The sequence below is a fragment of the Anopheles arabiensis genome, chromosome 2, assembly GCF_016920715.1.
Source record: "Anopheles arabiensis isolate DONGOLA chromosome 2, AaraD3, whole genome shotgun sequence".
NCBI lineage: Eukaryota > Metazoa > Arthropoda > Insecta > Diptera > Culicidae > Anopheles > Anopheles arabiensis.
In genome coordinates, this window is record NC_053517.1 from 10983976 (window position 1) to 11128154 (window position 144179).

Sequence of the window (144179 nt, forward strand, 5' to 3'; positions counted from 1 at the left end):
GAAGGTGCGTGTTTGGAGAAAATTAATGGACCCATTGCAACCGCATGTTCGCTTCCAGCCCGTGGCCTCGCCGGTTGTGGCCAGTACGCCGGCTGTCTCTAACGGGCAATCTTGGCAAACATGAACATGCATATGCCTTCCGCAGCATGTTCTGCCGATGTAGTGATGTGACCTGCCGCCCAGTTGCCGCCACTTTTCTGCGCAAACGGGTGGTCGGTCTGCTTCCCGAGCGCCACCGCTCGGGGGGGGGTGCCCATATCGGGCGCCAGCATCGACAACACTTTCCGGCTGAATCGTACGTATCACGCGCTGCCTCGTGCCGACCATTCCAAGCGGAAGAAAAGATTTCATCCAAAGACGATTTGGAAGACGCAAAGAGTAAGTAACCTGCTACCTTCAGGTATGTCACGACAAAGTATTGGAGACGAGTACTGTACAGAAATAAGAACAGCCTTAGACAGACTGAGGAGACCTTATATGGTTCAGAATTCATACTAAAATAACTCAAGCGTTCATTTGTAGGAATGTACCTTTAAGGTTACTTAGAGAGCTGTTACCTTTCTAAACTCCCTTCAATTTTATAAAATAGTTTGTGTATCAATGAAACAATCCAACCAATTTCCATACCATCACACCAAAACTCAATCAAAACAGTTAGTGGGATAAATCCTTCAAGTAATATTAAATGAAATTTAACTTGCATTATTTATTTTACATTTACCAAAATATATTATCTGGTTCTATCACAAACTAAAGCTTTTCGCCAGCAAACGGACAGGTATAGCGGTGAAAATGTATACTAATACTGCTTTTAAACTATCCACCAATCGATCCCGAGTCAAGTCAATGAACGACAACATAATGCTCTTCACAGCATACAACCCTGTCGATACACGTGTGTGAGTGTGCATGCGTTTACAAATTCTTTATTGATTGATGGAAATACAAGTTTTGCCTTTGATTTTTTAAATTAATTTCCTCTTCAACAAACTCTTTCCTCCGGCGTTCCCCGAACCAACCAACCAATGCGGACGCGCTGTGATGGTGTAGCTCTCCCGGTACAAAAAGCCGGCACATGGAGCTGGCTACGCAACTTGTGCAAGCGAGAGAGCCTACTTTGCATTTGTGTAGCCTACACATACTGTGCCTGTGTACAGTACACACGTTGCTGTGATATCTTTGCATAGTGACTGGTTGTGGTCGTTTGCCAATGCCAATATCCCGCCTTCTTCCCATGTAGAAACCCTTCCGAAGAGTTGGAAAATTAATTCCTCGAAATGGAATCTATCTTACAAGAAATTTTGTCTCTTACGGAAAGCAGTGAGCAGATGAGCGAGGGAAGCTCCGGTGTATTGAGTGATGTGGTCGGATTGATTAACAAACCAAACGTGGAGAGTGAATCAAAACAGGGCAACACAAATAGAAATGTTTCCCTTTTTCTTGTTACAACTGCTTATACATTCAGTTTCTGTAGAATCTCGAGGCAACGAATCAAAATCACTGGTTGTAGAATCGGGAATAAAACGTTCGCCGGCTTATCCTAATCTAAATCTAATATTCTACATTTTTAACCTCTTTCGAAGCAGAAAGCTCCGAAAGTTTTCCTCTGCTTCTTACAAGATACCTTCCATAATTAATCACCCAACCCGTGACCTCTCAAATTGATACTTTGACTGTATCCGTCCACCTTAAACCCTTGCCGTGCCTTTTCCAAACAGCGCTCGACCCGCAACCTCCGACCCTCTGTGCCCTTTCAAAGGAGCGGAAAAACATTTTTCACGATAAAAATCCGCACCAATCCCGTTGACGGATTGATCGGTGTCTTACTCGTCCCGGTACGCGCTTCGCAAACCATCCTGCGCCTGCTATGCCGGCTTTAATTAAAGCGACGCCGGGACAAATGATAACTTGATTACGGTGAGCGAGGTTGCGACCGTTGTTTGAAGCGTCGTGGCAGTAAATACGTCATAAATCAACCCGTTCCGGCACTGGGACGGAAACATCAGCTTCTTTGGCGTCGTTTTTCTTGTCCCCCCCCCACATCGGGCAAGCGGAGCCGTACGAAAGCCGTGCACAAAGAATTGTACCATGGTCATCCGAAATTCTTTTACAACCGCTGCACAGCACGGTTTCATTATTCATTCGAACGTCTGCCGCTTGTGTTGGTACACTCTGAAAAGGTATGTTCCTTCGGCGGTGCCTCGAAGCAACCAGGTGGACCAGTTTCGCAAACGATCCAAGATGTCCTTGAACCAAGCTTTGCAAGCCATTGTAGCAACCAGCAGAAGCAGCGGGTATGCTCGGTTATTCACACGTTGTCGTCACATGAAGCCACAGTTCCGTTTCATGTTCCGGGGTGGTGAAAGATTCGTTCAAGGCAGGAATATCGAACGACGAACATAAATCAAATTATTTCATATCGGGCAAGTGTTTGCCGTACGAATGAGGAAATGCTTTTTCAACATTGTCCTCGTTCATACGCAACGGTTGTTTGTTGTGTTGTGTGTAGAGATGTTCAAAAGAGTGCCAGATGATATGCAATAGCGCGATAGTTGTTCGTGGTGCATTGAATGTATGGAGCTCATTTCCATCCTTTGTCGACTTTTATTTCAGCACAATAAAGGGCATTCTATTCTTACAAAATATGACAATCCAGCAATAAGTTACTGCAATTTTACTCTTTCTATCAGAAAGACCCTTTATACTTATTATATATCCATGCCAATCGGTCTGCCCAAAAGGTCACTTCTTTATGAAGGTCAAATGAAACGATACTAAACCGCTGCCGTCGTTTAGTGCCGCTTGCTAAACAAGTTGAGTGCAGTATCTTCACCTTTCCCTCGCCAGTCATTAAAATGCCGTGCCACTTTAACTTGCCTTTGTGGTACAATTTACTTTGCCGGCAGCCCGTCCTATGCTATGCACGACCGCGACAAGAAACAAGACAAAACAAACCTACCAACAATGGAGAGAGAGAGAGAAGAAACAAAACAAAAAACAACGACAACGACAACGCTCCACTGCTTCCGCTGCTCTTGCGGACGAAATTCCTTGTTCCTTTAGCCAAGATTTGCTGTCCGCCCTGCCAACGTGACGCCAACATGCTGCTCCCACCTCCCATACCCAGCGCACATACACGGCAGCATATTTTCAGCATCAAAAGGTTTTTCGCCTGCCAGTAGCGGAGGGCGCGCTGATGCACGCGTTGGCCGGGAGAACCATTACCATCCTCACTTCTGACGCGCACAGTATGGGAATGCGAAAAATGCCATAAATCATAAGTCGCCCGTAGGGTGGTGCCGTTCATCGTCGTTGTCATCACACACACACATACATACACGTCCACCGAGCACCACCTTCCTGGGGCAGCCCAAAGCGCTAAACCCGCAAGGGCAATCAACGGCAACACGACGATGTTGCCTCGGGCAAGTCGGGCGCTACATCGCGCGGTTTGGGGCGTAGCAGCACTCGTGGAAAATTATCCCCTTCTCGGCCACCAACCAGCTTTGCCTCCCCTTCCCCACCTCTACCCAACGGTAAGCGTTCAAGAAGTGTCCTGTCATCTAAAAACGAACGCCATCCTGCCGTCACATGCGCGACAACCGACCTCCTAGGTGAAGTTCGCCTGCAATCATTTCTTCGCCATTTTGCGCCCGGTGTTTCAACACTTTATCATTTGGCGCGTTCCGTCATGCCGTCGTCCCTGGGAAATAATTCATCATGCTAGAAGGTGATGGAGCCTAGAGAGCGATAGAGAAAGAGAGAGAGAGAAAAAGGAAGAGAGAGATTAAAGAGAGGCAACCAACTCTTACTAGCTGCTCAATTACTTATTCCGGTATTTTTGGTGCGTACATTTCCAACGAAAACGAGACTCCCCTCTGGCACAAGCAGATAAATAAAAGCTCGCAGTAGTTTAATACCGTTAGTGCATTCAGCTGAACTAAATTAATTAAGTAATGCGAAGCAAGCTACCAGTACGCTACAAAAAGTGCGGTATCTTTCCATCACTTTGTAGCTCATACCACGAATATCAGTCACAGCGATGGCCAGTGTAAATAATAAACTAAAAATAAATTAAGATACCTTCGAGCACAAAACAGTAGGATCAAATAGTATTTTATTAAGAAACCGTTCGAATGGCACGTCCCTCGGGTCCGGACCACACCGAAAATGCACCACAATGAAGCAAAACAAGACTCATCCATTGCTGTAACGCCATTTCCAACATTGAACCATTTTACAAATCGATAGCTTCACAAACACTGGAAAGCTTTTCGGGCAAAATATTAGTTCGGTTGATGGTTTTGTTTTGTTTTCTGCTGGCATGCCAAAATTAACTGGGTTTCTTGCGGCACGACGCTTACAGAACCTTCCCAATCAATGCCACTGAGCGGGCGGTGTCGGGGTGCAAAAAAAAAAATGCCAGCGTTAAAAGCATTCCACCATTAATAATCATTCCAACATTATTTACGTGATTTGCGAAGCATGTGCTGTGGCTGCGATGGTGCAGCAATTGTGAAATGACAGGAGTAGGAGTATCATATGTTCTTTCAATACTGCGATGTGTTTATTAGCGAAAAAAACACTAACTTCACTAACTTTGCTTTAGCAACCCTGGATCCTCATCGTAGCCACGTACGAAAGTAGCATCCCAAGCAGGCTGCATCACACACAACTAGCCAGCTAGTTTCCAATTTCTGCCCATTGCCCCCGTACGGATGACAATTCTGCTAATTCTATTTCATCAAACATTCGCCAACGAGGCAGTCTTCAAACCTTTATAGATCCGTACAACGGTATCCAAACACGCACCTTCCACACACACTGACACTGTCATCTCCGATTACTTCACCGAACGGTGGACGGTGAACTACAAATTTCATTACCACCATTGATTGACACATTCCATTTTCGGCACCCGTTAGAGTCCCGGAGACCAGCAGAAGACAAAGCCCACCCAGCCTCGAAACTCACTCTGCGGGCACGGTGAAGCCTTTCAGTAACTGTTCGGACATTTTCGGGACGGCTCAAAGTAAATCCAGGTGTGAAAGGGGGGGGGCGGGAGGGGTTGACATTGACGTGAGCCTGATTACGTCCGACAATTGTGCTGCGCGCCTGGCTCTCACCCAGCTCACCCGCTGATTACTCATTAATTCAATCACCAATCCGAAACTTTCGTTGACATCGACACCGCGCCCGGCCTGTGTACCTGTGCTCGCTGCGGTTTCTTACACCGCCACCAGCAGCATCAGAAACGCCCGGACGGAATAGGGACGGACCCGCACCCGGGAGCAGCCGCGAATGGATGCAGCAGGATGCCTGCACCGGAGTGCCTGTCAGGACAATAAATCATGTCCAATATAGACATAAACGGAAAATATTATCCTCCCTAGCTCGGTGCCGGTTCGATACGCTTGCTGTAAAAAAAAACTCCCCCCATTCATCCCCATTCATCCTTTCCGTGCATCCAACCGGCACTGGCGAAAAAGGGCAGCATATAAATAAAAATTGCCCCCGACACGCCTCGCCGATACCGCCCCGGGGATCATCAGCGCTGCTTCGGTCGTGGCTGGGCGGAGATTTTCTTTTTCTATTTTTTTTTTATTACTTTGATTTGTCTCTCGCCCGTACTCTCATGATCACGAAAGCAGAGAACATACACACATACATATATACACACACACTTAGTTGACTTTTCTTCGCTCACTGCGCGCTCGTATCCGGTTCTCGGACAATATGTCCGCCTGGATGTCGTACTAGCACGCCAGTTGCTTTTTCGCTTGCTTCCATTGCACGATGGCTTCTGGCCTCGGCCGACAGGAAATGAATCATCGTACCATCCTGAGTCCGAATTTCGACTCCAGTCACTTCCGGACCGATCGTTGAGATGGAAAAGTGAATTATTGGGTGCACAGACAAACGGGCACAAACACACACACTTTCATTTTACGTTTTCTTTGCGATGTATGTGTTTCTGGGAGCAAAGCTTATTTTAGTTTTTAGTTTAGTTACAAAATTCCATTTAAATTTTCGTTCTTATTTTGATATATTTTTGGAATAATTATATTAAAACATGAAAAAAAGGATACAACCTTAAACGATCAAGTACTATACAAATTAGTGCAATAATAAACGTTACCCGTTGCTTTGCTATGCTATGCTGTACTGTACTAAGGAGTTTCATAGCAACGTTATTTAATTACATTACCAACGAAACACGCCACATGTTTACTCATTTTGTCCAACAAAAGTCTGCCCCATTTCCTTGCCCGGACGAATGAACAATGCTTTCCAATGTAAAATAAAACATTACGCAAAAGCTTTTCCATTGACTTTCATGCATGATCGGATGCGGCGATGTGTTAGCATACGGAGCACGCAGCTAACGCATGATGCCGACGCTCGTTTTATCGAATTCTTCTGCAGTTTCCCACGCCACACCAGTTCATGAAATCGATTTTATTCTTCGAAACATGCACAACACCAACACGTATTCACTCAGCTCAAAATATATTCATCCAATACTGAGAATTTTTTAGTTCACTGATCAAGATCGCCCGCATCTACCGGTAGATGCGGGAGCGAGATGTAATACACCATTTTCCATCCTAAACTGCACCAGCGCCACCCACTTCCAGGGCGCACGCATATGTTGCGCTTGCTATCAACTCAAGCGAAGGCGCAACACTCTTACGCGGATAAAAATAATATCCCCTTTGCAGTACAGGGCTGCCGCCGGGTTTGGTCCGAGGGCATTGCCGGGGCCGGGGCCTGTACCTTTGCCTACGAGCAAATGTCAAGATTTTCTTGCTATGAATTTTCTACCAAGAAGCTTTCGGCAATATGAACGGTGTGGGTAAGAGGAAGCAAGAAAAAAAACACATCCAACCCGAACGAATACGTTCTTGCCCGTAAGCTTATGAAATATGTATTTTCCACTGCCACTGCCTTGCCGATACGCATGATGGGTGGACCGAGTGATCGGTGGCGTTTAATACATTTATCTGAATTTTTATGTTTATAGATTGGGTTATTTTATTCATGGGTGAGCATTGATTTATGAAGAAATAACCCTATCGTACAGCTTACCGTGCCAGGCGGCACGAAGCAACGAAATGTATTCTATCTTACGTTTCCTTACGTTGTCTGTGTAAAGACAGTCGTTTTTATTTTTGCAATTTCGTTAGCAGGAAAAACAAGCAAGCTACGTGTCGGGGGCCTTGTAAAAGAGGAGCAAATACAGCTGTGTAACGTTTGTGTATGTTTATACCTACTGTCCTGTATAAATCATAATAGACAGTGTAAAATTCTCCAAACTTTAGCTATTTGTGTTCTTTCTTCCGCTAGATCGGCTATCTTTTTCAACGTGTTAGAATACGTATTTCAAAAATATAATGATAATGCAGGTAGTAGGAGCAACGCACAACATCAATTGTTACGTTGATTAAAGATTGATAAAACTCGAAACATAATTTACCATAATACTTTAACAAGATAAGCATTTATCCGTTTCACATATGATGTGTATACCTGTTCGATGCCGCCGGCCACATTTGTAACACAATTTTCTTGATGGTCCACTAGACCAGTGCTTGCCAACCTTTTTGGGACCACGGACACCTTGGCTTTGGAAATACATTGCACGCCACGCACATAAATTTTGTTAACTTAGGTCAACGCTTTTTGATCAAAAACATGTTGAACACTTAGGCTAGTCATTCCTGTTGACAATTTTATCTTGATTGTGGGAAAAAATGCACAATATATATTGCAATAAGCTTTTCTTTAGAAAATATCAATTCTTTCACAGACCACTTCTGTACACGCTACGGAAAATAAGTCCGTACACTAGACATTTATTCTCAACACGAAATAATAAAGAACTTTAAACATATGATATGATTAGTAAGCGCAGATGCTGAAGGCATTGAGGTAGAAGACATCAATGCTACATCGTCTATGTTCTGCCTGTACTATTATTTATTCTAGTAATGCTTAACCACTGTTTCATACATGCACATTTACTAACAAGCTTGATAACACGCCCAACTTCAGTTCAAATCTGTTTTGTCTTTAGCTTAGCTGTTCGCTGTAGCTTAGTAGTAAACTCCACATGGACTCAATTATCTATATGGACCATTGAGCCAGTTCTGTGATACAGTCGACTTCTCTTAAGACCTAACAACATGTGCGTCGTGGGCTCAACTAAAAGTCACTGAGAGTCAGCGAGTACCAAGGTCTCCAGTAAATTTGCTTATCAACCCTTCTCCAGTTTAGAATTATCCATAAAACTTCTCTGTCGTCACTTCAGAAAGGCCTACATTCGTGTGACCGCTTAGCGCCTCCACTCGTGTCAATCTGCCACTTGATGGTCAAGCGCAATAATGTTCAGGGCAGGCTTGTATTTACCACTGCTTCCTTAAACCTTAAGCTTACCTGCTTCTTAAGAAAAAATATATCTCGATAAACACTATGTGTAATAAAATTTCCATGATCGTGCATCTAGCTATACATCTGTTTTGGATGTTTAACTCCGACGATGAAGAAAACCTCAAAACTTTCCCGCAGGTCGTCATAGACATCAACACACAATCAACCCCTCTTATAAAAAAAAACAAGATGTATCACTAACCACGACGAACCTATCAGAACACAACATTGTTTATTTCAGGCGTATTTGCTCCTTCGACTCGATAACTCACTTATCTCGGTAAACGGCTAAGTTGGCACAAAGCAGCATCATTAATTTCAAAGCAGCCACTCGACAAACAAGCACGCTCTCTTACATCGTGCCGCTCGCTGCAACGTGGGTAATCTTTCCCACTGCGAATGCTACAGTTGTTTATCTGCCCGTCATGTAGGAAAATCATTACACACCCAGGCGCTAGAGGATGTAGTTATGTGTCCGTGTTCGTCTGAGTACATTTTGTTTCATTGCAGTTGCATCATTCGGGCACTCGAATGCACAACCATCATCGAGCACGGCAACTGTAGCGCAAACAATTTATCACAGCTCGAAACCAATATCGAACATTTCTTTCTTCCCTTCCCTTTTGCTAACCGATATTGGCAACGGTCCTATACACACACACACACTTGCCTTCGGCACTGCTCAGGAATGTGCCATACCCGCACAAAAGCTGTCACCGATGTACTTTGACGTTTAACCATTGTCAAATGCCATCCTGCCATACAGTATAGTACGGTGTAGGTATCTCTTGGTGTGCCCTCCCTCACACACGAGCTCCTGGGGAAATGCAAAACAACTTCCACCAGTACAGATAAGAGCGGAACTGTTGTTATCGTTCACTATTGCATTCGGCCCTCCCATCCTCATGCCGACGCACTCATGCATCGGGAGACCACGGGGAAACTTATTTTTCAATTCCACTTTTTAGTCTCGAATGCTGGGACATGCTGGGACCCTCACCCAAGGAATGTTTCAGCTTTCCGAGCGCACTCGAACTTGTATTTATCTTCTTCCGAGCATCAAAGTCGGCCGGACTGGATAGGGTGTACCGCGGGGTTGGGAGGGGCAGCTCCGTTGCGCAATAGTGCATCGCGATGGAGGACGTCCGTCCCAATGGAGACGCCCAGTGATCCGTACAGCGTTGCAGCAACGGGCTCTGTCGCCAACCTCGTCACCTGGCTGTGTGTGTGTGTGTGTGTATGTGAATGTGCGGCACGAAAAACAACTTCACATCATCATCAGCATTGACATCATCATTGCGAATGTCTTCGGCAACGTTCGGTGCCGTTAACCAGTGTGGAAATAGTACACCAGCACACGATCGATCGTCAGCATCAAAAGAACAATATGTTGCACGCCGGTGTGTAATGCGGCGAAGCGCATTCTGCCGATTTTGTAACGTTAGTTATGTAGTTTGCTTCCTTCCCTGGTACCTTTGCCCGACCATTCCACGCCACACATTGCTTCGACGGGTTACGGAATCGCACCAAACACATGTGTTTCGCATGTTTTACTCGCTTGACATCAGCGAGCTGCATGCCCGCGGCGAGGTGAGTTGGGTGTAGTTTTTGCCATTTGGAGTGCTTACATTTACGAATGGTTGCATTTCCAGCTGTGCAGAGCACAGCCGTTTCCTAACAAACATACCGTGCCGGTGTGGCATGCGCTCGATGTAAAGCATTTTATAAATAAAAAAACAATGCACCGTACATCGATTGACGTCGATGCATTGCAATCCAGCAGATGAACTTTGCCGTTTACTTGTGTTTCTTAATAAGACCTACCATTATTGGTTGGTAGAACCACACTGTATGCAAAAGTGTCGTAGTGCTATTTGGAACTGGCTGTTGGAGACTCCTATACTGTACCGTTACCTGTACTTCACTGACATACTGTACATGCTTCTCTAGCCTCATCGACCGGCACGCTAACGAGAATTAATGTTTCCCCCCATTAGCCCGCATTCTTTCCAGGGGGGTTCAGGCCAATTCTAGTTTGGTGGCACTACGCGACGGTCTTACGAATAACGATTTCCGTGCCACGCTTCCTTCCTCGCAGCCGTATACCACCGTCATTCCAAACTGTGGGCACTTATTTTATCAGAAAAAAACGCAACACTTTCCACTGACCTTATCAATAGACCACGACCACTGCTGCGTGACGCAAAACATGAGCCTCCGCCATATCGACCCATCTTCACTGGCGCGTTCGATCAAATTTCATCATTATTGGAATTAATTTGCACATCGCTTACACGCGCATTACCATAATTGATTGTCATTTTAATTACCCAGCACGGTCGCGAAAAGCTCCACTACAAAGCTGCCAACTGGTGCCAGGACAGGCGTTCTTCTTTGTCAAAGGAAATGCCCCGGCCGGCGTACAATACCGAACGGAAATGGCACCAACTAGTCGAATCAGTACACGCGCATCGATACAGCCATCGGTCGTGCCCGATCGTTTCGGATGGATGATACACCAGCGTCACGTTTTTTCTTTGCACACAGACATACGCATAGCAAAGAAAAAAACATCAAAGTGACACTAGGTTAATAGAGTTGAGCGGTCGGGCACCGGCACACACCGTTCGTTGTTCGTGTACACGTGTTAAGGTAATAATGGAGCGCCGCAAATGGGGGTGGGCTTGCATAACGAGCTTTCGTTGGAGTGGCAAGCCGTGGCAACTGACCGGTCACGCAACATAGCTGAGCACATGTTCCATGTGTACAATCGATCATGGACGAGTGAAGATTTTTGTCGGTGGCGGTCGCTTCGGCCCTGGGACCCGCTATGGACAGCTATTATGCACCGAGGCGTTTTGCATTCTAAATCGTTGCAGTCCTGTTCATTCTCAACCGTGAGATTAATGCTAACAGGTTCCGTTTAGGCCAAAGCCATTGGTAGTCGGTACTTTTGGTTGTTTTGAATCATTTCAATATTAGTTATATTTGCAACAATTTTAATCAAATTTGGCAGGCATCTGTTCAATCAGCTGTTCTTTTTTGAAAATTCCGTTTATTCCCCCTAACGGGATTATAGCTATTAAAATAGTTATATTTTCTCAACAAATTTCACACTCTCAACTACTACTGTTTGCGTCAATCATCCTTCCTAACAACGCTTCAAACTAACACCTTCGTTAGCTCCTTTACCTGCTTCACCTGCGAACCATCGACCATCCGGTTTCAATTCTAATCCCTTTCCTTCGCAAACGAGCTGCTGCATAATTCAGCAGCTCAGCAGCGAAACGATTCCGACCACACCCCCTTTTTTCGCACAACTCACCGTTAATCCCTTCCTTCCGCCATACATTCAGCCCTTGATGCAGCGGGCCACCAACCAACCAACCGCCCAGCTCGCGCTCCCGTAATGAGATTGAGCGTCAACGGAGAACCGTACGGACCAAACGGGCGATGCCGTGCTGGCTCGCTGCCTGATCCCTTTCTCAAAGCCCACTCATTTGAATGTCACTTGACCGTGACCGCGGACCGTTAGCGAATGATCGGGATCGGTGGCCGTTCGCTATCCGGTGGCCAATTGTCGTACCGTCGTACCGTGCCGTTTAGTTTTCCCTGTACCGTAGCGGGCGCGCCTGCCAGGGAAGCGAATGTTTGAACCGAAGCGCAAACGGAACCGGAGTTTTCCGAGGGATCAAAAAGGTCACCGTAAAACCGTGTGGATAAAAATAAATTAAAGCTCCGGTAAGGGAAGGGAATGTTCGCAGCAAGATTATGTTTGCTGAACCATTCTTAATGGATCCTCCCTTGACCAACCGTTCAGTGGTTGGGGGATTTTCTTTTTTATACCGGGAAAAGGTAAATCATATCCTACTTAAAATCTTAACTCAATGGTCGATGTATAGCTATCGCAGTCGTTTTTTTTTTTTTTGTCGTGCCATTCTTTTTGCTTCGTGTTTGGGTGGATCTAGTAGGATTTTGTTGAATTCTTATTGCTTCACTCACGTATTGAGATCGGATTTTGAACAAAACAATCGCTGCACACATTTATAGTTCTGTCTTTTGATGCTTTTTTGCTACTCTTCAAATGTCCTTTACGGCTGCAAAAAATATGATTTTATAGTATACTATATGAACACAATATAAATATTGCGTTAAATATAAATACATGAAACCATGTTTCGCCTCACAACATCTCCCACTATCATTTGGTCCCAATCTCCCTGGCAACTTATTGCTTTCTTCGCCACTCTTCCGTTTTCGGTTCGTACACGCCCAAGCTCTTTGACAAACACAATTTAAAAATAATTCCCACAACAAACAGGATTATTCCACCGTCCGGCCACGAACCCCACGAAGGGCGAACGCCTCAACCCACCCAGCTGTGGTGTTGCAGATGGTCAGCACCGAGGCAGCGAACACAGGCAATGGGACAAAACAAAACACTACCGCACAACTCGCACGTCATACATAATGCTAAACGCAAAGAAGAAATGTAAATACTGTTTTCGAAATCGAATGTGAAACAGCACACTCAAAGTGCTGCTCAAAGTTCCAGGTGCGACACACAACAACAACAACAACAACAACAGCTGCCGCCCAGAGAGCTGATCGTGGACACTGTTTTGTTTCTCCCCTTTTCGGCTCACAGAACACATCTTCTACAAAACCCTCCCCTCCGTTTGGTATGTTTCACCTCCACTTTGACACAGTAGTTTTGTGTTTCGGCTGCAGGCAAGCGATGGAAAAAGGGACACAATTGAAACACAATCACATACACACACACACACAAAGAAACACCCCTCACAGCATTGCACGCACCAGAGGATGGGATAGTATAGTGTGGATCTATTCCTTCCACAGACATCGCCTCGGTGTTACGACATCCGTAACAACCGCGCGACATGCGATTTGCCAATACTCATAAAGCAAACTGATTTAGGTCTAGAAGAAGAAGAGAAAACAATAAGAAATCCGACTAAGATTTTCCACCCGTTTCTTTTCTTTTTTCGCATCACTTGTGTGCGTTTCTTTTGGTGCGCCAGGCTCGTGGCAAAGATTTTGCCTTGCTACCGTGCCCGCATTTGCCCTACTCGCTGGCTTGCTTGGAGTGCAAAAGTTTTACACCAAACCGCACCGCCACCCAGGGTTTTAGCTACGGCTTTTCTACACACGCATCCCATTTTTAAGAATCATCCCATCCTGCACGAACCGATGACTCCATTAGGATCCGAGGAAACCAACGGTTTGTGGGGGTGGGGGGGGGTTGAAGGAAAAGTTTCACCAAAAGAAACTAGCGTCTCTCCGTTCGCCTCGAAAAGCATCCAGCGCGTTGTTTGCCAACGGCTCTGGCACTGGTTAATATTTAACGATTAAACTTTGGTGTATGATTTTGTGTTTATGCATTTTTGTTTCGCTCTGCTTTTCATTCCCGCCCCTAACGAAATGGTGATTTGCGAGCCGCCAGGAGTTTAGCGGGATTTTGTTTAATTACTTTTTCCCCGCTTTGTTCTATCGCAACCTTGAACTTTACGCAGCCAGCCAGTGGCAATGCCATTTCATTTATTTTTCAAACTTTTACAACTTACCGATTTGCGGAACGACAGCTCAAACCAGCTCAACCAGCAGCCAAAGTTTGCCGAATGAACGATGAAGTTCAAATGAGTATCCGTTTTCCTTTGGCCGTTTACGTTTTACGAGCGTCTCCAGTGGGTTTGTGTGGGTGTGTGTGTGTGTGTGTGTGTGTGTGTGTGTGTGTGTCTCCCTGGTTGGGCAACAATTTTTATTTATTTATTTTTCTCTACGGAGCTGTAAGTTATGCATTCTTGCAAGCAGAAGTGAAACTCCGGACAACAACTCCATGCGCTTAAAAGTCGAATGTCGAACATGAACACATTTTTATCGCCTATCATTCTTCATTTGTGTGGAAAAATCGTTTCGCTTACCAAACATTAGCCCGATGCAAAAGCATTCCAAATATTATGGATGCCACAAAGTTGATACTGTTTGCAGAAGACTGATTTGTAGTGCCGGGATTTGTTTTTTCCCCCTCGTTTAGTAGGCAATTCTTACTACCATTTTTACTAACAAAGATAGTCTTGTGCATGGGTATCCACAAATGTAATGGACGCTTTTAGGGCACTAGTCAGCTATTTTATATGGAGCTGGACACTTGACAGCTGAAATCATGTCAACACACCATACAATACCACGCACCATACTAGCATCAGTAGGGGAAGGTAGGTAAAGACGGACACGTTAAGGGAAATGGTAAAAATCTAGGGATATATAAGTGCAACGACCATGAAAATGTGCATACATTATCTTACACTCATGTTTTATCAGAAAATGTGTTGAAATTTTTAAGTTTCCATCGATTTTTGCGTTTTTTCATGAATGAAAAACATGTTTTTTTTCGTGCAGTTTTGAAATGTTCGGGTAAGACGGACACCAGATATGGGAAAGATGGACACCATGAAGGGTAAGATGGACACCTGTAGAAAATGTTAGAAAGTGAAGAGTTTTACAGTATTTTAACAAATTCTATCGCTTTCCACGTCCTGGTACGTTTATAAACCAATTCTTGGCCTATTGCAACGTCGTTTCATTCAGCCATGGTTTTAGGAATTGTAAGCACTGGTTCTAATATATCGTAGAATGCAGCATCTAAAGCATTATTGAAATATCGCGCTCTAACAGCTGACGTTTCTCCAGCTTACAGAACAACAGCCTAGAACTTCCTTTTAGGAAATTACTACGAAAAGTCTACGAACACAGTATTTTTTTACTTGTTTATAGATAAAGCCATTTTCCACCATGTCAAAATTCAACATTTGATTTTTGTAATCCCATAGAATTATTCATCTTTTCCTGCACAATGTCGTATCAATGCCTCATCTTTGTGTTGCTTAAAGCTGTCCAAGTCGTGAGAAGATATTGGATATCGTGAAGCACCTCATCAGCATCGAGCGAGTAATAGCATAACGAATGGCTACTATTTGACCGGTTTTTCATTTCTCGCTTATTTCAATACTTTCTCTAGTTGCTGATAGGTTCATAACTTCGGAATACCCTTATTTCAGGTATTTGAAGAGATCTATTCATCACCAATTGATATAAGAAGTAGAATAAAGCAACAAATTCAGTGTCCATCTTTCCCTACAACAAAGTGTCCGTCTTTCCCGCTTTGGTATCAGGATGTTCAAACCACCAGAAAACTATATTTTGTATTGCTTTCATCCTCGTTCTTTCGCCAGTTTTTTCATTAATGATCACGACAACCCATTCATGAAATAAAACTTCCGGAAATATAAACAATACAAGTTGTAGAGCTTAAGATCGGCAGTAGTCAAATTAGATCCACAAGGGTGCACATGATTGAAAATTTGTTTTGTTCGTGGATTTAATCAATTTTATATATATTATGCCAAAAATGTTCTCAAATGTGTTGTTTTACCTTCAGTTTGAATTTTACATTGTTGAATTACTCGAAAATTACCTTTTTCATGCATTTATGAGAAGTGTCCATCTTACCCGCAGTGTCCGTCTTTACCTACCTTCCCCTATTTCAGGCAAGATTATTTCAGCCTGGAAAATATGTATATAATATAATGAAGGATTGATTATTTTTTTAAGGATAAATATTGTGCCAAAAAAGGCTAAAGTGTTTTAATCGATTTTTTTTTAAGTTTAATTATAGTACTATAATTCATTTAGAAGAGAAAAACAGCAACGATAACAATTTGTAACTGCATCTTTTTTGTACACACTGGATACAACCCGGATTATGAATACAGTTCCACTGACAGGCTGAAATGTAAGCTTTTTGGCTAGAAAAAGAAAAGGCCTGAACACTAGAAAAAACAAAGAGTGTGGCCAAGGAAATGCATAAGGAAAAAGTAAGAGGCAGTTGCAAACTGAGAAAATAGTTGATCTTACTATTTATTTAATTTGGTGATTGAAATTCATAAAAAAGAAACCACTTAAGCATAAGGTCAAAACCGAAAGCCCAGAAAATACAAAACAAAAAATCCGAAGATCGACTGATGCCCTTCCACTTGTACTAAAATCACGAAAAATAGCAAATGTGATCGGAATCTAATTAGTAAAATGGATAAAGCTGTTTTGTTATTTTTAAATCTTGTAAAATTGATAGTACAAAAGATGTTTTCCAGAAATATGCTATAATTTATCAGGCGGGGTCGTTATATACAAGGGTTCGTTTTACACGCTAAAATACGGTATGTATAAACATTGAACTGAGTGAATTTAAATAAAAGAAATTAAACTTGCGTTAAAAACGTGGACCTGAACACATAATATTTCAAAAATCTTTCGTAACTTCCCATTAAGTCAAAATAAAAACAATCTCATCCTCGCTGAAATATAGTTAAATCTACGCTAAACAAATACAACCGTCATTTGCAACCAGTGTGCATACTGGATTCCAGGTGCATAGTGATTCCACCCTAATGGTACGGAAAAATAACAAAACATTCATTTAATTAAACAATCAATGCTTTCCATATCCAGCTACCCCTTCCTACATCCACAAACAAAGCACAAACGATCCAATTATTGCAATCCACTTTCCACCAACGATCGCAGCTTGGTGGCCCGAGCTCCCGATTCCGTACAGTAAAAAAAAAAAAAAAAAGTTCAACCCACTGCCATTACTTTTCTCCGCTTGACTAATCCTATTTTTCTTCAATTACCATCCCTGGCAATCCCCTGCCCGTGTTGTGCCGGATCGAACGAACCATTTCGAAGGGTGACATATTTGTAAACACTTTTCCTCGGCGCCGCTTATCAGATGGCACAAAGCATCGACTGCCCCCGCCAGCGAAGATGCCAAGTGGAGTATAATCGCAAAATAACCACAAACATTGAATAATTCGATTCGGTTTCATCTTTGCAATTGTCCCACAAATTGCCGAACCGTCTTGCACCCTTCCCACCCGGCTCATAATCAGCTTTTGAGCTGGAGTAGGGCAGCGAAGCAGCACAATAAAAGGGGGGAACACAGAGAACAAATACCACCATTTCCGAATCGAATTTCGTCCCCCGTCTTCGACCGAGCGGAAGGAAAAGAAAGCCGATGCCACCACGGCCAAGGCATATAAACCAAAGGATTAAGCACTGCAGGATTGAAATTAAGCTGACACTTTATGCCAACCGCGCATGCAGGCGATGCCGATTCCAATCGCAACCCTAAAACTGGGACGTATTTTTTCAAGCCCTCCATCCCACCCCGAAAACGGTTTCCGTCCGGATTGAACAGAACGGCTAAGCAATACTAATCCACCCAATAATCCGATGGTAAGCGAAGAAAAGTACCAGCACGGAACAGCACCGCGTCCCGAAAGCGCAGCTTACGTACAGACGGGAGACACTACCTGTACCATTGTGCACATTGTCCACATTGTTCCAGCGGCACCGCACGGTACGGTTCGTTTATTTCGTCGCGCTTTCAGCCCGACCAATGGCAAAGCTTTGTTGTTGCTCGTTGTGCACGTAAGCGAAGCAAGCGTCTCGCAAAGCACATAAATTGCAAAGCACCTTAGCACCCATTTACAATGCAATAGGCGTCAGGTCGCGCTCAACCTCTTGCGTTTCTGAACGCCGAGTGAAGTGAGTGTGAAGCCAGAATGTGCGCTCAGGCGAAGGATGCAATGGCCCTCACACCCCTCCACACGGTACAAAGATGAATGACGGATGAACGTGGGCAGTGCTTTCTTTTTTGCTCTTCTATCTGTTTGCTTCGTTTGCTGTCACTTCAAACCTTCATTTTAGGATGCTGTACACCTTCTTTTTTGTACGTGTGCTGAACACCCATTCAACCCGTTTTTGTCGGGTTGGATTCGTTCTTTTTTCTGTGTACTGTTCTGTTCGCTTTGCTTTCGTGCGATCGTCACAGGACTCTCCCCGGCCGTGCTGGACCGTGCGACGGTCCACCCCCCCCAAAGGACAACTTAATGAGCACGACGCTCTAAGATTGAATAATTCATACCTTCATTCCCGCAGATTTCCATTTGAGATTAAATTGCGATGAAGATAAAATATTTAAATTCATCTAAATTTATTCCAACCGAAACCGCTACCCACCACACCCCCTCGTTCCGTGCCTGCAGTCACGGTTTTCTCCTGCCGCAAGTTCGTCGGGCACGTGTTGGTGAAATTGAAGAAAAGCAACACTCCGAAGCGCTCGCGTTGTCGGTGAACGAATAAAGCGAAGGAAGGATAATAGCGATGAGCCTCGGCGACTCTTCCGTACCTTTCCAACACACACACACACACACACGCATGCACACACCCGCTCAGTAGATCATCATCAACGCCATTCATCCATTCAAAAGATGGATTCACCGTGGTTCCCAGCACTGCGCCAACGGTCAGAAAGCTCTCGGCTTAAATCTTTTTTGGCATGCAAACACACAGCCACACAATCCCGCCTGCCGCAGCCATCGTCCCTGGCAGATCAGGTAGCTCGCCCGGTGTGTCCCGGAACATGCAATCGCCTCGAGTCAACTTTCTTCCTGGCCCAGTTGCTCCGCCGTCTTCCGTAGTCTTCCCACTGTGTAACGAAGCGCTGCTTACACTAAAATGAAGGTGTGTTGCCGGGACGGCTGATGGCTTGTGGGAGCGCAGGGTTCATTTGCAATTCCTTCCAACCCTGTCCACCTGGGAGAAGAAACCTTCGTTTTTTTTTCTTCGGTGTGTGTGAACGTTTAATATGGTCGCTTTGCGACGACTGGAATATTTTACACACTTTTAAAACTGTGCGACTCCCTGTGGAGAAGTAGAACGCGGAAAGAAAATGCTGCCGAAAGCCTGAGTGATGAAAAATAAATAAAACAAACGATCTTCAGGTGTGCCATTAGTTCTTATTAAACTCTTTTCTCATTGTACGTTAAACAACAGATGGATTTGGTTTATAGTCTTATACCTCATCTACCATACATGACCAAATCAGGTAATAAGAAGTTCTATTACTATTAACCATAATGAAGATGACCTTCTCCCACTGTTTCACTGTCTATTTTCAATTTGCTATCATTTTGTCGATTGCTTGCTTGTAGTGTCGAAACAACATCACACCATCATCCGGTAAGACTCCCCGTGCACTTTTAAATGGTTGCAACCACACACCAGCAACCTTTATTTAAAAATGCAATTTCACTTATAAAACCAGTTTGCTGTGCAGTCTCGATTACCTTCGAAACTTTTCCATTACACGGCAGACACACGGCGTTCAAACAGTGCCGACCCCGTGCTCGGTTGGAGCAATATAATTTCCTTGGTCAGTTGCCGTTTCGATCATATTCCTGCACTGGAACCGGCGCACCGGCGTGCCGTGGTTTGAGAAATGGAAACCAAACCAAATGGACAAAAAAACCGAACAAAGTTAAAACACTTTTTAATTAGTTGCTAAGTTGTTCAACCACTTCACTTCCTATCGTCTATTATCTATTCGCAGCAGCGGCAGCTCGACACGCTCGAGATGTAGCGCTAGCGAATGGTGGGGAGGGGGGGGGGCAAAAAATGCAATACATTTGAAAAAAAAACCAATGAGGATGAGGAGCAGACCAAAAAAAACACGCAATCCTCATCTGGTGAGCTGGTGAGAAAACTCCGGTACGTAAGGATATTTTACATAATCAGTTTGTGTGAAAGTGCTCGCTCATTGTGGTAATTAAATATTCCTAATGGTTGTTTTCGTTCCGTCCCGAGCTTACGGTCCCGATCTAAATTCATCATTTCCGTCTGTCCACGGTGACTAGTGACTAGTATTCTGGGGGCACTTTTTTATTTTTTCCTCTACAAATCTAAACAAACTTTTGCCGATTATGTGTTAACGGTGATGAGAATGATGGAATTCGCATAATTTATTCCAATTAAGCAATCGCTACTGCAGCAAAGTAAGTGCCAGTAAATAAGTCACGGGAGCAGCAGTTTTGAAGAAGAACTTTGCATTCCCATTGTTGAGACTCTCGGGCGAAGAATCGGGGGAATAATACCATTCGGAATGATGATAACTTTATAGCCGCTGCTGCAATTGGCTAGTTAATGTAATCGAAAACCTTCACTAAAGTGCTTCGCAACTTTCACAACAGCCGTCACTGTAATCATCTCCATTTTCCAATTCACCCAAGCGCAGTTGATGCTTCATATCTTACGCTTCTAACCTAACCAGTTTCAAATGAAGCAAAATTGCCTGATGAAAGTGTTGACAAGAGAGAGAGAAAAAAACCACACACACACACACACATACACACACAAATCCAAAAGCGCAAACTCAGAAGGGAATGAAACGAATTTGCATTGTCACTGTGACGGTTCCTACCCAACCATTTGGAAATTTGAAAAGTCCCCCTTGCCCCGCTCCCTTTGAGCCGATCTCGCGGTTCGACGCGAACGCCTTTACACCATTGCCATAAATGAGTAAAGTTTTATGAACGCAAACTCATCGCCGAATTGGGGGTTGCAGTTTTTCATTCGCTTTCGCTCATGCCGGTTTGTTTCCCCCATCACTCACCCGTACGCACACGATCGGTACCGCACACGATCGGCCGATAGGATTTGAGAAAAGGGCGAAAATAACGCCTGCCTTTTTTGGTCTTGTATGGGCAGTCCGGGCAAGCCTCACCGCAAAAAGTCCATTACGCATCATCTAGCAGCTAACGAGTTTTTGCGGTATGTCCAGGGCAAACTATTTTTTCCTACATAGAGAGAGAGAGAGAGAGAGAGAGAGAGAGAGAGAGAGAGAGCAATAGAGTGAGAGAGATAGAGCAAACAAAAAAGCGAGAATTCCGATCATTTCCATTCGTGTTTCCGTGTCGCTTCCGGGCGCAAAGAAAAAGACGCGCCCGGCACACACACACAAACCGAAAAGGCAAATCCACCATCAAATTGTCACCTTGTAAAGGATTTGATTCGCCGCCCGCGGTACCGATGGGCAGAAAGTGTGTAGCAACAGAACGGAGCAGGTTTCCCGAGCAAAACCACACTTTAATCTGACGGCTAACAACCAACTCAACACAACTCGTTGTCGTAGGGCCCGTGAGACACGGACTGCGTAGGGTCTTAGGGCGCACGGTGTCGCCTAACGCCTAAATCGCGGCAAACCCCAGGCGTCACAGCTCAGCTGCGCGTGGCAGCAACAGCTCCTACACGCTCCTTCTCCTTCACCCGAAACCATGTCGCCGGACGGCACCCGGACGGACGGGAAGTCAGTCGAGGCAAAATGGCAACCATAAATCCCTGTCCCGCCCGCCCGGCACTGGCAAAACAGACAGACAGAGGCGAATAGCGTTGGCCGTGGGAAAGCTTTTTCGGCACCAGCACTAACGCCCCCCCCCCCCCCCCCATGGTCGGTCAACAGGGTGGGCGGCGCTGCTGCTGTCACCCCTTTCGAGGGCCTGCCTCTTCACCGTGGGAATTAGCTTCAGTCCATCGTCCAGGGGAAAGGCCGACGCAAACGGACGCAAAAATCCATTTCCCATCGTGGGCTAATGTAACGAACATGTACTTTCCCCGCCGGGACCGCTAGACCGCGGACCATCGCTACCGCCATCCAAACCCTCTAGGCTAGCCTTTCTCTCTCCCTCTCACACACACCCACACACTTTAATGAACACGCACATAGAAGAAATAGTGCTTTACTTTATCTAACCCGACATCCCTTTTTGCTGGACAACCGGAGCACGTTAAATTGCAAAAACATATCCACGCTGGGTCTGGCGTGGGAGCTTTAACCTGGTTTAAGGATTCTTCACTTTTCACCACCCACCCAAGGACGGGATGAAAAACGGTGTTGGCAATGGTACACGCTGTGGTCATTTGCCCTTCACGGTGGTGTCCGTTCACTCGTTCACCTTGTGTTGTTCTGTATCTCCACCAGTCTGTCTCTCTCTCTCTTTCTCTCTCTCTCTTTCTCTTTCTCTCTTTCTCTCTCTCCCTCTCTCTTTCATTTACTTTCAATCTCTAGAGCACTAGAGCCAGTCAAGCGTAAGCCGTAATGAAAGCAGCTTCCTGCCGTTTCTTATGAGAGCAGAAATCTTTTACCACCTTGCGTCCCATTTGTTACCACACATACACAAGCGCGCACACATACACATCTAAACCACGAGCAGGGAGATAAGTTTTACGGGCACGGTCGTAAATAAAATTAACACTTCATACACATTTATTATTAACGAATGCTGGTCTCGTAAAACTTTACGAGAAGTGCGACCAAGATTCACGGAGCCACCACCACCACACTACGGGTTATGCTGCTGCTGCTGCTGCTGCTATGCGCCTTTCACACCTTCTCGCTGTTGCCTTTTTTACTTTACGCGTGACATTTTGACGTTGACCATTTTGGGTGGATTAAGCGCGAAAAGAATTGCTCTCACGACAAAAGCGAAAAGCGTTGTTTGGAGGGTTTTTGTTTTCATTATTCTTGCTTTATGCTTGGTGTAAGCTTTTCGCCCGGAGCTTGCCGAGCTGGTGGTGCGCCTTCGCCTTACCAGCAGAGGTGCCACTGGTGGTTGATATATTGTGCATTCTGGTGCTTATCATGATGCGTTATCCCTAATCGTGCACTGCTTTAGTTGTGGTTAAGTTTGCGTACAAACGATTGAATTTTCGTTTAAAACCTTCTCAAAAATTAAACAGCATCATCAACTAAATACGTCCTACAAAGCATACTAGTTCAACAAACCCTTTATTGATTGTGGTGTGGCATTGTGTTGCTTCTGTTCATTGTCATTCTCGTGTCCTGCATGATGTGAACTGTAAGCCTTTTAATTTTACCTGCTAGTATTCACCACTACACGAACCAGCATCAATCAACAATAGAGCATATGTGTGCCTTCGTACGCGCGTACAATAAACAAATGGAACAATCTATCATTCACCTATTGCATTGGCGCTTCGGTCTCTCTCTCTCTCTCTCTCTCTCTCTCTCTCTCTCTCTCTCTCTTCGCCTCCTGTTGGGGATGAAAAATTCAACAAAATTACGCCGTATATTAATCATGCTTCCAACAGCCTCAACAACAGTGACAACAAATGCCGAACCAGGCAGCAAACCTCACACAACCGAGTGTCGTTTATGGACTTCTGACCTGCTGTTGGCTCTCTATATTCCTCCCCATCCCTTGAAAGAGGTGAACATGTGTACTTGCTAGCCGTTCCACCAAACCGACCGGCATAGGCAGGATGCGCATCCAATGCGGGTGCACGTGTGCTAGCGGGCGAAAACATTCATCATAATTGTGTCATCATTAAAATTGTGTCAATCAATCGTGCGCACCTAGTGACGGTAGGCCTGCTGCGAACTATTCTGGCCTGCTATTTAGTCGTACTTGGGCGTAGCAGCACAGGAAACCCCACGTGCAATGGAAACAGCACAAAGCTAAAGCTTTTGCGCTAAGATTCCAAGGGCTTGTCATTTCCATCGCATTACAGCGTTGGCCACCAATCCCTTCGAATTCGTATCTCTCATGTTCACTTTACCTTGACAATTATGTTTTTCTGTGATTTCCTGAGTTACTTCATAGCCAATGCACAATTTGCCACACACTGTGTATGAATCTTTTGTGCATAAATCACAAAAGAAGCATTCCCTGCCGACTAGTTCTAATTGGCCATCCTAACGGAACGATACCGGGCCATGTCCCGACGACGTGATCTATCGTGATCAGGCAAACAAGAGAGAGAGAGAAAGAGAGATAACTAGAATAGAATGATGAAGTATTGTTACCAACAAAAATACATTGTGCTTGTGCTGTTTACCTCGTCTTGAATGCAGGTTCATCCTACATTTTTTCGTCCAAACTTCATCCCGATTTGCAGCGTGTACAATGCATTCATAGTTATTCAGTTAATTTTTCTGAATACATTTTACCCTAGAGTGTATCGTCCCTCGTTGCTAACACTCTTGGGTCGGAGGTTTTTGTAAGTAAGGTAATATCCGTTAACATCCGAGTACATCCGAGTTACATTCTCACTGTACGTAGATCGAAACAATGTACTGCTTACCTTCGGCTACTTACGGTTCAACAATTTTCATCCACACCAATGAGAACTGGCATACAGGATGGCGAGGACGAGAAAAGCTAAAACAAATGTTGAGTCCCGTTTGGGAGGTGCCTGCATCGGTGCCGCGTTTCATTCGGCTTGAAGTAATCGGGAATCCACTAGGAAAAAAATGTCTTTCGAAAAACAAGCTTTTACCATTCTCACGAGGATTCACTAAGCACAGGGGCGCGAGCAAAAGCACACATTTTTGTGTATGCCATCGGGAAGCCATCCCGAAGTAGTGCAACTGGTGCAACGATCAATGAAGCAAATGCGTTTTATCAAACACTGTAACGGGTGCAAGATACATCGTATGGATGAGCAACTAATCAGATGTTTCATCCGTAGCTTTTACTCTTCACATTCACAATCACCGTTGAGATTTATTTATTTATTTATTTATTTATTGAAGATAATTGCGTGGCGCGCGCAGGGGCCTTTGCAATATTAAAATAAAGTAATACTTAAAATAACCTTACTTGCTATATATTTGAAAACAGACATGAACATTTAAACGTGGCAACTGTAATGTTGAAGTCAAAAAAGCAGTAGAACTTATTGAAAGCTTTACACATTGAAATAATTGGATCATGAGCTCCTCTGGAAGTACGGGCCCGGTCTATTTTGATCAGAAAATTTCGAGGACGTAGCGCGTGGTCAGGGGCGTACAAATTTATTTTAAGAAGAAGCTCGGGAGCATCAATTTCGCCTTTTATTAATTTTGCTACAAAAACTGCTTGTGCTACCTCCCTACGTCTCTCTAAGGACTGCAATCCTAGAAGAAGCCGTCTAGTTTGATAGGTTAGAGGCTGGTCCATGTTCCACCGTAAGGTTCTGATGGAACCCTTTCAATTACAAACCAGCAACATACATTTCAGTTTCCTTACCGTTTTCCTTGCCGTTCTTTTCAAACGAATTGTCAATTATGTCATCCTTATTGGTATAATTTGCAAAATTGGCATTGGATTGCAATTGAAAAGATAATACCCGTGTATAACGACCTCCTTCATCTGGTTTTGGTCATTTTTTTTACCTATGGAGAGAGTTATTATACACGCTAAAATACAAAACTTTTCTGAAAGAAATAGAAGAAATTTTTAGGCGCTAACTTTGAAGTAGTAAATAAAAACCTTCAAGGCGACTTACTATTTATCAAACTGCAATTGAGCAAGCTAATACAACCAAACATATTTTTTTGCATTTTTTTTTAATGCATAACACATATTACCATTGCTAGTAATGATTCCGGTCTCGTAGTACAGCCGTCAACTCGTACGACTTAACAACATGCCCGTCATGGGTTCGATCCCCAAATAAACCGTGCCGCCATACGTGTAGGATTGACTATCCTGCTATGGGGAGAAATCAATTAGTCACTGAAAGCCAAAGCCCACAAGTGGTACAGGCAGGCCTTGACCGACCACGGTTGTTGAGCCAAAGAAGAAGAAGAAGTAATGATTATTGTATGAAGAATCTTGCAAATAGATTTATTCAACGACCGAGTCTTCCGTCAATCAATCAGTGAAGCCTTCTCAACCAAGTAAACTATCAGTAAATCTTATTTAAATAATCATCAAAAAATTTATAGAGGTTACGCATCAGCCCGATCATTCAATATTACACAACAAAACCCCAGACGAACATAATCTACATTTTCCAACGAACGACCATGCGCCTCCATCATAATGGATCAGTAACCAAAACACCGTCCCCCAAACCTAATAAAGCCTCTGAACCTGCCATTGAGAAGAAAAAAAAAAACAAGTGTAAGATGATACAATCGAGGGAAAGGTATAAAACCCTACACGCGCACAAAAAAGGCATTGAAAAAATCTTCCTAGCAACAACCGACAATAAACAGCATGTGTGAAAAATAACTTTCCCTAAGCCGACCCTGATATGAAGTTTTCTTTTACCGTCCCCGCAGCCTGCTGGGCTATTTTTTGTTTTCCTCTAACAGTCCCGGTTTTTGATTCCATCTCCCCCAGGAACCTTCCTGTCGTGGTGGGATTTTTGAGCTGTTCATGGGAAAACTCCATACCCTCGCGCTAGTTATCACTTAGCCCACAAGGTTTGCCTTTCCCATCCCATGCACGGTCCTGCTGGGATGGGCCACTAGAGGTCAGAGCGTACGGCCGACCGCTCGCGCTAAGCTGCTGAACAAATAAAAGCTTTGCAGGCCGTTTTTCTTTTTTAGGTTTGGTACGGCAGTTTTAGGTGCAATCTGGGAAGGAGATGTTAAAATGATGCCGGCAGCGGAAGTCTGTGCACAATTTATCCCTTTTTTTTTTAAAGTGAATCGCTCATAGCGGGGGTGTTTTTTCCCTTTTTTTGCTTTCATTCATCACACTATTGGGCGGGTAAACGTTTCCCTTTTATTCTTTAAACCCGTGGACTCGACCCGTCTGCAGGCGCGGGAAAATATTTACAAAAAACTGCGCATGAAGAATAGCGTAGCGACTACGCACACACACAGTTGTTCGTTATGAATCGAAGTTCCATGTGATAAGCTACGAGCTTGTGTGAAAGTAATCGTTATATATGTGGCAACAAAAGGGAAGGGGGGGGTGGGGAGAGTTTAAGCGGCCTTTTTTCCTTATTTGCCCTGTTACGGAAACACTATGCGCCGTCCCTAAATGCGTCTCAATTGGTAGTCATCAAATGCTCACTTCACGATCCAACCACATTCACGACCACCGTTTCGTTTGATAAAGGATGACCCAAACTACCTTGTACGGGGCCTCCCCGGAACGATTCAATCCCTTGCTTACCGAAGGGCAAATGGAGTGTTATTTTTGCTTAACATTGAGAAGCATCGAGGGGACCGCTGGTTACACTACAGCACCTTCGAAGTAATGCGCGGGATTTGTTCTACCCCTCCGTTCTACCCATTTTCTGCTGATATTTTGCCCATATGACTGTGTGGAATTATGATGCGAGGTAAATTGAAAAAAATACAGCTCCAAATTTATAACACCCTATGCCCTATTCACCCCATCGTGAACGCGGCAGGCAAGCAGAGCAACGACGAAAGGTGCTATTATAAATTGGACCCTACATCCCATTCAATTTCACCTTTACCACTCGCTAAAACCAACATCGCTACCACCAAAAATACAACCCACCATGCCAAGGCAAGCCCAGGGAGGATAAAGTTTAATAAACATGCATCATAAAATCACTCGCCAGCCAGTCAGCGTTGGCGAGCGCATTCATACGGTTGCTTTGTAGCCTGCTAGGGTGGCCTTTAGTTGCGATTTGTGTTGGCAAACGGTGCTTCCGGAAACGGAGGTACGATCCCTATTGCCCTGCCTAGCCTTGCCAAAGCGGTAAGAAATAGTCTGGTGAGTGCATTTGTAAACTGAACAGGACAATAAATTGCACGTTTCTTGCCCTGGGCTGCTTTTCGTGTAATGTCTAGCTTACCAAAGGCTTAAGCAAATTCTTACTTGAGAACAACCATGATCTGAACAGATATAACATGCTCATTTTAGTAACTGTTATTAGAGCATATTACAACATTTACTAGACAAAACGGAGGCAGGACAAGATTAGATTAGCTCCTGGAACTACTTTGTCGCAAAGAACAGTCAACCAACCTTCCCGACAACTCTTACAACCAACTTGAGATTTAATCTTTCCCCTTCAGTAACCCAGTCACGCATCATCCATCTGCACTGCATTTGATCCATCTGCAGACAGCTCCGCCGGGCGCTTACACGACTTCCCCTGCTTAAGCGACACCCGATAAAAAAATCACCCCAAAAAAGCAAAGCTCACACCCGAACACTCCAAGTACTGCCGATAAAGACACTTCCTTGCGACACGCTTGCCAGCCCGCAAGAAATCACCTGCACTCCTTAAGCCACCCTGCTAGCGGGCTACACATCGCATTCTACACTGCTAGCCGAGCCGAGCCGGGCAAGGAAACCGCAACAGCGGTACCCCCTCCCACAAGCCTTCGTTGCTCATATTAAATCATAATGCTCTTTTTTACGACTCTCAACGGGCCCACGGACTGGGAAATGAGCGGTGGCAGAACAGGAAGGGCGGGGCGAAATTACTGCAACCAACCGGTCCAACCGGTACGTCAACGTTTCGCGTCGACATCGTCACCGGTTTCATAACTCATATTAATGCAACACCGGCAGTATTTTAACTCACGTGTCCTTGTGTGCTGACGCTTTTCTTTTTTGCCGTTTTTTGTTTTTTGTTCACAAGTTCCTTACTTTGGTTTCGGGGAGAGAGATGTTTTTTTTGCGCCTTCCTGGTGGTCCTGTCTACATTCGGTAAGTGCGGATAACCACTCATATTCCGTGGCATGAAACCATGGGACGCTCAAAACCAGTGCCCGGGCTGGTTGAAAAGTCATTGGAAGAGAGGATTCGATAGCTTTGGAGGACGCTCAAGCAATGTATCATTTTTATCATGACCAGATACGTTATATTAGCTACATTTTGTTGGGCGAATTGCATATCATCAGGCGCTTTCGAGTAGTTACGATCAATTCATGAAATGACTAGAAAAGCTGAGTTTGTTGGATGCTTTACTTTATGTTTTATCTTGCGATTCTTGCATTTTGTGACCCAACAAACACTATCTTTCCACCCGTACAGCCGTGGCAGGTTTTTTTGTAATGTAAGACATACTTATAAAATTCTTTAACACGAATAATATCTGACTCACTCAAACAATTCAATAAATTGAAAGAGAACTCTTTGGAGCTGTACCATCAGTTCGCTTTATATTCCACAAACACTTCGGCTAGCGTGCCGAATTCATAGGTGATGCATTTGGTGACCCTGCTTCCGGTGTCCTCGGATGCGTCATGGGGAGGCTCTACTAAATTGCAGATTTTGGAACAGCACGAGAAAGCATACCGAAAAGGGACTGTTTAGCTGCCCCGCTTTTCCCCGCTCATTCGGTATCTGTCTCTCGCTCTCTTTCTCTCCGTCTCTCGTCTACATTCGATTAGTCTTTGCACCCCTGGAGGGAGCGGCGGGGGAGCAGCGGCAACTAGGTGGAGGGAAAAAATCCTGACACCGTCCTAAATGAATAAACGCGGCAGACAGGCGGTACGGACGGTACACGGTTGAACCGCACGCGCCACCTATGACCCCTCCGGGGTTGCGACCGTTTGCTCAAGTGCGAAAATGTCATCACCTTCGCCCGCGATGCCACAACCAGAAGGAGTCAACCCAAGCCGTGTGTATAGCTCTTCTGGGAAATAACTGGGAATTTTTCGTTACCCACCACCGCACCCTGCAGCGGGATCTAAATATGAAACCGTTTCTTGGTGCTTGTTTATGCCCTCGTTTCGCTAACCTCCTACTCACACTCACTCACATACACACACCATCACAACCGACCTAGTGTCGTCCATCGTGCAAAACATGTACCGAGCAGCCCTGCTTTCCCTTCCTTCCAGAGGAGCACCTTGCGCCAGAAGTTTATTTCGGCCACACCGAATCACACTAGGTTTTATGGGTGCTTCGAGTGTCATTCGTTGCTCGCCCGGGCGTGTACGAGTAGCAAGAGAGAGAGAAAGAGAGAGAGAAAGAACCCTCGGGAGCCCACCCATACTTGTCGTAATTCTGTACTTTTGGTCCTTCGACCACGAAACTGGGGAGACAAAAAAACAGTAGATGGATATGGAAGAAAAACACCACAAGAAGAAGACCGGTGTCGCTTTATCTCCTTCGCGGGATGAACTTGCGCCAGAACAAATTGTCTACTTTCGGGTGAACCCTCGCCACGCTGCGCACTTTACCTTCCCTCAGTTGTTTCAGAGGAACGCAACAAAAGCAATAGCAACAAAAAACATTGGAAACTCAAACCCAAACTTGGGACGTGGCAGCTCAGATGAAACTAAGTGAGAAACAAAATTTGTATGTGTTTTAATGTTGCTCGCCGCTCACGCTCGCTCGCAAGCCGAAAACCAAAGATGGAAAGTACGTATGAGAGACACATTATGTGTGTTTTTGTGTGCGCGCGCGCGTGTGTGTGTGTGTAAGGTCCCAATTGTGGGATAAGAATGTCACGGCAGAAGAATTATGTTCCATTATGGACTCGCCGGTCTGCGAGGGTCACACACACACACACACAAACACATACCGGTGCGGAGAAAACCCGTCACCGCCTGAACCGACCCCGAGTTGGAGGTAAGCTGATACGGAGTTAAATGAAATTGAACCGAAGTTAAGCAATGAACATTTCCAGCAGGAGCAATGGAAACTAAATTGAGTATAAAACTTGTGCACGCAGCCGTTCTGTTACAAGTGCGATAAGGCCAGAGTGGCAGAGCGTTTTCTGTGTGATGTCGTAACTCTCCTCCCCAGCCGTGATGAAACTCAATTGTACATGAGTTAGTCTGCCCGAGCAGCTAGCTCGCTTGTGGGAACTTTCGTAATGTTTTTTTTTTTTTTGTTTTGTTCTTTTACATTCGTTAATTTTCCCTTACACCCGTACAGTGGTAGAAAAGCACAACGTGCAGCGTCCACGATGAGCTCGTGTTCTTTTTAGGAACGAATTAAATATTAAAACCTAAAAGCTATTAACGCTCATCGAGCTGTACGGTTGCACATCCCTCCATCCGACGTTCGCATTGCAGCCCGGCACTCCACGTCCAGCGCACGGCCAGGAGTGTTGCAAGCCCGCAACTCGAACCACTGCGTAAGTACGCCGGCGGCGTACGCACATTCCACCGATTCCGGGAGTTCGCTCGCGGAAGCTTTCGCAAAAACTTTGCGCGGTTTACACAACCTGCCAATTCAATTTCGGAAATCCACATTCACAAACGCTTGACGGTGTGCAGGAAGCACACCCGAACCATTGCGCGCTCGTACCATCACTCACAGGCACCACAGCTATGCTTGACGGTACACCCGAACGCAACTGTTTCCGCCCGGTTTCGCCTCAGCACCACGTGCACGAAAGCTAGCTCCGGGCGGTGGCCGGGCCGCTCCGTAATGGGGTGTAATTGGTACTTTGACTTTCACGACCGCAATCACCAATGCTGCAAACCTCCATTACGAGGATACGCGCTTCGTTAGGTGTTTATTTTCCCTCCAGCGCACACCGCTAATTTTAATGCACAAACAGCTCTCTCCCTCTCTCTCTCTCCCTTTGTCTTTGATGTTGTTTTGCCAAATTCCGGCACGAGATTCGATGGCACTTTGTTCGGCGGGGGAGATTTGTTTGCCTGCCGCATGCGAGAGAAGGGAGCTTGCTTCTGCTGTTGGTTGCATGAAATTGGTTGCACATTTCGGAGTAGTAAACATCAAATGTTTTCATAATTTATTAAAGGTCACCATCATGAACATCTCGAAATAAATACAAGGCTCAAAAATAACTAACTTACTTACTTACTTACTTATCCGGCGCTACAACCGCTTTGCGGTCTTGGCCTGCCTCAGGAGTGTCCGAAACCGCTCACGGTCTCGCGCCTTCGTCTGCCAGTCCGTTATCCCGGCCTTAATGGCGGACGCCTCCAAAAATAACTAACAGTAACCTTATTATTGCTGTTTGACAGATTGCAGACTTTTGGATCGCATTTGGATAGCAAATTCATCAAAACTATTTCAATTTCATCGGCTAGTCGATAAGCTCATAGATAGGATCAAAAATCCTTCTGAGCATCTTCATGTCAAACGCGGCTAGGAGGGTTTCGTCAGATTTGGACAGTGACCATTTCTCAGAGGTATACGTGAGTATTGGGCACTATAAAGGTGCAATAAAGTCCCGGCTTTGTCCGCCGCGACAAATTCTCTGAGGTGAACTACTTTCTCAGGCCGCAGGGGTTGGCAGTCAGCATCCTCAGCTGTAGATGGTACTGACCTTTGACCCGAGATAGGAGAGTTTTGGCCGTCCTCCCAATGTGCGTTCTTCTATCCGTACGTCGCCTCTACGAATGTTTACATTTGTTAGTAGGGCCGCTGATGCGCTGAGTAATGTCTTTGCTTGGTGTTGCGGGTTCCGGTAAACAATGACGTTCGGATTGTTTACAACCTTCAACTTCGTTTCGGAGGGTAGGGTTTAAAAACTCGTCCACTTATTCTGGCGTTCACCGATCAAGAGAGTGATCAAGCGAGCCCGGATAATCGTGATTTCTGTTCTAATCTTCCACTAACGACTTGTCACTTCACGCGTTTACCATAGAAAGCTGAGTTCGTTTGGGCTATCCTAACACCTCATATATCTGAGAGATCAATCCAAGGTTCTTAGTCGCCAGCTCAATATAAGAGAGATTCTCAATTCTCGATATTCTCGATTATTCTACACAGGAAATCCGTAGATCAATGATCTTCATATCATCGGTGTTTAGCAGGGGCCTCCAAACTTTTCAGCTCGCGGGCCGCATTGGTTCAAAAATAACTATGTTGAGGGCCATATGACGCTACTTTTAGCTGATGAGTGAACGTTTAAATCTCGTTTTTATAACAATATACTAACGATACTTGTACAGCTTCGAGTTACTAAAGTTTGATTTTTGTCTAAGAAAAGTAAAAAATACAATTTTATTTGCAAAAGTCAAAATAACGTAATATTTATTTTAACTCTGGCAAAGTCATCGTGGGCCGCATTATAAGCTCTTGAGGGCCGCATGCGGCCCGCGGGCCGTAGTTTGGAGACCGCTGGTGTATAACATCAGCGGTATCTGGATTGACTTAAATACTTAAAAATAGTTTAACTACAAAATGAAACCTTAAAGATCGACATCAATACAATCATACATTTCACTTTGCTTGAGGAGCGCACAAAGAACCTGATCTAAAATCCTCTTCTGTTGTGTCATGTTACGAATGTTTTTTTTAAGATACTGTACAGGAATAGCACATTCTGAATAGTTCCTCATCAGACAACAGAGACATTAAACGCATCAGATGTATTTCCATTCCTACCGATAACTGACCGTAAGCTTAATTTTTGCACCTTAGTCTCCAATCCACCTTTATTCCCGTTCCGTCATACCAATTTTCCAGACCAAGCGAAAGAACGTTTACCACACACTGCTCAACATAGTTAAAGAGAGCAAGCAGAAAAGCACACCCGGACACACATAATAATTTCTCCCACGTAATGGTCACACAAATGGGCACTTTCACACCTTTTTTCCGCTCGACGGAAAAGCCGTACTATTGTCCAGCCCGTGCAACCAGCCCTTTACACCCTGCTCAACAGGTATTGCCATCTTTACGCTTCGGCGTACGATTGCTTGCTCATGGCGGAGGTAAAGAATCCGCTGGGTTTGCAATGCACGCACACACAAAAACGTTTCAAAAGCCCCCCATTTCAAAAGCTGTTTTCTTTTGATGGGACACTTCTTCCCATCCCAACAAAGGTACCCCGTCGTCGTTGCCTCATCGCAAGCAAGCGGGGATACGACCGAGACACCATTTCTCGGATGTAAGCTGCAAGAAGAAAAAGTTCTGCTTCCGATATTCCACAACTCTTGCCTTACCACCTCACCTTTCGCGTCTCTCGCCAGTTGCAAAGTCTTCCTGAGCTTTTTCCCGGCGGGGGATGGATGGGTGTCTCCTGTCCTGCACCACCCGACGGTACGGTGTGGTTCTGGGAGTTTAAGTGCTGCTGATGGCGGTCTGATGGCGGTCAGAGAGCTTTTAAGAGGTTTTGCTCACCCAGGGACCCACGCCGGTACCAGCAGTTTCCGTGTGCGACCCACCTTACCCGAAAGGCGGGCCGACGACGACTGACAGGCTAATGGAACTCACTGATTACGGTGGCAATTGGCTGAGATGAGATTGCAGCGCAAAACTGTTTTGATCTCACCTGACGACTCCCACCCGCTGGTTCCGATGGACAGCCGTCCCCCACCCTCACGGGGGTAGCAGCCGGACGAGCAAAAGGGAAACGAGAAGTTTCTTGTTCAACTTTTCATCCATTTTTTTTTCACCTACTCTGCTGTTTGTGTTCATCCTCCTTCTGACTGCCATTTTCCTTCCCAACTGGCTGCCAGCAACCCCAACTGGCCAACTTTTAACCGACCACATAGTGTGTGGCCTGCTGCGACGTAACCGGATCGGAAAGGTGAAGCGAACCAAAGCCCGGATGAGCCCATTTGCTCCTATTAGTTTCATTTAACTAGAAAGCGATGGAATTGGCAGGATGGTAATGCGTCGGGAAGGAAGAATGCACAAGCAGACAACCCGGGCGGTGGACCCGCGCTGCGCTTGGTACTCACTCATCGAACGAGGTTGCAAATCACTGTCACCGACCAGTGCCACTGGATCGCGCTTCCCGAACCGTGGAGGAAGGGATGGCAAACTTTGCATATTTGCGGCAAAGAAACGGCACGGCAATGGGACGGCACTGATGCGGGATCAGCTGATGCGCCCGTGGCACACTTGGATGGTCCTGTGTCTGTGTCAGTCTCTGTCACATAGCTTGCGGGGGGCTTTAAAAATGATTCCACTTTCTTTTGGTTTTTGAGCACAACAAGAGCTCCCTAGCAATCCTTCCATAACCATCACGCTGGAAGTTGCGTTAGTTTTACCGTCGCTGTCGCTAAATATCAGCTATACGATATTAGTTTTCGAACGAATGTTCCAATTTTTGTCACTAAAAGTCCTATTTTCTTATATTTTTATCAGCAATGTTTGCCTCTATTCATGATAAACTGTCTAGAGGTTTGGCCTTAAAACGAGAGCCTTAATACAAATGTCTCTAATTCAAACTTTTTATTGAGATTTTTAATGCTGTATTAAAACGGCATTATTTATACATGGAAACACTTTATCCAGAAGACTTCATTAAAACACTCCAATTTGACTTATCAATTGTAATATAGATGTATAAAATACGTTATACACAATCATCTAGAGGCAACTCAGTTATTGAGGTTAGTGTGAAACTTTCTCTGGTATTTTGCAAAGGATTTAGATTTTTCAATGGTGCCATTCCGGTAAATTTCTTCTCTTCTTCTTCTTCTTCTTTGGCTCAACAACCGATGTCGGTCAAGGCCTGCCTGTACCCACTTGTGGGCTTGGCTTTCAGTGACTGATTGATTCCCCCCCATAGCAGGATAGTCAGTCCTACGTATGGCGACGCGGTCTATTTGGGGATCGAACCCATGACGGGCATGTTGTTAAGTCGTACGAGTTGACGACTGTATTACGAGACCGGCAGTAGTTACTTAAATAGTTACTGAAAAATCGATTACTTTGATAAATCTATTTTGATTCTACATTGTTTGAAAAATCATCAGGATTTAACAAAAAAAAATATACATATTTATTAACGCTGTTAATGACCACATAAATACGAAATTATTATTTTTTCAACACAATCTATATCAATGTTACCGATTTACTGAAACTCATTACCTATAGGCCCTATTTTCTTATTTTAAAATAATGTTTTTTTAACCATAGTGCCATTATAAGTAAACAAAGCGGGCATGTTCCTATAGTGGTTAAAGTCATAAAATCAGTAAAACAGAACATTATAATTCTAATTTCCTGTAAGTAATGTACCAAACAAAGGGCAACATTTGCACATGTAACCGAGTGAAAATCCACTTCAATTCAAGTGCACCCTTCCAGATCTGGTTTGACTTTGGTCGTTATACAGTACAATAGTCAATAACTTCATCAATCAAAATAATGCATTTCTCACAATTAAATTCGGTATTATGGTAGTAATATGAAAACAGGGTCAAAACTAAGTTGATATTATATCCAGTTTTTCACGTATTTTTAACTACTACCACTATAGGAACACACAGAAATCATGGCACAATTACAGGTACAACGAAGAAGTCACACAAATCTGTATTTTTTTTTTGTAAAGTTGTAGAGTATGATAGTAAAAATGGTTGTGGTTGGGAAGATATAACATATTTCAATTGCTATGTGTTAAAATATTGATACATTTATTTGCTTTACGCTTTAAATTTATTAAAACACATCTGTACCACTACAAATTGCACCACTATTGGTACACTTAAACCATCAATAACAATATTGACTTCGGCTCAAAAACTGAATGACCCATAAAAGGACAACACATGACACAAGCTGTCCAAAATTAGTCCTTCAGAGACCATAATTTAGAATAACGCATTCTATGAGCGGCTAAATTTGGACTTTGCCAACGCGATTTGGTATCGTAAAGGCTAAATTAAGTGCTAAAGACCACATTCCATAGGCGTAATATTTCAAGTCCTTACTGTTTCCACCAAGAATGCAGCTCAAAAAGCCTTAAAATTAAGCGTTTTGAACTCTTCAACTTGCTCGTTTAGCTATCAATCAAATACTTCACATTTCTATAAAACTATAACACACGCTTGTTATCGCAAAAGCATCATTCGAGAGCAAACCGTTTCTTGCAAGCGACCTAAACCTCACTGCCAACCAGTTATCCTCATTTGCGTTCTTGCTGGTGCACCCAATTAACTTGGACACAACAAACCAGCCAGCAAAAAGTCACTCGCTGATACAACAAATAGAGCGCTCCCTCTCTCTCTCTCTCTCTCCGGTTGAAACTACTCAAACCATAGCGCATCAAGCATCATGAATGCTCCTAAATTCTTCTTCTTCTTCTTCTCTGGCTCAACAACCGATGTCGGTCAAGGCCTGCCTGTACCCACTTGTGGGCTTGGCTTTCAGTGACTAATTGATTCCCCCCCATAGCAGGATAGTCAATCCTACGTATGGCGGCACGGTCTGTTTGGGGATTGAACCCATGACGGGCATGTTGTTAAGTCGTACGAGTTGACGACTGTACTACGAGACCGGCTAAAATGCTCCTAAATAGACAGCGAAAAAGCTGCGAAGCATGCAGTAAAACACAGAACGACGGGAACGCGCGTACTCATACAAAACAACAAATACACACACACACACACACATACACGTATGTGTTTCCCTACCCCTTCCGTGGGGTGGTGCCGGGGCAGGGGCTGATAGTGGAAATACTTGTTAAGTAAATTGTACCATGAATAAGTAATCCACTAGCCAGCATAATGGGCACCGTCCGCTCGAGCGGCATACAAGCGGCACCAGCTCTTCCACTCATGTTTGCTTGCCGAGCGTGACCGCCATCCTTTTGCATGCCCATTACCCATGCCCGTTGCGTTGCCTTTTTTTTGTCCTTCTTTCTTTCCGTCGCAAATGTACAACACCGAGTGAAACAACGGAACGTCGGAGCGATGGGAGAGGCCCGTGCACGCATCGAAGCGCCCAAGCGCCCAGGTCCCAAGTGCGTGTTGACTCTACCGGGGGTTTCCACGATTCAACACTTCCCTCCTGTCCCGGCCTTACACCGACCCTACGCGCGCTGTGCCCACCATTTCCATTGCATTTCCTATTCATCGAAAGTGCCGTCGAAAGACAAAACGCAACAAGCCGTACTCCAGCACCCGGACCGTTCGTTTTCTATGCCGTTTTTTGTCCTCTTCTTTTGCTCCTTTCACCAAACCCATTGAGCTGGCGGCTGTGTGGCCCACCGCAGCGCTGTCACCGCACGGACAGCAACACACAACCGTTGGCCGTTCATCAGCCAGCTCGGGAGCCTCTCTCCTCTCTTCGCCGACTGTCGCGTATGTCGCGCTCATCCTGTGTTTTAGCTCGCGACGCCCGCGTGGAAATGGTGTGTGCGATCGGTAGCATTCCTAACCTATCTTTCTATTTATACCTCTCCTCCCATCTACGCGAATTGAGGTCACTGTCAATACGGCGGCGACTGTCCCGCTTTTTCCCCCCCGGCTGCCTTCGCAGCTTTGTTGGCTCGAACCGGTTGAGTTTGAAAAGCTCCACTCTGCACCGAGCTTTCCTGCTGCTAGTCGAACGGTTTCAGTGGCATCCGTCGTCGTTGGCTTTCGCGCGCGGAGACATGGACGATACACGACGAGCACGACGGCGAGCGCGCGCATGCCCAATGGCACCCTACGGCATTGAGGGAAGGTTTCGGTTCGGACGCTCGGTCGAAAGCAAACGCCTTCGGTGGCTGGGACGAAAATCGAAAACCAAACACACATACACACACACACACACACACAGCGCCCAATAAACCGATTGAACCGATTCAACGTTCTAATGGAAAGCGAAGCATTGGGCGAGGGTTTATGTTGACGGCGTTGAAAACACACCAGAAAAAAACACCACCCCCATCATGCTCCTCGCGGTGTCTTACGTTCGTTTGCATTTATTTATCGCTCTTCTCTCATTTCCGCCAAAGGTCGCACGAGGATGGGTGGGCGGCAATGGAACCCGGTGCCGATGATGGAAAAACAACCCCCCGTCCGATTGGGTGTGTAGCGCTTGTTGCGCTTCCTTATCCCGCGCCGTAATGGAGTCAAAAATAACCCCCCTCATTCAGAGCTGCCAGACATCCATCTTGGTTTGATTTCGGGACTCAATCGAATCAGCCGATGAAGCGGATGGAGTAGAAAGGGAGAGAGAGAAAGACACACACACACACAGAAAACAGATGCAAAATTCAATGGCTCGGGGGAAAATAGGAAGGAAGTTGAGCGGTATAGGTCAATGTATCGATTATGTGGCCCAGGTCCGGGTTAAAATTCGTGCTCTAGGTCGCGCCCCAAACACTCCCGCCCCGAACAACAGGGCAGGGTAAGCGATATCCCCTCCCTCTCTTCCATCCCCCTTCCCCACGGTCAAAGTGAGGGTTGGGAAATGATGTTTCCGAGCCTTTTGTCTATTTTTTAAATGCGAACGACTTTTTCACGGAAATCGAATTCGGATGGACTGCGACAACAACGGCAAAAGCGCCCTGCCCCCTTGGCCGTCCTGTCGCTGTTGGGGTTTAAATTTTAAGCTTCCATCATCAGTTGAACGGTTTCTTCGTGTTCGATGTTTTTGTGTTTGTATTGCCTGTGCTTACGGGAAACAATACTTAATCGCAGCCACCAATGGGAGAGGGTCGTCCCCATGGTTACTACACGTGCAGCGGATCAGTCCCAGGGAGCGTTTCTCGGGAAATGTGTTTCTTCTTGTTTGGAGGGATGTCATTGGCCTTCCCAAAGTGGCGAAGGCTTACGATGAGTTCAAGTGAGTCTATAACAACAATATCGTTTTGCTGTTTTCAAGCCGCATTTGTATGAAAAAAATAATAAGGTAGGTGTTGCAACAGTTTGGAGGGAAGTGTACTTTATACTTTATACTACTTCATTCCGTGTTTGCCTTTTAATTGCATCTCAGCAATGCTTTGATCTAGTTTTGGCACAAATTTATTCTGAGCCATTCACTTTTTAGGGGGAAACGGGGCAAAATGAGCATGCGGAGCAAAATGGGCACCCTTGATTTAAGCATTAGCCGGTATCGCGAAGCATTTTGGTTTAACCGAGTTGAGTTGTTGGTCATTCATGTTAAAATAAACGATCATCAAAATAAAGGACTATCCTGCTTTGGGGGGAATTCAATAAGTCACTAAAAGCCAAGCCCACAGGCAGGCCTTGACCGACAACTTTTGTTGAGCCAAAGAGGAAAGGAAAGGAAGGAAAAATAATGCAATTTTTACCGACTTGAAAATAAGCTTTAAGTAATGTTGCAGGAATACTTGGAAGTTTTACATGGCATTTTTTTAATATTACGTATTTCTATCGTAAAGTAAATCAATATTCATAACTTGTCTAAGCAAGTTGAACAATGAAAAATGAAGAACAATAGAAAAATTAAAATGCTTCACTTGAGGCCAAATCGGCGGTTGGTTTTAACATGCTATGGTGTAGCTGAGGTGTAGCTCTGGTGAGGTTTGATGAGGCTATGGTTTGTCAAAACCTTCAAAAAAATCTGTTCCATCTATTGAAAAGTTTAAAAAGTTTTTTTTTTTTAATATTGACAATATATTTATAAACAAATTTGAAGGGCTCTTCTGAACAGCTAATCAAAAATTGGGAAGAGTAACCTCACGTGTCAAAATAATATCACGTGAAACATCATCTTTTATTTTATACTTTTCTTCATATGTTTACGTTATGTCAGGACTATGTCGAAATTTTAATCCACAGATAAATGGTAAAGGCATGGAATAATTTTAGAATTAAAGAGTTTCGTGGAAAAATCAAATAAAATGCATTAATCAGCTTAACATGTCCATTTTGCCCTGCTTTCTCTTACTGGTTTATGAGTCTATTGATAAGCTCCTCAATAGCCAGATCGCATTGCACAAAGAGGTTTGTTAATTGCCTTGATATGCGTAGCATAATTTTGATGAGGAATTTTATTAAACCTTAAAAAAGTATGACCCTTTTCATAATTCTGATCGGCGTGGCATCACAATTATCGTATGAAGTGTAATCAGGATAATGCACGCTAGAACGCTGAAGTGAATCTTCATCCTCCGGAATCATCTCCATTACAATACCGACTGCATAATAGAATGGATTGCACAAATACATCTCGTCCCGTTGCGTCCTCTCGTCCTGCCACAGAGGACAGCCAACAAAGCCGCACGCAAGACGCACCCGGCAGTCGCTTAAGCCCTGGTAAACACTTAGCACGCTGCTTAACTGTAAACAATGCAAAGCAAAGCCCCATCGGCCCTGATCTGCCGCCAACGATTCCTCATTTAAAAAGCCCTCTGGAGAGGTGTGGCGCCGACCTACACCCTTTCTCTCCGATGGGAGGCTGCACAAAAACACAAAACACTTGCACAAGCTACAGCAGTCAGGAGAAGATTGTTACAGATTGCTTTTGCATTTGCGTTCGGGCATGGGGGGGGGGGGAATGTGGAAGAGTTGACCCGTTCCATTTCATCGGAAGTTGTTCAAAGATGTCGACTGCAGCGACAGGGCAAGAACAAAGTAACGCACCAAACCACGCGGTACGTCCCGGGGATAGCGCTAGACGATGGAAAGCGAGAGCAGCGAAAGGGAAAAAACGACTAAAGAATAGCAAACTACACACACACACACACACACGTACAAGCGCGCGCGCGTCGCCTCAAGGAAGGTGAAAGAGCAAAAAGTGCCTTCCTACGGCCTGTCAATAAATCAACCCTTCCCCGAAACCCGGATGGTGGTTGATGCCCCGCCGCACGAGGGAAGGATTATTTATTCCCTTTCACCGGGTATGCTCCCTTGCCACACGTGTGTTTGTGTGCGAGCGAGTGTATGTGTGTGTGTACCAACCATCCCACGGTCGCGTCCCGCGCTCCTTGCCGAGACGACGCAGGTTTCGCAGGTAAAGTTAGCATAAAAGCGAGCGTGTTCTGCCGGCGGCCGAGAGGCCACTTCACTTCTGTCTCGGGCTCACTTTGTCATCCAGTTATGCTTTTATGCCTTCAAGAAACTAGCTCCACGTCAGAAACATTCCTTGCCTCTCAGTCGGCCGGCAAAATCGACACATTCGTAGAGAACAAACAAAAACCACGCACACACACACACTCGCAAGCAGGAAAAAAGGTTCAAGCAGTGGAGCAACATTAACATCATACGAATCATACAGGAGTACAGCGAAGGCAAATCGTACAGCAAAAAAAAAATATACCGACTAGCAACCCAAGAGGTGGAAAATTTATTCAACGCCTCTGCATCGACTGCCGGAAACACACACACACACACACACACACACACACCATCGCCCTCGATTTACGTACACACCTGCGCGCACGCTGACGCTTGCCGAGACACGGCAGCAAAGTCATTATGAATTTTTGCCTACGGTTTGCCGATTTTTTGATGATTGTGATTAAATTTGCATAATTCTGCATCTCCGGTCAGGACGAGTGCGGTCACGCTCGGGGGTGGTTGGCCGTATCTGTATCCGGCATGCGGTTTTTCCCGTGCTGGCGGCTGTTGGTGGCAAATCGGGGAGGCACCGTGTTACCGTCAGTAGCATCGATTGATCGTTTTGCTTTCGATTGCCTTCCATGTGCTATATTTTGCTTTACATTTGTCTGTGCTCTTGAGACGCTTTGCCTTCGTAATGTGCTTGAAATGGGCGGGTTTCTGTTGCTGGTAGGTAGGTGTTTTACTTAACATTTTGCTCGTGGCGTACGCTTTGCACTGATTAACAGTCTCTCTTCCTTTTTCTCCTCGGTTTCTTCAATGTCCTTATCTCCTCGATTTCTACTACATCTTTTATCTTTTTTGTCGGATTTTTTTGCCAAGTGGGGTAAATGTAACTACAAATTGTGGGGAAAGAGCTAATATAAATATCTACAAATGCAACGATTTAATGTACTAAAGTGTGATGTACGCTTCTACACCCCTGATCACTAGCGCGTGAACATTTCGAGTAGGTGACGAACCAAAAAGATAAACTGCTCGAATTAAGAATAATGAACACCTGAGCCAAATGAATATTGAACACACTGCATGTAGTGATGGGAAAAATGAATCTCAGAAGGGATTCGAATCTTCAAATCCCAATCCTGGATGAGATTCGAATCTTTGAATCCCAATCCCAATCCCAATGTAGTATAGCGTTTTATTCTAGTTTGCAGCGGGAAGGGGGGGGGGGTGGAATTAGTTAAAGCTGGAATAAAAGATCATTCTGTTTTACTCCAAATTATTTAACTTTGCAGTACTTACATCATGATTAGTACAGGTCCCCGAGATACGCGGACCTATATTCAATATCAAATCAAATAATTTATTTAGTGACTATAACTTCTCATTAAATGCTACATTACACGAACATTTGCTATATTTTGACTGAAAACTGCGTGGTTCGTCTTCCCAAATTAGAGATACGTGGTTTCTCTCGTCCCCCATTAATAGCGTGTCTCGGGAACTGCCTGTAATTTCAATCCCAATCCCAATCGAATCGTAATCCGAATCCCAATCGAAACGCAATCCCAATCTTAATCCGAATCGAATCCCAATCCCAATCGAATCGCAATCCCAATCCCAATCCCAATCCCAATCAGAATCTCAAACGAATCCCAATCCCAATCGAATCGCAATAAAATCCCAATCGCAAAGGAATCTTTTAGGTATTCAAATCCTACAAACGGGATCCGATCCGATCGAATCTTTCTAGGGATTGAATCTTCGAATCTTCCGAATCCTGAATCTCCCAACACTAACTGCATGATCTAACGATGAGGTGATTAGACGCATAAGAATGAAATCATTAAGCATAGTATATTCTAAGCATATCAAGTACAAAAGAAATTCTAATCTTACCATAAGCCGCTGTAGAAAGCACCAAGTATAAATAGAAATTTGCTGAACGAAAAAGGTTACTTCTTCTAAATTCTTGAACGAAAAGTATATACTGAAGAGAAATAAAGAGAATTGCGTAAAGTGAAATAAAGCCTAAAGTTACTGAAATAAATCGGACTTCTGAAAGTTATATCAAGTGAAAGTCCGCTTCGACGGAAACAAATTGACAACGTTATAAAGGCCAACTGTAGCATATTACAAAAGTATAAGCACGGAAAAATACACTCTTTCTCCACTAACTGGTCATGTGTGTTCATCTTCTTTTCCAGAACTACTAACGATACGATGAAATCCCATTGATTCAATTCCACAGTTCGTCTAAAAGCGTTCAGTTCAGGTATAAGATTTACCTCTAAAAATACACTTCCATAAGTTTTCTTCCAATTGCAGGATTCCCAGAATGTTTCCCGTATCTAGGAGGATTGTTACGATTGTTCAATTACTAGGAAGAACGTGTAGGATCATAGGAGTGTATGTGGGTTTGATTTTTTCAAACAATGTGCTCCAACGTATCGAAGGAAGTAAGCATCAAATGCCAGCGCTACCGTACATTGTATGCCAGTTTCTTATGTATTGTCTTTCCTCTTGATCCGCACAGCAACCGCGATCGGTCTAAGCTTGAAATTCTTCAATTGTGTACTCCTTATCGCAATCAGCAATTAGTAAAGACAACACATGAAGCAACTTGTACACTAAATAGTAATGCTTACTATGTATTCATCTTGCTCTACAAAAACATATACAAACTCTGTGGGAAATTTCAACAATTTCACTAACATTACTGTCAACCAACAATACTGATCAATGCAAAGCACCACAGCAAAGAACCCAGAACAGTTCATCAGCCTTGACCGTGCTTTGTTCTTTGAACATGTTTGCTACATTGAACTTGTTTTATATGCGCTTGTTTAGGCTTTTAAGTAGGACCCCAATTTCGTTGTAAGGCTTACGCTTACACTTGAACATCTCTTGAGCTATCTAATTCCATCTCTTAAGGAGCAGACGCCACCAACGCTACAACAGACACACACCCTAACACTCGAGCAGACGCTTTAGTAATTGAGCAACACGTGCCATCATAATAATACTGCTTTGTCATTATTCTTCCACTTTGCCTTTTGCGAATACTACATCTCAAAGGAATTAGCTGGCACCGTACATGCAGAGCCGTTTTGTTTTTTTTGTTTTGTTCCTGATCCATTCAAAACGATATAAATAATTTCATAGTCCACTTTATTCGAAACGATTTGCTTACACAACGATTACCCCTGAGAAAGTGGAGCAACGTAACAACCATCCTGGCGGACCCTTCGCACCGGAAAGTGTGCGAGATTACAGCGTAATCGGCAGCAAAAGAGGCAGCTTATTGGCAGAAATGCGTTTTTTTCTCCTGCTGTAAACTGCCTGAGCACGGGACAGCCGAACAAATCGATTGTCGACCGGTGATTACGCTCATGCCATCATTACCGTGCCGCAGTAAAGTGGCACAGGTTTGTAAGATCACACAGGGTTCATCGCGCGTTGGTGACTTACTTTCGCGATATCGCGGTATATACAGTAACAGGGGAAACTCCGCTTTCCTTTCACCATACCCAAAAGCAGCGTTGAAAGTGCAGGAAACGGCTTTATAAAGCACGCGTAGGAAGGAGCCAACAATAACAAAAAAACAGGCATCCATAAAGACGTGCACACATTTTTATCCTTCCGGTGTGTCGGGGCAACACACGCGCGCTTACAGTGAAATTGGAAAATTCACTCATTGATTCAGTGCTGCTTTCCGCGTGCACAGCCCCGGCTACAATGGGTTTTGGGAATGGGTGGTGGGATCAAAGCAAAAATTGCTTATCACAATCCCGCTGAAGGTGGATGCTCTTCGCCCGCTCCACAGTTTACCTTCTTCATTTTTTTTCCACGAACCCCGAAACCTTCAAGAAGGATTAATCTAACGACCGGCGAACGGTGGCACACACACACACACCTCCTGCCACTGCACACCGTGTGCCCCAAAGGTGGATTGCCGTGGCTTTGGCGGACCATTGATTGAACGGAAATTGTGCCCGAATCGCAGATTAGCTATCACGGCCGTACGGCCAACGCGGGGACGATGCGAATTTTGCACCGTACTCCAAGGGGACGGGAGAGGGCGGGGGGCGGTTGGCAGCTTTCCCAAACACCTCCTCCCGGTCTCCGCTATCACAACATCACAACCAGGTCGCAGCAGCAGCCAGCAGCATTATTCAAAAGCAAAACTTCCGCTCCGTAATCGAAAACGCCAAAGCTCGCCTCCGGACACCGGGTGGCACACCTAACCTTACCAGGCACGATCCTGGGTACGCTGGGGCTGGGAAATAAAAAGAAAACATCGCGGGACGCACCCAACACAGCACACAAACACCCACACAACAACATCAACAACTGGATTACTTTTGAATGAGATTTGCGCTCCATACGGTTACCCATCGTTACCTTTTTTGGGGCGGCTACTTTCTTCTTACTCTTCTTCGCCTTCTTCGTCTTTTTCGCCTTCTTCTTTTGCTCGCTATCTAGGCGACCTCCATCATTAGCGAACAATTGAACGGCGGCGGGCTCAGACGGGGAGGTGTATGCCCTGGGCCGGTGAAAATGTATGCAAATTAGATGTTGCTTTGGCAACGACAGTGGCACGGTACCGTTTTACGTTGTATTTTTGCTTTTTCCGACCACAAATGACAAATGAACGAGTGGCATATAACGAGCAAATCGGGAGAATGTGCCGAATTGATGAGAACGGGTGCACGATAAGGCGAACAAAAAGGGGTTTCTTTTTCTTTTTTGGTTTAATGGATCAAAATGGTAGCAAATGGTTTTCGCTAGCGAGTGGTTAGAAGGATGGTTTGGTCCGTTGGGTAGATGAAGCCGTCCAAAGGGAACAATCGTGTCTTGCCAAGCTGAATGAAATTGATTACGTGCAATGGTTAATCACAGTGGAGCTTGGTGCAGATTCTAAAGTAGTGTTGTTAAAAGAGTTATTGTAATTGTTGTTGTTACACTCGGAATTATAATCATCACCTATCGCTAATAGTAAGGGCCTATTACAGGCTTTCCTACGGTAGGTTTGGCAAAGGTTGCTGATTGTGTTTGGCGCTTGTGGTGACACTGCTCGCTACAGAGTAAGCTGCACAGTTGCAAGGAACCTTTGATCAACGTTTCACCGCGCGGCTACACGAGGTGCAATATACAGCGAAACAGTGAAATATCTGACAGGCACAGCTATAGGGTTAGGGGTAAAGATACAACTTCCACTTTCGAAATTCACTTAAAAACAACATCTTCTCAAGCAAAACATTCCTAATACCCAATTTGAAGAAATGATGAATTATTTACTGAAAATTACGGAAATACTTGATATTTAAGTCATTTTATGGATTTAGTTGATACTTGTACACGTTATTTGTTTACATTGCACATTAGCTGGTTGGTGTGATGCGTTATATGACAAATATTTCACCAGTCAAATAGTTCATTTTGCTGTATATTTCACCTTGTGTAGCCACGCGGTAACGATTCCATTGCGTTTGATAGGAGAGCAAATATTATTGCTTAAATTTATGTTTATGGTAATCTGTTGGAATTGTAGTTTGCACATAGGAATTGGTAGGAACTAAACTACACTTTATAGATTAAACTGCTTGACTAATTTGGACTGCACGAAATGAACTGCTCGAGCTTCACGAATGAACCTTGTAATGTATTATGTAATGAACTATGGGACAAATGTATTTAACTGAAATTTTGCGTAAAGGTCCCATGAATTAGTTCACTTTTAAACAAATCAGTAATAACCTACACAAAACGATCGACTGCTCTTTTTAGAATGGCGCCTATCGTATGTTATGCAAACAAATTCTACAATAAAGACACAGCATCTGTTAGTCCAATCCGAAAACATACGATTTTGTATGTTTTTGGTGCTAAAACGCTAGTTAATAGTTGATAAAAAAAAATTTGGGAATAAATATATTTTCTCAACAAAATTATGAATTGGGAATTTATTAAAATATGTTAAAATTAGTTTTGATAATTTTTTGAATCAATTTACTAAACAAAAACAAAGTGTCCCAAATGGAATGTTTATTTTGAACGTGTGTATTCTTATCCTATTCTTATCTTGGAGTCAAAAGAAGCTTAACTGAAGACGAAGCTTTTACGCTAAAGCCAGAATAAGATATCGTGCGAAACGTGCCAGGATCAAGCTGACAAACTTCAATAACAGTTGTAAACTGCCATTATATAGTTAACAACAACAAAAAACTGCAGCCGTTTACTGCCATTATCTTTCAAGTAATGATTTGCAGCCAACGTTCAAGCACCTACTTTAAACAGACACACCCCTTGACACTTGCTGTCGGAAAAAGGCAAAAGACAAAAGAAAACAGCTCCCAGCGATGCAGCTACAAATCTGAAAAGCTTCCCTCGACCATTTGGACAACCCCTCTCCAAATTGCTTCAAATTCAAACGGCGCAAATACTTAAACGGTCCCACCGAATTCCCTCCCCTCGGCCGTCTAACGTCGCCGCGATGGCAACCGACCTTCGGCACGTACCGATTGGGTGGAGCGTACCCCGTTTGCATACTACGCCCGCCGAAAGGACACTTAACACGCTCATCAACTTACCGCGCACTCTCTGTGTGCTGCCCTCGGTCAGTCCCTTCCAGCCACTACCCGTGGCTCATAGATTTAACATCAACCTGTGTGCAATGATGATGCCGCTGCAAGCATCCAAGCACGGGATGGACGGGAAATTGCTTCAAATCATGTTACCTTTGTCGGAATGAGGGGAGGCAAGCTGGGGCAATGTAGCTAAGAGGTCATCCTTTTCGGTGGCAACACTTCTAACAAATCGATTACGATCTTTGCGTCCGCTCTGGTAGGTGGCGGCAGGCAGTGCGTTCAGCGCAGTGTTATTGCAACGTTACAGTCGTTTTGCTTCATGTTGAAGTGAAACAATCACTAAATTCAATATAAATGTGTATAAATACACTCAACTATCGCTAAAATCCTCTCTTTTCTGATAACGTGCTCGCTTCTGAATCACTCATAAAAGCCACAATGCCATTTAATAGACTACACAATTCGACCCCAACTCGATCGCACTTGCCACACTCATCTAATAACATCTGCTTAAAAGCACACCTTTTAACTGTTTCCAACCATTTTGATATGACGGCAAATAGCAACTTTTCACCCAGCAGCTATCAGCCCTCCAGTCCTTTCATGTCATTTCAAAACCCATCCGAAACCTCGGTCTGTATTGCATGCTTTACCACCGAGCAGCTGAAGGGTCATTCTTCGCCCCCATTCGCCCCACTACCCACCCATGGGACAGAGGGAGAGAGAGCGCGCGCGGTCTAACAGTCCTTCGTAGAAAAGCTTGCCATGCGATGCGAAATTGTCCATTTAATTTCTCCCGTAACTGCCACACATGCACGGCATGTGCAGTCGGGCCCACGTGCTACCAACGGTCTGCTTGCCGTCCTGGCAAGATGAAAGCATGGTCGGCTCGGTGCACTCAAGCGTACCTTCGTGGAACTGGATGGTGGGTTTTAAAATTAGTTTGCCAATCGCCGATGCTGGGAAGAGTCGGCCAAGTCGGTAGTCGGTATCGTTTTTACATCGTCACAATAAATGCATGCTAACTATTAACATAGATTAGCTAAATAAAGCTCAAACGTTTTAAAGTGTGAGCTTTGCTACGTTTTAGTTTGTTATTTCCTACTTAAAAGCTACTTTTCCTACGTCATAATTTCCTCTTCAGGTGCCACCGAGACATAATTCAAATCCAAAATGAAGCACTTGACAGAACTGCTGGAGCTTCGCTTTACGCCCCGTGCTGCTGCTAATTCACTAATCAGCAAACCCTCCAAAACGTCCACCTGCCACCGTTTGGCGCAGCCCAAACAGGAATCCGATTGACGGCCGAACACTTTCACCGGCGAACTGTGCGATTGCGATTGACGTCTGTGAATTTCCCCTGGAAATGAGCGCAGAGACGCAGTCCGGCACACGGCATAGCAAAGTGTCACTTGGGTCGCACCTCTCTACCTGCCACCAATGGGGCATTAATTTTCAATTCAATATATAATCATGAACGCTGCCCGGGACGGGACGGCGTCGGCCATGTCGGAAGCCGGGCAGCGGAACGGAACAGATCCGGCTCGCTCATTAGGATACCTTTCGGACCCGGGCGGATGGCGCACGTGACCGGGTCGAGCAGCGGCGAAACTTTCGCCAAAACAGGCAATCGGCAAAAGTTGTCACCCAGCAGAGCCCAGCAAAACCGACCACTACCTCCCTCCCTCTCGGCCCGCAGCAGCGGCGAAAACTGCCGGGGAAAAGGGAATTGCGCGTCAATAATTCGGCTCCTTCAACTTCCAAAGTCAAACTTTGTCCCACGCGCTGCGGGGCAGGCACGAGACGGGTCCGCGCTGCCGAGCTGCTGCTGCTGCTGCTGCGAGAAGTATTCGAAGTCAAGTTAATTAAATTTTAAAACTTTATCAACCGCAACTGGCTGCGGAAATGCTGCGGGCGGCGATTGCTGTGAGAGCAGTGTGCTGCTGTCCACCACGGCAACGACAACGCCTCAACGCACCTTTGTACTGTCCGGACTGTCCGGCAACTGGGCGGACGCACTGGGGAATTTGGTCATGTGAGGCTCGTACTGTCCAACCGCCAACAAAGCACGCATAAAATGTGGCCAGAGCGCGTAAATATTTTAACAAACTATCGGTTGTATTAATTGTTATTTAGTTACTTCTCTGTTCATACACACACACACAGCCAAAGGAGAGAGAGAGCGCGCGCGCGCAAGCGGTATCTTGGAAGAACAGACCAAGTTTCGGGGCCCTTTATTCAGCATCTTCCCGGCCGGCTGATGTTCCGCAGCCGAAAGCGCCACAAACTTCTCAATTGCTTCAATAGACCTCATTAGACGCCGGGATGCCGCGTGACACGAGCGTGACTTCCCACAAGGGACAAGGCACCAGTGACAGCAGGCACCGGGACCGGGCTGGGTGCGGCTTGGCAGCGGATTTCGGTTACCCGCCGGTATATCGAACGGAAAGCGTCGCCTGGTGTGTTGATGATGATGATTTCTCACCGCGCCAGGGAATCCTCCAAGGGACGCCAGCCACATACACACAACAGCAACTCACCACCAGCTTCGCAATGAGAGTGAGAATAGCCGCGGAATCGGATTTGCCGAATGGCGTGTTTCTTCCGACAAGAAGTGCGCGGTCCTTCGCGATTCGAAACACGTATATCTCATTTTTGGGGAAAGTCTCCGATTGTTGTATTGTTGTTACTATTGTTGCTACAACGGTTGCTTTCTGGTTCTCCGATACGACTGTGCCCGTTTCCCGTTGGTTGCATCCTGCACAGACCTTTAGCCCGAAATTGGTTTATTTAATTTCCGTAGGCGTCTCCGCTTTCGTGTCGTGTTTCGTGCGAGCGAGCGTAGGAGAGAATGTTACAATTAATCTGGGCTGCGGTGCCATTTTCTTTCCCTGCGTGGGCGGGTGGACGTTTGTTGGGCTTTAGTAGGGTAAGCAGGAGCAGAACAGTAAAAAAGGAGGGATGAATAAGGTTATGTTTTTCATCCCAATAAATTCTCTCCCTTGAAGATGCCGTGCTTTTGAAGATTGTACAGATTCTGTCTTTCCAGCAGGTCCAGAATCTGTTAAATAGCTCATATTAGAGCTTTTCCATTTAACGGGGTGAATTAAACGTCCAAAAGGCAAACGAATTTTGTGTTATCCAGTAACGTGTAAGGGAGATCTTGCACAACAGACCCCAAGGTTATAAAAAAACACAGCTAAACCCCACGCTCACAAACACACGTTCTTCGTAATATCTCTCTCCAGATGAGAATCTTTCAAACAACCTTCCTTTTCGTTGGACACTTCTGCTAGGCCAAAAGATCAGTACAATATGGCTAGTATCCTAACTTCCAAAGACCTTTTCAAAGAACACGTTTGATCCAGCTGTTATACAACAGTTATACGTCGAACGGTGAGATAATAAGCTCAATATCTCATAGTTAGTGTAGATACCTTAACAATCTTTACAAATAAGCGCTTACTGTACTTTTACTCTCCTTTCAGTACCCTGAATGTCTGAAGAAGATCTTCTGAGGAAGAGGAGTTCCAGAGAAACAGATGATCATACACAACTTTTACATAACGATCGGTGATGTTCAGGGCAATACAAATACAACTTCCAGACATCTCAGACTTCGCAGTTATTGATTTCACACCTGTCTCTAGAGCGTTGCTGTTAGTGCACAGTTCTTAACTCCCTTTAGCTTCCCTTCATATACCGTAAGTCGATACGTAAATACTCATTCAACATAAAGCCCGGGGGACATTGTCCGTACTCGCTAGTGTAATTTCGTTTTTCACTAGCGCACCTGGTGGTGGCTGACCGAAGCATTTAGCCCAACAATTTGGAGCTGCTTCAGAAAATTTGTTGTTTTTTTTTCATTTTCTTTTTTACTTTAATTCTGAACTGGAAAAGCTTTGTTATTGATTGATACATATTCGCCATATGTAGTGCAATTATTTCAGCCATTATCGCATCGAAAAATGATGAAAATAATACTTAATTTTGAGATCCAGCACGACCATTCCCTCGATGATCGAAAAAAGCTTCCACCAGCCGCCGCCAGATGCGCTTGTGAAAATCGAAATTACACTAGCGAGTGCAGACAGTGTCCCCCGGCCTTATCGCTCCCATCATCATCTTGATAGTCTTATTGGCCCGTAATATTTTCATTAGCTCTCACGAATTCTTCCGAACTTGTAAACGTGTTTGTCGTATTCCAAACACTTCTTCTACCAAATATTCTCGCAAGTTTACCTTTTCTGGTCGCTTTCTTCTCCAGAAATCCTTCCCACTAGACTATCGTTTTCCTCCGATCTCACGCTAACCGCAGACACCGGTTTGCGAGGCCGTAAATAATTTATGCTGATCCGTTTATTTAACATCATGAAACATAATATATTAATCTGCGCTGGATTTGCATTCTCTCGGTGTTGGTGTGTGTGCGTTCATGAGAAGAGATTTCTTCTACATTCTAACCGAACAGAAGCCGAGAATGAGGGGGAGGGGGGGGAGGGGAGGAAACAGCCATACATTCCGTAGAGAATGTTTGCGAAACGATGATACTATCAGCATGTGAAGCTGCTCTACACCATGGACCGGAGCCCTTCCCAAACACCAAGATGGGTGGCATCGGCAACAACAAGGAAGCATCAAACAAAAGCCCCCCCCCTCCCCACCCCCCGCACGGAACGATTCTGTTCTTTCTGTTCGAAGTTCCTCTTTTTTCCCGACGTGCACGTATAGGTATAAAAGAAGCGTACACCGTTTGTGGTTTTTACTTCCTTTTTTCCCGGCATCCCAACACCCACCCAACACTAGTAGCGCTACTCTTTGTTACCCACCCCTCCCCCGCTTTCCTATTGTGTAAAACGCCACCGTGCTTTGCCTCGGGAAGTCTCAACCAACCCAAACCCCAACTCCGAACCGCCCGGACCTTCCGGAGCATGAGCGGCGGGGCGAAAAACTTTGCGCCACGAAACTTTGCTCCATCGCGGAAAACCGTTTCCAAACTGACGATCATCATCACCACCATCATGACCGTCATGCTTCCAAGCCCTTCCCTGTTTTGTGGGAATGAAGTGGAGAGGGAGGTGCTAATGATATGCTTGGGGATTATGTGGGGAAAAGCAGCGGTGGCGTGCGGTAGAGCGAGCGGATATCGGAGCCGCATTGTTTATGGAAGATTTTTAACTTTTATGCTTTCACTCATAGGGTTTTTTTTTGTTTTGCCTGCACACACACTGGCATGGCGAGGACGCTACGTAAAGTAACCCACGCTGAAAATCCGCTTCCCACTAAGCAGCCGCGCTAATCTCGGAACGGGCGGGACTAAAACTGATAATCCCGGTTTCGGTTGCCCGTACCCCGTAAGGGAGAGGGGAGTTGCATGGGTTTAAAAACTCGAACGCTTAACGGCGCCCGCCGTGTGTCCAGTTACTTTAAAGGTGTAAAGCTTTATTTCCTTTAATAGCCATTCCTCGGTACGGTAACTTTAAGGGCACAGTGTACCACAAAGCGGACGAAATGGAAGCAATGCGCCATTGTATGTGTTAATTGCACGAATTATGTTGCGTGCAGTGATAACGGGTTTGATTCATTCTTTCCCCCTTTTCCCAAGCTTCCAAATATACTTTTAGCGGAAAAAGGAGCTCGAAGCCGCTCCGTTCAACGCAATGTTCTGTTGTGAACTGTATAGAAATTTCTAACATGTAGCATAGCCTTTTTTCTTTAACTTTTTTTTAACGAAACATCCTTTTATGAAGCACCGAAGGGGATTTGCGAGTGTTTGCAACGAACTAACAACGAAAACTCTTTAATACGGGGGGAGCTTAAACCCGTTTATGGGTATATATGTAACAATGCTAGAGGGCACTGGGAATGTTGAAACTGCGCTGCTAAGTAATGTAGTAATTATGTATTTTAAGAGCATCGAGGAGACTACTAGGTGTGAGACACATTTTTAAATGATTGTAGTACATCATGATAATCATTTAAAATTGGCATGGTCATGAACTGGATATAAAGAAATTCAGTAAAAACATACTGAATGTCTGGAGTTTGTAGCTGTCCGTAAGCAGAATCATAACGGTTTTTGGCAATCAATGACAACAGCTTGGTATATCTGAACTAAGATAGTTTCAGCGATTTTTCATTTAAATCATCAGATCTAGTGTTGGGTTTCATGAATATTTCGTTGAGATTTATGAATTTTTCATGTGAATCTTCAGTGATTGCGTGATGTGAATCTCGAGTCGAATCTTCAAAGATCCATGAATCTCTAAAGATTCACGAATCTTCATAGATTCATGAATCTTAAAAGATTCATTAATCTCTAAATATCCAAGGCTTCATGAATCTCTTCAGATTCATGAATCTATAAGCTTCATAGGTCCATTAAAATTTATGTATCACCAGGGATTCATTAAGCTTTAGAGATGTATGATTTCCAAAATATTGATTTTTTTCCAATCTTACCTAAAACATGCCCGTTGTGGGTTCAAGCATTGCATTAACCGTCTCCCCGTAGCAAAACAAACTATCCAGCAGCGTTCTACTTTCCAAGAAGTCTCGAAGGCCTGTATAGGCTGGCATGACCACTTAGGTTGTTACACCAAGAAGGATAGTAACAAGCTCCACCTTTATGATTTTTTGAAGATTTATGAATCCCTAAAGATACGGTAATCTTTCGAGATATAAGAATTTTTTGAGATTCGAATATTTCGAGATTCGTGAGTCTTTGAACATTTATGAATATTTGAACATTCATGAATCTTTCCAATCGAGACTCAGATTCATTGAATCATTCCAAAGATTCATTCTGATTCACCCAACACTAATCAGAACCATGAAATATCCTCAGCACACAATGTCATGTTTTTATTGAACTGTCATTTCTCAACAGAACGGATAAACGGACAGCCGGAAAAAAGGTACACAGATAAATGGCGCTCTACTGACTTGGTTTAACATTTTGATTTTTTGTCCATTTTTGTAGTGCAAAATAAAAGAACAATGAATATTGGTATGCAACAATATTTGTATCATTGTTAAATAAACAAAAAATAGACACAACATTCATAATATTCTTAGTGTGAATCCACAGATTTGTGGTACCCGAACAACAGCTTCATAACAAACACATCAACAATGCATGTTTGCTACCAAGCAGGTACTCCTTTCCTTCTCACTGCATGATGCTGTACTTCGAAGAACGATACATTCATTCTACATGACATACGACCTTTCATAGGGCATTATTCTTACATTGCTCCAGCTTTTGATACAATATCTTCTTTTTTGTACCTCTTCTATCTACTCCAATATGTCAGCAGAGCTGTACGAGCTGCACCAATACGGCGAGCATTCGTGTACAAACAACTTAACCCACCTCCAAAAACTGCTACTCCCTGGTGACCCGTAGTATATTTGGACATTAATTTACCGGTCACATTTCTTCCCAGTTCAGTGTCCACAAAGAATTCCACCATATTTTACCGCTGCCCTTGCCTCTCTCCATGACCATTCTAATAAAATTAACAGCAGCAGCACCGTAAATAACAACCTCGCACATAAATAATCATACACAAAAAGCTTACCGCCAGAAGCTACACCGTAGAGCGCATATTAAAATCAATTTGCACCAGCAATGAAAGCAAAACCATACGGAGCGCAGGAGTACGGGCCGTTGACATAAGATAGGCAACTCCCATTCTCTACTCGCCACAGCTTCACATCTCATCAGGTTCTGAGGCGAATTAAAACCATTACGCAGTGATTTCCGCATCCGAAAAACCCCCTTCCACCACCAGCACCACCGCGGGCAACAAGATGTTCCCTCAACGGCTATCAACGGGGCCTTAAAAATGATGACATCGGCAAAGGACTTCTTCTTTTGCGGGCTGCGGAACCTGGGAGACAGAAGCAGCGCCCAGGGCCATTAATCAACTGACGACGAGGACGAAGACGACGTTCGACGCACTTCATGCGCTGGTGTAATGGTAAAAGTTTAACGATGAATTATGTCAAAATAGACTCATCCCGAAGGGGTGGGTGAAGATGGACGCACACATACGGTTACATACCGCTCCTTCGCTATCTCCATTTTCGCCAGCATCCAGGCTGGCGCATGATGCACAGGGCTCATAGGCAGGAAAGATCAAAATAGTTTGACGTGTCGGTTTTAATCTCCTTTCATCTTTTCTCGAACGGCGTACACAGCGTTCGTTCGATTTTGTGAGTCTTGCAATTTTTCATCCACTTTCGTCAAACACTTTGGATTGGTAGTGGGAGTGGGCACACATAAAAAAGCAGTCCCTGACGGTAAGCCACCTATCGGAGGGTATCCAAAGATGCGGAGAGCTTTTCCAGGCCAGCAATAGGATATGCGGGAGGTACGGCGTGGAAAAAAAGTCAATTTAAAAGTGAAACGAAAATGTGACAGAACAGAAATCCTACCATTCCACAGTAATGCCCAGCGTCGTATCGATGCCTCGTGCCATGTGGCGCAGCAGTGTGAGCAGTTGTATGGGAAAGTTTTTTTTTTCTCTCCCTCTCACCTGCTAGTTGCCACATTGGTTGTGCCTTTTGGGAAAGCTAAAGTTTGCATTTTCGCTTTATGCTCCGCAATACTTGCCGAACGAATAAGTTTGAGAACAAAGTTCAAAATTTAATCATGCCTGTCAAGCGGTAGTGGAACTAAAAAACTCACTGGTTGTTCCGGCGATCAACCAACTTTCGGCAGCTGGCGGAAATATTGATCTCTGGTTAAGGAATGTTGGGAACGGACCGATCGAGCGGGCCATTGTAGAAAGGTAGAAGGTAACTCCTAGTACAGTTTTTTTACATGTATAAAAGCTAATTTGTCTCCTACATTGGTGCTGAAGTTATGAAAACGTGTGGTCTGATAAGGCCAGAACACAATTGGCTAGAACAAATGCTAGTACATAGATCAGCCAATAAAAATTCTCCAGTATGCTCGACCCTAGTATACTGCTTTCCATCCATGTAGGTTCTTAAACTCCGACAGATTTTGCTTCACCTGATCCGACTCTTTCGGAAGCACGAGTCGAGCATGCTCATAACATACATCAGCAATCGTATCCTACCGGACTTCATCACCGCCAGGATGTCCGTTAAGCCGTAAATCTCAGCATGCTCATGGTACATTCTTCGCCTCCACACTGAGGCCCCGCCGATTTAGCCCCCCCTAGATCGCTAGTCTGTAGTATGCAGTACCTATGAAAGTTGACAGAGTATTAGCGACAAGGGCCACGGAAGAATAGACGTTGAGGCCCGAGGCTGGCGAATCTCGCGCCTTCGTCTGCCAGTCCGTTATCCCGGCCTTAATGGCGGATGCATCCACGCCATCTTGCCACCTCAGTTTGGGCCTAACACGCCTCCTGTATCCTTGTGGACGGCCTATAAAGACTTTACGGACTGGGTCGTCCGTTTCGATGCGCACAACATTGCCAGCCCACCGGAGCCTGGCGAGCTTGATACGCTGCACGAGGTCGCCGTACATCTCGTATAGCTCGTCGTTATTACGACTCCTCCATTGTCCTTCCACACATACATACAGGGGTCAAGTATCCTTCTAAGCATCTTCCTCTCGAACGCAGCTAGGAGGGTTTCGTCAGATTTGGACAGTGTCCATGTTTCAGAGCCGTATGTGAGTACTGGTATTATATAGGTACTATATAGTCCCAGCTTCATCCGTCGCGACAAGGTCCAGTTCCAATGTCTTCAAATTTTGAAGGGCCCTCCGGGTTTCTTCGCTTTCCAAGGCAAAATTGCCACGTTTGAACCGAGCAAACCCCTTTCAGACACGTTCGTTCCGCAAAAGAATCTCTCTTTCTCTCTTGTTGGCCTGCTCACAATAGAGCACGTCGGCGTGACATGGCCCAGCCTACAATCATTCTCCAGGATGATCGATCCCTGGCTGGGGCGTCCCATCCATGCAGACACCCGAATTACGCCGGGTCTCGCTTCACCTGATCTAGCCATCGAGTCCGCCGTGCTCCCCTGCATCTCATACCGAACTGGGGATCGCTTTCGAACACCTTCTTGATGATCCGCCAGAGCATGGGCACCCTTTAAGTTCCACTAAAATACAATGGCTTTCGGTAGCTGTTTTCTCCATAATGTCACAAATGAAGCAGAACACTGCTACCAAATTTACCACGTTTGAGGCTTACAATTAAAATATAGTTTCCACCCTAGTGAAATGACTACTAGTGGAAACGAAAGCCTAAAGATGACGCTTTAAAATGACCTTGTTGCCAGATTCCACTAATCTAAATGAAATATTGACGGCATCTGATACGGAAACCGCACAAACACATTACACACAACCCACTCCTAAACAGTGCAGCAGAAAAAGTCTAAATGTTGTTCATCCGCCCTTAAAAAAACGAAGACCGTTCAACAAGATTACGCTAAAATCGAAAAATAAAAGCATTAATTTCTTTCACCAAAAAATAGTGATAAAAATAAACAAACAAAAACACTCACCTTGACGTTTACCGTACGATCCTTAAGTTCGCTATACTTTATCACCAATTGTCCGGCTAACGTTCAGTTTTCACGCTACCCTACGTCCGCGTGCAGCGTGCGCTTAATGTAAGGGTTCTGTTCTGTTCTGTGCTGTTGTTTTTTTCCTATTCCTTCTGCTCCTGCTAGTAGTTGTAGTAGTAGTAGTAGTACTAAGTTTGCCTCTTTGTGTAGGCCGTAAAAGATTGCACCAACCGAAAGACGAAATCAAAACAAGCGACCACATCTCTTTCCTTTTCGCAGCGTTAAACCACTGTTACACCTATTGCCTACAAGGCGCTCAAACCGTCGTCGGTTTTGATTCAGTTCAATGCAATGTCAGTTCCTAGTTCTCGACCGGTATCAGCGCGAGTGTCTGTGTGTCGTGGCCTTCTCTTACGGGTATGAACTTTTTTTTCTCTATTAACTACTACACCAGGGTCTAATCACCAGTTTGGATTTTAGAAACTCCCTTTCACATCCTCCTGTTTCTAAATGTCTTTCTCTCGCACACATCTCTCCTCGTCATAAGCAAACGCAAAGGAATGGTTTTCATAGTCGTCATAGTTGAGCAGCCCTACGGTGCATTTCTTCTCTGCGCTCTCTACTACGGCGCACACTTTTTGCTAATGAATGAAAATAAATACAGAGGGGTAAGGGAGTCAGTACCGCGGACAGCAACCAAATCTTCTGTCTTGCCGCGCAAATTTCGGGATCGGGAACGGAGGGAAGGCGTGTGGAGTTTTATCTTCTGTTGCGTTTTTGTTTGTTGGGTGTGTGTCTGTGTGTTCAGAAACTGTGAATACATATGGGCTCTATGGGAAGGTGAGCTGAAATGAAGCTGTGACGGGTGCTTCGGTGAGATGAGTGCTAAACCAGTGTGTCCGAATTGTGCTATCAATCCTACACCCGTTCCCCCTATTGCGCTGTTGTCTCTACAGCTCCGTATGATCGCCGCTCTCGCCTGTACGGTCCTGCTGCGTTGCGGTCGGATCGATCGCGGCGCCCTCTTCCGTTTCGTCCGCATCCTTTTCGGGTGTCTGCTCCAGCACCGGTTCCGAGCCGGGCTGCTCCTCGCTGGACGGTGCTTCCTCCTTCTGCTCGCCCTCCTTCTTGCCGGCGGTTGTTTTTTCCGGCTTCGGTGGCGGTGTCGGTTTCACCTTCGGGCGCCACAGCTTCAGCTTGTTCACCAGATACTTCACCTCGCGGTCGAGCAGACCCATGCGATCGGTAATGTCCTTCACCGTCAGCCGTACCGGCGCGTTGCGGGCGAGCTTCTCCTGCTCGGCCACCTCCGTATCGCGCCACTCGATCGTGCTGCGGATCGCCTTCTCGAGCGTTTCAATCTCCACCGCGGTGAACACGTCCTTTTCCGGGTTGGTGTCCTTGGTGAGGTTGCGCGCGCTGCGCAGGAACCCTTCCGAACCGTTGATCATCTGCTTCAGCGCGTTCAGCGCGATCGGCCGCTCCTGGTGCTCCCAGTGGCGGGCGTACACCTCGTTCGCGACGCCCCGCAGCTCCTCCAGCTTGGTTTCGTACGTTTCCGCATCCGCGTCGGACCCGTCCTCGTACAGCCATTCGGAAATTTCGCCGCACCGTTTGCGGATCGTCTCGATCTCGGTCTCGGTCGCGCACGACGCGTACTCCTGCTCGTCCAGCTTCACCTGCGCATCGATCACGTAGCTTTCCAGCGCGTTCAGCGCCGTCTCGCGGCGCTGCTTCGCCTTGTCCACCTCGTCCAGCGCGGACAGCCGCTTGGCCGACGCATCGAACAGCTCGCCGTCGAGCGGCACCACGTACGCGAGCTCCACCTTCGACGGGATCGGCTCTTTGAGCGTGACAATCTTTGGTTTCACGGTGGCATTCTTCGCTTCCGTGCCTTCGTCCGCTGCCTTTTTATCCGCCGGCTCACCCGCTTCCGGCTTGGCGTCCTTCGCTCCACCGTCAGCCTCTTTGTCCTTTGCGGATTGCTTCTTGCCCTCCTCCTGCTGCTGCTGCTGCTCCTCCTCCGCCGACTCTTTTCCCTCCTTTCCACTGGCCGGCTCTTCCTCGTCCTTCGCTTCCGCGCCGCCCTCGGTCGGTGGTTTCTCTTCCGCCGGCTTGTCCGCGCTGTCGCCCGAGAACAGTTTGCTGATCGTGTTGCCAATCTTCTGGAACGTGCTTTCGTCCTCGTCCTCCTCCTCCTTGGTGACCGTCTTTTCCAGCACCAGCTCGACGTTGGCCAGCGAGAAGATGCCCGAATCGTCCAGCAGGAAGTGCGCCTTGATGCCCTTCGACTCCACATTCTCCGCCACACTCGCCTTCAGCCGCTTGGCCACCTCGCTCAGCTGCACGCGGGCCAGATCGGGCGAGCCGAGCGTTTCCGTGTCACCCTTCAGCACCGCATCCAGCTCCGCGTACTGCACGGTAAACTCAAAGTCGTCCGTGTGCTTGTTGAACGTGATCACCTTCTTCTGCGGGTACGAGTTCATCGAGCCGAAAAGCGTGCGGCGCACCTGGCGCGTCGCCCCGCTCTCGCCCTCCCGGTCGAACACGACCTGGATCGGGAACAGGACCGCGTCCTTCGTGATGAACTTCTTCACCTTGAAGCCGGTGGCCAGATCGGCCGCCCGGTACACCGCCCCCATGCAGGCGGCCTCGTCCGCGTTCAGGTTCTTCGCCAGCTCCTGCCCGATGTGGGTGCGCAGTATGTCCTGCACCTTCGGCACGCGCGTATTACCCCCGAACAGTACCACCTGGTTGATGACGTCCAGCGCCAAACCGGACACGGCCAGCGCCTTGTCGAGCGGAGCCGTCACCCGCTCGTACAGATCCTTGCAGAGCTCCTCGAACTGTTCGCGCTTCACCAGCAGCCGGAAGTCCTGCTCGTCCAGCAGGCCCTCGATCTGCGCGTAGTGTTCCGTGTTGGCGCTCAGCACGTTCTTCAGCCGGCCCGCCTCCTTGAACAGCTTCGCCATCGCACGCGGATTGGTGAACACGTCCGTCTTCGTCTTGCCCATCTTGTTGAACTCACGGCCCAGGTAGTCACGCAGCCGCACCTGCATCTCCAGCCCGCCGAGCGTCCGGTCGTACCCGACGCCGAGCACCTGCACGACCGGGTGCGTTTCGCGCGTCGCCTTATCCTTCACCAGCTGGTAGCTGACGACCGCGGCGGACGTTTTGTACGCACCCATATCGTAGAACAGGAAGTACTGGGCCGTTTCGTTGATTTCCTTCCGCCGGAAGATGCCGTAGTTGAGCGCCACCGCCGTGTAGTCGTTGATCAGCTGCAGCACCTTCAGGTTCGCCAGCCGGGCGGCCGCCACCAGCGCCGTCCGTTCCGCCTGCCCATAAAACCCGGGCACAATGAGCACACACTCCGTAATCAGCTGGCCGGTGCTGTCCTCCGCGTAGCTCTTTGCCACCTGCAGCAGCTGCGCGATCAGCTCCTCGATCATGTACTGTTCCTCGCCCGACCGGAACACGACCGTGCGCCGGACCGGATCGGCCACGATGTCGTAGTATGGGAAGCGTTTGCTGCAAGCAAACAAACTTCATTAGCAGGAGCGCCCACCACCCAACACTGGTATACCCCTCCCCCACTCTACTCACCGGTACAGATCCACCATCGGATTGTCGACCGTTTTGCCGAGCAGATCGGTCAGGTAGCCGAAGCTGTTCGAGGGAAACCGAACGCCCAGCGTCTGGGCGTCCTCGCCAAACACGCGGTCCCCGTTCCGGAACGCGATGGTGGTCGGCGTTTTCCGCTTCGACTCCTTGTTCAGCGCGATCTCCATCGGGACGCCGGGGGATACGACACCGACCTTCATCCACTCGCTGCCGAGATCCACCGACATGACGGCGGCACTGTTGGCAAGCGTCGCGAACAGGGCCACCACCATCGGCAGCACGATCAGCAGCATCCTCCCATCCGACGGCAACCAGTGACGTGTACCCATGGCTACCCTGCGGGGTGGTGCGGGACAAACGAAAAGAAACGAACCGGAAACGTGTCAGTAGCTCGCGGGGTTTGCCGAAACCGGCAATGAAACTTTGCACCCGCGTAGGGTGAAAGTGGCCAAATTACCTTCTTTTCACCCCGCCCCGCACAGCAATTGTTTGTCCAGGGTTAGAGCGCTTCGGCAAAATGCTAACCTACACACACACGTACGTAAATCGATTCCACTCCGATACTGCCAAGAAGCTGCCACCTGGCTGCGGTGCGTTTTGTTCAATGAGACGAGAGCTGAAATCGAATCGAAATCCAGACCGTCGTCGTTTTACCGTTCCTGCTGCTCCCGGGAGTGTGTGAACTGATGGCGTGGACTTACCGCGTTGTGGCACGTACGGACCTCAAGCTTCAAAATCGCACACCGGTACACCCGTGAGCGACACTGCTGCAACAGCGACAGGCACACAAAAAAAAATATTCACCGTTCGTTTTCACTGACGTGGTCCTTCCTTGACGGCATTGCCGAGTTGTTGTTTACGTTGTCAGTGTGCGTGTGCGGATTCCAGCACAGCGGTTTAGCGAAAACAGTTTGCTACCCTTTTTACCCTTCGGGCGCCGCATTCAAAATAAGCGAAAAAAATCAGAATAATTATTCTCACCTATAGCAATGCGTTACTTTACAATTTTAAGTTAAAAATTTGATAAAGTATTATTTTACAAACGACGGCTGTCATTTTGTGTCTTATTTTGACCAATTCACTGCTGTCAAGTGCTCACTATGCACTCAGAACCGAACAGTATGAGCAAGCGAGAAAAAACTTTACCGGTGAGATGAGAGAAAGAGATGCAATTGAAATCGAAAGAGGCGTTTACACTACCGGACAGCATTGTTCGACAGCAACTCACAGCTGTTTTGTTCAAAACAACTGAAACTACGGTTGTGCGAGGATTTAAAAACAAAACACATTTTTGAGACTTTTTCAACCGTTTTATCGAATTTTTTTTTTTTTATTCAGTAGGGACAATTTTATCGAATTAATGTAAAGCAAAAAAAACAGTTTTTCGTAAAAACAAATTTCACGTTCATAAAAGGGAAAATTTAACGCAAATCAAGATGCAGAAAGCACCCATGGGTTCATACAACCGGATTGTTTTCGCCCGAACGTCACTGACAGCATTGGATTTGAAATGACCGTTTTCGGGATGCTGTGAGAATTTACAATCAGTTTCTAATATTTTTTTTTGAGTCGTTTTAATTTTTTTTAATTTTTTTTAATATCATACTACTACCTTTCACAATAAATTGAATTAATTATATGACAGAGTGAAGTTGTAGGTTTTTTAGATGTAAGGCGACGCCCAGTACTAATGGCTAGCGTGGCATACACTGTCGGACGTATTCCTATCCCCATTCGGATCAGTCTACAATCCTTGCGTTATTGTCAATCATTAGTCGAATATAGGTGAACATATTCCCCCCATACAACAACAATGTGTACATTTCTAAATTTTCAATTCAAACTTCCTGCAATCGTTAATCGTTAGGAACAAAGGAACGAACGTTAAACAATTTAATTATCGTGTTGGCCATTTTTGCCAGCGCATCCTGTCTCCGCGCGCAAAGAAAAACTTGAGCAACCATCAACTCCTCGGCCACCCACACACCACCAATAATCGAACCACAACACCACACCTTCTTCAGGGTACGGTATGCGCACTCACCCTGTCGCAGGCGACTATTTTTAGCACAACTCACCCTCACCGCGTCCCTTTTCGACGACTTTTCAGCGCAAAACCACACACAGCGCGCTGAAAATAGATCCTTCCACTTCGATGGACATCTACAGACCCAGCCCACCACCCATCCAGCCTCCCACCCGCCAACCGCTTCCCGTGATCGTGACCTTTGACGCGTTTCGTGTTCCAATACGGAAGGAAGTAAATCGTTCACCTGATAAGGAGTTTCCTTCTAAACCGCACCGCAAAATCCCACGCAATACGCAGTCGAAAGAACGTTCCGGTAAGCACTGGGAAGGAAGCTCGTGGGACTCGAAAGCGAAAAAAAAGAAAAAAAAAACAACAAGAGTGTGGGTAAGAGAAGAGCGTCAAAGTTTGTTCCTTCTATCGACTTCACGAACCAATCCAAGGCGGCGTAGCTAAAAATACAACCCACTGGAATAAAATGTATGACGCGAACCGCGCACCATCGCAGTATCCTAAGATGGTTTTGCTAATTTCTTCGTCGAAAAGCTTTCGTTTTAACCTCCCCTTTTTGCGTCGGTTGGTGGTAGTACGTCATACTGCGTACTAATTTCGGCGTTGCGCCCTTCTGGGTTGAGCTCAATTTGGATTCGATTTGAACGCGTATTAATAAATCAGTGGAACATGTTTTCTTTCACTTTTCCCCCCTTTTTGGTATCGAAACCCACACAATACAGCAATGAAATTACACAACCAGTTTTGTTTTTAATATGTTTTTTTTTTTTCATTTTCTTCTATTTCATTATAATAATAAGTCAAAGGAGTTTATACACTTTATGGATGAATGCTCTACTTCCCGGGTTAAGGGGAGGGGGAAAAAACGGAGGAAAAACAATCGTCCCTACGGTTAAATACAAACGTCTGTGACGCTTGTGCGCGGTGTTCAGAGAGAGAGAGAAGCAAGGAAGGAAAGCCACGATTTAGAAGGGATTTTCTTTTCCCATTTGTGTGTGTTTTTTGTTTGTTTGTTTTTTTTTTCTCACGCAATTAGGATTGGTTTTGCTCTTATCTAGCTTTCCTCCACCCTGCTTACACCCAAATGCAATTTGCTTTTGCTCATACACGCGCGCACTTCCTCGTCCGTCCTACCTACTTGCTTCCCTCTCGCAAACCGCTTCGTTCATGTGTGTTTCGTGTTGTTTGCTTGTTTAGTTAATAGTATCTTTTCATTTTTTGTTTTGATTTTATCCGTTTTCTTTTTTCTCTACCCCTTCCTTCCCTTTCCTTCTTATTTATTATGCGTTTGTTGTGTTATCAACTGTCGCCATCTGCTCTTCTTTCACATTTTCAGCACATTTTCTTTGCCAGTTTCTGTTTTGTATATTATAAGTGACGTTTTTTTCTTATTTTTTTTTGTATGTTTTTATTTAACGCTATGCAGTAAGTGTTCACACTGTCTTGCTTTTTTTGGGAGGGTGAAGAGGGGGAGAGATGACCCCGCACACACATTTGCATACTGCGTTACTTCACCCGCTCGATACACGCACACCGTTTTATGGTCCTTTATTCCATTATGCCAAACGTTGCATTCTTCGGCTCGTTTTTCGGTTATCGGTCTTCTCTTTCCACCCCCCCCCCCCCCCCCCCGCCGAGCAGTGTCTTTCATTGTATTGTATGCACTTTTATTTTCCATCTCGCCTGCTACGATGAGAATGCACAGTGTTAAGAGTCACTTGCTGCTTCTGCTTAACGGCTAATATCACAGTTTTTGTTTACTTTCATTTCTTATCTTCCCTCCCCGTTATAATTTTGTTGATGTTTTTTTTGTTGTTGTTGTTTTCTTCTCTTTTGCATATTTTCTTTTTTCTCTCTTTCATTCTCTCTCTTTCTTACGTTTTTTGCTTTTTTGTTCTGGGTTTGTTTGTTTGCTTTCCTATATCCTTTTTTTTTGTTTTTGTTTGTTTTGCATGTTCCTACATAGTTTATAGTACTTGGTATGACTGTTTAACCACGGTTGAACCACGTTTTAAAACGATTTCCGTTCGATTTAGTCGTAACAGCTTTGTTTGTTGCTTTCCCAACCCTCTCCACCGTGCTGATCCCGTGGATGTTTGTTTCGTTAGGAAAGAGGCCACTTCTCGATTGCGAATGCATTTTTCTTGCTGCTGTGTTACTATTTACTGCTGCTTTTGCTTTTGCTTTTTTCCTCTCCCCCTGTTCCCTATCTTTTTTTTTCTTGTATAAAGAGAGTATTTGTTCCTGATGTTTCATCTTTGTGTCCGTGTATGCATGTGCATTTGTTTCGATTCTCTACTCTATTAATGTGCTCCCCCCTCTCCCAGTTTCTACTGTTTTTCACTACTTGATCTATATGACTTTTTTTTACAATGCTGCTTCCATGCTTTTTCCCCTTCTTCTGTTTTACATTATTATTTGTGTGTGCTGTTTTCTTACATATTAAGAGGGGGGGGGGGGGGGGAGCGGGGGAGTGGGGGTCAATATTTCGTTAATCTAGCTTGTGTAGGTATGGATGCAAGAGTGCTTCGATTTGTCTGCTAAAAAGTGCCAAACCCGAAGCCGGAACATTCTGCCCGCGAGTGTTAACGAGAGTGTGTGTGTGTGTGACTCGTCACGGTCTTGCCGTGAGATGTCGCACCTCCTTCTCCACCTGTCTTGGTACCTTCATTGGTAGGTTCGGTTGCAACCAACGCTACTTCTTCTCTTCTTCTCTAACTAGTTTAGTGCGCATTGTAAGAGTTGGCCTATAAGCGTTTTCACGTTTATATTCTTAAGAACGATATTGTTGTTGCTGTTTTTTTCTGTTTTCTTTGTTTTTTTTCCACCCATCGGCACAATTGTTTTGCTTTGTTTGTTTGTTTCTGTACGCCATGTTTACATACGTTTTACACCCTTTTCTTGCTTAACGTACACAACTTTCTTTGATTAACTTTTGTTTTGTTTTGTTTAGTTGCTTCTTCTTGCTTTCACACATTGCTTCCAATTGGTTTGTAATTGTTTTGGTTTCAGTTTACCTGCCCTCCATCTCCTACTTTAACTGCTTCCGGATTCCAATCGTGACGCTTTTTTTTTATTATTTTTTTGGCCACAGTAATATTCAATCGTCACATGGGAAGAAGATAAGATACGAACAAAAAACACCCGAAACCGAGACAAATGGAATCATCATCAATTCGGTGGCGCTACTTTGAACCAACAAGCAACAAAAAAAAACTACGAAAGGGAAAAAAGCACATCTGAAATAGCACAAAATCGCTACGGAAAAGTCCGTTTGAAAAATGAAACGAAACCAAGCAAGCAAAAAAAAAAAACTTGAAACAAACTTATGCACCCAACAGCAGCCCAGCACCTGGTTGGCTGGAGTAACTTTGTATCCACCCTTCCGCGTTCGCCCGTCTCGATAGCGAATAAAGAGGCAAAAGCGAAAGCAACAGGAAAATAAGATGGAAAATCAAATCACAAAACAAAAAAACTGGAGAGTAGGGGAAAAGTGAGAGAGAGAGAGAAGAAAGGGAACAGCAGTAGCAACAGCAACCAAATCAATCGAAAAACATTCAAAAGCTCTGCCGCGTTGTGCGCTCAAAACAGTGGTTGGAAAGAAAATAAAGGCAGCACGAACGGTGGATGGGGAGGGGGGGTGGGGATATAGACTACTCCCTCCACACCTCCTGTCTCTGAAGGCAAAAGGGGTAGTGGGTAAAGAAAAACAACCACCAGAGGAAAAGAGCGAGAAAACTTTCAACTCAACCCCGAGGGACGGACGAAAGCACTGCACTGCTAAAGGGAGGTGCTGCGGGGAGGTGGGAGCTGGAGGGGAGGGGGAAAAACAACGGGTGAAAAATTTGATACGTTACGAATTGCACACACACACACACACACATAGACACAGACTGAGCCCCACACAGCAAACGGTACATTATCTTCTTCGCGTTACGCGTCCATCCCTGCCGTGTCTTGGCGTTTTTTTTCCTTCTTCTTCTTCTTCTTTTTCTAGGGCAAGGGAGGGGGGGGGGCTTTGCCACCCGCCGATGTTGGAATTCGTTTTCCACTGGTGGAAAAGGGGATTCGCTCCGCTGAATCATTTGAAGCGGGGAGGGTAGCGGTAAGCTTTGAAGTGGTGTACTATCATCACTGACCAACTTGGGAGAGAGACAGAGACAGAGAGAGAGAGAGCATAAAGGACTGACAAAGGGAGATATAAAAGGAGAGAGACAGAGAGAGAGAGCATAAAAGACTGACAAAGGGAGATATAAAAGGAGAGAGAGAAAGAGAGACAGAGGGAGAGAGATAAAAAAGAAACCATTCATGCAACACGTGCCATTCGTAGCTGTTGGTTTGAGCTTTTCGAAGTTTCTGGTGATGCAAAAGTTTGCAGAAAAGAAAAAAAAAACACCTTCAAAGCCTGGGCACGTACATGGGGAGCGACCAACATTGTATGGTGTGCGCGCAAAGAGAAAAAAAAACAACACAAATCGAGCAGTAGTGTAATTGCTCCTCCTTCTGCGGGTGGACACACAACTAGCCACAACCGATACAGCGAGAAACGGCTCGAAGCGTCCCCGCGCGCCTTCTAAGTCTCTAAGTAACCTTACGGCGGCTCCAGAAGCGTTTCCCCGTCAGATGGAGCCACCACAGCCACTCAGCAAGCAACACATTGGCAGGCATCATGGGCACACACACACCGTCGCAGCGCATAATAATCGCAGCCACGGTCGGCCCGAGCGCTGCGAGTGTGCGATTTAAATCTGAGTTTTTCCTTTTCCTTACTTCTGCTCTGCTGTGTCTATGGGTGTGTGTCTACCACCACCGCCGTACCAGCGGCCGAGGTGCCACTTTCACTTATTTTATGTCTCACTTTGGCCCCCTACCACCTACCAGTGCACAGCGTGCGGCACCTGAGCGCGCGCTCGCCGCCAAGCCGTTGTTGCGTGATGACCGTTAGACGATCTCAAAAAAAGAGGGGGGGGGGGGGGGAAGGTAAGGGAAAGAAACAGCCATGGAAGAAGGCAGAAGGGAAACATGTGCGGCTGCTTTAGTCTGGGCTGGCCGTTTGTGGACGGCCTTTTATGAAGAAGATCTGCCGGAAACGAATTCCAGCACTGTGTGTTCCACTGTGTGTGCGTGTGTGTGTTTGGGAAGAGGCGTAATGGACTAGGAGGAGAGGAGGCATCCGTGAAGTGGCGGAGGAGCGAAAAATCGGGTCAGAAAACTTCTACCAGTGCTTGTTGGAGCCCTTTTTTCGACTGGTGAGCTACTTGGTGCTGTGTCTCTTTGTTTGCACATTAGCAAATATTTGCACATAATTTGATTGCCTCCTGTTTTGCATGAGAGAGAGATCAACAGCAACACACGCGTTAAAGTTGTGTGTGTGTTTCTGTTGCCTACTGCGATTGCACACGCCACACATTGCTGCACATTAGTAGCCGTCGTTTTTTTGCGCCCTAAAGCTTACGCGAACGTCAACGCCGCGTAAACACACATCCTCGTGTGGATGATAGGCTTCACAAGCTGTGTGTGCTTTCGGTTTGTTTGTTAACAGCTAACCCAGGAATTTTCACAGTAAGAAGAGGGGGGGGGCTTTGGAGGAGGTAAAGGGGAGGAGATGGTTGAATGAAATCGAATTCATACTAAAATTAGGACAAAAATCAGACAGCGCATAAATACAATTTAAAACAAAGCCCCAACCAACCCTTCCTGCCCTGGCAAGAAAGCTTTCGGTTTGTACGCTCTTTCTTCCTATCTCTATCTCTAGGCCATGAAGAACGGTCGAGTAGGAGGAAAAGGAGAGGATGCGGGCATGAATGATCGTTTTGGTGGTAGGAAGCAAATTAAATGGTCTAAAAAAAAGGGGGGGGGGGCTTTCCTAAACCAAACAAAAAAACTTTGCTAAACTTGGCGCTAAACAATAATAATAATAATAATAATAATAATAATATTTATAATAATAATATTAATAATATTAATAATAATAAAAATTGGTCTAATTAGCGACGGTCGCCGTCGCTTGGTGCCTGGGTATGTGTGTGTGTATGTGTGGGTACCAAAACGGTGGCCACCAAACTCTCCTTACTTTTTTGCTTTGTTCCGTAGTCTGCCCACTGCCGCAACCACGCTGTCTGTCTATCCTTCTTTCCATCTTTTGCGCGCGTCACCTCCTCTTGGCGCTTATCATTGCGCTACCTAGCAGCTGGAGGAGGAAGTGAGGGGAAGCGCAAAAGTGAAATCAATTTCCCGTTCCGAGAGAGAGCGAGAGAGAGAGAGCGCGCGCAGTTTTGTGGGAGGGTAAATAAATTAAGAATTACGTTCGCGCTGTTTATCGCGCTGAATGGAGTAGACGGGAGAGTGAGAAGGTGAGAGGGCCGATAGTGGCCACACCACTAACCACTGAAGTAACCCCTCACACACACACATAGGCAACCAGAGCATCCACGGCGACGGCGCCGCCGACTTCACGGCCGATGGTGGCCTACTTTCAAGTTTCCAGCGACGTAACGACGAGATTGTGGAACACGCTGGCCCCGCCGTCCGGGCCGCCCATCAGCATGGCCGCCTGGCCGCAGGAATCGACGGCACCGCCCGCGCCGACCCCGCCACCGCCCACTACCGTCCCCTGGCAGGAGGCGGGGCCGACGCTGGCGGACGGGCCGTTCCCACTGCCGGCGGCACTGCCGGCCACAACACCGCAGCAGCCCATCATCGCCGTGCCGGTTGCGTTGCCGGTGGCGGCCGCGGCCGCCGCTGCCGCTGCTGCTGCGGCCGCCGCCGCCCCAGCCGCCGACGTCGCGGCGACGACGGCCGCCGCCGCCATCGCCCCGCCATTGCTGACGCCCAGCCGGAGCGCGTCCATGATCACCTCGAACTCCTTCTGGTGGTGATGGTGCACCTGGTAGTCGAACCCGGCCAGATCCGGCAGCGGATGGAACGGGTGCAGGAACGGGTGGGAGAAGGAGTGCAACTGCTGCTGCTGACTTTGGTGCTGCTCGAGCAGGTCGCCAATCTTTGGTCGTTTCGGTGAGATACAGTCGGCGGCGGTGGCCACTGCTGCAGCGTCGCCAGCGTTGGTGCGCTGCTGCTGCTGCTGCTCGTCCTCCACCCGGCGCTCCTCGGTCGCCGGCGGACAGTCGTCGATGCCGGTCAGCAGCCGGCCGGCGCTCGGGAAGTAGATCTGGGACAGGGCTTCCCGCACCAGCCGGTCGCTGTCGTCGTCGTCGATCGAGGCGAACTTGCGCTTGCGCGACACCATCGCCTGCTCGAGCTGCTCCGCGCCCTGCGTGATCTCCGGGTCGACCAGCGGCATGGCCGCGTCCAGCGCGCACAGCTCCCGGTCGAGCGTCTCGAGATCGGCCTCGACCGACGAGGCGGCCGCCGGCTTGCGCTGGCTGACCGGGCTGGACGGGGGCCGGTCGGCCGCGCCGTCCGAACCGCCGTTCGATTCCGGTGCGGCGGCGGCGGTGGTGGTGGTGGTGGAACCATTGGACATGATTGGCGACTGGGCCAACCGCTGGTGCAGGGCCTGCAGGTGCTGGTGGTGGCTGAGGTGGTTGTGGTGGTGCTGCGAGGCGAGGTTGTGGTTGTGCTGCAGCTGGCAGTTGTTGTTCATGTTTTCATTGTTGTGCACGAACTCGCCGAGCTCGTCGTGATGGTGGCGATGGTGATGGTGGTGGTGATGGTGATGGTGGTGATGATGCAGATGGCTGCCATTGGTGTTGTTGTTGCTGCTGCTGTTGTTGTTGTTGTTGGCATTGGTAATGTTGTTGTTGTTGTTGATGCAGTCCTCCGACGAGACATCGTCCTCGTCGAGTTGCTTTCTGCTGCTGTCAGTGGATCTGTGGGTAGGAGGGGGAGGGGCGGGAAGAGAAAAAAAAACAGAAAAATTAGATTGAACTCTCTACGAGCGAAACGACGTAAGCAAAGCCCAACCAAACGCAGCTGACGTAGAAAGAAAAAACCCCCCCTACATGCCCAGAAATAGAACTGCGAGGAAAACCCCTGCTTGTTGTTGTGATAAAAAAAACCCTCCACAAAAGGGGTGTTGAAGCTCTGCAAACAAAACCCCAACCCCCCGCGTGTGACGATGTACGCTAATGTCAATCGGTGACGTCACTGAAACGGCGGCAGCGGCGGCGCCTACTACGCGAATGAGATAAGGTGGGAACGAGTTCATATTCCTCTCTGTGTATGTGTGTGTGTGTGTGTTTGGCAGATGAGGGGTAGAGCGGAGAGGGCGGAAAAGGTACACAGCGCGTATGTGTGTGTGTGTGCCGATATGAGTTGCCGATAGCTCGGAATGCCGATTGATGGTGTACACTTATTGTAAGCTCACTACTACTACCACTACCATATCACCATGACGCGTTGTTTGTGGTGTATTCGGTTGGCGATGTACGACGAGCACACCACCTTGTGCGTGATTTCTAATCTTACCCCAAATAGCACACTCAAAATACGTCACCACTGTACGCGCGACGTCATCAATCGCCCCTCCGTCCGCTGAGTGTCCCTGTGTTAGGTATCGTTGGGGCGTGTGTAGGGAAATCTGGTCTAAAATTAGCCAACGAGTGATTTTTTAGCAAACGGTTTTTGTTTGTTTCTGGTACAGAGCACGGCACGATTGCAAGCGGCAGCATGTCAATAAGAGCATGGCGAACAGAAACCACCATACGCGCACATCTTGTGGGTGGGTTTTCCACGGTACTTTCCGGTACTTGGTTGGGCTTAGTTGAATGTTTAACACAAAAAAGCCCCCCCCCCCCTGCACGCCAACATAAATCCCTGTGACACGGAAGCAAACCGATCAAACACACACACACAAGCGAGTTGTGAACTCAAAACTACTTTTTTTCAACAAAAACTGTTGGGGCCATCATTTGGGGCTCGTCGCTTGCATCCTCGGACCGCCGAAAATGGAGGCGCCGCCGCGGTCTGTTGCGGTGGTAATAAACAATATCGTGCTTTTCTTTTAAATGGACCACAAACCACCTCACACACACACACATGCACACACACGCTCGAGAGCATGAAAATTCTCCCAACGAATTGCTCTCCTCCAAAACACTTTTAATTCACTCTCCGTTCTATCTCTCTCTCTTCGCTCTCTCTCTCGCTCCGTCTCACGCACTGGCATAAAACCGTTATGCTTGCTCACTGTCGCCTTTTGGGTTTCTCCCTTCCTTATTATCACCCTCTATTTCTGGAGCACTCTCTTTATCACTCTCTCTCTCTCTCCGTCTCTCTCGCACGCTTTGCATGCGTACTTATGTACGCACAAACTTTTTTACACATCACACAGCGGTCGTGCGTGCACGTAATTTTCACCCCCTCTCGCCCAAACCCCTGCTTATCGCACCCTCCACTATATACCAAGGTGTAGTAGCACAATGTCTACTTTATTTCTTCTTTTTTCGTTTGCTTCCCGACACAACGCACGCAACCCGTACAACACGCACACAGTGGGAGAGGACACTTGACCACACACTCACACACGATGTGTCCTTTCTTTTTTGGGTGGTTTAAAAAGGCAAAAACAAAACAAAAACACCAACAAAGCACCAACAAACCCATCAAACACTACAAATGCAAATAATTACTCACTTGGCGAGATTGGAGAGCATCAGCAGCTTGTGCTGCTTCTCGCGCCGTATGTCGTCGGTGAGGCGCGAGTAGGTGTTGTTGATGCACACCGAGCGGCGCAGATTGCGCTCCGAGTCCTTGATGCGCTCCAGCTTGTGCACGCACAGCTGCAGTATCCGCTTGCGCACCTCGCGCTGCTTCAGCTGGGGCGAGATCATCGGCACCTTCGGCCGGTTGCGGCGGATCGGCGGCGACGAGTGGGGCGGCCCAAACATGTCCGAGTCGTCCTCGGCCACGGTGGACGTACTGTTCGTTGGCAGGGTCATGGTGAGATCAGATCGGAGCGCACGAAACGAACGAACAGACCGGGGGTACACACCAACTCCAAAGGGAGCCGCTTTGACAGCACTGTAAGGTTTGTGCTACGTTCACTAACAATTGTCACACACACACATGCACACACACATGCACACACACGGTGAATGAGAGCACCGATTGTCACCACAGTGTTGCGAGGAGTGGAAAATGCAGATTTCGCTTTCTTTTCTCCTTTTTTTTTTGTTGCTGCACAAAGACACACGAACACACGTTACGCACTCGTTATCTAGTTCACGCTCTAAATTCTCACTCACTTTCCGATGCACGCGCACAACGGCGAAACACTACACTGCGTTACTTAGGAGCGCGAGCGCGATGTGTTACTAGGGGTGACGACGTTACGCAGCGTTACACACGTGGGCTTTCTTTCTTGGCCTTTCTTTTCTCGCAGAGGGTTGTGCTCGGGCAAACTCGGGCAATTTGCTGCACGTTGCACTTTTTTTAGGAACGCACACACACACACACACACCCACATACACAAGACGCACTACAGGCACGCGTAACCACAGGTAGCGGAAAACTCGTTTCTGTCGCCGTCGATCGAAATGCCGTCGACGACCTTGCCCCGCGCAAAGTAGGTGCAGGCCGCGCTGGAAGGGACGGAGCTACTTTAAAAGTCACTCCAAACGCACACACACACACACGACTTTGTTGGAATGGTGGCTCTTGGCCGTTAGGAAGCTCCTAGGACAACACGCGTGCTTGTGCTGGCCACTGTACAAAGTAAAGAGTACACTAGCACACCAATCGCACTTACTGGTTTCGTTGGCACGTGCGAACGAGCGTACGAGCGGGGAAGTGTAAGAGCGACACCAAATTGACACGCGACCGTTGTTCCTTCTTGGTTCGAGTTCACCCCGCACTACAGCAACTTTAAGTTGTCGGGTGCCCTCCAACAAAAACTGTGTTTATCTTTATGTTACGCTGCCACTGATCTGGTTTCTGTGCTGTTTCACACCATCTTATTCCTTTATTTTTGATTTTGGCAGATTGCGTTCACTTCACTGCGACGGGAAGGATAATTAATTGATGGAACACCTTTCGCGTTCGCTTTCCGTCCGTAAGGATTATTCTTTTTTTTTTTCTTTTATCGACCACACACACACACACACTGCACCGTTCACTGGCACTATTATTTAATGTCTTGTGTTGCACATCAAGCGGTGTTTAACACTATCTCTCTCCACTGTATGTCTTGCTGAACGACCGTGCAATCCTGGGTGATACCTTCATGCGACCACGCGTGTGCTGCACGCTCGAACGCCGGAACGAAAATGAAGCGAGTGTCCCCGAGCGACCGGGAACGCACCGTTTGCGAGCAGCACCAGACGACGGACCGCACCGTGTGTGTGCGCGCCACCGCTCGGGCCTCTGTGTGAAGCGCGGCTGCAAGCTCGCGCCGTGTGCCAGCCCGTGCTCCAGCGCCAAAGCGAGAGAGAGAGAGAGCGCGCGAGCACACACTCGTGAGTGACCCGATTGGTGTCGCGCGCGCCGTCCGTCATTCTACACCGTTTACAGTGTGTGTACAGCGCGCGTGTACGGACGCAAAAACGGGGCCGGTCACTCACGCGCCAATCCGTGTACGGATATGCGATGCCGTGTACGTATATGAACACACACACATGTACAGTGCTCGTGAAGGAAGCGGATTTTCGGAATCAGCTGTGCGGGTGCCGTACGCTAAAAGCGAGAGAGAGAGAGAGAGACCGACAGAGTGAGTGAGAAGCAGTGTGAGCGTTTTTTGTGAGTACGATTGGAGAAAAATGGCTACAGCAGGGTGAGTGTGCCGGCGGGTGTACGGGAGGGACCGAGAGTGGTAGTCGATTCTTTTGTTTCTTTATTATGTAAAAAAAAACCGATATCGTTCACCAACGTCTCGCTCCTTCCGCGCTTCCTTGCTGCTCTGCTCCTCGTTTCTTCTCACCGCACCTAATCCAATGAAATTGTGTCTCGAGCGGAGGCAGCACTCTGTGCGCTCTGCTCACTATGCGATGAGCTGTGAGCAGTGCGGCTAGCTCACCCGATGGCCGTAGTGACGGAGAGAGGAAAAGCATTTATCGTAGCAGGCAGCGATTGATGGGATTTGCTGTTTTCTTTTTCCGCCTGCTGTCCTCTTTCGTGTGCTCCTCTTTACAGTGTCGATATGCTGGTGTTTTTTTTTCTCTCGCTCTCTTGTTGTTGCTGTTTTCACCCCTCCGTGCTGGTGCAAAGTATGCTTAGGGGAACGCAACGCACCACCACCGTGGGGGTCGTTCGGTATCAATTTACCGTCATCCCCTCTCATCAGTACACACAGAGATACACAAACATACACACACACACGCAGACAGGCTACTAAACAAAGCGCGGCCACTGTGGTCCTACCGAAAGAGGAAATAAAAAAATAGCCAAGACACAATAAAACCATCCCCAACCAGACACACACACACACACACACACAACCGTGTGCCGTGCCGTTTATCTCACACCCTGTGTGCAACGTGCAGGGAAACTAAAAAAAAGTAAAACAACTCGCAACGCAGCAGTGCAACACGGTTGTGTGTGCATTTGCAAACCGATTTCTACCCCCTCCATTACAGCCCTCGTTCTACCCACGAACGCACGGGGGCAGCACCGAGCGAACAATATTTAAAACTCAAGGGGAAAAAAATGCCTCCAACCCCGCTCTAAGCCATGCCACCCCCCCGGGTTCAGTCGAAGGTCTCGCGTATCGGCAGCGCGAGCAACCCGTGAAGATGGTTGATGACGACGACGACGACGCTGATGATGATGACGCTGAGGATCGTGAGCGGGTGAGCACGCAAAGATGATGGATGGATCGGGGGTTCACTCTCATCGTGCGAGGAGGGGTAGGGCGGTAGGTTGGGTTGCCCAGCCCGTGCGCGTTTAGCGCTCGCGGAAATTAAGCTACGCGTACGCGCAGCAAGCGGAAAATCACGGGGGAAACTCGTTGCTCGTGGCAAAAGCGAAACGAAAACGATAACTCGTCGCCGGACGGGGGCCGACACACTTGCTGTGACAGCTTCATGCGCGTGGGTAAGTGTGCAGCATGCAAATGTAGTGCGAATTTCCACCACGGTGGTGGAATCCTCCCATGCAACCGGCAGCAACCAGAGCACGTTGGTACTAACGGCTAATGTGTTTATCTGTATTTTGGTTCAATTTTGTTGCCTATTCTACATTCCATTTACCCACCTCTCTCTTTACCTCTCTCTCGCTCTCTCCCTCTCTCTTTCTTTGTTTAAATACCGATATACACGGCGTTTGTCGTGCTCTGGCACGTCTGTTCTGGTGCTAAAGTTCAATCATTCTTAGGCTTCTTCGCTCTTCGCCACCGAGAACGACCGGCACAAGGGTAGCGACGGGAAACAGCTGGCCTGGCCAGGTCGAAGACGCACCCGAAAAGACGCGGAGAATCGGAGAAGAGAACCGTAACGACAGCCACACCGCTACAGTAGAAGAAGAACGAGGAGCAAACAAATCACAAACACTCCCGAGGGCTGCCGAGGAGTGGGAAACTGAGACGAGAATGAGGTGGTAATGGATGGAAATTCTTGCATTTCTTTTCTCTCTCTCTCTCTCTCTTGCTCTTTCAAAGCACAACATTTGAACCCGTTTTATCACGCACACACACACACCGAGCACACGCGTTCGAGCTAAGGGTCCGTGCGTGAACATGTGAGCGCGCGCGATGTGTACGTTGGGTGCGTGCTACCGCGAGCATATGTTAATGATTTGTTATCACCCGCCCCATACCCACACACACACATACGCACACTCGGGAACACAACTGTTGGCGGTGGCAGTTGGCGTTAAATGCGGATCATACGGCGCACTTAAAGCGAGAGAGAAGCTCATTGGCAGCGCTTCTCACACCATCACCATGGCAAACACCATGCCTTTTTAGGGGCTGAGGGCCGCACGAATTCGTTTTCGCAAGCGAATTGTAGCTCTCCGGAAACGTTATCAAATCGTGTGTATCAAATCTTACAATGCAAAAAAGCAGGAGTCGTTCGGGACACTTACTGCGCACACTTACAGCCGGAAAGGACACAACGAGGATAAGCACGTATCGATGTGTGCCGCTGGGGGACTGTGCTTTTCTCGACCTGTCTGCACCACGACGCAACGGAGAAAATTGTATAAAAGCTTCACCAGGGGCAGGGGGGGAATGCTTCCCACACCACCCCCATCGTGTCAGTGTTTCGCTCGCAACGATAGTAGGCGAAGAGTTGGCGCTGTAAGTGGCCGTAGTAGTAGGCGCTGAGTCTTTTTACTCTTTCTTCGGGAGAAAGAGAGACAGAGACAAGTGCGTGTGAGCGCGATTGGTGAACAAAATCACACTCCCTGTCTTCGTACTATCAGGTTGGGGTGTGTGTGTGTGTGTGGGCCATACTTTCCACACACTCTACCTCTCTACACAAGAAGGACTTCCCGTGTTCCAAGCATCGAAGGATATTGTTTTTTTTTTTTAATTCTCACCCACTGCTTTTCCTCTTTTCTTTATGCCAACTCAACACGCAACACATATCCTACACCTCCCCCCCCCCCCCCCCCCCCCTTCAAAAAAACCTAAGCCGCATAACTTTACATACAAACACACACACAGCCACAGACAGGCTTAAAGATCGAGCCACTATGCGAAATGGATGGGGAACGGAAAATAAAATCCCCCCATCACAAAAAAAAATGCTTGCGTGTGGTAAAGGCACGTACGCCAACCCACTTCGCTCCGCTTGATGGTCGTGGTGGTGGCGCTATTTGCTGCGTGTTGCCATCGCCGAAAAGCTCAATTTTGCTCAGTATTTCAGGGTTGATATAAGACAGTACACAGAGCATAAGAGGGCAAAGCAAAATTTGCATTATAATAAAGTAATGATAAAACAAAAAACTCAAAACAAAACACATCCACGCAGCTAAAAGAGCGTTAAACGGTACGGTTATTCTCCAAAAAATAAAGGTTTCCTTTTAAAATTTAAAGGTTTGCCCCTAAACCTTCGTTCTCAAATCCACGCTAATTGCAGTTTAATGCTCAACCATTTTTATTGCTCCGTGTCACCCGCTAAAGCTTGCTCTTTTCATAATCAAACCGTTTAAAGTCCTGTTCCCGGTACCGATTCCAATAAAAAGTTGCTACCTTCAATACCCTCATTGGATTTCCTCCCGTCCTGCGATTGAGCGTCTTGTTTGTTTCCCCCTTTGCAACAAACACACAGCCAAACATGGACAGAATTTGCCTTCAAAATCCCTAACATAAGGGTTCATTGTTGCATTTCCGTACCTTTTTCTTCCGTCACCGAGGGACGCAAGTGGACAATTTATCGCAAGAGAGTGAGAGAGATAGAGAGTGAGAGAGAGAGAGAGATTACAGTGTGTCCCTCTTGAATGATCCTTTTAAACTCGCGTGACTCAACGGCCTTTGCTTCGGCAAACGTCAACGGCAAATGGGTAAAACACCGACCCGACCAGGCGTCGCTAGCAGGGTAGAAGGGAAATTTCGCCGTAGCGCTAGAACACCCACCCCACAGTCTGACCGACCGACCCGGGTCTGTGAATCATCGATCGACGAGAACGATCATGTTGTGTGTGTGCCTGGTGTGTGGTGTTTCCCCGTTGCGGCCCGGGTACCGGGACCACCGGGTCCGGGGCATACTGACTCTGACTAATGCCGTATAGAGTGTATGCCCGCTGAACAGAACGAGCCGAGATGCGCAGCCGTCTCAGTCCCATCATCGATCGTACCGGTGGTTGTCAACAAGATAACAACGCGAAGTGTGCATGAGTAATGCGCGCGCGCCACACATCATCGGTGAAGGTGAATTCATCCTGTTTTAGCAGGGATTGTCCCTTTAACTCGATTCTCTGTAGGACAATTAAAAAACAAAACATAAATTGCTCTGGTAATGATTCCGATAGTTTCACGTATCACGCCAAGGAAGGCACAAACAAACAAACAAATTTCCCTTTGAATGAAGTGGCTCATCCATTAAAACCGTCACAAAAAATAAAGGGTGACGTTATCGGACGCGTTTCCGGGCACAAATTGGCGTGGCAAAGGATCGTTCAGTCGGGGGACGCGTGGACAACAACGTAAAACCGTCGAATGGAGCAAACAAAAGGCAACACATACACACACACTGCAAAAAGTATTTTCATTTCCGATGGCCGCACCATTCCGTTGGAGGGGAGGTATTCTCGAGGCCAGCAGTAGGAGAAATGGTAAAGGATTGCTTTCCACCATCTACAGCAAAAGGGAAGGTGTGGCTCGCCCCACTTTTAACGGTGTTTGCTGTTGTGCTGTGTGAGTGTGTGTGTGAGTATTAGGGAAGGTCAGCAAAGAGGGAGCAGGAGATTGGGGGAGGTATAGCTGACCCTTTACGTAATTTTTTATGAACGAACCAGTTTGTTGACTTGTTTAAAAATTCAAAAATTCAAAATTTTTAAAACATTAACATTAATCGATGTATATTAAACAAGCTAGCATGAAAGGGCCAACAGAAATTGCGTCAAACACGGTAGTAAGCTGTTGGTTAGTCAAACAACCCTTCCTCCACCAGCCCTATAACGTCACCGAGAAAAAGGAGCAAAATTCCTCGGATTTGGAGTGTTTCGTTGACAACACACACACACACACGGGGAAAAAGCAAACAAACAGCCACCAATTCCGTACCGAATGTGCGGCATAGAAGCAAAACGAACCCTTTACCACCACCCAACAAACCCTTCTAGCGCGAAGGGTGTAAGGGTAGCGGGGTGTGGGTAAGTTTTACGTGTTTTACGTGTGTGTAGAGGTAGTGGTGAGCCACAACACGCGGCAACAAATGGTTCGCGGCGTTCGGCGGCAACGGCGGCATTCGCATATGTAGATCAATGTCAAATAATATATGAAGCGTTTTTTTCTCTATTTCTCTCTCGCTCTCTCTCTCTTCAGGTTATGTGTCAGACCCGCCGCCACGGTGACGATGACGGCGACGATGATGATGATGATGCGGATGACGGCGATTGAATGCGGCAACGGAGACGGGGTGGGTGGAAGGTTCTTTTTTGTTGTTGTTTTGCGCGACACGATACTATTGGTTTGACGTAAGCTTGGCCTCGGTTTTGGCTCGGATCTGTGCAGAGGAGGATTTCGCTTCTACTGTTGCACAGTTTTGTGTCTGTGTGTTCCTTCTCTCATTAATGCTAATTTTATTGCTCTCTCGCTCACTCTCTGAAACTCACTCTCTTTCTCTCTAAACATCGAAAAAGAGGGTGATTGTGGCTGGGACTCACTGGCTCAAACCAACAAGAAACAGCAACAGTAACACCCCTCTACTGTGGCGCAGTTTTGGGGTGGACGACGGGGGGAAGAGAGCGAGCAAACTACCCCAGTGGCAAACTTGGTGAGTGAGTGGGAGGGAGGGGGGTGGTCTTCGAACACTTACCTACCGTTACCGTTGATGTTGCGCCGCGCTGGCCGGTTTGGTCTACATCGAGTGCGAAGGTGAAGCAGACACAATTGAATAAGGTCGTTAGCGTTTGCCTCCAGTCACTGTTATGGAAAGCAGGAGGAGGAGTGTGGAGAGTGAGGGGTCTAGTGCTACTACCTCGGGGCTCTGTTTCGGCTCTTGTTTTCTGCGTACCATTTTAAGGAGTGTGCTACAATTTGGAGGGTTAAAGAAAACGTTTGCAAATCAAAAAAAGAGAAGAAAATCAAACGATCTTAACTGACGTGTTAATACACAACAACAAAAAAGTTTCTAAGCCAGCGATCCTGCCAGGAGTCGAACCTGGAATCTTCTGATCCGTAGTCAGACGCGTTATCCATTGCGCCACAGGACCCGTTGTAACCGCTGCACGCTAGCAAGCCATTTGATCCGCCAACCAACCAACATTACACGACGCACAACATGCGTTACAACTGCCACTGCGCGACCACTAGTTGGTGGGAGGGAGGGGAAACACCCCACCACACCAGCAAATTAGCTTAGGCGCAGATCGCACATCACACACGCATGCCCAAGCGGCCGTTGCGTAGCCAGCCAAAGCCAAACGAGAGAGTGAGAGAGATGGTGGAGGGTGACTTTTTTAATTGAACGGACGAACCTGGCTGCTCAAAATGCTTAATTTGTGCCGTTTCTTGTGTGCGCAGCAGTGCAGCAACATCGTCGTCCACATGTGTGATGGAATCGGAGAAACGCTCGCGCGCACATACACGCATCACACTTTGCGATTGCAGCAAAAACACACGGTGCACGCGCGTCGGCAATGCAAAATGCGCCGTCTTTCGTGCGGTGGCTGGCGCTCAACACATATACCCATACACACTCACACACACATCATCGAACGATGTTAAGGGGGGTGAAGGTAGATGGATCGTTTGCAATGTGCCCTCCGGGCCGCGGAGAGGTTTTGGGCTCTCTTCTCCGGCCCGTTTGCGAGTTGATTCTCGATCGATGCAAGCGGAAAAGCGGGCTCCGTTGAATAGCAAAGAAATAAAAAAAACCAAAAAAAACACCCCAAGCGAGAGCTGCATATAACTGGTGAACCCCGCGGTGGGTGGGTATGTGTGTGTGGTGCAGCAGCCGCGCGCCACGCTCGCTGCACTCTTGCCCAACGGGGAACAGAGCACACGGGGCCGCTTTAAGTGCAAAAGAAGCAATAAAAGAAGCAATAAGTGTGTGCCATTTTGTTGTTGTTGTTGTTGTTGCTGTTGTTATTGGTTTGCTTGCTGTCATTTATTTTTGTGTGTGGTAAAAAGTTAGGCTACGCGGTGTTAATCCCGAAGGTCAGGAATGCCTGTACAAATGGTCAATGGCTCTTTTTCATTCCCTTCTAGCCTAACGTTTTCTTTCCTTCTGCTGATGGATTATTCTTGCCTGCTTCAATTATGTGAACTGGCCAATGTCAATGACATTGTTTTGGCACTTAAGGGCTCACAATTTGTTTTTAAAATAAATAAAGCTCAGTTACTACTTCGGACCTTGTTCTGATGCATTACCTAAACATGATTAAATACGATTAAGCTATTACAATCTTACCCCATTACCTCCCCATCGTCATCATTATTGCTCTATCAAGTAACATTCAAAAATGCAAAAATAAACTAAACCCTTTTCTATTACTATTTACTCTGCTATTTCAGCTTACTTCTAGCGTACCTTAAACCAATTCCACAAATTAAGCCAAAGGATACAACTATGCCCAGCTGTCCCGCCAACCACACATACGTGTGGCCCCTCTCATCCAGTTACATGACGTACGTGTAGCTTGGCGGTGCCAATGAACGAATCCACTTCGACATTGTAGTTTTGATGCTTGTTGCTTTTTGCCCCTCTTTCCCCATGCAGCGGCTGTTGTTGTTGTTGCGTCGAAGTAGTTGCACTTTATCGGCAAATGCTCTCACGTTGGGGTGAATGGGTGTTATGAAGGGTCTTGATTTTTGTTGTTATGATTTGTGATGCCTGCAGGTCACTTTATCTGTTGCTGAAATAAGTGGCGATGACAACAACAGCAACAAGAGATAATTGAAGGTGATCCATCCGAATTATTACGATTCATTTTTATAAGCAATGTTTGAAAACTGTTTTTTTTTTGTCCAAAGTCAGTGTCGCATGTTGGACTGCTACTATCAATCATTAATTTGTAATATGTATTTAATTTTTCAGACTTTTCTCCCAAACTTTCCACTGCTCACTTGCTGTAAGGTTTTATAGGCTGCGCTTAACCCGCAATCATTATGGCACAGCGTGTACGTAGATTCCGTTGCATTTTTATGCACAATGTTACCAACACCCAACCACCCACCACCACCACCACGATGTGCCACGATTCCCGAGGCTCACACACACACACACACACACCGGCGACTGATTGATTATTGATAGGTGTTTAATAAATAATCAAGTGCACTGCACAATACTGTACACACTCCATGTGCACAAAACAAAAACGGAGACACACACATACATGCTGCTACAAAAGCACACAGGAGAGAATTGAAAAAAAAACACACACACCTGAACCGCGTGAAAAGCTCATTCACAACGTACACCACCCTACGGGAAGGCCGGGAAATTGTGTATTTTCTGCATGGCTTTTCCATCCTAACCCTTCCACTTCCTATCATACTCCCACAACGCCTTCCCCTTCTTCACTCCCACATATGCTATTGATTTTTGCATCACCAACACCACCACCACCCGCTGGGAGCGACGACGAGACGGCGATGGAGTTTTTTTTTGCATTTTGGGGTTTACCTCATCGGGTGGGGTGGGTTTTTTTTTCTCTGTCTTTTTCCCCTGTTTTCCAACTCATTGTTGGTTTGTTACGTACGGGGTTTAACTTTTCTTCGGGTGTGTTTTTAGTTGTTGTTTTGGTCGGAAAGCCAAGCGCGGATTGTTTGGTCAAATAGATCGAGAATGGTGAAACAGATGCAAACGATTAGGGGGGAGGGGGGGGGTTAGGAGCGTTCTTAATGCTATACGGTACCGACAGTGGACTGTAGGGATGCACTGAAAGTGTGTTTCAACTCTCAAACCGCGTCCCAAAACCAGTTTCATTTTGCTAAAAACAAACAATTTGTATTGAAATAGTCAAGTTTTTAGGCATACTTTACTTATTTCCACTGCTTAATGCTACTGTTTTGGAGCTTATGGCAGTTTTCTGATCGTCCTCTTGTAATCCTTTTCTGTACAATAAACCTTTATACATAAGCAGTAACTGTTGTAAAAGCTAAATGAATTCTTTCTTTTTTCCTTTTTTTTCAGAGAAAGTCAGTCAACTCATCTTGCTTTCTGTTAGAACTGTTTGCACAACCCCCTATTTCCATGACCCGCGAATAATAATAGTAAAAAAATAAATATTAAAAATACACAATTGCTTCCAAGTTGTGGATAAACTTTAGTTCACCTTTTCCCCATGGTTCTCGACAACAAAAGCAGAGGTTCTCCATTATTCCTGATTCCATAGCTTTTGTTTCCGGTGCTCTATGCGCTATTGTGAGTTATCCTTTTATATTAGCTGTTGTTGTTTTCCTCCTATTTCTACTACTTTGTCTGTTTGTCGAAATTAGCGTAAGCGACAACTGGTTGTAGTTTATATGCCCGTTGGGGCTTGATACTAACAAACTGCTTTTGTGCCATTCGCACTCGTAGTAGCAGGAGCACTGCGTATAACTCCAAATGCAAACAAAGCATCCCGTATTTCAGTTCTCCCGCTTGTGCGAACATTGATTTCCGTTTTGTTTTCCCGAGACTTCCTGTAAGGTGAACGTTTCAAGCTTTGCTTGAAAACTGTGTGTGAGTGTGTGTGTGTGGGAAAAAAAAATCCTTGAATACAGTACCAAGTGTTGAAGACTTGTTCTTATTTCCACCATTTTCTCCGACTCATCTCCTTCCCGCAATGGCTAGGACAATGGGCAAACATCATAATCCAATCAGCGAAAGAATCACTCACCTGGACGCACCGACCTTACCTGAAAGAGGACAGTGTGTGTGTGCTGCAACGACGATGATGATTTAGGTCAGCCGCCTTAGCAACATTCGATCACTCCAGGATCCTCGTGCACAATGACATCCGGAGGTAGCGGTGGTAGGCGAGGAGCTATAGGAACTATTGGATTGAGGGTACGGCGGGCCCACACAATGCCAACACGGCACGAGGAATTCATTATTTGATTAGAAGCGAAACTAATCGTGATTAATAATATCTGGTGGTCTGGCAAGTCCGGTTCACGACTCCGCCTGTTCCGACTGGCCGAGTGCACACGTGTGAGAAGTACCTGTGGCTTTGGACACTCCTGTCACTCCTGCAAGTTTCATGTGTTCATTAGTTCTCGCCAAATGCGCGTCGTCGATGGGTAGAGGGTGCTGGATTAATAGCGTGTGTTGTGTCTACTACAGCCGCATTAGTTGGAGGCATCCGGGTGGAGGGATGTTGGAGTATCCGGCTAGGCTAACCACCACATACAAAGACACACAAACACACACACAAAGCCGCCACAGAAAAACCGATCATAAATCATTGTCCAGCTGCGGCGGAATGGAAAGCGTCGAGAGAGTGTTGAGAGGGAAGCTTCAAAGCGTTTGCAAAGCTCGCGCACACGGAAGCAACTACCGTTTTTCTTTCCACTACCGGAGGGGGCAAGACCGTTGATTATGACGTTTCGGTTTTGCATATAGACACTTCACGGAAGGAACGGAGAGAAGCAGATGTGTAGGCCAACCTTTCGAAACTTTGCTTTTTATTTGCATTCTTTATCGATGGGCAATTGATGCGAGAGTCCAGCAGAAGCGTGAAGGGAAAGGGTAATAATAATTGTACAGATAAAACCCGCTACCCCGTCCCGATATTACAAGCTCAACATCTTCATTATTGATAAACGCTAACACCACTCCAACACCGAACCAGTTAACAAAGGCGGGATATCTTTCCAGCTAAAACCACTGCGAACGATACACACTCTGTCAACGTGTTTATTTATCCTGTTTCTTCTATTTCGTGTTTTCTGTTTCCTTGTTTCGTCCGCCCGCTTAAAATACAAACAGAGCGGGATGAGGAGCTGGTCCCGGCCCTTTGGGCACTGAATGCCAACCGTTTAGCAGTGAGCGGCAGGAAAGGAGGAAAGGTGATATTTTATTAACAAAACAAAGCCGAAAGTGCGGCATCGTTCACTTGATTCAACACCGGATCAACCCGTTCCGGTTAGCCGTCGTGTGGCCTGTTGGAAATGGGGTAACATGCCGACACAGTCAAACATGCGTACACACACACACACACAGTGTTGGACGCATACTATAGGGGAGTAATATTCGAATAATCCTCCTAGCTCTCTCGCGGCACGGAAAAAGCAGGGTTTTTACTCTTTTCAAACCATTTTCATCCCCTCGAATGAAGGGTACTGACCAAAAAAAAAGAGAAAAAAAACCCTCTCCGTATCTTGATAGTATCCGGATGGAATTGATATTTTTGCCTGACAGTTCGTGTGTGCTGCTCCACACACACACACACACACACACTCCATAAAACATCGCTTCGCAACGTTTATCGCTTTTCCTCCAGCACGAACGATCGACGCAAAGGCGTGAGAAGCGCGGTACGCGTGAGTTTTAGCTCACTTTTGCTCTCAACTCCGCGCTCAACTCGCGCGCGCTGTGCTTCCTTCTCATAGCGCCCCTCCTAACGCGTGTAAGACAGAGCGGGACAGCGCAATCACCACCAACACAACTGCTGCTGCTGCTTCGATGCATAGAAAACAATTTATTTTATGAGCTTTTTGGCTTCGCTGAGCCATTTAATATGCTTTATCTGTTTCAACACCGATATTCTCTTCCTCGCCTCTTCCGTACCAACGGACGGGCGGGTTGGAAGTTTGTGGACGGTTCTCTACCCTCTCCCTCTTCCTCCCCCTTCCCCAATAACGTCCCTTTTTTCTGTACTGACGGGGGGGTTTATTTACGCGTTCAAACCGCGTTCTCCCTTCCATTTCCATTTCCGCGGTTTGATCACGAACGACAGCAACGAACTACCATCTCGCGCCATCGGTTCGCCTGCTAACGGTTGTTCGACTCGAGACCAGGCCAGGGAGCAATGAAAGTAAGCGATGTATAAAAAAAACACACACACACACACACACTCACAGTCAACCACAACGGCTCCGATTTGGGCGCTGCTGGTGTGATGTTGGATGTGTATTTTACATTGAGATTTGTTTCCTCCCATTTTGTTGCTTTTCCTACGCCCTTTCCTACACCGCCAGAGTGGATAGGGAACAATAATTCTCCAAACAAAATTGTCTACATCTTGGGAAGCTGCTAATCGACACAATACAGCTCTGCTACACAAAGTTGGTTATCGCTTTTAAATCAACTCTTGTTTTTTTCTCTCTGTCTTTTCCCAACATACGCACCCGCGTGGCAGGGTGGTGGCGCACTTGTTTGGGGCCCTGGTAAGCGCAGTGAATTATGCGCGCCCGTTCTTTGTAATCATATCACCACCTACCTTCCCACAACACCCCGAGGTTCGCCCTTTCCGTGGTTCCACTCCCTCTAAACGTCTAAAGAGTTGCCACCTTGCTCGTTTCTTGCAACCAGCGTAGTAGTCCAGCGCGCACTCTCTCTCTCTTCCGCCGCCGCTGCGGTGTGTTTATATTTGCCAAGCAAACAATCTCGTTTGTTCGTGCGCGCTTGTCGGCGCGATGCTAAATGGTCAGGCCGGTCAGGGTGGATTCCGTCGAGAGTTGGTTGGTTGGTGTAAAGGGGGATGTGAAGATCAGAAATAGAGCAGAAGAGGCGCAGCGTCATCGCGGTGTATCAAATGGCAGCGTTAGAAACAACACACGCCTTAGATGATTTTGTGATTTCGCATCTAATCTTTAATGCGAGCGCTCCCCTCACATGTCCTCGATAGTATAGTGGTCAGTATCCCCGCCTGTCACGCGGGAGACCGGGGTTCGATTCCCCGTCGGGGAGGCGGATTCTTTTTTGTATGTGCCACTGTGTGCAGTAATGGAAACCATATAACTCCGTGCAGGCTTAATTTGAAGTTCTCACAATTTAGGGAGCTTATCGTTGTAATATTTTATTTTGCAAAATAATGATAAAACATCATGGCGTTCTTCAAACAGAACGAAATTAAACCCTCTACGGGAAGCTTCTTTATCTCACGTACACAATAATCTATCAGCTCTCTATGCCCCTTTAACACACTTCCCAAGAAGTCAGTGCTCTACCGATCCCAGTACGGGTTACACAACATCCAAGCGTGATATTAAATTTGCGCGGAAATTTACCAAAACTCATGGCCAACGCCGCTACTGCTCCGGGCCATTTCGCGAAGGCAAGTTGGGTCCACCACCAACTCACCTTCACGATACACTTCCTCCTTTCGATGGTAAAGTTTCGAGAAAGGCTGGCTGGCTGCTGCTGCTGCTGCTACTACGGTCAATCAACTTGTGTGTCTGTTGGGTGGTTGCGCAGCTACTGGCGAATTTTAACTATTTTCCGCTGTAGTCACTTGTAATTTGCTTCCGGTTTTACGGTGAACCGGTGATTCTAGGAACATGAGGTCGATTGTTGTGCTAAACATCATGCTGCTAAACATCATGCAGGAAGAACGCAATCGATGATATAATCTCTACCAAAGAGATGTAGCTGCTTGAGAGAGGTTTTTGCTAATGAATTACACTCTTTGGAAGGTAATAGGTTATTAGTGCTTTTATTATCACACCATCACAATCTTAGCAAAACGCCTTCGAGAAATGAACCAGTGTTGGCAATAATGATGCAATATTCGAAAGTAACCCGTAAACCAACCGTGGTTGCACGTGTGAGGAGCATTCTCTTTTCTCGTCTGTTAAAACTGTGATGCACTGTTCTTAATCATTTAATCATTGAGGGAAAAAAACATTGTCAGGAAGATTTTACGCTCACTTTCTATCGATTGTTTTGCCTCAGCCGCTCGTACAAGGCACATGGAGCAATGAAACATGGACTACCTAACCGGAAGGCTTCATAGACGATGGGCAATTCTTTGCTGCAAAAAAATAAGAATATCGATTGAATGAAGTTGCCAACACACGAAAAGCAAACACAAGTATGCCCGAAAAACGACCAAATCATGCACGCAATCTTTGCCGACGCCCGACGACAGCAAGCGGCAGCCAAACACACCTGTCAAACTCGTTCCGTTTTCGCAAATGTGGTTCTCGTCCGGGCGGTTCGGGTGCTCGAGATAACCGTGTACCGTGTATCATGATGAGCCGCTTCTGACAGGTTGAGGTTTTACATTGAGTTTAGTTTTTTTTTCTTCCTTCCTGACAGACTCTGCTGTCAATGGTGCAGCAAGGGGACAGATGGCTTCCAGCTTTACCGCCAGCCACAGAGAGAATCGCCAAACGCGTGCCGACCAGGACGCGGTGTTTAACAAGCTAAACGCCCTTTAAATTGCTCCGATCGGTTGTGCACAGGGATGTGATGCATTTGATGCGTTGCTTTTTTGCGTCCTCCGTGCGTTTGCTATGCTTTCGACGGGAGAAAAAACATCTTCGTTCGATATTTTAATCGATGAATTAGCTCAATCTTACACTGATTGTATTGCAATTATTAGATGGAAGGGTTTGCTTTGTCAACAACTCGGTGGAATAATTATTGAAGACTACACACAACAATCAAACATCAGTTAAAATAAACTTACCTCTTAATTGCGCTTACCTCACCAAGAAGAGAGTGTATTTAAACGTCAAATAGAGGCCCATTCCATCCCTACGCTTCGTTTGCAATAATTGAAAGCAATCTGCTTGTTTTAATCATCGTCCCAACGGAGTCCTCTCGCGAAGTTACAATGACCTGCTGGTCAGCGTACCCTTCCGGTGGCAGTTCCCCGGGTGAGTTGTGTGGGTGAGCCATCCCCATCATCAAACCCTTGTCGCAAAAACGGTGGCAACACACAAACCTTCCCCCAAAGGCTAAACCCGCCTTTTTCTTGGCGTTTTATTTTCCATTTTTCTCGCTTTCTGCTCGCCTTATCAGTCAAACAAGCGCGAGCAAACCGAAAACGCTCGAACCGCGATAAGCGCGATTGCCACCAGCCGAACAAGGGAGAAGAAACCGGAGAAGCCCGGCCCGGCTCTAGATTGCGGTTTGGTGCGATGGGAACGCTGATAGGGAAGGCACCAACCGCGCGCGAGGCGATACAGGAGAAGAAGTTGCCTCGTCCGCAGTGGCGGATCAAGGGTATCAGGGGCCCTAGGCGGAACGACGAGTTGAAGCCCTCTGTAAATGGTAAATGTTGCTGGGGGGGGGGGGGGGGGGGGGGTGTAGCGGCACTAAAGTTGCTGTTGGGAGATTGAACAGTAAATTTGAAATGCCGTAGGGGCCCCCTTCGATCATCAGTCGCAAACTCTAAAATTTTTGCTGACGGGGGGGGGGGGTGCAAATGATTCGCCAACCTCGGGGCCCCATCGGCCATCCTTCCGGGGGCCCTTGTCGCTTGTACTCTGTCCATACGGCATACTATAGAATGGCGATCTACGGGGCCCCTAAATCGGCGGGGCCCCAGGCGACCGCCTAGTCCGCCTACCGTTAGATCCGCCGCTGCTCGTCCGTAAGTGGATTAAGCTACTGAGTGTGAATATATGGAAACAAATCGGAAGCAAATCATTTCACCATTCAATTAACGCTTGTCCTTGTTTTACACCCATTTACACACGTTCACAAACACCGGAACATCGGGTACGGCAGCTTAAATGGTTGATTTTAATTAGCGTCAGCTTTATTCCTCTCCCATCGTTCCTGTTGTGCTGTTGATCCCTTTTTATCAATTTGTGTGATAAAAAAAACGATGACATCCTCATTTCCAGCGACGAAATATTATTCAAATCCCGTCCCAACGACCAACGGGGAGCATTGATCCTTTCGATTGGTCTACCGTTTGACTCATCGGCTAAATACTTTGAGCCATCTGGCATCATCCTCCCCCGGGGGACGGTGCGTTGACAGCACTAATCTCTTGCTGTGCAAAGGATCAACTGATTCATCGATAACCGATAGGCACTGAGCACGGGAACGGGAAAGATTAGGCCTGTTAAAGGTTTGTTGTGTGCGCACCTCCCCGTACGGCCCGGAAGAAAGGTTTTGCTTTAAGATATGCAAAAACTGTCAGCAGAAATTAGTTCCAGTGGGATGGTACGGTCGATTAGGTTCAACTTAATATTGATCGGCTAAAGCTGCTGCTGTTGTCTGGGAGGGAGAAAGCTCAAACTTTCCGGTTAAGGCCAAAGATTAGAATACTGCAGTGTAAGATTTTATTTCCCAGGTTTTAAAACATTCTCTTTCAACCGTGGAAGCTGCTCCAACATTCATCCTGATTGCCTTTCCGATTTAAAACGCATTGCCATTTTACGCTTCTCGTCTCTCTGCAGCAAATGGCACACAACAAAATGCTGCACACACACACGCACATTTCATTGCATTCACATGTTTCCCACCATCCCCCATTTAGCAAAGGATAATTTATAAAGGCCCCATTACTTTGCCAGCTTTTGTTAGAACGTCGGCTCTCCTTCCCCAATGATGGGGCTTCTTCAAACTTGCCTCCCCGGGGTCGGCTTTTGCACGCCGTTGGCTTAATTACTTCCATGCCGACCCACCCGAGGACCTACCAACGCGCGCGCGGTGTGGTTTTCCAAGTAAATCACCGTCGTAATGAAGTTCACTTTGTGCGGGAGTAGTGTGTAGTCGAAGCGAGACGAAGACGAAGATGCTGTCCCACCGCGCACGGTGCGGGGTTTGTAATTCGCTCTTTAATTTACTGCGAAGGAGAAATCGGCACCAAGGAAAGGCACAAATGCAAATTCCTTCCCTTCGGCTTTGGCTGGCTACTCGTACATTGCAGTACATTTCATCCCTTAAAGGACAATGGGGGGAGGAGGAGGAGGGGGTGATAGTACACGGCGATGATGGCCGTGGACGAGCGATAAGAAAGGGACTGACACGCGAACATAAAACGCTTCCAGAAAGCGCGCGTAAATACTGGCGCGCAATGTTGGCAAAGTGTGAAGCCAGCAGTGTGAGAATCGGAGATGGAACACTTTACAGAGCGAGAGAGAGAGACCGTGAACCTGGTGGAGAGTATTTTTTGCCATCGTACTAGTAGAAAACAACCAAAAAAAAAAACCATCCGCTACACCAGTCCCTCTATACAACCAATCCACCGACCGGGGAACGTCACGGGGACGGCTGGGAGTCACAATTGGAGTCGATGAATAATTTAATCGATTTCATAAGTGGCAACAGATTGCCCCAGAGCAGCGACAGAAGCAGTAGCGTGGCGAACGAAACGGCAACGGAGCGAGAGAGAGAGAGCGAGACAGAAAGCAGCATTTGAGAAAAAGAAAGAGAGAAAGAGAGCGAGTGTGAGTGAGAGAATTTTACGTGTACGTGAGTACGTGAGTTGGTTCAGCAAGAGGGAACGGGCGCATGGAAAGGGAAGTGATGTTGATTGCCATGGAAACGCCTAACTCTGCCTGTGAGCGGAGCGGTTTTCCTCTGTGTGTGGAAATTAAAACCACCCCCTAAGCGCAGCACAACCCCAAGCCCCCCATACACACACGCACGCAGCATCCGTTACGTTTGGGGTTGGAGCGTGGACCGTTCTCGTGTGTAAGAGGCCAGGCCAGGCCGACGACGGTGTTGGAAACGGTGAGGCATTTTGCGAACGAGAGAAACACAGCCGACACTCGCCGTACGATAAGGTCCAATTCTGTGGACAAGGGGAGGGTGCAGTTGAAGGTAGCTCAGTGTGTATCAATCGATGTGAACAAGCGAAAAGAGCAAGAGAGAGAGAGAGAGAGAAAGAGCGACAAAACCGGAGAGAAGTAAAGAAAAAGACGAACCAAAGCGCAATACTTTGAATGGAAACGGAACCGAGCAAAACGAAATAAACGAGCCCTTCTTCTTCCACTGACAGCCGAAAAGACCGGAAAAAAGTGCAAGCAGTACTGGCCACAGGGCAGGGGTGGCAGCCGTAGTAACACAAGCGTTAGAGGGGACCCTGCTCCCGAGCGGAGTGTGTTCGAAAGCACCTCGACTTGATGCGTTCGCTTCGCTCACGGCACGGCAAGCAGCGGACGTACACATCACTCACCCATATACCCACACACACACACACACACATGGGAAGGTGTTTGGTGAAGATTTCCGTTCCGCTAAAAGGGAAAACTGTACCTACACAGCACAACACTGTCGTGAGAATCACTTTTCTACGCCTCGCGCGCTCGCGCCAGGCAGCAAGCAAACGAGCCTAATCCACTTTTCGGCCACACAAAAGGTATTAGCTGCCAAGAAGTGGGCAAAAGCACGACACCTATATGTGTGCGGTGCTCGATATTTGCAAGACACACGCAGAACACATGCACACACACACACACGCATACACAACCACAACACGGTTCAGATTTTGGTTGTTTGTATGCGAGGAACGACGCAAAACCATTCCCGCTGGCCTGTTGTAGGAGTAAATAATAATAGCGTCGTCATCATTGATTACGATGACGCATTATGTTGCTGTTTGTTTTGCTCCTCAAAAAAAACCCCTATCAAAACCCTGTAGCAGACTGTTGGTTGCTTGCGGTGCAGCAACGCAAACGGTGGCCAATTTCTTGATTTGAAGCAGGGGAAGACACAGCCACAGCCACCACCAGATAGCCCAACCCAATTTCCAATGCTTTGGACTACATTTATATGATTCTCTACCCTTCCCAGTTCACCGTTCCACACTCACAGGGTGAGTTTGCGTTAGTAACAGCGACGTTTTGACACCCACAGTCGGCCTTCATGTGCAGAGGTGCAAGAGGTGTTCCGAACATTGTAGAAGACAGCAAGCACTGGCAACACAGAATCAATCCCTTTGCCAGGGATTTGTGCAAGGAACCAGGGTTTCACCTACAAACACCTTCTTCCACAGGCGCTTCATCCGTTCAAATCCGTTCCAAATCAATGCGCGTTCTTCTCTCGCATCGATGAATGTCACCGTCAAAGCATGTTTCGAGTGGGGGGGCCCTGTCTGAAAGGCCGCCCTCCGTCTAGAAGAGGAATGTGACGAGCGCCGACCGTACCCTTCACCCAGGGGGCCGTTGGCAACCTTCAAGCAACCGACACGCCAACCACCATTCCAAAGCATCCCTCAGCGAGAAAGTGAAACCCCAAGGGGAGAGGCAAACCAGACACTATTGCGCACGGTAAATCGGATGAGCTGTGGCCACCGAAGACTACCAACCAAAAAAGAGTGTTTTGCAATATGTGTGTATGTTTATTTCTCTTCTTATTTCTTTCCCTTGCCCTCTTCATCTACTGACCCTCTCCCTTTGCGAGCTATTATTTTTGAAAGTCCAGCTTATTCCGCGTCGCATTACTTCGGTGTTGCGGTGGCTTTCACGACACACGACTACACAGTGCGCATTTTCAATCTAGCCGGGCGTGATAAGGGAACCTGTGCGTGGGCGCTCGACTGTCCATCGATACCGCCCCGCCGTTCGAGATGTAGTCCGATTAGTGAGCCACTGTGACGCTTTGTTTTTCAAACATTCTTGGGCGCACTCTCGTATGTGTGTGTGTGACTATATGTGTGGATGTGTGCGTTTGATAGAGAGTGAGCGGAGCTTGACCATGACGTACCGTTGGTCTCTCTCACCGTGGCTCTACTTCTCAGCTGTCCGGTGGAATGTCAACGCCATTGATCACCTCGATCGTTTCACTTTTCCACGGCGATCATTGTTTAACTTTCTTTTTCTTCTCCAGCGTCTTCTCTTTCTCTCACCAGTTCCCTTTCTCTCTCTCTCACACACACACACACACACACACACAAACTTTCTGCTTGTCGTGGCGTACTTGTTTCAATTAACACTGAAACCATCTAGCCTGGCCACATGTCTGGCTTGGAAGAGGATGGAATTTTACCTATTAGAAGGGCAGGTAGTCTGCTGTTGCTGCTGCTGCTGCTGCTGCAGTCATGTAGGCGCGAGCGCACTCACACACACCGAAAGCTCATGACGTAATTACGGGCAACGTCGGGGTGAACCTTTCGGGACAGACTGTGGGTCAGGTATACACACACACACACACACACTCACACATAGATGCCTTCCGTTTGCCTGCACTGTGTGTATGCTGTTGCAGCAACAGGTTCCTGCAAAATCCACGATCATCCCTGTGGGAAACACAACGCGTATGCAGAGCGAGACTTTTAAAATGGCCCCTGTTTGCCGTTTCGATCCGGCTCGAAGGACCATCTTCGCCGAGCGGAGATAACGATCGGGTATGTGGTTTGTTGGTTATATTGCGACCGCGCGACGCTGACGCTGAGCGTTTTGCTTATGACCATAGTCTTAACAACATAATATTTGTCCTTCCCTTCCCTTTTTTACCACACCTCTCACGCCGGTAGGGGTCGGCAGAGGGTAGGACAGTTCGTCAGCAAGCGTCAGCATTTGCTGACGTCAAAGAGCTGCCGTGGCTGCCTTGCTAATTGAGGCGCGAATATTACGCGCCTCACTGCGAACGGGAACGGTCGCCGGGTATTGAAAAGGGTCAGGAAATCAATCAGCGTGACTGCTTCCAAGGCGCTACCCTCTGATTTGACTGCGTCTGGAGGAGTTTTTTTGTTTAATGATAATTGTATGGAAAGCAATTACAGGTACGGTGGAATGGTTTGTAAACAAGATCTTAAAACTGACATTATTTTTGTCTTTAAATAAGATAATCAAATTAGTATTAATCCCTAATCCCTCAATACACTTTCCCTCGGCAGTTTGTTCCATTCTTTCATAAAATCAAATCTCTTTTGTGTTACATTAAGACATAAATAAGCGCATCTAACCATCCAGCCAAACGCGCACAAATCCAAACAAACGTGGGCAGATTCCTCGTTTTTGCCACGAAGGTATGCATTATCGAGTCCATTCCCCAGCCGCCAGCCCTCCGCTTGCCCTCGGTTAGGACAAGGCCGAACGCGGAAAACGACCGGGGCGGCCAGGTCGAGCCGCCGTCGTCGATTTGAGTGCCACGAGCGAATGTGGTGGCGCCGCGCGTACAAGACGACGGTGGCCCCTACTGGGGCGACTACTTAACGGCCTCGAAACGGTCGCTTGCAACTGGATTCATCGCCGCACGGTATGTGTGTGTGTGTGTTCGAAACAGCGAATGGCGTGGAGCGCGAGTCGGAGCGAACAGCTTTGTTGAGCGTTCCAACCCAGCATGGCGCTCCAGCCGCTCGCGAGCGACCCAGCAGACCAGATGTGTGCAGTAGTGTATTTTTTTTTTTTTTGGGGTCTTGAGCGCTCGGACAAGCCGCCTCCAACGGTTGTGGTATATGTAGGTCAATACTCTCGGTCAACCGTGTCGCGCTTAGGAGCGCCAACGCCGGTGAGGCCTCGGGGACGGAAAGCCGTTCTCGCTGCTGCGCTGTACCAGCCTGTGAGGGAGTGAAGCCGAGGCCGCTTTTTTAGGGGGTGGTGTAACATTTTTGTCTCATTTTTATTGTCCCCCCCTCCCCGGCGCACTCCACGTCTCGCCCGTTCGGTGGCTCAATTGTTGGTTGGCACGCATTGTTTTCTACCCTCACAGAGAGGCTTATTGCGGGTAAGCCGAGTGCATGCGAGTTGGCCGTTCTCGTTCGCGACTCAATTGTATCGTTTGTGAAGCGCAGGCAGCGCTGTATGCGTACAGAACAAACGCTCCCGGTTTGGAGGTTAGCAGAAGCACAATCAGTAGCTTACGCGTATTACCATTTTCCGATAGTGCCTGTAATCGCTTAATCCAGCTGTCATTGGAACGCATTTAATGGCTTGCGGTGGATAGAGGATGAGCATGTCAACCGATTATGACCTTCTTTAGCAAATCCATGAGGACGGGTAGCTTCTTAGCCAAAATACTAACGAAAACACGCAATCAGGCTCCGGGTGAGAACGTTTACTCGCATTCAATTGACCCACTAACATCAGGATTCGCAAGTGAAGGTCCCCCCCCCCTGTTGCCACCAATTCGAGCCTTTCTACGTAGTACAGCCGTGGTTCTATCAGTTTCTATCTCCACACACTCTTTGCTACTACGCAAATAGAAGTGAAACGCGATTTCCCGTTTCGTTCGTTCGTTTTGCGCACTGCCTTTGTGGCCCTTTTGTGAATCGAATTACGCTGCGCATAATTTTCCCATTTATTCGTCCCTTTCGAAAGGGACGTCACCCTCACTTCCGGACTAGGTTTTATAGATTAGGGGGGGAGGGGGAGGAAAGGAGAGGGAGTGCTGTCCGCAAAAGAAAATCCGCATTCGTGCCCGCAATCGGTATCCCTTGGGGGAGTTTGAACATACATTTTCAGAGGCAGCAGTTGCAGACGGGGGAAGTTGAAATCTTGGGGTCGGGGAAGGATACAATTGCGCATTTGATTTGTGTGCGCTTCATGAGGATTTTTCTACGGCATCGGATATTTACCGCTAATATCGCAACAGAATCTTGTTTGCTTGACAGGTTGTTTGTGGAACAACACATTAAACATTAAATGTAAAAACTAAACTCAAAATGAAGTAATATATTAAACTTCAATAAAAAAGGAAGGGCCATCACATTAACAATTAACAGGCCTAAAACGCCATGCCACAACCCTGTCGTCCATCATCGAGAATGGCCATATTTGTTACTGCGCGCGAAAGTCACTCGACGCGTACCTGGATGGACGGTTGCGGGCGTGATTACACTACGCAAAAATGGAAGAACGCCACCACCATTCGCTCACTCTCTCGGTCGTTCTCTTTCCTTTCACTGGTAACATTCCTTCGCCTGTACATGATCGCACATTAGCACCATCGCTCTCGGGTGTCGCTGACTGATCACTTTCTCTCTCGCTGCCAACGGCTTATCAGCTGCCATTGCTGTCGCGTGTGACGCCATGATCATCGCCAGCCCTAGCCACCATTGTGAATGCATCTTTGCCGGCGTTTACGAACGAGTGAGAGAGAGAGCGAGATGAAGAGCCGCGAAAGAGAAGCAAAATGCGAATGGCGTGCTTGTGAAAAAAAAGCGCTCGAAGGCAGACCGATTGATCGTCTTTGATTGATTAGCCCGTGTTGATTGAATGACGATAGCGTAATAACAAAAAAAGAAGCAACATATCAGCACTACATAGCGCACACAATCGCACACCAATCTAATCGAGTTGTGATGCGAACTAATACCTTCACACCTGGACTAGCGGTATATTTTTTTATTGTGAATGTGTGTGGTATGTAGTGGTGTGTAGTGGTTGTGCTTTTTATTGCTTTTTTCTTCTACCGTTCACTACTGAACACAACACAGCTGTGTTAGTGCGCTTGCCTTAGCACAAACTGTGGCACGAACAAAAGCACACGCCGCTCTATTGCTTTGCCGTACAAGGAGGGTCCCAAGAGTCTTAGCGCTTCAGTAGTGTGTGCCATACAGGGAGTTTCTTTTTTCCCCTTCCTCCCCCCTTCGCCACTGCATTTCCCACCTTCCTTCCACTTTTCCCCTGTGCGGGTCTTCTCCCTGTTTTTAGGGTAGGTGGAGGAGAATTAGTAACGCGATAGATGTGTGCCTATGCGCCGTCCAACCATTTACCCATCTCAGCATCCATCCATTTTCGCTTTCGATTTCTAACCATTTTCCACCACGGTGCATCGGGGTGGAAAATTCCACTCCCACCGAGGGAGAAGGGACCATCTCCCCCTTTGCGCTGAACAACGGAGAGCTTGAACCATCTTCACAAAACCGTTTCCGTATGGCAGCAACGCGCTTTTCTGCTCCATCGATGCGCCAGCGTTTGTGTGTGTGTATGTGTGTAGCACACAGCAAAACACAATCACACCGTACTGTTTCCCTGCAGCGGTGCAGGGGATGTTGTACTGGAGCTGTGATTGGTTACTGTTTGATTGGCCTTTTTTGCGTATGTACTATCCCGGGTGTGCAGCAAACGGACGATAAGCAGTGGCGAAGGCGAAAACCTTTTTTTTTTATCGCAGAATGCGTTTAATTTATGAGCTTTGATTTCATACAACATGATAGTGGAACGTATGCCGAAACAGCGTTGGTGGTAAGATTGTGTGATTAAAACGTTTGTAATCTAACACGAGTAAGCTTGTTCCCTGTTAGTATCAACGAAACAGTAAAATAAACATTTGCACTCATCGTGCGGATTTGAAAATAGAGTTTTGAAAGGGAAAACATCGTTCAATCATATTTACAGATTTCAACCAAATTCATATGGATTACAGACAGCTTCTTATTCCAGACATTCCTGATAGTTTTATTTAATTTCTTTATATTTTGACCCTGACCATGCAACTTTTAAATTTTTAGATGATTGCCATGATGTACTAGAATCAATTAAAAATGTGTCTGATAGTCCCTGATGACACAGTAAATAAATATTTGTTAGTAAATAATATATCTATTTCGCATAGAAATTATTCGATTCTATACTTCTACGAGCACAAGAGAAAAGCAGCACCCAAACCCCGTTGTTTCTGACGGTCTAGGAGACTCCTACACTCAGAATTGGATGTTTAGAACATAAAATAAGTTAAAAACTTTAAAAAAGTGCAGCGTGAGTGTGAATTTGAATAGAATAGACTAAATTTTGAAGCTGTCCGGAATTAGAATCAAAATGTCTGTAATTTGAAACATAAGTCCGGAAAATGAATCAAAATATTGTTGTATTTTCATGATTTTTTGCAATGTTTAGAGTTATATTTTTCTCAAATGTAGAAGATTTGCTTTAATAACGTGAGTTATGCATGGGTTTGACCGATTATAATTGAATTAGTAAGAAAATGTTACATGTTAAAAATGTCGTATGTAAAACGTCTTAATTCGAAGCAATACGGTATCCAACTATACGAAAACCAGCGGATTTATTTGCCTGGTGAACATTGGAAAGTAGAGACGAAAGAGAGCACGATTGTTTCAAACCGTTTAGCTCACTCGTATTGGTTCACCTTCGTTCACAACAAGCAGTCGTGGCCGAGCGGTTAAGGCGTCTGACTAGAAATCAGATTCCCTCTGGGAGCGTAGGTTCGAATCCTACCGACTGCGAATAATTAACTTTAGAAAGAGTTGAAAGAGATTATGATAAAAGTTGTATCATGAAATCTCTCTCTCTCCTTTTTTTCATTGTGAATATTTTTGTACACTATTAAACGAACCAACTAGCATCGTTCAGCTAAAGCGACAGCCCATTGCTTTTGCAACAATATTGCTCAAAAAGAACAAAAAACCATCGATTATCGATGCAAACATAACCATTTTCTATAATCGTTTTCATGCCTAGGTGACGAAAAATGAGCAACAAAAAAAACTTCTCATTACCACCGCAGAGCATCGATCGGCTATCACAATCAACCGTTTTGCAACGAACCAGCTGCATACGTATGCACACGATCGAAACGCATCAAATTGCACACAGTTCGGTAAGGCTAACGTGGGAAGGGCATGGAGGGCATGGGGGTAACGGAGAGCGGAGAAGCAAAAGAGCGAACAAATTGAGTGACCGTTTGCCGTTTGATACGCATCGCGATTAAAAAACCATCCAATATCGTCGCCCTACCACAAACACCTCTACTAGAGACCCGGATAGGCGCGGATCGTCGACGATCGCCCGTTAGCATGAGGAGGTGAGTGGGAGGGAGGGCCTCATCAGTGCTCTGGTAAGCATGGCTGCATGCTTTTTTTGTTTGCTGCCACCACTTTTTTTTCTTCACTTCTCATTTTCATTTCCTTCTCGTTTGCAGCACCGACTAGCACCACCTTGCATAGCTGCAACGGAGTGTATATCTCTTGGGAGATGTACAGGTAACAAACAGCCTACTACACAGGGGCTGCACTCGGGATGGTCAGACCCTAAAAACCCCGTGTGGAGCAGCAGTAGCATTGGGGCCAGCCCCGCTGGCATGGGCATGGCGCAAGCTGACAGAAAAGAAAAGTAAATCATGGCACGTTTGAGGCAAACGAGGCAACAAAACCCCTTGCAAAGATGCAAACAACGAAGCGAGTGAGAGACCGACAGAGAGCAACAGCCGAATGAGAGAGAGAGAGAGAGAGAGAGAGAGAGAGAGAGAGAGAGCGTATCCGTGCTAAAGAGGACGCAAAAAAAGAAAACGGCCTACCAAAAGGGAAAAGAAAAACGGAGCATCGGAGTGTTGTGCTCCGATTACGATCGCAAGATCAGCAAGAAATAAATAAATAAATCGTCATCTCCCGCACTCAGCCGCCTCCCTCTGCGCCACACCACCCCCCCCCCCAACCCTCATTGCAGGGGGAGGAAATCGGAACTCTTTGGACAGGGTTCTCTCTCTTCTCTCTCTCTTAAAATCGTGGCAAACGTCATGCGATGGCGCACTCTCTCTCTCTCTCTCTGTGCTTACTTTTTGGCCTCGAGTGTGCCACCGTCACATACAGTGTGTGCTGAATACAACACCACCACTACTGCACACGGGCGCAACCATCAGCAAAAAGGGGGAGAAGAAGGTTGTGCGTATGCTGGGCGTGAGATTGTGCTATTTTTTGCCCTCCCAAATCCACCCCTCCATTTTCTGCCCTCCGATTTAAACACTGAGTGTGTGTGTGTGTGTGTGTGTGTGTGTGTGTGTGCGTATGTCGCCAATTCGACGCGCCACTTTCGGGTTGCGCAACTGTTCGGTAGTCGGCGGGTTTTGCGATGCACGCATCGTCTCCCCCCACCTTGTCTGTGTGCTCTCCAGCTGCACGTGAAGCTGTCACACCTTTCGAGGGGAGGCGGGTGCTGCACCCACCAGCAGCAGCAGCCAGATCACCTGGCGGCTGAGCTGGTGCGCGCTCAGAGTGTCTGTTCTTGGCGAGGTCATAACGCTGGCGGCGGCGGTGTGTGTGTGTGTACGCGGAAGGCAGGCAGCAGCAAAAACTAGTGAGAACGCGAGCGCACACAACTGAGCGGCAGCACGCGATCGCGCACGGCTCGTGAAGGTTTTTGATGGGTTCGAGGGCTAAAGTCATGAAGTCGATACTGCTCCCACTGCTCCCCTGCTCCTCGAGAGTGCCATTGTGACGGAACAGCCTCCACACCCAGCCTGGTGCCTCGTGTAATCACGTAATCCACTGCTCACGATCGGACAGTTTGTCGCACGTGTTTGCAATGGGGGGATTTTTTATTTTTTTGTTTTGCAAACTTCAACTGTTTTCTATTCGGAATTAAGAATTTTATCGCCTGCGAGAGTGTGCTGTTGTGTTTGCGCATCTGTGCGCCAGCAAAAGCGTCTGGCTTCGGCTGTACGCATTCAAAGTTAGGATCCATCTTCCGAAAGTGAAACTTTGCCCGTTTAATTGCAGCTACGCCACAAACCCGCAAAACCCGCAAACGGAGCTACTTCTCTTTTTTTTTGCTAAATTTAATCTTCACACGCGTGTGCATCTTCCTGCAGCCCCTGCAAGCATGCTTGGACGCTTCCCCCCCCCCTTTGGACCGGGCTCTTTTCTCCCCGTTGAAGCTTCACTTTCTCGGGTGTTTTTTGTTGTTGTATTTTTCGTCACTGTTTTTCGTCGCCTCCACTGTTTGCTGCGCCGTGCTTAGGAGAGAGAGAGAGATAAACCACCGGCACACAGCGAGCAACAAGCGGCGCAGGCAGGCAGACAACAACGGCCTGTTTTGCTCAATCGCGGAAAAGAAAATGCAAAACCCAACAAACGGCCCAACACTGATTTGAATGAAACGAAACCCCCACCCCTCCCTCTCCTCGCCTCCCCTTCCCACGAGCTCCGTTGTGTGTGTGCGTGTGTGATGGTATGCAATACTAAAGACACACACATTGGGCGGGCGGCACCATCAGGCACGGGGCGGCCGATTGCAAAGCGAGAGAAGCAAAAATGAAGATGCGTCAGATGAGTTGCAAATGTATGTATGCCTCCCGATCCATCTTCGGCAGGGTGAAGATGCAGTTTGAGCCATTGATGAGACGGGGGTGAGATGGGAGGGCAGAAGATGCAGAAACAAAAAGTGAATGTTTCAGATGTGCCTCTCGCATGCGAAGCCGGGGGTACCAATTGCAATAGAAGCAGCTGGCGGGCAACGGGTCGCAAACGGAGCCAAAGTATATCGAACGGGTATCGGGCTACACACAGCCTCCCCGCTCTCGTAAAAACCCGCACCATCCACTCCTCTACTAGGGAAGAGACCGTCTTTTCTTTTGTGCATTGTGAAAGCTTCGCTTGTGGCGCACTGAGGGCGCGCTCACGTACACCATCAGCGAGGTGGGACGCTATACGAGTGATTTCGTAACTATCCACGAGCCGCAAGAACCACCGCCAAAAAGGGGGGGGGGAGAAACACAATAACGCGGAATGCAAAGTGTAGAGCCGCCCACACCGCGAGTGCGTTTGAGCAGGCAGGAAACGCTAAAAGGAGGTCATGGTGCAGTGCATCAATGGCTAAAGCGAAGAGGAGGAGTACTGATGCAGTCATGATGCCTCCAAAAAGTGGGAAATCAGCATGAGCTTGTGCCCAAATGGATGTCATAATAGCGAATAAATGTTCTTGTAACCCAAAAGTCACAACCTCGCATCGCCCATCATTCTCGCCCATTGCCACCAACCAAAACCCACGGAGCGGGAGGTGGTAATTGGTCACACTTTCACGAGCTTGACCGACAGAGAGCCACGAATAGGATGGAGGGCATTTTAGAGGGAGGGGGGGGGGATGCATTTCCCACGCTTTTCTCACTTTCTCCTCCGATGCTCCGATCAGAGAAGCTCGATTTTTGTTACTAGCGCCATTTTCAGCTCAACTCATCATTCACAGTAAGAAGATTAATCATTTTCCACCCATTAATGAGCAGTGCCGCTACTTGCTACTTGGAGCTTTAAGCCGTCCAACAGTTTATTGGAGGTAGAAGCAGCCAATCACTCGGCCCGGGGTTGTTCACGGTGGTGAAGTTGTCACCTGCAGCAACTGCGCCACCTCATAGAGCAAATCAACATTCCTCATTGAGAAGGAATCATTGGCCGCATGAAAGATTCCTCAAGATTGCTGACGGCTTCCGCGTATTGTTCCGAGTACGTTACATGGATTTGCAAACAGCAACGATGATGATGATGATGATGATGATGACGATCTTTGTTTCACCACACAACGCAACCGGCCCGGCGTCTTCTTCACGGTGTGATACGCCTCCGAACGGCATGGCTGCATCGGTTGCTCTGGAGAGGGTGTTTGGTGTGCTTTGCTGCTGGCTTCCTTTTCTCTTTCGTTCGCTGCCCTACCCCCCCGGTACCTTCATGCACTTGCTACGCAACGGGTATATAGGCGCAGATTCAGTCACGTGTAGCTAACGCTAAACAGTTAAACGAGCGCACTTGACTGGTTGTGGATGGATGCAAGGAGGGGACGGAAGAGACTGTCTAGCACACTAACGGAGGTTTGGTTTGGAATGGACTGCCGCTACTACTACTACTACTACCACCACTGACGAGTAGCTTTCTGCTGGTCAGCGAGACGGGCAGAGACACTGGCCAACTGGCCGTGTGGTGCGCGCCTGGAGTTGGAAAAAATTTTTTGGAGCTGCAATTTCTCCGCCCAGAAATTTAGGGCATGCGATTCTCTCGCACGGTTTTATAAATCGTGGAACCATGCTCGAACGGGAGGGGAAAACACTATTTAAATGCGCTCATCATGAAAAGGCTCATTTACTCTTGACTCTATCCATCATTCATCGTTCGATCGCATTCCATATCTTCAGACATTGCTCGTCTTGGGAGCAGCATCATTTGTTCTACCAGTCTACGGCAAAGAAGACACGGGAGCTCCTCAATTGCTCGCGCAGGAAGAGGTACTTGACACTTGGCCTCCTCGGACACACACACACACACACAGCCACCGGAAACCAAGCTGACAGGCTATTTTTCACGATGCTTTCACTCACAGCACAACGAAGCGGATGGTGCAAGAGTGTGAGCGGGAGCGAAGCTGTGAAGAAGCTTGTTGTTATCCTGCTGCTAGACGACGCTGATGCTCGCCGCAGCTCTGCCCTCTTCACCTGTGCCGCCCGGGACCGTCGTCGTCAAGTGACAAATGGAGTCACTGCTACTGACGTATGACGATAATAATGACGCACTGATACGGTGTGCAGCGCCGTTGACGTCGTCACTGTGCCTGCCCCCGATGGGTTTGGTGTCTTCGAGTGTATCAATTGCACATTTTGCCACCCTGTTCCTTCCTCCGCTGCTTCCTCCTGGGTTTTCCTCCCTTCGGCGGGATGATGTTTGTGTGATTCTGTTTGTTTGTCATCCTCCTGATCGGGCTGAATTGCGTTCCACAGCGTTTGCAAGCTGTGTTGGTGGTGTGGTGTCGGCGGACAGCTTTCACTCTTCAAAGTCGGACACATTGATGGGTCGTGGTTTGGTTGCTTTGGATACTATTTTTGGCTGCTTATATGCTCTGAAAGCTTCTTATGGACTAAACGATTTTATGTAAGAAGACAGCTAATGCGAATACATAAGAGATTATTCTGCCTCTTCTTCTTCTTCTTCTTTTGGCCTGCCTGTACCACTAGTGGGCTTAGCTTTCAGTGACTTATTCATTACCTATAGCGGGATAGTCAGGATCCATGACCAAGTCGTAACATAAGTGATTTTAGTATTCTAGCAATTCTTGCAGAAATATTTCCGCTGAGGATCAACATTTTTCTTTGCTGTCAACATTTTACTCCTTAATTTAACAACGAGCATACATCAAGCACATCAATTGGTTCCCGGTTTGCAAACGGATAAAGAAACCCCCCCATTTATTGCCTCGCAACTCCAACGAAACGTTAAATCTTCTCCACAAGCCACCTCTCCTGGTGCCAATTCCAAGCGCACCGTGGAGCCGCGGTACGAGCCGCTTGCTTTCGCCGCATTTTCCGCAAGTGCGCATCGGCGTTTAACCCTGCGCCCCCGGTCCCATGTGTAGCAGCCACCGGCCACCAGTACCACCAGATACCCGGTACCAAGTGGCCGAGGGCCCGTGCGTGTTGTGCATTAATTTTCATTGAATTTCACGCATCGAGTCACGCGCAACGATTGTCTGTGAGCGCACACTGGCGGTGCACCGTTGCTTGCAAGCGCAAGCAAGTGCCCACCTTCCTTCCACCTCCTAGTGATTGCTAGCTGCACATACACCCCCGTTCGGTTGGCTTTGTCGTGGTGTCTGTTTTAGTTTTTCCACCGCCAGCGTTCGTCTCCGTCACTCACTTAGGGCACTTCTTCACGTGCACCGCGAGCGCGCCCGCTGAGTGTTCCTCCTTGCGGATGTATCGGTGGCGGTCTATTTCTGAATGTATCACATTCTTCAGTGGCGAGACCACACTTCAATGCTGAACCGGGCGCGGAAAGAGCAAGGGGAATAATATTGTGATCGGAGCAGGCAGCAACCAACACGGCTTGCCGCCGAGCGGGTGCCGAATGATGACGATGCGTGGTGAAGCATGACGCGATGACCGTTTCGAACCGTCGTTCGCACCGAACATTGAACATTGATTAAACATGAGAGGAAAAGGGTAATCAGAGAAGAGTAATTTGAACAAAGCTAAACCGAAAGAGCAATACAAGTTTATGTAGAATTGTTATTTTTTATATCTGTGATTAGAACACACGTAATCATTACGAATCGGAAGGAAACAACCTATTAATATCCTGATTGATTTGAAAACAAATCCAAATCATTGCTGACTGAACACTGATACACCAAGCAGTAGATAAAATACACTGATTAGACTCTTTATCGGAGCTGTCTCTATCCGTGAGATTAGTTCTTCCTAAACCGTTCTAATCACAACAGAAGATTCTACAGACGCTCCTGTACACCTCTGTGCGGAATGGCCGAGAGATAGAGATAGAGTGAAAGAGAGAAACAGAAGAGCCGATCCTTCAACACCCCAACAGCCCAGCGAGCGAAGGGCACCGATGCGCGGCCACAGGGGTGCATGAACACAAACACACAAATTAACTTAATTTACGATCATTTCTCGGTAGAGAGCCTCTTGCTTGCGCTTCCTCGCAATCGAACCCTCTACCAAACTCATGAGCGGTCGACTCTCTCTCTCTTTTTCTCTCATTCTCGTTCTCTTTGTATGACGCTTCTTCCCCATCTGTGCAGTAGTAGGTTGCATCTTCAACTCGGTGCATCGACTTGCAATTGGAAACCTGTGCCGGTGGTGCTTGTGTATAGACACATCTGCCGCAAAGACACGGTACGTACACTGCTTATCTGCTCGTGCCTCTGTTTCTGCCTGTGAACGTCTTCGAACCCCCCCCCACACACACACACACACACACACACTTTCTTTGGGCGTTGTGCTTCTGCTGCCTGTGTAGAAAGAGCGGGGCCCTGTGTGGCATATTTTCACCACACCATCATGACGATGTAGGAATGGCGACCGGGCCAGGGGCGCAACACAGAAACGAACACACTAACAGAGGACGGTCGTGGTGTTGAGCTGGTAATTTATGCAGGAAACAAGGGCGACTAAATAGATATTTGGGAGGGTTTTTTGTGTGCGATGTTTTTTGGAAACGTGAGACCCAAACAGCCGAAACCAACGTCCGCCGGTTCGCTGCACTGATCGCGTTCGCTAAGCATTTGTCTTAATCGATTTAAATTATGTCATCATCATCATAAACAGCGCAAGCGTCACCAACAAACAACTCTAGCATGAATTTCAAACAAGCTCTTGTCTCTGTTTCGGGCCGCAGGTTACAGGTTGTGATAGTTTCGTCCACACGAAAAAGAAGTGAAATACGAAGCTAACGAAGCTTTTTAAAAACTGATTAGTTGTACAATGATCATCCCATTTCAACACAACACACCCAGTGCGTAGCTAACCGTATTTTATGATCGTGCTGTGCTGTGCGAAGGATCTTCTTCGAATGTCATATTTGTTTATTGTACTTTTTATCTTTTCTTTCTTTTGCTTCGTCACATTCTGGAAGCATCCTTGGGTTGGTTTTTTTTTCTTCTTTTGCTCTTCTATGTTATTGTTTATGTTGAAGGCGGTTTGTCCGTTAACCTTCTCCACTGTGTTTATGGGTCTATTTCGAAGGTTTTGCGTGATGGCTTTGGGAATAGAGCAAGCAATAGAGCAGTTTCTACGTATCTTTCTTCTTTAAATTGGAAGCTTCTGGAGCAGAGAAAACGGCGCTCAAAAATTAAACAGGCGGGAAAGAAGCGTCGGTTGTATGATTCTAACCGAGCGGTTATCTGCGTTGAAAACTCATGCCATCATGCATTCAGATTGTGACATCCCTTGTAACACCAACTAATAAGTACAAAGAACATCGATGCTTTTTGAAAACAGTTTGAAGAGAACATATGCACCTGTTTTCCCATCAAGACATCATGCTCTCCAAACACACTCACAATCTCATATCTTATCATCTTACCAGAGTGATGCTTTTTCCATACGAAAAACTCTACCCTTATCTTTCATTTGTGAAGATTACAAAACAAATCTGTTACCGATAACGCTTTCCCGAATGATTACACTCCTTCGAGAGCAGTGAACACTATTGGACATGCAGCAAAGTGAGATAAAACTATGCGCTCTTCGTCCAGATGCAAGAGGAAACACACCAAGCCGGCACAAAGCAGGAACTAATGGGTCACGCTTTGTAAGTTCACGCTGTCGATTGAAGACAACGTACGCAAAAGCGAAACAGAAACGAACGGAAGCATTCCAGCAATGTAGCCTTTGCGTGTCCTTCTATTACACCGTCATCCCTACCCGACCGAACCGAGATAAAACTCCGATGACGACGTGTATGATGAGCACACACAGAACCTACCCAGCGTGTTTGTTGCTTCAAAGCCCGATTGACTTTGCTGTCTCAATTTCTCTATTACCCGGGCACTAATATTTATGGCCCCGGTCATAATTTCTTTCCTCTGCGGGAGGGTCCCCGTTGCCCTGCTTCATCGGAAGAACGAACATCTGCATCTTTGGGCCTGCACCGTAGCAGAAAAAGGCAAAAGCGTCCTTCTGCTACGGCTGTTGTGTGTATACGCGTGGTCAACGTGTTTGTGGTTGTCAGTGCGTTGACAGTCTTTGTGTGATCTTTCTTCCGATATACCTCGAGCCGGGAAGTCGTCCTTGCAGTCCCAGCGCTTGTGGACACACGGCGCACAGGGAAGCGAATCGTGCAGTGGAAGGGTTTCGGTTTTCCATCTTGGAAAAACGTGACAGACCTGCGCGACGCTCCGACCACTGTCTGTGTACCCCGTGCGCCTGTCCTCTGTCGATTATTGATTGTGCGACAAATGGAAAGATCCTGTACTCGTCGTCCTGTCCTCGTTTTTTTGTGTTTTTTGTTCGAAACGAACGAGAAGGATTGCAAGAGAAAATTGCTTCACCACCGCTGGTCGTTCGTTTGGCTCCCCTGTCGCCGTTTTCCTACATATACTTCTACAAGCACGCACGAACAACGACAGAAAGTGAGAAAGACATACAAAAACCAACCCCTACTGCTGCTGCTAACCATCCAGGATTGTAAAAGGCTTTGTGTTTTTCCTCGTTTCTTTGTTTTTTACCCCCTTTCTTCCTTTGCTGCTTACACGCCCCGTAGAACGTGGAAGGAAATTGCAACCCCGGAGTGAACCCCGGGGCAAGGAAGCAAGGTAATGGACGGCGAAGGACACAAACTGTGTCCTTTACGCTTTTTCCTTCTCCCGACCTTTCCGAGCTCCATCTTCCAGCCGCAACTGTTGATCATAACTCGGGCCAGACCTCCCCCCCGCTCCCCACAATTCCGTGCTCGATGGCCATGGCGTACGGTGCAAAAGCTGAAGTGTATCAATCCGGTCGCCACGCAGCGGAGCGCAAGGGTTACAACGGACTGTGCTGTACACTACCCCAGCAAAGGAGACACAACCCACCGAACGAGTGTCTGAGTGGTCTGAGTGTACGTGTTCATCCCCCTTTTCAAGCCGTGGTGACCGGATGTTCAAGCCAGCATCAAGTGAAAAGGATGGAAGCGTAATGTGATTCCGTGTACCATTCCGGAAGGCACCCGGAAGAAATGTGTCAAAACGATGGAATTGCTTTTAGCGGAGCGGCTAATGGAGAGGAAATGAACGACCCCATACGGCTGGACATTGCTGATGTGTGTGTGTGTGTGCTGCCTTGCAAAACACATCGACGCATTTTGACACCGATTGCGGTGCGTCGATGGGGCATTCCATTCCGACTGCATACAACAACAAAATGCGACCCACAAAAGTGCTCGTTGAGTCCTCAACACAAAACAAAAACCACACGAACCTTACGGTATTTGGTTAAATTTTTGCACCTGGGTTGGCACCGCCACGGGAACATTCTTTTCCCAAACATTGGCGTTCTCAAAAACCTCCCACCCCGATCGCCGCTGTTTGTGTGTGGAATGTGTTGCTGCTGTCCTCTAGTGATTCACTTCTCACTAATGAATGTAACCGAAAAGTCTTTATCTACAGCCAACGAGCGTAGCCAGTGTGTCGTCCTGGAGCGAGTAGATTCCACCCAGACACCAGACAGCCGCTGCCGGCCGTCTTTCTTTTGCTCCCTGTCCCGTCCCAGTGTGCTTCAGGATCTTCAGCACAGCTGCAACACAGATGCTCGGACCGGACGGGTGATAGCTGCAGGAAAATCCGAACGGCACGCGGAACGAACCCACCACCTGAGCGAATGGCGAGGCGAACCTAGACGGCGAAAAAGCACGTAATAAAATCGACCCCGCCAGCATCGGCTCAGTGATGTCCAGGCTCGTCGAACTGGCTTGCTGCATAACCGATTTGAACCTCTACCGTTCACACACACACACACACCCTGCACAGCCTGAAGCAGTTTCGATGGTGCTACGGTACATGGTGTGGAAAACATACCATGGAAAGGTACACGCGAATTGAGCGTGATTTTGTTTTTTTCCCCCCTTAGCCCGCTGGTATCGTCGTGGTTGCGAAGCATTGAGTGGACCTTCGTTCCAGTCAGCGCGGCCTTAGCCGCCGTGAACCGATTTACCGTGTGCCTTCCGTCGTGGACGGCCGTTTAACAGCCAGACGATTGCGCACAGTGTGGTACGAAGCAGTAGCACATTTACAAAAACAAAACAAAAAGCCATCCAGACGATATTCTGGCCGATATTCTGGAGCAAGCTTTCTGCAACAATTATTGCAATTGCAAAGACAGACACAGTTGCAGCTGCAGCAGTGTGCATTTCGGTTGGCAGACACTGTCCGCGCTCATGCTATGCCGTCGTCGGCGTACGTACACATCAGCGTATGCCGATTTGCACGCAGACCAAAGAGGCCAAGGGATGCGGGGACAAGCGCAAGCCCCGATGAAAGAGGCACACCGTGACAGTGGATGTAAATTGCTTTTCAAGCTACGCTCGCAGCCGTTTGCAGTTTGCACTTCCCCTTTTTAGCTCATTCCCATCGGCGGGCTGCCGGGCTGGCGTAAAGCGAAAGACAAGTTGAGCCTGAACCACACTGACGACTGACTGGTGTATTATGACGTCTAGAACCGTGTCGTGTGCGAACGGTCGTGGGACGGATGGGAAGGGTTTGCGTGAAGGGGGAAATAGATAAAGAATGCCGACAGTAGCAGAACGAACACGGCGCGAACGGACGAACGGACCCCGCGCGACTGGACTGGATGAAGCCCGCGGAACGGAGCTGGCGGAGGACACACTATCTATGCTCCGTTCGGTGTTTGCCACACAAGAACAAGATAAGGCACGCGTCGTGCATGGTCAGGGAAGGGGGAAGGGGTCTGCTGATGGAAGGATTTCTTTGCGCTGCATGCGCTAACGACAGCCGTTTTGCGAATTGTGGATGATGTTTAAGGGGGGCGCGAAAGCGTCCGAAAAAGCTTCCCAATGGTTTGTGTAAATTCCCTACAACTGTTATATAGGAATGTGCAAAAAAACAAGCTCTGCACTCACTCACACACTTGACACATGCAAGCCCAAAACGAAGAAATTGTGCAACTGCTGCAGGCAAGCAAATAGCAAAGGCACCACCACCTACCTAGAGAGCAAATTTAATTATTGTAATTTTATTTACATGTCATTTATTCAGCGCCTTCCAAGCGAAAAAGAGCAGAGCCTACGATACCGCGTTTCCTAGCTACCTGTCAAATCGGCATGGAGTATACAGGCGAGTATACGCCTGCCAGCGATGCTCCCGCCTACCAGTTCCATTGGAACGGTCACTGGGAGCGACCATCGAGAATGGATCATCGTTGTCGTCCTTCGCCGCAAGAAGACGAACGGACAGACATGCAGCATTCGGGAAGCACAATTACCTCATCGAACGGACTGGCATGGGCCTTAGAGTCGGTTGGAGGACAGTACATGGGTACCCCTCATTGCCACCCGGTTGAAGGTTGCTGCCGTTGCCTTACACACGCACAAACGGCCGGCTAGCGCTTGACGATCGACCGTGTGCGATGGCCTCCGGAAGAACTTTGCGTGTGTAAATCTTCACCCGGGGAATACCCCGATCGTCCACCAGACAGTGGTAAATCGCTTACACTTCTCGTTCGGCTAGGAAGTAGCGTGTACTACTTGCCGTATCAAAACTTTGCCGATCGTTTGGTGGAGCTTACGCAGGTTTACCATCAAACCAGCGACCAAGTCAACGGCTCTCGTTTTGCCACCTTTACTCTCACATTTGACATCCCTTGTTGCCTTGTTGCCTAGTTGGGAGACGAGGGTGCGTACACGCGCCTGCTGCAACCTTCGGTCAATTGCCCAACAAGAGATTGCCTGTTTTCGGACACTCACCCACATGCTCACGTAATGGTCAGTGCCAGAAAGACCCACGGACCCGTGTACGGTGTACGGGGCCGGCTATGTTGAACACCTTTTAATAACCTAAATTTCGTTTTCAAGCACCATTGCTGCTCACACAAGCAATCAAACCTGTCCCGGTACCGGCTGGAGTGGAGCTTTGGTACAGAGAATTTGGGGTTTCAACTATGATCGTATCGCTGTCTCGCGCACTCTTGTTCGATATTTCTCGTCTCGTTTGTTATGTTGATATACCTAAGATCCCAGGTAGTTCAGAATTCTATTCATATATCCAAACTTTTATTGAAGTGTTTGATATCATAACACTGATTGGAACAAACCATAGTCGAGCTCTGCGTTTAATGGACGAAACTACGATAACGACCAGGACAATATTCCAATGATTTTATTATTATAAAAGGTTACGTTTCCATATCTTGATATCAATTCCATCTCATTCATAATAACACGTAAAACAATAGCATTACAATTGTCGCTAACAAACGCCACCCTACACAAGCGAACGACAGCAACCATCCGTTAAACGGTTGTTCGCTTTCCCACATTCTCGAAACCATTTTCCACCTTTGCTTCTTCTGCATTTCCTCCTCTCTGTCTCGCTTGTGAAACGCACTGTTTGTGTGCGATGAGTATATCTATTTTCATCTAAATTGAGTGCGTATTTGAGGCAATTTGCACCCAGCCGAACTGCGTTGACGGTACACACACACAACACCAGTGCATTCCAGCGCGTACCCTTGCGCCATTGTGCACCCCCGTTTAGCTGGTTTTCCCATATCTTCATCCACTTCGCCCTTTATCGATCGTTCGTTACTTTTCTCTCACGCCTTTCCGGCAGCCATCGCTGAGTGAGCAGCGCCGGTTCTTGATCGCCAGCTGTGTAATGCGGATGATCGCGATTGAACGGAGTGCGACCGGCGCGAGCAAGGCGTAACCAACCGTGCCAAATTGAACCATTCAGTGAGTGAGAGAAGCGGGAGAGCATGAGGGAAGAAGGTGAGAAAATGTGGCAAGGAAAATGTGACACATAAAGTGCATGTTTAATGGATAATTTTAATAAACAATTTAAAGTTCCCGAGCAAGCATTGATCCATTCCATTGACCGTTCCCTCTTTTGCGTCTCTTCGGCGAACTAAGAACTTCCCGACTCCAAACTCAACCGAACAGCACCAACTGGCTTCCCATTCCGACCTCACAACAGCAGCAAAAAATCTCACCCCCAAAAAGAGGCCATACAAAAAGGGATTCAAACGGCACACACCGATGGTGATGGTGGTGGTGGTGCATATATTTGCCGTATATTCCTGCTTATCCTTCGCCTGGTTTGGTCTGGGCGAGCTGCTGTTTTGTTGTTCTGTGTTTTTCCATTCTGTTGTTTTGCGCTGTGGCACCTCTTCTCCCCACTACCAGGATATAGCGTGGCCGGCCGCCGGGCAGTTCAGCCGGTCGGCTTCATCCGGTTCGGGAGTGAAGAACGAAAAACAAAACAACACGAAACACCGGAGGAATCTGACATGCCAACCAGGACCGGCAGGAGCAGTGCCGAGAGCTTGTCTGTGTGTGCTCAGTTCAAGATTTTTTGTTTTATTGCACTATTGCTTCCAAATCTTCAAAATCTTCCATCGGTTTCTCCCTTTCGGTGTACCGTGTGTGTGTGTGTGTGTGTGTGTATGTACAACGATGATTCTGGTTGCTGTCCGCAGCATATCAGTCACAGATACAGAAACCTTTCCGAAAGCCCGCTTCTTCTGCTACCAGGGGCCGGCAATAAACCAACGGCCCGGGGGAAAGGGAAAAGCACAAACACACACACACACATACACAGAGAGTGCACAGTGCCCTGAGTATGTGGTACGTTGTTGCTTTTCCCTTGCACAGGGAAACCGTATGTGAAGGAATGATCCGAACACTTGCCTTTCGCATTCACTCTGGGGTGCAGAGTGAGTGTGCAGAGAGTCGTTAACAGGGGGTTGTTTTCGGTAGAGCGTTCCACCGCTCGCTGTACGGAGAGGGCTCTGGGAAAAATGGAATCCATGGCGGCCCTCTGTTTTTGCAAACCACCAAGAAGACGGTGGCATAATATTTATCCCTTGTTTGTTGCTTGTATTTATTATTTTCTTCCCCTCCGCTCTCAGTCTCAGCGTGCAACCACCGCAGGTTATTCAGCCGCGTACGTGCACTGCTCTCTCGTAGGGAAGTAAGCGAACACACGGTACATGGGACAGAAATCGCTTGAACCCATTTAAACGTAACTGCAGGCTGTAGAGATTACTACCACTACCGGCTGCATCGTACATCAGAGGTTGAGAGCGTTGGTTGGCGTGGCAAGGGCACATGGCATGAAGATGCAGCAGCAGCAGCAGCAGTTGTGCAGGAGATAATTTCAGCTTAACGATTTACCAACGTCCAAAAACTATAAATCAGTGACAAAAAGCTGCTACGAACTTAACTAAGAAGTGAAAGGATAACGGCGGGAACAGTAAAAGAACTTAAAAAGCAAAAATTAAAACATTGCTCACTCCCAATTTTACATTGCTTTCCAGGTTTTACTTCATTATTTGTTTACAAGGCCAACAACAGCTTTGAAACCTTTTTGTGCTGGATTTAACACGCGCACACAGTACACACGCAGGTTACATTTTGTTTTGTCAGCACCAGCCAAATGGGAAGGATGTAAAAGGATGTAAAATCTTCACATAAAAAAACCACTCCTTTCCACCAAATGCTTTCTACACACCAATTGGCCTTCCCAAGCCATTATCCTTCGGTTCGGCTGCCACAACACCCTCAGGACAGGACAAACACGCACCGTGTGTCGACACACGGAAAGTCTGCCGGGACGGAGAGAGCGACAGTATGGCAATTTCGAAACGGGCTCGGACACGGGCAGTAATTCTATTACCATGAAAATATCAACCCCTTTCACGCTCACCCGATCGTGAGACCGTGTGAGACACGGTATGAGTGGATTTGTTTTCCCTTTCTTCCTTCCTTGTTTTTAGGCATGGTGGCTCTCCCTTTCCACTCACTTTAAGGGTGTGCTGTTCGATTGCAAATAGGCGCTAGCGGATTCGTAGCATAAACCACCGGAACCTACCGTTTCGACTTCTGCTCACTCTTGCTGCTTGCTCCGGTGCTTCTCACCACCAGTTTTTTTGAATCCAGTGGCCCAGAGGCTTCCCTGCACGAGCCCAGGCGCAGTGGGAGAGAGAGAATAAAAAACTGCCCGAAAGAGAGATCCGAAGGGAGGTTCAAAAACCATCAAGCGGAAGATATCCCGAGAAAGAGGGTCACCGTTTTGTTAGTTTATTATTGTTATTGTTTTATTTCTTCTTCACCACGCACACACACACACACACACTCACACACCCCTCTGGTAAGCTTGTCTTGCGTCTGCATGGCAATGCTCGCACACATAGATGCTCGGCACGTTTGCCTCATGATCAACAACAACAACAACCACAACAACATCGATGGCAACTCTGACGACGCAACAACGTGCGCGAGGCCCGCTCCACTTTGGTCCGTTGAACGCATTCAAAGCCACCCTTGATGGTGTGCTTGCTCACTCTAACCACCAACGAGAAACGCGCACTGACCTCTCTGTCTCGCTCATTTCTACTTCTTTTGATGCGTTTGTTCGGGCCCTGTGTTCCAACTAAAAACTAAAAAAAAAAACACACACGCATTTGGTGCCTTCTGCCGCCTGCCGATGAATGCAATCTTCTTGTGCTTCCGTAAATGTTTTAAATTTTTATTAATGCTCTTGTCTCTTCGGCAAGCTCGTACCCGCTCGTACCGAGAGGTGGCGACCATCAGCAAACGAGAGGAGTGCACTTTTTGACTGTACACGTGCAGTCCGGTTCGCCCTCTGGAAGCGAAAGCCCCCGATGCAGCCGATGCGTCTATAAGCGCCAATAAGCCCGTCCGGGAGAGGTTCGGGTTTAATTGGGCGTGATTAGAGCTTTGTGCGAAACATTATGATTTAATTTTATCCGAAACCATGAATTGATATTACGTTCCGACACGAACGAAGCGAGGAGAGGGGAAAGATAAGCGAAGGGTTAAACGTTGTGAGCCGGTAGCTAATGATTAATGCATATTACGTGTGTTGGACGCTAATAAACGTATCTCAAATGTTTGTTGATAGGGGCTATTATTAAGACATTGGCGTCTAAAGAGGAGCTTTAATACTAATGCCAACATGTATGTATGTTTTCACGTTGTTAGTTAGACTATTTTTAGTCTTCACGATGCCAATAGACATAAGCTTCCCAAACGGTGGGTTTGTGTTGTACAAACACCGAATGGTAAATCAATATACGTTCACCGCATCGTTTATTAAAACCATACCCACAGACCTGAACGGTTTTCTGTGGATCTTAACTGTGCTCTTCCATCGGCATTCCCAACCGCCGGGTTGGGCACCCAGTACGCGCCCAGCTAAAAACTGCCCCTCTCCGCAGTCACGGGACGTTTGCGATCGTCTCTCATTGCCAATTCCGTCCACCACCATCGGACGTCATCGACACCGACAAACCTTAACCTTAACTGCTCCGAAGAAACCCTCTCTCTGCCAGCTTCGTCTCATAAAAGCCAGCTTCTTTTGCATATTTTATTAATTTACGATTTCTCACTCCGCTGTAAATCAGTCGAAAGCGCACACACACATACACAGAACCGTTCCAATCTTTGGCGATCTTTCGGTACGGCGACGTCCTTTAATTCATAACAACCCGCCCTCGAAGTGAGTTTGAGGTTGGCTGGATGTGGCGACAAATGGGGCACGGAATGGGGGCGCGGGTGAACGCAACAAACCACCTTCCTCCCGGCCGATGGTGTTTGGTCAGATTCGTCGAGTTCCGTTTCATCAACCGGTTAAATACGCTTAAACAAAGTGGCGAGGGCATAGCACCGTTTTGTACCACCCCTCCACCGGGGGCCCACACCTTTCGCAGACTGGGCCAGAGAGGGAGAGAGAGAGAGTGTGTGTATGTGTGCGTTTGTGTGCGAGAGAGCAAGCCAGCGCTACCTAGGCCCCATCCCTATGGGACTGCCATATTCTGCCCGGTTTCTGCTGCGGAAGTTCTCATTGCAAAGGCCTTTGGCGGTATCGTGCGGCGAGGGGGTTGAACACACACACACACACCCTGCGAGGAGGGGAAGCTAGCGGGAGTGGTGAAGCATTCGCATAAACGGTACGGCGAGATTCGTTAATACACAACACACACAGAGGGGTTGAATGAAGTGTTTCCAGCGCGAAAAGGGTGAAAGAAATGGTGAGAGAGAGAGCGCGCACAAAAGAGAGGGAGCAATAGAGAAAGGGGTAGAAGAAGTTCTTGGTGGTTTTTATGAGCTTGCTAACCTCATTCTGGAACCGTGATTGGAGGGTGTTTTAGAGCATATCAGCTAATAATGGGAAGGGGGTTCAGCGTTTTTGTGTGTTCGGTGAGCCTGCCTGTGGATTTTCACAGCCCCCGAAACACTGCTGCAATTGTCGAAACTGTTGTGTTTCGATGTGTTTGTTCGATTATAGACACTACCCCGATTTATTCGCACTTTAATGTGTAACTTTTTAATGAAACTTAAACTGTACATCAACGGACACCAGCGTGGTCTTCCACTCGCATGACTTGATGGGATAACATCAGAAGTAAAACACACACACAAAAAATGAATCAATTCAGTGAGTCAATAAATAACCTCTCCCCTCTCGACCCTTGCGCTTCCCACCTTCCAGGGGTTGTTTTTGTATCATAAAAGCTACCCTTTATCTTAAACCTTCCCATCCCCGGTTCATTATTTTGCTCCTATCAATCGTCTAGCAAAAACGCAAAAAAGGCGCCCCAACAAAACACAGCCTATCCCCGCTTTGGAGCATCATCCCTTGCATTCCAGTTCCTATTTTACCTTCTTCTTTTTTTTTTGCAACAACGAAAATAAAAACCTTCCAATCGTCCGCGCAACGAAACACTCAAATTGTGCTCCAAACACCCTTAGACATCCATTTGCTTGTCGGCAAACGAGGGCGCGAGGGAGAGAGAGAGAGCTGGGGGAAGGCCAAAACGATTGCCGTTCGGTTCGTGTGTCATTCCAGCGCCGTTCGTCGTCGTCGTATGCGTCGGTGCACCGTGTGCTTTGTTTCAAAATTCTTGCACCATCAACGAAGCAACTCCCCCCTTTTCCCCCAAAACTATATTCGAAAGGGAGAGGGAGACACATGGGGCTGTGGTCTGCAAGTCAGCCAACCAGTCAGCCAGAGACACGAGCGCCATCTCCAGCATAGAGCCGCCGCCACACTTTTATTTGTTTGGTGCATTCTCGACCACCGTTGTCGGCAGCTAGTAGATCATTTCCACTCCAACACTCGCGCGAGGTCTCTCTCTCGAATGTCTCGAACGTGCGATGGGTGGGAGGGAAGGTGGGAGGTGGGAATAACAAAAATAGGGGGAGCGAGGTGGGGCCCTGTGGCAAAAGACAGACCGCGCGAAGAGTTACGCCAGCTAACCACCGCCACCGCCGCCAGCCAACACAACGCGTAGCTATACACACACACTTGTTACAGGGCCTACGAGCTGCTGGTAGTGGTGCAGGGCTTGGATGAGGGTTAGGGTAATGCCACAGAGTGCGGTAACAAACGGTCGTATGAAAAGGACTGGGTGACTGAAGGGGGAGAGGGAAGCAAATCGGGAGGAAATCGTGTATGTATATGAGGGAGTGTGAGAGGTAGAGTTGCTGCGTGAGCGAGAAGCAACGAAAAATGAGGAGACGAATTCAAACAAAAAAAAGCACACGAATGCAGTGGGCAAACAGTTGCTATCGGTTTGCTGCGAGACGGGACAGCGCGATTTGGCTGTGAGGCGCGCACGATGGGTTTTGATGGTGGACAGGGCATACTTTAGAGCAGCATTGGGAGATATTTTTATTTATTTACTTATTAGTTTGTAAAGCCATCTTGACAAGACTGGTCTACATAATTGTTAACAGATTTTCAAAAATTTGGAATAATGTCAGACTTAACTAGCTCAAAAGTTACAAAGTAGAAACAAAGCAGTTACGCCTCATGATTATTACACTGAATGCTACTAATTGGATTGTGCTGACTAAAAAAAAACAATGTGAATGCTCATAATTTTCTGTATTATGGCGAAATTAGCAAAGAGTTCATTAATTCCTAATCTAGAAGACTACTGGAAGAGGACAAAGTTACAGTTCTGTTCTACGCCGTTCATGCGTTCCCAACGATTGTTTGCTATTTTATGTCATTTGACAATTGTTGGAGCCAATTGTGCCGATTGGAACATATCACAGTTTCATGAAATCATTGTACCAGTCTCTCCCCGTTTCAAATAAACCCAACCACGATCGATAAAATGCGCGTATGTCCACACCGAGAGTCCATAGTGCAAAAACGCACCAAATGAACCACCAGAGACAGACAGCGCGAGAGAGAGAGAGAGCCGCAAAACCACCAGGAACTGCGAGGGCACACGTACGTTTCGATACATTCGCTTTGTTGTTCGTCCGTCAGTCCTCCGCGTCCGCTGCTCCACCCCCCCCCCTTCCCCTCCCCCCCCCCTCTCCCACTTACGAACATATTCCCCAACAATACCGTCTCGGCCCTTCCAACGAGCAGCACCAAACTCCCTGCGTCGAGCTGCACGCCTCACGATAGGAAGCGCTGCAAAGCGTCAAGCCAACATAGAAGCACGAGCGAAAGGCCACCATGGAGCCGCGAGCTGACATACACAAACAACAACGACGACCAACAATAAAAAAAACCCCAAACTGAACACAAAATCCATGGCAAAAAAGTGCAACGTGTGTTCAGTCAGTGTGAGCGCGTTTTTAATCGGGCAGTGGAGTGGTGGGAAATCTAACGCCCAGTACAGCGGTGTACTGCTCGCGGATTAAGCAGAGTGGATTAAATAAACAAATCCACCGGTGAGATGAGGCAAGGATGACAGGCGATGAGAGAGCATTAGAGGTGTAAATTAGCGTTAGAAGTCAAAGAGGTCGCTTGAAGATAATGTCCCCCAGGGAAGTAGATATCAGTCGTTGGTTTTTTGAGACTTTAAACACTTACAGCTTGCCTACACTCCACCCATTGGATAGGAAGCTCCTGTTGTGTCCAATGCTCTGCATTCCGGGGAAGAAACAGCAAAGAATAACTATTACAATTTCTCATTCTTCTCTCATGACGCTACATTCAACATAACGGAGTGGGGGGGCAGAGAGACCGGTAATCATAATTTCACCTAGACAACAGCAAAAAGGCGGATGTCGAAGTCATTAGGTAATGACTGCCAAAGAAACAGACATGGCAATGTCATGTCGCTAAACCGTGTCTAGTACCCATTAACCGCCCCGAGTGGGAAGAAGGAGCGGGTTTGGGAATGGGATTTTGCACCCAGAACGATGGGAACAATAACATGTCGTTGCATGCTGTCTCCTTCTCACTCTCTCTCTCTCTCTCTCTCTCTCTCTCTCTCTCTCTCCAGGCTCACAATTCCATTCTAAGGCACGCCAAGGCTTGCGGTACTTGCGGGACTTGGAAGACCGTTCTGTATCGTTCGTCTCCTAATTTCTGCATAATTATTGCCTCCCCACGGCTGGGCTGTGGGTGTCAGCGTCAGGTGTCACTGACCAGCCATGTGGGCTTAACCACTGGTTAAAGGCGCGCCCTCGTCATCATCATCATCCGTTGTATCATCTACGATAAGTCCCTCGCAGTTGGCAAATCCGGTAGCAAACCTTCACAGAACGCCACACACGCCACGCCACGCCAGCATTAAGAAGTGGGCAATTTCTGTTCTCTTCCACCCCGGCACCATCCAGTTCGAGCTTGTGCACACACACACACGCGCGCACACACCCTTTTTTCTGCGTTGATTTTCCGCCCCAAAAGCACCCACCATGCCAGTCCCCCGTCCTTTTGTTTCGCTTGCAAAACTAACTGACTGACTGTCTGTGGAGCGCCGACCGGGGGCGCCCGCTGGCGTCAATGACTTGCCAGCCGCGTGTCGACGGTTCCGTTTTCAGATATTCTACCTTTGCTGCGCGGTGTGTTGTGTTCCTGCCCCTGTTTTACCGCCACCACCACCACCAACAACAACGGTCAAAAGGAAAAAAAGGGAGAGAACCTTCCACAGAAGCGCACCGAAAAACGAAAAGGGGAAGGATAGTCAAAACGGACAGCAAGCAACAGCGGTGGCGGTGGTGGTACTACGATAATTAACTGTAATTAAAACTCAATTCCTATGCCCGACTGGCCGCCGCGACTGGCCCGGTGCATGTAGTGCAGCAGAGCAGGGCCCGCTTACTAACGGCGAAGCAGGGGTTCCTTCTTGCAGACAACTTCCCACCCATTGCACACCGCAGCGTTTTTGCAGCGCAGCGGAAGTGCCTGATCGCAGGCGAGGCGGTGAAGAAAAACAACAACGGAAGCACAAAAACGGCTTGTTGCGGTAGGTGATGGTTTTGCACCGGCACCACCCCGGGGGCAGCGGGCCGAAACCGAAACGAAACGTGAAAAAAACACAAAAACCTTAAACTAACGGGAGGTAGCGTGGGTTCGGGGGTGGTGGGTTTATCTGCTTTTCCGAAAATCGCTTCAAAGCTCACACCAAACATCGGAAAAGCTACAAAATGTTTTGTTCGGAAGCATTTAAAAACACACACACACACATCGTCAAGCAAGTACAAATTACTTCGAATGAGAACTTAATCTTCGTAAGGTGCAAATTAATGATGGACTATGCGTGAACCATTGGAGATGGAGGTGGGCATTCATATCAAGATAAAGTAATTAAATTTGTTTGTTTTTCGGAACCTTTTTAGCATGGAAATGAATGCAAGGCCCCGTTTTTCGGGTAGGGTTTAAATGAAGAGCGCTCCTACTGGAATGTGGTTGTGGCTTTTGCGCTTGACGGCGGCGCATCGATGTAATCAGTCCGTTAGCACCCATCGCAGGCATAAAACCTTCTGGCCAAAAACTACTTCTCAAAAGCTATGGACCGCTCAAACCGACACGGTCGCTCGGTTGAATGGTTTTGATTGGAGGTGACAGAAGAAACTCATTGCCTAGGCACAAAGTTTCGGGCGCCACGTGACCTGTTCCGTGGGTGGACAGAGAGAGAGAGAGATGCGAAGGCTTAAATAAAGTTTGCAAAAGTGAGTTTGCATCTTCAAGCTCTCCTAGTTGTTGTGATTGATTTAGTACGGTGAACTAATTTCCGTTTTTGAAGGAGAAAACTACGTGAAAGACATCCTTTTACACAATTCCAATCGAAATCGAATGTATCAGGCAAATAAACACACATATAAACATAGACACAGACTGGTGTGTGTGTCCTTTGAAGCGCACCGTATGCCAGCAGCTACCCTTTCCGGGCAATAAGGCAAGTGTTAACCAGGAGATTATATGATCCCTCTTGGCTAAGCACCCCATAATTAAGGGTTTGGATGGAGATAGAGAGAGAGAGAGACAAAAACAGAAATCCTTCGTTGGCAAACAACGGATCACGGGCACACAAAGGTTCTCTTCTGTATCTCCACGCTCTTCCCTCTTACCTTGCCCTCCCTCTTACCTTACCATCGCTCTTGTTCACTCTCTCTCTCTCTATGCATCTCTGCAGTAGTAAACGACCGGCATTTTCCTCGTGGTAGCTCATGCGCATGCGCCCCGAGAGGAAAAAGCTCATGGGAAGCCGGACATAGAAAGGAACGGGGTGATGGTGGTGGGAAAAAAAACTACACCACACACCCCAGGATACGGTTTTCCGGTAAAGTTAAAGGAAGGACAAACCTTTTGATGGCATCCGTACCAGAATCTTTCCTCTCAGAGGATCGTATTCAAAGAAGGGAGGGATGTTTTTTTTGTATATATTCTCGATATTGTTGCTGCTACTTCTCGCTAGGCTGTATTTATAAGGCTGAGCAAAATTTCAGTAAAGTAATCGAAGGAATAGACTGAAACGAGGACACACATCCACACACGAACACAAAAACGTGAAGGAAAACGTGTGTGCTTCGTTTAGGTACGTGGTGTACCGAAGAGAAGGATTGCTATTCCGTCAGCCAGCAAGCGTAGCACATTGTGCTCACCTAAAGGATTCGATATTCATACCTTTCATCCACTCTCTGTCTCTCTCTTTCTGCTCTCCTCTTCTGCTCTCCTCTGTCTCATTGCGGAAATGGTTAAACTAAACGTACATCTTGCATGGGGTGCTCTTTATTCAAAAGCCCTACTTTCTTCTAGTCTTAGAACTCCTGTTCCTCAGCTTTCTCCCATTTGTGTGTGTGAGTATATGTGTTTCTTCGTCCCTTCCAGCGCCTGTCACCGTGGGCTTATGTCAACCGGGTGGTAGCCCCAATCCCCTTGGTTGGTGTATGCTTTATTAACCACTGAATAAGTTATCACTTTATTGCAGGAATTTAATCAACTGAACTTTGCCTTTCAGCCCACACACGCTTGCCGGTGCACACACACACACACACACACATGTGCGCGGTACAAGTGGTTGAAAGCATCATTTCCTTCGGGAAGGTGGCCATTTATGAAAGCGCGGCAAACCTGCGCCCCTTCTGCAACGTCCACGCTTCATCCACGCTTCAGGATGCGCTTTTCCGCCGTGCGGCGACCATGATGCTTTTGTAATGCTTCTTTCTACCCCCCAAAAACTGCCAACAATTGTGGGTGGAAACAATGGTGACTCTCGATGTGGAAAATTGAACCACACTGTCGTATAAACACACAGCCCGGGAGGAAAGCTGATGGAAGGTTGAAGTGTTCGTATCCTTCGCTTTCAAAGTAGGGGCGCAAAAGGTTTTATTGATTGTGTCCTGTGTGTGTGTGCGTGTGTGATTTGCCTATTCATAATTTAGCGTCAATCAAAGTTTTTCGGTATTCCGAGTGCTCATTCTCCATCGCCACCAGTCCATTCGGCTCCGGACAAGTGGACTCGGGAGACAAATGCTGTCATCTGCCGCTGTTGCCTCCACAATAAGCGCGTTTGGTTGTGGGGACATGTTCACCAAGCGACAGCAGCAGCAGCAGCAGCTGGCCAAGTGGTTTAAAATTTCCAATTAACTGCAAACGCCTCCCACCAACCCACCACGGGACCGGACTGGGACACCGATCGGACGGATTTGGCAATAAAATGAATGATACACCTTCCTTTGCTAACCGAGTTCCGTTTTACAGGACGCTGTAAAGACGGAGCGGCGTGGCGTGCCACCTGTGCGGTGGGAGGAAATTACGTGACAGTGTTCGGTTTTCTTGATTTCTTGAGCTATCCGCTGGTTCAGGAGGGAAGGAGCGGGAGCTGTATTATGTTGTGTAGTGAAAGTTTTGTGCATAAATTAGAACATTTGCATTTTACGAGTGATTTCAGTGCTTTGATCGAGCCATGGGAGGTTTGCAGACTTTCTTTATCATGACAGAAGACATTTTAATGTGTATAAATAATTATCTTCTTTGTCATGTTTTCGGATAAAAACTTCTACAAAGCATCTACGTTTACGTGGGAATAAAAATCAATTTTTGAAGTGATACCGGGCGTCATAGTGCGATATACGAACTATATACAGGGTTTACCGGTCCAATAAACAACTGTCCCAAATTCGTCTCTTGATCTATTCACCTCTGTCTACCACTTGTTCACACGTCAGATGAACTACACAGTCCAATTGAATGCACAATCGTCGATTTTAATTGCACAACTGTCAAATTGCGCACGGTCCAAGATCTTCACTATCTTGCAGGCAGATCTTGCAGATGGCAGAATACGGACATAACACATGCAATATGACGCAATGAGCTTTTTTGAATCCCCGGCCAAACTGATAAGGCTAGTTAGAATGACTATGATCAATGTCATTTGCCAGGTGAAGGTGGATGAAAAACTCGCAGGGCCTTTTGTTACGCGGTCTGCGCCTGGGGGACAGGGTTAGAGAGGGCCATCCGTGACTCGAGGGTGGAGACCACGGGAACCATCCTCTATAAGTCATCCCAGATCCTGGCATACGCTGATGATATAGACATCATTGATCTGCGGCTGTCCTATGTAGCAGAAGACAACCAAGGGATCGAGCAGGCGGCAGAGAACCTTGGATTGCAGATGAACGAGGCAAAAACCAAACTGTCAGTGGAAACCTCAGCGACCCTACCAATAACAAATCCAAACTTACGTAGGCGTGACGTACAGATAGATGAATACACTTTTGAAGTCGTCCAAGAAATAATCTATCTCGGTTCAAAGGTCAGTAACGATGGAAAGCATGGAAGCTGAGTGATGCGCAAGGATGCTCGTCGCCAACCAGCCATTCTACAGTCTGAGAAAGCAATTCACCTCAAAGATCCTGTCGCAACGGACGCAGCTAGGACTATAAAGCACCTATTTAGTACCGGTACACGCAAACGGTTATAGCGCCGGATAAGTAAATAAGTAAGCTTATACCAACTGACGTGTGATCAAGTGGTAGACAGAGGTGTCTATACAAAAAGATAAATATTATAAACATGTGCAGAGCTTTTTATTGGACTGGTAAACCCTATATTTGTCAAAGTAGTAAGAACTGTGTACAGAAAAGCATATTTTGGGGTTATGTTTCAGAATTTTCCTGATTCTTTTGGCTTACATGTCGAGTTATTTCTAACTTCTTGTTGTACATATTCTTCTTGCCCAAAATATGCACTCTCTTCCATCACACTCCGGTCCTTCGAATCACTATCACCACATGCTTATCATAATTTATCAATTTCATTTCAAAAATTTAATCAACACATCTCCTCGATCGCCTACTATCCGGTACGGATAATGATCCATTGTGTGTTACCTTTACCTTGCCGCGATTATTCTTCAAGCGTTAAAGTGGGAGAAGAAGCAACAAACAAAACAATCCGAACAAAAACGAAAAAAAAAACAACAACAGCAACCAAACCGGACATGAACTTTGGCCACGGAAGCAACCCCACTACTGCTGCTGCTGCTTCTCGCACACAAAGAAACATGCTGCGCCGTGAGAGCGTGTGTGCACGGCGTCACGTACACTGGCTGGGCCCCCTACTCCCCTTTGTACGAGACAGCGCCCGCTCACAGACTCATGTTGCTTCCGTCCGACATTGCGGACGGCTGGCCCTTTCGCCTTCGATTACCGTTACACCCGTTCCAGTGGGCCGATGGGAGGGGAGGCAAATTCTTCTTCTGCAGCCCAATAATTGCATACAATAGAGCGAGAGTGAAGAGGAGGGCAAACATTATCCATTACACCACAGCGCCACAGCTAACCCACTGAGAGAGGTCTGTCTCAAAAGGGTTGGTTTGGTATTTTATTCAGCTTCTGTCTACCCTACTGGCGGCTGTTCGTTTACAGTTTTTTTTCGTTTGCGCTGCGTATGGGGCGTGCTTGGAGTGGATTGTTTATTAATTTCAGCCACAAAATTTAACTGAGTGTATACTTTATCCTTTGCATGGTTTTTAACTCATAAAAAGGGACACGATCATGTTGATTGGAACATGTTCAACTATTCATAGACACCAATCAGCCAATTGAGACAGAGAAAACATAAGAACTATCTGCTCACCGTACCACAACGAGCATGGTAGGAGAGATAATATTACAATGGAAAACGGTAACTACAGAACTTGAGAAAAGAAAGATTAAAACAAATCGAGTAGCTAAGGCCACTAAAAAAACCAACCACTGTGTCACTGGCTTTATGTCATATCAATGGGCGCTTTTGAAATGCAAACTTTGCCCCCTCTTTCGCTCTCCCTTCAGCCCGCTCGTTTCAGCCCGAGCACAATGGGCTGGGCGAAGGTGGTTCGGTTGAAAGGAAGCATGCCAACCATATTATGCACGTACTTTTGCAACGTAAGTACAACGGAGCCTAGGAAAGCAAAAGCCTCGCGGCTGAACTGCTCTCATTCTTGCTCCCCACCCTTGAACAATGTCACCGGTGTGTGTGTGTGTGTGTGTGTGTGTGTGTGTGTGTGTGTGTGTGTGTTTATTCAGAAAAAGGAGCTTTCCCGTGTCCTGTGTCTGCTTCTGTGGATATGGTTTGCTGCTGAAGAAAACTGAACGGCACTCACTGTTGCGAACGGACGCTTGCTTGCAAGATGAAGCCGTCGCGAACGGTGCCACGTTTCGGTACCGAGGGCACGACGCGAGACAAGCTCGGAAAAGCGGGTCCGTATGCTGGGGTTTGTGAATGTATTTGCATACATTTTCCTATCCACCCACGAGTGCGCGCGCGAAATGCCCTTGGCCAGTGCCGGTTGCGGGCCGTTTTTCTTTCCGTGGGCAAATAATTGTAAAGACGAATCCGCAACGAAAGGTAACACGGGCTATGTTTACCGAGCCCAGCGGTCAATTTACAAATGTGTCGCCGCCTACCCATCATCAATGGTCGTCAATGGTGAATGGAATGAATGATTCGAATAGTTGCTTTCCATACCAAAACAAAACTACTGACACAATTTTTTTTGGAGATAATCAACAAAACCAAAAAATATAACATCAACTGAATCTTGTACACTTTCTAGCGGTTTTCGTATGCGTTAGTGTTCATTTTCTTACAAAAGTGTACTCCCGAGAGTGATTTGGAAGTTTTCCCCTTCACTACCCAAAAACCCTACTCCTATCGATGAAGACAGATGACAGCAAAATTGAAAAAGGACCAGCACCGAAGAAATCGATACTGGGCGCGCGCGCGATGTTGGAGTTCGGGTCCTTTCCTACGCAGAGCGCTCCATGGCTTCGAAGAGTCAGCTGACATTGACATAAATTCGACGAATCGAGCGTTTTGTGTGTGTTCTGTGCCATCCTGTCCCGTCCCACCGTTACAGCCCACTTCATCCCTTCGTGGGGGAGGGGTGTAAGATGTGTGAGGGTGGTGGAAAATGTGTGATTTATGGTGCTACTTTACTGCTCCCTTCCTTATCGAAACGGTGGTGGTGGTGTTGGGGCTATGGAGGTGAAATCAATTCAACCAACTTTTTTGTCTGCACTCGTTTTGGAGAGATTTGTTTTTCCGTACTTTCCGCCTTCATGCTGTAAGGATAGTGGGGAAGAGCGTTGCTCGATACAGGCCACGATTTTGCCTTCCTCTACAACGTACACTGTAAGTGTAGCACCATAAGGAAAAGGATTACAGGGAGCTGTGTTCAATGTTAAACTCAAAGGCTCGAAGTACATAATGACACTCTTTCTTTTTATCAGTTGTATTGTGATGGAGTTATTGAAACAAAGTGAAATAATAAAAAAAGAAAAAAAGAATTAGAAATACTGAACACTATTGAAATTAATGACATACTTCGGTGATATTCAAACAATCGGTTAAATTAATGAATGTAAGTATCTGAACAATAAATTGTAACACAATAAATGCTACGTTCAGTATTTTAATGTACTTGAAAGAAATTTCAGAAATTGCCTATTGCGTCTGAACGAATGAGAGGACAAGGAAATGTGCAACAACGAGTAAAACCAAAGGGGAAAAGAAGAAAACATCCAAAGAAAGAGGATAGAATAAAGAAAGAATCGAAGAACACAAACGAAGCAGAAAATGACAAACAAACGATTCTCAAACGCATCAGAATACTTGCTAACGCTCCCTTTCCCAACGGGTCCTGTGGCGCAATGGATAACGCGTCTGACTACGGATCAGAAGATTCCAGGTTCGACTCCTGGCAGGATCGCTCAACGAGATACTTTTTTTGCCTATGTTATTACATACTCAACAACACAAACTTCTGTTTTACGTCTTCAACACACGCTGCCCACTCACGGCCTCCCCCTCCCCGCTCGTAGCACCAATTAAGCTGTGATACACAGCCCTTCGCTTGCAGTGCGAAACGTCATCCGCAACAAACAAAACATGCCCGCCCGGGCACGGTCAACCGTGTGGTGGGACGAGCACTGCGCACGCGTAAACAAATTAAATACCCTGCCTTTCTACCATCTTGCCCACCCGAAAGACGCCCTCCCGTGTGTTTGCGGCACGTGTAACGGGGTGTTGTGCGCTGCCACCGTCTCCAGATAGTGTGTTTGGAGCAGCGTTAGCCATTGAAGGGGTTTGTGTTTCGTACGTACCGACCATGGAGTGGATGGAAAAGAATTTATGTGTATATATTTAACGCTGGCGACAACTAGAGTCAGAATGAAGTTGAGTGTGTGTGGAAGGGGGGGGATGACACACAGTCCCGAACTTAGTTGGTAGCGCAGTGGCAAACACAGACACAGAACAGCACTGATAATAATAAAATCGAGAAAAATGTGCCCATCGCATGCAATTCCCATTGGGAAGGTTGTTTTTGTAGCAGCACACGATTCTCGTTGGGTTTTCTTGTTTGGTTTCCGAGCTTGGTCGCTGGTGCGACCTCACGCAAAGCACTGAACCAGTTAATGGTTGAACCGAGCGAAGGAGAAAGAGAGAGAGAGAGATAAAGCGAAAGGGTAAGCCGCATAAAGCTGTAGCTTTCTGTTACCACTCTGTTAGGGGTTCGATTGTCGATGCGAAATGAACACGAGAGCGATGCGATAAGGAGCACACCGGGGTCGATAAAGATTTCGGGGATCGGGTGAGAAGGTTTTGCTGTAAGAATGGAGCAAACAATCATTCTCATTAAAGAGACTATTATTTGATATAATTTTGTATAGGGAGATTTCGGATAGAACGATCCATTGCCATCGGCGAGGGAACACGGAACTTCCAACTCGCCAAAAACAAACAGAACAAACAAGCGCTAGCGAGACACACAGCAGAACCTTCCCGTGTTATACTAATTTAAATTAATCACTCTTGTCTTGTTGTGTCTTTTTTTCCCTTTGTGCACGGCTTTACCAAATGCCACACCGTTCCGTTGAAATGTGTTGAAATCACTCTTTTTGGTGTGTCCATTCCGTCCGAGATCGCGGCCTTCGCGAGTGCAGGAAATCATCGGCAAACATGGCAAAACATGGCACCACCATCACCACCACCGTTGGATGCAGCAGCAGTACTCCACAGCCTTGACCTCTTCCCTCGCCTTCGCCGGATTTGTTCACCTTCTCTGCGAGTGAGTAGATGCGCTTTACCAGCTCCTGTCGTCTCATGGGGCTCACTGCCGCCCCTCCCCCCCATCGGCTGCCCTCTGTACACTGTTCCAGTGAGTGCCATTCTCTCGCTCTCTTTTGGGTTCTGCCTTATTTTTTTGTTTCGCCGTCATACTACACGTGCTACACGTGTCAGGTTCTATTTTAGCCAAACCTGAAAAATGTGACGTTTTTTTTCACTGCCGATAATTTCTGACGAACGTATCTCTCGTGCCGTACCGTACGAGGTGACGAGGGAGGTTGAAAGGTGGTTGGAGCGCACGATTGAAACGTACAGTTAAAGGGGCGCGGGTTGTAAGCCACGGGCGGTCACACTGCTGTGTGCGTTGTGTGCGCGCGTATTTGGCCGCCTCGTCGCGTATCGCGCGCGCATCGATCACGGAAACGTGCGAAAGATTCGCGACACGTGACCGCGCGTTGAAACTGCGCTGTGGATGAGGTGCAGTAGGATGGGACTGGTTGAGAGGACCAAGCCCTGGGGGGGGGGGGGGGTTGTCAGCCAAACAAAACAAGTCAAACTGTGCGCAGAGGAAGAGAGAGAAAAAAAGCAGAGGTAAGAGGGAGCTATCCACTGCGTTTTGGTGAGATGAACGTGAGCCAACTGTATCTCAGTCCTCAGTCAGTCTCTTCAATATTCAGAAACCGACCGACCAGAAAGGGAATTCCCAATTCTCCCCTCTCGGACACTATTTGTGCAGCAGAAAGAGACATAATTGTAGTAAGAATTTGCATATTTTAATCGCAAAAATGATATTATTTCATCCTAAAGCACAGAATACATTATTAACCCTTCACCCGTTGTAAGTAGCACACAACCGCACACGATACTGCGTGCGAGCGACAATTATGCTACTGATTACGCCACTTTGCAAAGCACCTCCTTCTCCCTTGGCACCAACACTCTCACCCAACCGAAACCGCCCGAAAGTCGCAAAGTCACAATTTCGATTGTGGCGCGTGCCTTTACCGCGAGCAGTTTGCCACGTTAAACACACACACACACACGCTCATTGGCTGGCACAAGCAGCATTCGCGAAGGCATACGATCCCCGCTCGATCAACCCTTCACGCGCTAACACGCGCTGCTCCTTCTTGATCTCTCGGGAGTGCAAAAACAGCGGCCAAACCTTCGAGCGAGACGCCGAGCGCGTTGTCGCTATTCTCACAGCCTCTAAAACTTCGCTTCTTCTTTCATCCGTGCAAGTGTGTGTGTGTCTTAGTGTATGTGTGTGTTTTTTTTTTGCGCTGCTGCTTTTGCACGATCGCCGTTCAGCTGTGTGCGCCGCGAGTCGTAGCGCAGCAAGCTCTGTGGCCCTGCAAGGTCCTCTCCTCCTCCCTGCAACCACCGTAGATCCCCCTCCCACCCCCCATTACCCTTTGAGTAACATACAGCTGCAGCCCTGAAACGGAAAGGGAAGAAGGAAAATCGCGCAAGCCCGCGCTGGCAAGCGAGCGCGCGCGCACATACACCGCCATCGCTGCTGTATTGGTGTGTGAGCGGGCGCGCGCGCGCGAAACACGATAAAACAAAGGAACGCTTTGTGTCTCGGTGAGCCGACGATGGGGCGGGAGGGTTTTCGGAACGAAAATCGATTGAATAACGGCAGTGGCTGTGTGCGGGAGGGGGGAGGGGGGAGTATCTTGAGCGAAGGGCGTACGGCGCACGGAAGTATACATCGCCGTGCAAGAGCATCCCAGGAACGAATGGGGCGGGTAAGGGTAATGATTAATTTTATTTATGAGCCGAGGAGTTGAGAAGTGGGGACAGGGTAGTGTTTTTTTCATGTTTTTGTATTGTTTTTGCTTCATCTTAGCTTCATCTGTTTGATGGTAACGATACAAAGTAGATTTTATTTGATTTTTTGTCGTAAAATAAGTCGACATAGTGATATCATTGAATATACTACGGTCACCGGTAACAGCTTAATAACATCTGTATAAGGACCAATTGTGAATATCCAAGGCATAGGTTCGAATGTCTAAATTCAGGATTCATCTCTCACTACATTTTTACGTTACATTTACATTTTAAAGTACATTGCCTTATGGGGCGCACTTTTACAGGGTTTCCCACGATTTATTGATCGGGTTTTTGATTCGTTCCCATAATTTGTTGGTATCGTCCGAATGGATTTTAATACAATTGAACCAAAAAATTCTGGGAAATGCCCAAAAAAATTTGGTTACATATCAAAAAATATTTGGGAAGCAACCAAAAAATAATGGGAATAAATCGTGGTGAACCCTGTATTTAATATACGATTTTGTTAAGGGTTTTTTTATATGGAAAACAATCAATCAAAACTGAATTCCTCACATCATAGCCAATTGTTAGGATTCTATCACCATGATAACATTACAGACGAGTAGTCCAAAACGGGACCTTAATTTCTTTCGTAATAAAATTGGTTCTGTGTGAAAAATAACTCTTAATTGATTTTTTTTTATATTTACTTTTTCTTTATTGTCAATTATGGTCTTAGTTCTTAGTATCCAATTTTCTATGTTAGATGTAACAAAGCCAAGTTTTGCTTATAATTTCGTTACAGTATTGTAAAGACTTCCCCCGTCTGCCATGTACTTTTGAGTGGATAATGTAACCCATTGGTATTATTCTCTCATTTTGCCACAAGTGTTTTCCGACACTCACAAACCCTTTGTGCGTAATTACAAACAAAGCTCAGTTCAAGCACAGAGTGCTCACTGAAAAGACCCATTTTATTCGAGCCACGCGTTTTTTTCCAAGCAATTGTTACCACTAAAATGTAACCCAAAACTAAAACACAGGACAGACCATTTTGCTCGGTAGAAAATCAACCATAACACGTTACATTCAACAGCTACTATTTTCACATGAAAATCTTCACAAATCGCAGCTTGAAGCACACCTTCACACCCGCAAGGAAGGAGGAGAAGGGTAGCCCGTTTGATCTGAACCACCGCTACACCTAAACACTTTACTTATAACCTACAAATTAAACCCTCCTCTCCGAAAGCGGCCGAAACCCTCGAACCAGCGGAAAGTAACAACGTTCGCCAATGTGCTGGCGGTTTTTTTCCCCCCTCCACACGTTTTCTGTCCCTTTGCTGGAGGTTTTGGGAAGTTGTTCAACCGTCCTGCACACACACACACACATACACACGGTGAGCAATGCTGCCCCATTCTTATGGATCAAAGGGAAAGGCAGTACGTGAGCTGGCGTCAAGTGGTTGTTACGAACTTTCGGTCCCCACTTCGTGCTGTTTGGGCAAAGAGAGTGAGAGTGTGTGTGTGTGTGTTTAACGTGAAGGGGTGGTTTAAGTACAGGTGAAATGATAGGCGACATAGTACACACACACAGCACAGCACAGCCTCAAGCATAACCTCTGATAAGAGCGGCCGCCGCCGTCAGTGCAGGTGGAAAATTGGCGATGGTTCCACACCAAAAGCGAGATTCGTTCGCTTTCTCGTTCGACTCTGGTACGACTGAGATGCAAGAGCGTGGCGATTCGTTGTGTTTCAATTACGTCACAGGCTGTTGTTTGGTTACCCCGGATTGGGGGTTGATAACAGCGGAAACTGCAGGACGGAAGGACACCATCCCAACCGTAAGGGTAACTCCCGAATGATGGTTTAATTGTGTATCAAAATCCAACGTGCGCTTTTTGAGCAATATGCGCACCCAGTAAGCGGCATAAAGCTGGTACTAATTTCCTTTTCCACACATACTGTAAACCCTCCCTCAAGTGTCGTACCTCACCTTCCCCTCAAAGCGTCAAGGGAAAGCTTTGTCGACGGGCGAAACCTAAGCGACACAACAAACCATAACCACCGTCAAGGAAAATGCAATCAACTTGAAGTACCCTAACAAGCGCTGGCAACAGACAGGTGTAGGAGGAAGGTGCGAAAATAAAGTGCACCACCACCCAAAAAAAAAAACCTACCAACATGAGCCCGCGCGCACAGTGGACCACGAGCTACGGCGGAAAAGCGATCGAGCATGAGAGCGAAAACCCCCACGACAGCACCGCGAGAGAGCGAGAAGCGATTGTCTTTGGTCACCGGCGGGTGGTGTGGGGCGCGGCTGGCGGCAACGCAAGCACCCCGGCGACACAAAGGAAAGTAAAATGGGACACACAGCGGCGTTGGAGAATTTTTGGGGGCGAACGGTAAAACTCGGTCGGTCGGCTGTGTGTGTGCGGACGTGTCAAGATGACCTGAATACGCGGGTTTTCGCTAAGAGCGAAAGAGGGTCTTTTGCGATTGAATATGATTGTTGTTGTTACTGTTCTTGATCGAACATTGAACACTATTGTGCCGATCTCTGCGTGCCAGTAAGTAAACAAAACAAACACACATTAATCCTCAAAAACACACACAAATGTTGAATCTCGTTCAGCACAGCAGCATAAGCGCGCAAAGGTGAAGCACGGTGCGGAGCGCTCGCGTGAGACACACACGCACACACACACACACACACACACACGATCGCATGCACGCTCTGTCCGTTTTCATTTGTACGACCTTCACCCTGACCAATAAACTCGTCTGAGCGACCTGAGCGGTGGCAAAAGCGAGACGGCAGCAGCGCACGATGAAACGCCGCGAGCGAGAAAACAAACGCATTCGCGTTGCCGCGCTACAACGCAACATTCGCTCCGCGCGCGCGCCACCGTTGCGCGCCCGTACGCGTCTCTCACCCCACACAGGCGCGCGTTGAGAAACCATATGATTGCGAGGACAGGAACATTTACTCCCACCCCGGTACCAAAATCCATGCGACTTTTCGCTAACGGATTGATTAAATGGCGCCCGATTAGACGATCCGATAGAAGCACTTTTCAGGCTTAACGGATTGAGCGAGATACACCGTCGCGGCGACACGATACATGTTGCATACATGTGTACTACATTTCAAGAGCCCCCCCTCGCTTTTTTCGGATAGCAATGAGTTCAAACACACTTACGAATCCGTTGTTCAATATTTTTTTTATTTTCTACTTTCTTTTTCTAAGCACATTCTTTCATTCATACACACACCCTCCCCACTGGTATTTTTCGAAGTATTTTTTTTTCTTCTTGAAAAACAAAAAAACTAACGCACACAAGGAGACCCACGGGAGAGTGCGAAACGACAAAGAAGAGAAAACACACACACACCTTCTCCTCCCCATGGTGTTTTTCGCAAGCACACAAACACACACCTCACTCCTCCCCCCCCCTCGTGTTTCCCCCCCACCCCCTTTTGATACCGTAGGAGATCGCGAAACAGCAAAAAACACACTCACAACCACGTACGCATGCAAGCACACATACACACACATACACATACACCTACCCCTCCCCCTCTCTTGGTGTTTTTCACTAGGTGATTCACTAGGTGGCACGCACGAACGCACGAGGGAGCGTAAATGAAGAACGTATAGAACCTACGTTGCCGGTCTCCCCCTCCCGTGTTCTCGTTCTCCGACAAGGCTGAGGTGTACACGTTTTTGCGTGTACCTTTGCCGTCCCTCCTCTCCTTCCTCATCCGTTGACCGTTCGTTGTAAGCTGGAGGATGAGTTCAGCGCTGTTGAAGAAATGAAAGTTAAGAATAAGATTACTCACTCTTATTTGGTATGCTTTGTGTGTTATCATAACTTACCTTATTGCAAACAAAATCCGGAATGAAGCTCCTCGTTTAGAATATTCCGCATTCGATCACATCCTCGGCGATGCTCGACGCCATCAGTGGATGAAAGCAGGAAAAGAAACAAAAAAAAAGCATCAGTCACCATCATCTTACTCTCACACTTTTACATCGGTTGATGATTCTTACCTTTTCAAATTCACCAAAACAAACAGCGATGGAACCAAATCCAGAACACCAAAATCACACACGATTTCTGGAGCAAACCGACACATCCTCCCCCTCCAATTGTTTGCCACAGACTGACGTGTGTGTGAGCAGCAATGTTCTTGAAGCGGTGAGCAACGGTAAAGCACACACAAGAAGAAGCGAGACGGCTATACGAGTAGCGACTTACGCCGCCGCACAGACAGCGCGCGTCATAATTTTACGCGCGAAAATCTTAAAATTCAAGTTATTCATGACAAATTGAGTCGACATTTTCATACTCTGACGAACTTTTACGAAAGATATGTAAAAACTTAATGTAGTGCAATTAAATTTAGTGCAATATCATTAGCAGAACATAACATTTTGATATTTGTTTGTAAATTCAGATCCTAAGAGCTACTACTTTTTTGAACAATAAGTGTAGCAACACAAATTTTGTCTGAGTCCAGAACAGCAACAGGGAAGATGTCGTACCCTGAGTGTGGAGATGTGTGTGTGTATGTGGTGAACGTTGCCGCGTCAAGCGTGCTGTAGGATACAATGCGTGTAGGAGGGGGTAAAATCGCTTGGCTCATTGAAAATACAGGCAAAGTTGGCGCGAAGAAAACGCAACACTACGGATTGTATGGAAAATGTTGCGCGTTCAATCCGATTGCCATGCGATTGTCCTGGGGGCACACACACACAACTGCAGGCCCGCTGCCAGCTTTTCGTCGCTTTTCACTCGACTTCCGTTTGGGCCAAAAGGTAATCAACCACCGTGAAAGGGTGAAAAGGGAGGGAGGTGGTGGTTCAAAACACCTTCCCTGACCTTTGTTGTCTTTCAATTCCACCAGACGGGGAAGAGGGTTCGATCAATTGCGACACACACACGGCGCGTTGGGCTTCTTATCGCACGGGCAGTTGCAGGTTGTCGCATGTCGACCGGGGTTGACCGATAACCGTGCGCCCTTAATCGCAACATTCGTTCCGAGCGATAACAGCGCCATGTGTGCCAAACTGCCCCCCCCCCCTCCCCCTCCCACGCACAGTGACCATCATCGTTGCCGTGGGGGAAATCCACACATAATAAACTAACACCACAATCGGTGCCAAATCAAGACGCCGCTCACCGCTCCGTGGTCCGACACGTTCGTGTCTGGGTAAATGAGTGTGTGTGTGTGTGTGTGAGTGCTTTGTCGATCATACGGTTTGGTGTGCCGTGGAGGGGGAAGGTGGAGTACGTGGACGGAGCAGATCGACACTCGAGGCCATTATATTTGTGTGTTGAATAATGCTGACTCGGGTGGGCTGGTTTTATGCAACATGAAGGATACACACACAACTTTTGTGGTAATTTATTTTCTAAACTTTTTACTATAGAAAACCTGTTGAAATTGGTAATTTGGAAGGCCGTTTTATGAACTGAAATAAAGGAATTTAAACGTTTCTATGTTAAATATGATAAGGTTGTTGTCGCGTAATGTTGGTTCTAGGGCATACATTTTTAATAGTAGTGCGCATCAATTTTTGACTGTAATGCATCAATTCGTGTCTGTAAGACAACAGTTTTGCTGCTGAAGGAATCACAATAAATTTACAAGGTATACCTATTTCGAGAGATTCTTTTTTTCCTTCCAAAACTTCCAAAATTGAGACATAACAATTGTTTTATTTCTATCAATTAGTTTATTATCTTTTAAACAATAATTCAATTTGCAACGCACGGTTTAAGACAATACTTAAAATTTTGTAAATAAAACGATTGACTTACAATCAAATTTTACAGCTTTAGAGACAAAAATTGATGTGTTAGAGGCAAAAATTGAGACACGTTGTCAAAAATTGATACCTTAGAGGCAAGCCTAAGTGTTGTACTTGCAAAATTAGAGCATCAACGACTGTAAAACAGATAATACGTTGCCATTTGTAAAAGACTTTTCTTCCTGAATAAATAACACAATAAAATAAGTAAACCAATGGATTGGAATCAATCCGATCAATATTAGTTAACAGATAAGCTAGTTATATGTTTTATGAAGTTTTATAAAGCAAAACGATCCATTTCCCACCAACCGACGTTCACAGCAAAAGTGATCAATTTAGAACCAATAAGCTTGTATGGAAAAAAGGAAAAATCTTGTTACATTGTACTTAGAGATATAAGCTGAAGCTTACTCATCATGCTTTAAAAATACAACCAGCAAACTATTTTAAGCAGTGTATTAAACTTTTATGGACGCCGTGTTTTATGGGGTAATATTTCATCCAACCACTTGGTGCAAACTGTTCAGCGTTCTGTTCAGCTAATTAGAAAATTAATATGATGTTCTTTTTTTCTAAAAAAAGAAAAAACAAACATTATTTAACTAGTAACTGATTGTACCAACGTCCCACTCCCGAAAACTGTTGTAAAGTTTAGCTAATATAACTATGACTCACCCAACCTTACATCAAAGCATCAACAAAGACAGGTGAAGCCTGTGATTGGCAAAGTTTTTAATTATTATTAATCTATTAAAATTAGCTATTGGTGTGCACACTGCACAAGGGCACAAATCTCAACGATGGAAAACTATAAACCGGTGCGTCGTAATGGTGAAAAAGAAGGTTGTCCGCTTCGCGTCTTCTTCCCAAAACCGGCCCAACAGATGATGCGCCTCGCTGAAGGGTAGAGTAAGGAGTAAGGCGATCACTTTCAACACGCCTGGGATGCGGAAACCGGGTGGTGGCAGGCATCGCGGACCCACCGCGGACAGGTGTGTGAGGCCGTCCCTGCCGAGATAGCGATAGTGTGTGAGCGAGAGTCAAGTAAGCAGCGGAGAGAAAGAGATAGAGGGCGAGAAGCGCTGTGTTGCTTTTTTATTTTCCAGGTCTAGGCCGGTCGATGCCGCATCCGTGGCCATCACATCCCCTGACCGGTCGCGTCCAGTCGCGATCGCCATCGCTAGTTCCGGATTGGGTATACGGCGGCGGCGTCGTCATCTTGTCATACGGATATTTTGTTTTCCTACACCACCCCTTCTACTGCTGTGTCGGTAGGGGAAGAAGAAGAAGAAGAAGCATACAAAACCACCCCAATCTGCTCACGCGGACTGTGCGGAGACTCCTCACTCACTCACAACCAGATCCGTGGCTCAGTCGCACGCACACGCACACACACGCCCGGACCATATGGGTGACGAGCGGTGTAAAGTGAGTGTACGCGGTGAAGGCTGCACGAAATGAACTGCATTGAACTGAACCTTCCCTTGCTCCGGGTACGCTATCCCCCATCACTCACCCCCCTTGCACCAGAAACTGCTCCCCCCCCTTCCCCCTCTCGGATCTTCGGAGAGACGCGAAAAGTAAAAACAAAACACACAAAAAAGGTCAACCTATATTGCGACGCCGTCGCAGAGTGCGCGCGGACCAAAAGTTGTCCTTGACGGACAATCAGCGGCGGTGGCGGTTGGCGGTTGTGAGTTGAGATGATGGCGCGCCGAACACAACCGAATGCCACGGCCTTTTTGACAGTGTGTCAGTGTGCGTCGTGGTCGCCGTCGTCATCAATCGGTGCTTCATTGCACGTGGCCAGCGTGGTTGCGTTGCGGAGGACGCGGGCTGTGGTGGTTTACCACCTCAAACAACGCAGATAATACCCTACTTGTTAGTGTGCCAGGGCCGCGTACGCCAAAACAGTAAAACCCGAAGAAAGGTGACCCCGGGGCTCGGGAAAAGTGGAAAAGATTCTCCACAACACGGCACCGAGCAACTGTTTTCGCTTCTTCAGGAGCAACAGCAGCAGCAGCAGCACGATTGAGGTCAAACTTCAAACACACACACACACACACCCGGAGGGAATGATGCATCACTGAAAAGGGTGCTCTACCAGCAACGGATCGTCTTAATCTTAACGCGCTGAAGCTGACTAATACTGGGGGGGACGCGCAGCACTCCGAAAAGCTCCCCCAGGCCGAGACGACGCGTTTTGCAGCTCGACCATGACCTGATTCTACCGCTCGGAACAGGGTTGGACAAACAAACGTTGATATGCACCGGTAGTGGGATGGGAGCTAGCTGCCCTGCACACCTCCCCGGTGTCGTGAAAGTGTCTCGTTTGCGTGTCTTTGTGCAGAGCGCGCTGGGTGGGAAGAAATAATTTGAACTGTTTACACCATTTGTGCATCATTTATCGTAAGCAAAGTGAGGCGAATGCATCAAACACAAGCGAAAGATCAAGGCGACGGGTCCCTGTTTCCTTCTATTGCAACACACACACACACACACCTGGCAGTGTTTTCTGAGATCTTGTTTTTGTACAGAAATCGTCCAAAGGGGTCCAACGAAGCCGAAGGAAAGTTAATAATTTGATCCCTTGCGCCTTGGTAGCAGTTTCCAAAGTGCACTCACACACACACACACACACACTCGTACAGGTAGGTTGGGAAGGGAACGTACCAACCAACAGCATAATACCCATAGCGCAACAACGCGGAATAATATCGTTATGAAATGCACAATGAAAAGCAAAAGGCAAAATCAGCAGTAGCACCAGCAGCACCAGACTGGCCACGTCTTACCGTCTTACGCGTGAACACGCACCAACACACACAGCAACATCTGTTCCGTTTTTTGTCCTTCTTCCCAGCTGACGCGACGCGGGAAACGGTTACATTTTCTTCGCCTGTGTGTCCTGGGGCCGTACCCCGATGGTTTGACAGTGCTGTTTGTGGGGGATACTACTGTGAGACGCAGACAGACGAACGGGGAAAGGTTGTTGTTCCCTGTTGCGCTGCGCTTTCACCTCGGTGTGTGAGTGTGTGAGTGCGTAAGTCTGCTTGCACGCGGACGCATGGGAACAATTTCCTTCTCTTTGGCGTTTATATGATTGCAATTTTCGCTCACATTGAACGCAGAAGCAATAAGGTGGTGGACCTTTTTTTTAACATAAACACGGCACAGCTACCAGCTGGACAAACTGTGCATACCGATGATGTATGTAAACGGGTGCCGGAGCTGTGGATGGGAATTTTGACACATATCTTTTGACAGAATGTCAATGAAATGATGACGTTTAGTGATGGTTAATATCTTGAATGGCTTCCAAATTCTCCTATTAATCCCTAAAGTCCGGATTACACTTACAGTGTAATTGAGCGTGAAATTTTGAGGTTTTTCTGCTATATTTCGTTAAATATTCATCAGAATACGGTTTATCGTACACCAAAAGAAAGGATATTTGATTCCCTTGAATTGTTCACAAAGAATCACAAGGAAATGCATTTATTTCATTACCTCAATATGCTTTACAGTCTAAATAGTTGGGGAACTGAATATCCTTTCTGTTGGTGTACGATAAGCCATCGATAAATATTTTTAAAAAAATATTAAAACCACAATTTAATTCACTTTCGCACAAGGTCTAAAACGACTCTTATCTTATATACTCTTTGTTTGCATCGGAAATATCATACTTGCACATTATAAAAATTGCAGCATGCCTAATACATTTCAAATTTTAGGGCATTTAATTTTCTTTTACGTTTCACACCCGTCCAAATCCCCATCAAAGTGGTAATGATTAATTTCTTTCCCTTTAAAAAAACCCGTATAAATAGTAAAAAAAAAAAATTAAACGCGATAAAAAGCACATCATATGCCTAAACGGTTTAACAGTGCGCCTCAAGAAAGATGCTCTTCACGCTCGCGAGTTTTTGCATTTGTTAATTAAAAGCTATACACGCACACGCATGAAACGACATCCAAACAGCAAACAATAAAAAAAAAAACTAACCGACACAAACCGTCCACAAAAGGGCCACCAACCTTTGCGCTTTTTGTGCTGCTTTTGTGAACAACAAATAATAATAAATGCCCCAATCGGGTTTAATACACACTCACAGACACCTGTTCAGGACAGTAACAGGATGAAACCGATCAATGTTCGACAGGATGGGGAGGGGAAGAGAAGCGAGCAAAAAAAACTAACTACAATCCTGCCACCCCACGTCCAAAAGCGGCCAACGAGCAGACGCGCAAACGAAACAAATGGAAATGTATGTGACTGGTGCTGCTGCCTGCTGCTGCCACCACCCATAAGCTTTTGTTTGCCACCACAAATTGCAACACAAACACGGGAACACACATACACATAAGCTTCACGCGAAAAGCCGACACAGATTAAAAAAGCCGTGCGTTTTTGTGCTGTTTTTGTTTTTCCTGCGCAAGCGACACCTTTGCACGATATGCTCTCGTCGAGTGGCAATGTGTTGTGTGGGCAAGGGTAGTTGACTCGATGAGCTGGGGGGAAAAAAAGCGTAAAAGGGGTTAATTCCGATTTTTTGTTAATTAAATTTGTTGGCGTTTAGTTTTTTAAGCGCTAAACAATTACTTACAGGGTTTGATGAAACGGACCCGAAACGATTTAACATCGACCTTTGGTTTCGACGTTGCAACAGGGAAACCCTACAACAGTAGCGTCTTCACAAAAATAGCATACCCGAAACTTGTCAATTTGGGAATTGCCAAGCAAGAGATGCCCCTCACACTCATAACCACACACACACAA

The 144179-nt window shown here is 46.8% G+C and overlaps 2 protein-coding genes and 4 non-coding genes across 6 annotated transcripts; 3 read left to right on the plus strand and 3 right to left on the minus strand.

Moving 5' to 3' along the window:
* Positions 1-58788: 58788 nt before the first annotated feature.
* LOC120893951 (hypoxia up-regulated protein 1) lies at positions 58789-63371 on the minus strand. Its single transcript, XM_040296206.1, has 4 exons — positions 63117-63371; positions 62873-63031; positions 62398-62751; positions 58789-62322 (listed from the first exon to the last, which is right to left on the minus strand). Exons 3-4 carry the CDS (start codon positions 62742-62744, stop codon positions 59742-59744), a joined length of 2928 nt encoding a protein of 975 aa, XP_040152140.1. The 5' UTR covers positions 62745-62751; positions 62873-63031; positions 63117-63371; the 3' UTR covers positions 58789-59741.
* Positions 63372-66069: 2698 nt separating this feature from the next.
* On the minus strand, positions 66070-75791 carry LOC120908748 (dendritic arbor reduction protein 1). The gene is made up of 2 exons (XM_040320080.1): positions 74048-75791; positions 66070-72282 (listed from the first exon to the last, which is right to left on the minus strand). The coding sequence occupies exons 1-2, from the start codon at positions 74350-74352 to the stop codon at positions 70929-70931; spliced, it is 1659 nt and encodes a 552-aa protein (XP_040176014.1). The 5' UTR covers positions 74353-75791; the 3' UTR covers positions 66070-70928.
* A 6361-nt stretch (positions 75792-82152) lies between these two features.
* Positions 82153-82225, minus strand: Trnar-acg. Its single transcript has one exon. It is a non-coding gene; the product is annotated as a tRNA-Arg (tRNA).
* A 6557-nt stretch (positions 82226-88782) lies between these two features.
* Trnad-guc lies at positions 88783-88854 on the plus strand. Its single transcript has one exon. It is a non-coding gene; the product is annotated as a tRNA-Asp (tRNA).
* A 12045-nt stretch (positions 88855-100899) lies between these two features.
* Trnas-aga lies at positions 100900-100981 on the plus strand. The gene has a single exon. It is a non-coding gene; the product is annotated as a tRNA-Ser (tRNA).
* A 29380-nt stretch (positions 100982-130361) lies between these two features.
* On the plus strand, positions 130362-130434 carry Trnar-acg. Its single transcript has one exon. It is a non-coding gene; the product is annotated as a tRNA-Arg (tRNA).
* Positions 130435-144179: the final 13745 nt, after the last annotated feature.

What these genes read in the sequence shown, in the direction of transcription:
- LOC120893951 (XM_040296206.1), bottom strand. Translation starts at nt 62,744, where the DNA reads ATGGGTACACGTCACTGGTTGCCGTCGGATGGGAGGATGCTGCTGATC. An exon ending in CCGATGGTGGATCTGTACCG is followed by an intron (nt 62,323 to 62,397) that starts GTGAGTAGAGTG and finishes GTTTGCTTGCAG; the next exon opens with CAAACGCTTCCCATACTACG.
- LOC120908748 (XM_040320080.1), bottom strand. Translation starts at nt 74,352, where the DNA reads ATGACCCTGCCAACGAACAGTACGTCCACCGTGGCCGAGGACGACTCG. An exon ending in ATGCTCTCCAATCTCGCCAA is followed by an intron (nt 72,283 to 74,047) that starts GTGAGTAATTAT and finishes TCCTACCCACAG; the next exon opens with ATCCACTGACAGCAGCAGAA.